At 45.9% G+C, this 121,896-nt stretch overlaps 1 protein-coding gene across 1 annotated transcript; it reads left to right on the forward strand.

The window, feature by feature from the left end:
- Positions 1-3,530: 3,530 nt before the first annotated feature.
- Armc2 (armadillo repeat containing 2) lies at positions 3,531-121,527 on the forward strand. Its single transcript, XM_036168994.1, has 20 exons — positions 3,531-3,698; positions 10,309-10,564; positions 15,462-15,534; positions 18,782-18,856; positions 24,016-24,184; positions 31,773-31,959; positions 42,318-42,389; positions 43,598-43,674; positions 48,260-48,358; positions 52,055-52,227; positions 56,967-57,069; positions 58,688-58,911; positions 74,612-74,757; positions 78,485-78,584; positions 106,291-106,591; positions 109,067-109,189; positions 109,746-109,859; positions 112,745-112,877; positions 113,178-113,338; positions 120,600-121,527. The coding sequence occupies exons 2-20, from the start codon at positions 10,347-10,349 to the stop codon at positions 120,755-120,757; spliced, it is 2,706 nt and encodes a 901-aa protein (XP_036024887.1). The 5' UTR covers positions 3,531-3,698; positions 10,309-10,346; the 3' UTR covers positions 120,758-121,527.
- The last annotated feature ends 369 nt before the right edge of the window (positions 121,528-121,896 follow it).

A 121,896-nucleotide genomic window follows, 5' to 3' on the forward strand; every position in this document is an offset into this window, starting at 1 on the left:
AAATGCACATGTGCTTTTGAATTTGTATGCAAGAACTGCACGGGCTATCAGTTTGATGAATTCTTTACAGGGATTGTGTGATAAATATAATTAAATGACTGAACATCTTGAAGTGAGTATTAGAATTTTAAGTTGGCAGTCTTTACTCATTGCCAGAAGCATGTCTTTCCTAAAATTTACATCTCTGTTATAGTCATAAATTTATGGTGAGGAAGAAATTTGAATGTTAATGAACTATTTATTTATGTCTTTTCAGAGATATACTTAATAGATAAGTCAAAATAAGAAACAGACATTAAGTACAAGGCGTGTGTGGTGTAAACTATAGGCTGTAAGAGCTACTGGCATTTGTAGACAGATTTTCAGATCTCACCCAATCAAATCTGATATTTATTAATTTTAAAAAGAACTGTAACTTTTTGTTTCCTGTGGAAACAAAGGCATAACTTCTCCCCTAACATAACATGCTTTTTGACTTCCCTTTTGAAGAGAAGACATTCTTAAAATATATGGGTTGATTTAATTTAGCAGTTTTTTCTATTATCCAATGTCTCTCTGCAGCTGTTGTTTTTTTTTTGTACACTTAAAAAAAATTCAAAGTCAGCAAAGTACTATACAGGATCCAGATGTCCTGTGTATTTCCCAGCTTTATATAGCATATTTTTTGTATTACTTTACTCTCTTTAAAGACTTTATTATTTTTAAACAAATTTTTCTATGACTGTTTATACCTCTTTCTAGCTATTGGCCATTCAGCTTTTTGTTACAGCAATCACAATATATTTTCACACAGTGTACAAAATCCCACGACAAGCATCTGCAAATAAAAGCCATCTACAAGTTTATGTTCCTTTGGTGTGTGTGTGTGTGTGTGTGTGTGTGTGTGTGTGTGTAAGAGCACTCATACCTGCTCCCTGGAGCTGGAGTTGCAAATGGTTGCAAGCCACTCTATTTGGGTGTTTGAAACCAAATTCTGATATTTTGTAAGAGCAACAACTAACTGCTAAGCCATCTCTCCAGCCCATCCTTCATTTTATATCAGAGAGTTCACAATATTACATTGTTAATTTACCACTTATACAATTCTCTTGTTAACTCAAAATCCAGAAGTTCTGTGGAACATGTTCAAGTGAAGATTATGAAGTTCCTCTTGATGTCGAGAGCCCACCACAGCCACCCAGAGAGTACTTCCCATTACTATGGAGGAGAGGTTTTGGCCTGAAAGATTACAGTTATGTCGGAAGGACAGACAACTGGACTTTGACACCAAGAACACCAGTTCACATGCCCTTTTACTGGCTGTATGCTTGTGGACAGATTACTTAACCTTCTGACCTCTGATTGATTTCAAACTCAAATAATAATCCTTGGATTAACCTTTCAGGATTATCGTAAATCTAAATAAGACAACAGAATGAAATGTTCCAAAGGAAATCAATTTGGAAACTATAAAGTACTCTATAAATGCCATATGCTTATAATTAATCATTTCTCTTTAAGGTCTATAAAACATGTCGGTAGTTTTGAAGTTATCCTTTTTACAAAAGCCATCTGTGTAGAATCCTGTTAAAAAGCCACCAGATACCTCGAGGAGCAGCCATATCAGCCACACAGGCCTCTACTGTGGTAGCCTAAATATTTTCCCATACACTGATTTCCCATACACAATTTGGCATTATTTCTTCAAGTAATTGTTCCCTGTTATTCTTTTCAGTTATTCTAGCTTGCTTGACTGACATCTGGCCTACTAGGTTGACTAGCTTCATATTTCAATGGTATGCCTACAAGGTCTAGTTTGGACCAACAACCTAGACACAAGACTGTAGCTAACAATTATTGATATAACCAGCTTGCTTTTGTTGGTTTATTTGTTTTGTCTTTTGAGGAAAGGTCGCATGCTGTAGCCCAGGCTAGTCTTGAACTTGTGGTAATCTTCCTAACTAAATTTCCTAAATGCTGGGGTTATAGGCCTGAGGCCATGTCTGGTTTACAGGTTTTTAAGCTGATGTTTCAATGGTGATGTTAATTTTGTTTTTCAAGACAGGGTTTTTCTGTGCAGGAACTTTCTCTGTAGACCAGGATGGCCTCAAACTCAGAGATCTGCCTGCTTTTGCCTCCTGAATGCTCAGATCAAAGGCGTGCCCCACCACTGCCTGGCTTGGAGATGAAAATTTCATAGTTAGTCAACTTACTGCAGCTTTTGGGAAGGCTCACTGCAGACCTCACTGTGGGGTGAGGTTTAGAGAGTTGAAAAGTGAACTTCTACTGGCGATTGTAGTTTGATACATTTGATGTTTCTCACCAGACATCACTTAGAAAGACGTTGAGGTTGAGTTAATATCGGATTATCAGTCATATAATAGCAGAAACATTAGAACATGCTACCTAACTCTCCACCTAGGTGAGATAAACAGCACTGTATTTTGAAAGACCACCAAGAGACCAAATGGAGTTATATTTTATCACATCTCACAAACTGTGAAATCAAAATGCTGATTATGGCTTCCTATGCAACAGGCGATGTCCTTTTGCATAAGGGAGTCCTGGGGGCTAGTAAGTGGGACTTCATAGGACAGACCCTGTTGAATCGCTGTTGGGGATTTCAAACCCAACGAACATGAATATTCCATTTCGGGTCCTAAACTTAATCAACCACTGAATTTTCAGTGTCTGTGATGTGGGAAATCTTGTTCAGCACTTGGAAAACTTTTTCCTTCTTTAGTTCCACGTGTCATTTCTCATCAAACGTAATGTGTGTGCAAAATAGATGCAATTTAGTCATTCTCTACAGGACGCTTGGCACCATGGGATATGGCAGTTTTCCAGTGTTGACAACACTTGCTCTGATAATCCCTATATTTATAAACCATTGTGTAAACCTAGAGCTTATGCCTGGCTTGTATCTCACAAGTGTCACTAATGATTCGGTATAGGAGCAGACAGAATTTGAACTAAAAACATAAACATGGGACTCCTTCCCTCCCCTTTGGGCCTGGGCTGTAGTGATTGGCTACAGCAACCCTCGACAACGATAATCGCTCTGGTGCTCACCTAAACTGACCTCGGGGTCCCTAGCTGTTCTGTTGCTCTGTAAATTGTTGAGTGCTGCACAAATGCACGGAGTTAAAGATATCTAACAGGTTAGCATTCCCTGCTACGTTCACAGCGCTTTATATTTATTTTGTCACAGCACAACATTCAGCTAGACACACACAGGGTAACACCCTCCTCCCTTATGTGTAAGAGAGGAGAGGTTAAGAAACAGATTCCAGGTACATGTTGACATCCATAATCAGAAACCGACTCTTTCCTCTGCTGTTTAGTGGAGGCTGGAGATCTCACGGGGAGAAGCAAACATCATTGAATACCGGAGGGCATCCTCCCGCGGGCGCTCCCAAACCCGCCTTCGCCCCGCCTCGGCGCTGCTACGCAGGCGCAGCGGGATTGGCGCAGGCTCGGTGGTGGAGAGTGGAGTAGGGCCGCCCCGCCCCGCCCCGCCCCGCCCCGCCCCTCTGTCGCTGCTGCCTTGGAGGACCAGCTGATCTCCCTCCGCGGGGGTCTGTGCTTCCAGCCCTCGTCACAGGTGCTCTGAGTTGAGCCCGGAGTCCCCTTCTCAGCACCAACTCCAGCGCATCCCGCATCCCATCACTCCGTGGCGCCGAGGGTCTGCAGGCTGACCGCCCCGCCTGCAGCAGAAGGTGGTTTGTGTACGGTTACCATGGAGACGCTAGTCAGCAGGGCAAAGCCAGGGCGCGGGAGGGCGGGAGGGCAAGGTGAGGATGCTGCGACGCTCGGCCCTAACCTGGACCGATGGAGGAGCGGGCTTTGCCCTGAGTGACAGAGCTGCTCTGCGCGTGGGAGGTGAGGAGTCCCTCGCAGGTTCACCAGGGAACCCCCTCCCCAACACACACACACACACACACACACACACACACACACACACACACACACACCCCGCTGTTGTTTTCTTTTCTGTCCCCATAGGGTCGAGTGGTACTGCTGCATACTCTCAGGTCCTCACAGGTGTTAGATTCTGAAAAACTGAGCATTTAGTCAGTCGCCTGGTATTTAATAACAGCAGCTCAGTAACACTGAATGAGAGAGTTGTAGACAGGTAACCTAGCCAAGAACATAGACAGCAAACTTGAACTTTTTTAGGTAACAGATGCGTCCAAGAGGAACAGTATTAATTACATCATATGTGTGCAGAGTGCCTCTTATGACCCATACCATGAATATTACAGCAGGTTGTTACATCCCATCCCAACTTCAAATTCTTTTAGCTTGGTATAAAAGCAAGTCACACTATTTGTATCCTATTTTGTTAATCTCTAAGGTTCTGACTCCCACTTAGTGTTGATTTAGTATACCTGACATTCTGTAATGACATTAATGAAAAAAAAAAAAACTTTCTGTTTTTATCAAGGACAGCACTCCACTTGAAAATTTAAATTTGTGATATACATGAAAACACTAAACAAATTTCATTCTATTTTTTGAATTCTCTTATTAGTGCATATTTTCATTCATAAGAATTTTTTTCTGCTTCTCTTTATCACATAGCACTTGGACAGTAGTTTTTAATGTTTCTAAGGTCTCAGCACTGTGCTAAAGCATATGGGCCATTTCGTGCAATGCTAAAAACTGCCGTAAGAGGCCATCACTGTCCGTGATTTTTATAGAAGAGCACACAAGCATAGAGATGTTCAATACTCTGTCCCAGGTCACAGAGCTGTGATTCAACAGAGGACTTAAACATTTGCTCTGACATCTAAGCACTTTTCTTGTGCCTTTTTGGATGCTCATATTAACACCAAAGTAACTCAGTCATGGAAAGGAGCCTGAGTGATTTGCTGGGAAAGGAGTGTGCACCCACAAACACTGATTTTGGCAGTGTTGATAGGGTAATGCTATACTTAGCATGAAAGTCTGGTTCAGGTGCTGTTAGTAGCAAAAGTAAAGATAGGTTTGTTTTTTTTTAAAGGTGTATTTATTCTTGTTTTATGTGTATGAGTGTTTGCCTGTTTGTATGTATGTGCACCATGTGCATGCAGTACCCTCTGAGGTCAGAAGAGGGCGTCAAATTCCCTGGAACTGCAATTGCTGCCATGTAAGTCTTTATAATTAGGTATAAAACCATGTAAATAGTGACTTTGAATTTCTTTCACATCAATAAGAAACATTTTGTTTTAAAAATAACACATGGGGCTGGAGAGATGACTCAGTGGTTAAGAGCACTGGTTGCTCCTCCTGAGGACCAGGGTTTGATTCCCAGCATCTACATGGTGGCTCACAACCACTTGCAAACCCAGTTCCAGGGAATGCAGTGTTGTCTTCTGGCTTCTGCAGGCATTGCACGCATGGGGTGCATCGGCATTTTCACAGGCAAAATGCCCATACACACAAAAACAACAACAACAACAACAACAGTTACTGCTTCAGACTTGCTACAGATGCCACCCATCCTCTCGTAGTCCCGTTGGATGCCACAGACTGAAGACAGTCTGATGCGAGACGGAAAGTAGCTTCCCTCTTCTCTGCAGACTGCTCCTCTCCCCTGGTTTCTTCTGGAAGGGCTCCTGGCCTCTCTCTGAGCCCTGTAGGTCTGCCTATTCTGTGCTGCCTCGGGCCTCTTCCCATCTTCTTACATACCTGTTCCTTAACATATTAGTAGCTAAACTAAATTTAGAAATGTTCACTAGTTTGCGTAAACTGGTGACAATTGTGGTTCTTTTGGTAAAGAGGATGTTTTGTTTTGTTTTTACAGTGGTTAAGTTACAAGTTACTATCCGTTAAGTTGTAAGTTATCAGTGGGTTTAGTCAACTTGGAAAATAAGTACTAAGAGTGTGAACATCTGTTTACAACAAAGCCTGCCGGAACCCTAACACAATCACACTACAGAAATCTTCATTTTATGAAGCCTTTCCGCGTGGGAGCAGGTTCGTTCCACGGCCCACTGCTCTTCTAATCTCTTTCCTCCCTTGGTGACATTGTCAATCCTGGATCTCAGGCTGCCCGTCCATGGCTCGCTGATCATAGCATTTGTCCAGGCCCATACTTTTGGGCAGCTGGAAAGAGAGAGGGAGCTTTATTTGAACTCACGTTGCCACACAGCCTCACAAATCAGATGTCAATATGAAGTCCCATATACTTTTATGATCTACCATGGCAGACATCTCCAGTTAAAGAAGCCATGTAGCCTTCATCTGGGAATTTTTTAGCTCAAGTATGTATGGTCTCCAGTTGGGACACTCTGGAGGGTTGGGGTTCAGAGTCCCAGGGTAGGGACCGACACCAGATGATGAGCGACTAGTTCTAACACTTTGGACTTCATGGAGTCTGTGCAGAGGCCTCCAAACTCAGTGTAAAGGTGTGGGAAAGGCATGCCCAGGAAGGGTCTTGAGGAGGTGATTCTGGGGGAGAGTGGGAGACGGAGTTATATAAACTGCCCAGTTTTGTCTCCTTTCCTCTCTTCCACCTGCCCACCCTTGCCGAGTGACATCAGCCTTGAAGATCTTCAGTCTGTGCATCAGCTTGTGTTTTGTTTCTTTCTGACATGTCACTCTCCCTCTGGTCCCCATCCAGACTTTACGCCTGCAGCGCTGCTGGCCCACCCATAGCCACGCATGCTCCGGATGCTATTTCTTGGCTTCCTCAGGGTTCTCTCCTCCAGGGCCACTGTCAGGTCCTCAAAGTCAGCCTATTTTCCAGAACCTAGCTCAAGCGCTGCTGCCTCCAGAAGCCTTCTCCTAATCTGAAATCATTTTTGGTTGGGCAATCACATGTCCATTTATGTCGATTTTCATTGCCCCCTCAATTTCTTCTTTATATTGAAATTGTTTGGATACAAGTAAAGCTGACACTCAGCTGGTGCATACTGAGGAGACTTCCCTTGTAGGGAAAATGTTGGAGTATTTTTATACTGATAGGGAAGTATTGCAACCCACAATTTCCAAACATGGCCTCCAACCACCCATCTAGGTCTATAATAGCTTGGCCAACAGTCCTGGGCATATGGCATCGATTTCCCCTCACTATTGCTTTGAGTTTATCTACCTCATAGGATTGCCACAGATTTGCTGAGATGATGTACTCAAGAGGACCTAGCACATTGTTTTCTATTAAAGTAAATGCTTCACTAATGTTGGAGATCCAGCTTACTTAGCGCAAAGGCAGAGTTTTAATGTTTTCTGTGTTCCCAGAGATCTAGGTGGAGGCCTCTGCCTATAGGAAACACACTGCCTTTGTGTCCATTGATTATCTCTGGTAGAATGAACCTGCTCCCACCAAGATTATCTCTGGTAGAATGAACCTGCTCCTGTTGGTGGGAAGGGTTCATTAAATGAAGATTTCTGTAGTGTGATTGTGTTAGGGTTCCAGCAGGCTTTGTTGTAAACAGATGTTCACACTCTTAGTACTTATTTTCCAAGTTGACTAAACCCACTGACAATTTACAACTTAACTGATAATAACTTGTATCTTAACCACTGTAAAAAAAACAAAACATCCTCTTTACCAAAAGAACCACAATTGTTACCACTTTATCCATATTAGTAAACCTTTCTAAGTTTGATTTAGCTAATAATATGTTAACATTAATATTAATTAACTTTAACTATTAATAACCAGAGATAAATGGCACAGGTCATATTATTATTGTACCCATTCTTACTAAATAGCAAAGCGGCACTTGGGAGGAGTCAGAGAAAGTTGTGAACATTTATACACATTTTAAAAATGATTACTTCGTGTATATGGATGTTTTTTCTGCATGAATATCTGTCCATCGTGTGTGTGCAGTGCCCAAGGAGGCCAGAAGATGCCCTTAGACAACCTGGGACGAGGGCTGTAGACAGTTGTGATCTACCATGTGGGTGCTGGGAACCAAACCCAGGTCCTCTGGAAGAGCAACCAGTGCTCTTAACTGCTGAACCATCAATCACTCCAGCCCTGACACTGGTTTTTGTTTTTGTTTTGTTTTTAACCCCTTTACCTACATTTTCCCCACAGACATTTGGTCAGTCTAGTTACCTATAGATGCAAATATTTTACAGAACTCCTAGAAGATTGCCTGAGTTCTTGCGCCGTTGCTCAGAGTATTTTTCGATGCACACCAACAGTAGGCAGAGAGGACTGTGGGTCAGGAGCAAGGGGCCTTTATTACTTCCCAAGCACTCTGTTGAATCTTTATTGGTTTTGCCTGATTCCCTGGGGCATTGATGGACTCATTAGCACTGTGCAAGGCTGAAGGCACAGACAACCTGATTAGTGTCTGGAAAGAAACCTCTTTACTGGGTAGAAACTTCTAAGTCACATGATTTCAAGTGCCCATGGCTTTTGCTTCCTTTTGTGGGTGTCGGGGAGCAGAATCAGGGCCTTTGGAGTTCTAAGCCCATGCTCCACCATTGTCCCACACCACAAGCCTTTCAAAGAGTCTTTCAAAGTCAAGTCAACACACCTGCTATGACCACTTGTTATGTTAAAAATATACATAAGTATATATTAATATACATGAAATAGAAATAAATGTATACAGATGTGTGTACACCTAAAGCATTTTATAAATTTTGAAACAAATCCAATTGAAAGTCATTGATAATCTAACCATGTCAGAAGTGTTAGAAGTGTAATGTCTTAGGCCTGCCATAGCTTTTGATAGTTGTGTGTGTGTGTGTGTGTGTGTGTGTGTATGTGTGTGTGTGTATATATATATAAAATTCTGGCGTCCTTGTTTAAACTCAAAATCCTGAATTACAAAACCTCCTAAAATAGGATTGCTCAGGCAGCTTTAGTGAAACACCTGGTGTTTTGTATGCGAAGAACGACATTGTTTGTATTTTCAGAAGCTTGTGGGGTGGAGCCCAGTAGAACTAACTGAATGATCCTGCCGTTGTTGGTTAAAAGCTCAGTTCTAGAAGGGGTCATATGTAGCAAATTTATCTGCCTAAGGAACCACTTGCTTATGGAAATAGGATCTTTTCTGTTTCCTTGCATGGGTCACAAAACATTTTCGTTTTAGTAGAAGCCCAAAGTTCTAAAGTTGGATGGCTGAGATGCCTGAATAATGTATAGGCTTCTGTCTCTGGGAGTACATTTGTGTAGGGTTGGGTTTTTATTTTTTATTTCTTAGGATTGGGGTTAGTTTTTTGTTGTTGTTTTTTTTTATTTATTTTTGTTTTAGGATTAGAGGTTTTATTAAAATAATGAATACTTTGATACCAAATACTATTTAGAATATGTTTTTAAAAATCTGGACCATTTGTCAGCTTAGGCTGGTCTCTGTGGGCCAGGCTGAACCATTGTTGGTCTAGTTTGGTCTCTGTGGACCACATTAGGCCATTGTCGGATTAGGCTGGTTACTGTGGGTCACGTTGACATCTGAGAAGGATCTGCTGTCTCATGGCCCTGCTGCATGGCTTTAAGTATTTGATAGACTGGGAGAAGAATACTAGATATTAATATGTGGTATTTATACACCAAGGGCAATATCCTAATTGAAGATTATTTGAATTGATTCATTCAAAAGTAAAATGGACAGTATGGGAATGAGCCATTCTTGGGGGGTTTGTTGGAGAACAAATGCAGTTTGGAAGGATGTCCCATCAGTCTCCAGTTTAACCTATGTAAGCCCTTTGTATAGGGGGTGGTGGGGATGGGGAAAAGCTTAGTTAAAACTTTTAATGGAACTCCCAATGCTTTCAGGTAGGTTTATGGGTATGAGGTGAGGGTTGGCGCTGGTGCTGGTGCTGGCGCTGGGCTGGGGCGGGGCTGGGCTGGGGCTAGGGGTGGTGCTGGCACTGGGCTAGGGCGTGGCTAGGGGAAGGGCAGGGGTGGCACTGGGTTGGGCGGGGCTGGGGCGGGGCTGAGGCGGGGCTGAGGCGGGGCTAGGGCTGGCACTGAGCTGGAGCTGGGCTGGGGCGGGGCTGGGGCGGGGCTGGGGTGGGGCTGGGGTGGGGCTCAGTAAAGTACTGATAGCAGTAGGCCCTGGCTTTGGTCGTGTGTGTGTGTGTGTGTGTGTGTGTGTGTGTGTGTGTGTGTGTGTGTGTGCGTGTGCGTGTGCGTGTGCGTGTGCGTGTGTGTGTGTGTGTGTGTGTCACGCGCTGCACTCCCAGCTTTTTTAATGGGTTCTGGGGATTTGAACCTGAGTCCTCATGCTCGCGCAGCCATTCACCAAGACACCTCCCCAGCCCCCACTGTGTTCATTTTTGGGTGTGTATAAAGGTGTAGCTTAGTTTATGGATGCGTGCGTTTCTTTCTAATGTACTGGCTACAAATGAGCTTGTGTTCTTTGTATCCTGTATTTGCAGGGTGTGTCTCTGAAGACCGTTTTAAGTTGAAAGGAAAGATGCTGTCACCCAATGGTCAGAAGTTAGAAAAGCTGGATCCCTTTCACCGACCTTTGCTGTCCAAGCAGAAGACCAGTGCGGAAATCATCAGTGAAGCGCGGAATGCCTTAAGATCAGTTAGAACCCAAAGGCCATTCACACCCCGGGAAGACCAGAGGAAGCTGTTTGGGCCTGCCTCATCAAGGACCCCAGAAAACAGACCTCCCTCCTCCTTCAGGTACCGACCCTTGGCTTTGGTATGTACACACAGACATTTAGGCCACCAGATTACATTTTCTCTATCCAGCCTTCCCTCCCCTAACACCTGCCAATCATTGATCATTTTACTGTCTCTAAAGTCCTGCGTTTCCCAGGATACCATATAGCAGGCATCATGCCTATGGAGCCCTTTCTAATTGGCTACTTTCTCTGACGTATTCAAATTGATGCTTTCTGGATGGTTTTTCATGGCTTGCTGGCTCATTGCTTTTTAGTACCTAATGAAGTTGCATCATCTGATTGCACCCTGTTCTCACACTTGAGTACTTCCAATGGAAGTTCTGGTTCCACAGCCCATGCCCATCAATGCTCTAACCCTCCATGTGCATGTTTTGAAGGAGGTTCAAGTTCTCAGATTCTTTGAGTAACTGCCAAGGACCCCATGGCAGGGACAGATGGTGAGAATATGTTTGTAAGAAAGCACCAAGCGGCGGCTCTCCACTGTGCGTTTCCCCGAGCATTAAGTGAGCATTGCTGTTCTGTTGCATTCCCCGCGATCTGGACCCTGACTCTTTGGTAGGTGTGTGGCTGTATCTTGTGCTGATTTGCATCTTTCCCCGGTGACGTGATGCAGAGCATCTTTTCATGCGCTTGCTCGCCATCTGTGTGTCTTCTTTGGTCAGGCATCTGTTCAAGTCTGCGGCCCAGTTTCTAAATTGGGTTGTTTGTGTTCTTGTTGAGATTTAAGAATTCTTTGAGTAGCTTGGATAGCAGTCTTTTATCTTATCCATCTTTTGCAAGTTGTTTTTTTTTTTTTTTTTTCCTATCAGACTTGGAGTTCTTATTCTCTTGACTGTCTTCTGTGGAGCAGATGTTTTTAATTTTAGTATAGTTTTGCTGAGCAGCTTTCTGTCCTGAAACATGACATCACTGCTGTATATAAAAGTCATCACCTTATCCCAGTTTACCTAGACTTTCTTCTATGCTATCTTGTAGAGGTTTTATAATTTTGAGTCTTACATTTGGGTCTGAAATTGAATTTCAGTTCTTTTCTGGGTTGAGCGTCAAGTCTGCCTCCCCATTGTGTGTGTGTGTGTGTGTGTGTGTGTGTGTGTGTGTGTGTGTGTAAGATTATCTCTCTGCACCGCACAAAGTCACTGACTTAACAATGGTTCACTGTATAAAGTTTCACTTTATGATGTTGTGGAAGTGGTGGGTATTCAGGAGAAACTAGGCCATGACTTTTGGTATTCTCCTGGGCTAGCCAATGCTGTGGGATGCACTCTTACAATGCTGGGCAACAGTAGCAAACTGCAGCTTCTGACTGGCCACCGGATCCTGAGAGTAAACAACTCAGTTGGTAGTGCACCACCATGACAAGCTCTGATATAGGTGGGTGAGGTGTGCTAAGTACATTTGACTTAACAAAACTTTCGACTTAGGAAGCTTATAGGTCTCTAACTCCACTCAAAGCAAGGAGCAGCTGCATTGCTTGGCTCCTCTGGTGGCCATCATTTAACTGTATGTTTGAAGGTCTGTTTCTGATGATGCTTCTTTCACCAGCATGATAACACTCACTGTCTTGTTACTGGCATTATGGTACGTTCCAAAGTCACGCAGTGTCTGTCTTCTAACTTTGCTCCTGTTTAGTGTTACTGTTGATTATTCCAGGTCTACTTTAGTGTTACTATTGATTATTCTGGATCTACTCTAGTGTTACTATTGATTATTCCGGGTCTACTTTTGTGTTACTGTTGATTATTCCGGGTCTACTTTAGTGTTACTGTTGGTTATTCTGGATCTACTCTAGTGTTACTATTGATTATTCCGGGTCTACTTTAGTGTTACTGTTGATTATTCCAGGTCTACTTTAGTGTTATGTTGATTATTCCAGGTCTACTCTAGTGTTATGTTGATTATTCCGGGTCTACTCTAGTGTTATGTTGATTATTCCGGGTCTACTATATAGTGTTACTATTGATCATTCTGGGTCTACTCTAGTGTTACTGTTGATTATTCTGGGTCTACTTTAATGTTACTATTGATTATTCTGGGTCTACTTTAATGTTGCTGTTGATTATTCTGGGTCTACTTTAGTGTTATTTTGATTATTCTGGGTCTACTCTAGTGTTATGTTGATTATTCTGGGTCTACTTTAGTGTTATTTTGATTATTCTGGGTCTACTTTAGTGTTATGTTGATTATTCTGGGTCTACTCTAGTGTTACTATTGATTATTCCGGGTCTACTCTAGTGTTACTATTGATTATTCCGGGTCTACTCTAGTGTTATGTTGATTATTCCGGGTCTACTCTAGTGTTATGTTGATTATTCCGGGTCTACTCTAGTGTTATGTTGATTATTCCGGGTCTACCTTAATGTTACTATTGATTATTCCGGGTCTACTCTAGTGTTATGTTGATTATTCCGGGTCTACTCTAGTGTTATGTTGATTATTCTGGGTCTACTCTAGTGTTATGTTGATTATTCCGGGTCTACTCTAGTGTTATGTTGATTATTCCGGGTCTACTCTAGTGTTAATGTTGATTATTCCGGGTCTACTCTAGTGTTATGTTGATTATTCCGGGTCTACTCTAGTGTTATGTTGATTATTCTGGGTCTACTCTAGTGTTACTGTTGATTATTCTGGGTCTTTTGCCTCTGCATATACACTTCAGATTCAGTTTGTTGATACAAATAACTTTAGGGACTTTAAGATTGCATTGAATCTATAGTGTAAGTTGGAAGCAACACCTTAAAAAAAAAACAACTTTCACCATACGTAATGTTGCAATAAAGAAAACTAATAGTGCAACAATATTGTGTGTTCCTTCCATGAAAATGCTGTGTCTCTCTAGTTAATGCTCCTTTGGTTCCTGTCATTGTGTTTCCATTTTCCTTACAGGTCATGAGTGTTTTGGTGGCTTTACAACCAAGCACTTATTATATTGCATTTTCCTCTCAGTTTCTACCTGTCTATCCTTGTAGGGAAACTGACTTGTATTAATCTTGTATCCTGCAACCCTGCTATAATCCATTATCCATTCAAGGGGGATTGGGATTTTGCCAGTTCTGCATTCTTTCCTGCAGAGAAGATAATGCTTTCTGCAAACAGAGTTCTTTTGTGTCTTCATTTCCTATCTATCTGCCTTTTATTTCCCCGTCTTCCTGAATTAACTGTGACTTCAGTACACTGTTGGAAAGCAGCTGTGAGTGGGGGAGTCCTTTCCTTACCCTTCATCTTAGTGATGATGCTTCAGGCTCCTCTTAGAAAGCATGATGTGAGCTGTGGGGTGTTTACGGATATTCCTTATAAGGTAGAGAAGTTCCCCTCCTTTCCTAGCGTGTGTGTGTGTGTGTGTGTGTGTGTGTGTGTGTGTGTGTGTGTTTATTGATAGAATCATGGGAGTTTTCTTCAATGTTAGTGTGATGGATTATCTTGATTTTTTTCAAGACAATTTCATTTTTAAAGTTTGACTTTTGACCAAGATTCCTAAAGTTAATTCTAGACACTGGGTAAAAAAACTTACTTTGAAATGAAATAGTTAATACCGACTGCCATATCAAGTTTATTCAATACTATTATTACTTGGATAAGGCTTCAGGTATCCTGCAGGCCTACAACTTGCTATGTAGTCAAGAATGACATTGAACGGCTGATCCTTCTGCCCCAACCTTCTGAGTGCTAGGATTACAAGTGTCTGCCAGACATTCAGTTTTAGCCAGTTCTGGAAATGAGCCCAAGGCTTTGTGCATGCTGGACAAGCACTCTACAGACTGAGTACCCCACAGACTGAGCACCCCTCAGACTGAGTACTCTACAGACTGAGTACTTCACAGTCTGAGCACCCCTCAGACTGAGTACCTCACAGACTGAACACCCCACTGACTGAGCACCCCACAGACTGAGTACCCAACATACTGAGCACCCCATAGTCTGAGTATTCTACAGACTGAGCACTCTACAGACTGAGCACCCCAAATACTGAGCACCCCACAGACTGAGCACCCCACAGACTGAGCACCCAACATACTGAGCACCCCACAGACTGAGCACCCCACAGACTGAGTACCTCACAGACTGAGCATCCCATAGTCTTAGTATTCTACAGACTGAGCACCCCACAGACTGAGCACCCCACAGACTGAGCACCCCACAGACTGAGCACCCCACAGACTGAGCACCCAACATACTGAGCACCCCACAGACTGAGCACCCCACAGACTGAGCACCCCACAGACTGAGTACCTCACAGACTGAGCATCCCATAGTCTGAGTATTCTACAGACTGAGCACCCCACAGACTGAGCACCCCACAGACTGAGCACCCCACAGACTGAGCACCCCACAGACTGAGCACCCCACAGACTGAGCACCCAACATACTGAGCACCCCACAGACTGAGCACCCCACAGACTGAGCACCCCACAGACTGAGCACCCCACAGACTGAGCACCCCACAGACTGAGTACCTCACAGACTGAGCACCCCATAGTCTGAGTATTCTACAGACTGAGCACTCTACAGACTGAGCACCCAAAATACTGAGCACCCCACAGACTGAGCACTCTGTTAACCAAGCTACATCTCTGCCCCTCTTTTTATCATTTAAAAATTCACATGAGGACATGTCTTGTCTTATAACTCAGGCTAGTCCTGAGCTCATTGTCCTCCATGTTCTGATCACTGGGGTTGTGGCATGGGCCCCCATATCTAGCTCATCTTTCAATATTTTTAGTCTTCCTAAAAGTAACAGGAAATCGTTGACGGTTTTGAGTGTCAGAACCTGGTTAAATTGCCTCTTATCGGTGTTTCTGCGTGGAGGGCCTTTACTTGAGTTTCAGCTAGAGTTACTAGCGCACACTAGAAGCAGAAGTCCCCCATAAACTAACCCTCTGCACCCTCTCTTCTGCCAGCCTTCATGCGTCCAGCTTTGAGCTAGCCGACTCCAGGCCCATCTCCGGCGCCCGCCTCAGCCCACTCGAGCTGGTGAGTACTTGCTGTCACCACCAGTGAGGTGACGTGATTTGGCCACAAGTACTGGGAACCAGCACTTGTACTGCTCAGGGTATGATCATGGAGGCCCGAGTGCACTAATAATTTAATGTGAGATGCCTTTACACACTTAAATATGATGTTTATTATCTAGTGAAATGCTTCTGTGGTGTGCCTGTGATTTTGTAGTAAAGAAGAATTAAAGTAATTTACTAAACAATATCTCATAATTTTTGTGTTTTAAAATGTTATATACACAGGGGGTGGGGATTTAGCTCAGTGGTAGAGCACTTGCCTAAAAAGCACAAGGCCCTGGGTTCGCTCCTCAGCTCTGGGAGGGGGGGAGTTATACATTGTTTTTGTCTTAATTATTTATAATAAAATTATGTATTATATTTTAAATATATATATAGACTTTATATATTCATACATACATATATACACACACCCATAGGTACATGTACTTTAAAAATTTAAATTATACATACATATGTATGTATGAGAGAGAGCGAGAGAGAGAAAGAGATCTGTTACCAAAATACCCCAACCAAAATTAAAAATGATGATTTTTTTCATCTTTGTTGTCCTTGCCCCGTGGGTTTCTTCTGGCACTTTCTTTTGTTATTTACTCTAGACTCCCAGACCGCCTTGTTTGCACCTTCCCTGTCCCAAGACTCATGTTGTTTGTGCTCTCCACCTCCATTCATCAGACACACCCCCTCTTCCTGCCCTACTACTAATCCCACGTAGATGCACCATGGGATCTGCTTAGATTGTCTCTCTTGGATGATGATCATATCAACCCTGTTCACAGCTGACTCTTGAGTTGATAAGGACCAACGATGCTTGCTTCATCTTGCCTGTATCATTTTGTGTTTCCTTCTTGATAACAACAGTCTTATGTTCTTAGTTTTGTATTAGTTCTCTTTCAACCTCCAACTGCCCCGACCCATCCAAATCATCTTTGTGTGTTTGGAGACACGGGCATCCTATCAAGTCAACTCATTGGGAGAGCTCTCCAGAGGTCCTGTCCCCTCACATGCTCTGGGTACCTGGTCCTGCTCTCCTCGTCACCCTTCACCATCATCCTGGGAGGCACCTCCTCCCTTTCTGGGGGCTATTTCCCACTTCCTGCGTCCCATGCCTGTCTCTGTCTCGTTGACTCTGCTTTAGGTCAAGCATTTTTTTTTCCCAAAGAAAGGTTGTGTGGGGAGTAAGTGACTTGAGACTTCATTTCTGTTTTCCTTTTTGGGGAGTTGGTAGGATTTTTCTCCTTGTCCCCAGTTGTTCTGGCTTGCTTTTTGTTGTTGTGATAAAACACTGTTTGGGGAAGAAAGTGTTTATTTAGCTTACACAGTACATCGTAAAAGGCAGCCAAGGCAGGAAGGTTACACTGGCACTGTTACAGGACTACAGGATGAGGTTCGATTAGATGAGATTGGGTATCTGACTCTGCTCTGGGTCTGTGAAATTCCATTTCTCTACTGCAGAATGATTGAGTATTATGTTCAAAGGAAAAAGTCTAAGAAATTTCCACATTAAATTAAAAAAGTGTGAAATGTATAGGTTATATAAAGGTCATCATTCAGCTTAAACAGTGATGAAAATTTGAAGTTGCCAGTCAAGACATCTTGAAATGGCCTTGAGCTCCCCGCCCACCACCTTCTTTCCTCTGTGTCCCTACACCTGTTTAAAGGAAGGGTTGCCCTTAGTGACCACTCAGTTGACAAGAAAAGGAGCACACTGAGATTCAGAGACATGTGGGGCAGAGGAAACTCCTGGAGAGACCGGGGGTGGGGGGTGGGGGGGGTGGGGGGGGTGGGGGGGGGGGCGGGGGAGGGGGCGGGGGGGAGAGTACCCTGAAGCCAAGGAGCATATCTGCTGAAAGTGTTTGTAAAGACAGAAACAGTTCCCTTTTGGATTTAGAGACTTTCTCAGACTCTTTAAAAAATACCTAGCAGCCAGTGAGGTAAGACCCCAGAGAAGCCTGCTACTCGAACTCCTGCAGGGACCATGTTAACAAAACTCTTGAGCCCTCTCTTTCTTCTCTCCCATCTGGCTTGTGCTGGCCCCCATACCTTCCGACCTTCCAGAAAGCCAGGGGATGCTCAGAGTCCAAACAGCCCAGGCTCTGGGAATGATCTAAGCTGGCATTCTTGGGCCCGGCTTCTCAGGCCTTGGCACTGACCTGGCTGGCTCAGAGGGTTCCTGTCAGCACCTGGAACCTTCGCAGCCAGGGAAAGCACACTGTAATTTGTTTGTGGCCACCCATTATTGGTCGCACCTGCCTGCTGTGTTGAGACCCAAGTCCATCTTTTTTCCTTCCTTGGCAGCCCCCTGCTTCTGCAACGGCCCTGAGACCTGGGGAACTGGGGTGGGGGGGATTCTTCCTGTTCTTTTCCTGCTGCTCCATTCACTGGTATTCCAGTTTACACACACGGAAGTAACTGCCCGTGCAGTGGATTGAATAAAGTCAGCGGAGGCAGGACCGTGTGAACCAATAGGAAACTGTGCTTCTAACATCATCGCCATCATAGCCAGTCTCCTTCCACCTCCTGAACGTACAAAGCCCAGTTATTTAAGACCTAAATAGTCTTAATCAGCTTTGTATCGACACAGAGGAAAGACAGACATCATGGAAGTGCAGCTAATGCACTGTACATGAACACTCAGCAGCTAGACTTCTGAAAGATGAAGTAGATACACCAGCACCATCAAAGACAGTGTGTTGTCAGGAACCCCGGTACTGCCCTTACCCCCAGGGCAGGACCATGCTGGCCTCTAACAGCATGGAGTACTGTGTCTTCAATGTTTGGCAAGAACCAAGGTCCACGTATTGAGCAAGTGAAACAAAAGTTAATATATTTAAAAAAGACAGGACTCAAATGTGCCTTGGGATAGAGACAATCCAGGACAAGGAAAGTACAGTGAGTATATCGAAAAGTTTTTCTTTTGCCACTTGTGAAATGCACAGTAACATTTTAGTCATGGTCACAGTGCTTCGAGTGGCAGGACAGTCCCAGGTATGCGCAGGGAGAATTACAGGGTGAAAATGCACACGGAGCTGTCACATCTCAAAGATTGGGGGCTTAGGAGAAAGATTTGCTTTCTAATTTTCTTGTAGTGTGTGTGTGCACGTGTGTGTGTGTGTGTGTGTGTGTGTGTGTGTGTGTGTGTTCATGCTTTACAAGTGGCATCATGAAGTGGGACCTCACTGACCCCTTTTCTGTCTTCACATAAGGTGGGGAAGACCTTGCCTTCTCCCTGGGGATCTGAGAAGTCAGGGCAGAAATTGGTCAGGAACCACGAGGCTAGGGTGAGTTGTGGCCAGCTGGAGCCCTGAGATGCTTTGCTAATTGTGTCTCTTTGGCTGGGTTGTGCAGTGGGAATAGTTTGTGTGCCCATGTTCAGAGAGTACTATCATCTAGACCTGTCTCAATTGGGGTTTCTATTGCTGTGAAGAGACTCCATGGCCAAGGTAACTCTTATAAAGAAAAGGATTTAATTGGGGCTGGTTTACAGTTTGGAGGTTTAGTCCGTTAGGTGGGACATGTGGTGTGCAGGTAGAGAGGGTGTTGGAGAGGTAGCTGAGAGTTCTATATCTTACCCAGGCAACAGAAAGTGGAACTGAGACAGTGGGCACAGCTTGAGCATATATGAGACCTCAAAGCCCACCTCCACAGTGACACACTTCCTCCAACAAGGCCACACCTATTCCAACAAAGTCACACCCCAGTAGTGCGACTCCCTATGATATTATGGGGGCCAAATACATCCAAACTATCACAAGAACCTCCTAACATCTGGCCTTCTTGGTGTCTTTGATTATAGCCTAGTCACTGGTTATAATCGTGCATCAAAGCCTGCTGTAGGTCAGGCTCTCAAAGGAAAGTTTTAAGCATATTTGTAATGTTCCCTGATTTCTAAAATCATTGCAATTCATAAGAAAAAATAGTAATGATTTTCTTCATCAAAGTCATTCTGATGTACAAACCACAAGGTGAGTGCTCTCTCTCTCCCAACATGAAGACATTGCTGGGCTTTGATGTAATCTAATAGAAGGGTGCTTACTTAGCATTCATGGGCCCTGGGTCCTATTCTTAGCACTGGGGAGAGAAAGAGGAAGAAAGAGAGAAGGAAAGGAGGAGAGAGAGAGACAGAGACAGAGGGACAGAGACAGTGAGAGACGGAGAGACTGAGGATACAGCCCATTTGGTAGAGTGAGTGCCTTGCAAGCATGAAACCCTGGGTTTAATCCCCAGGCATGCTAGCATGCATTTGTAATCCCTGGGCTGAGGAGGGAGAGACAGCATGATCCCTGGGGCTCACTGGCTAGCCAGTCTAGCCCAATCAGCAAACTCTGAGTTCAATGAGAGAAAGTGTGTCGGAGCTGGAGAGATGGCTATTCTTCCAGTAGGACCTGGTTTCCATTCCCAGCACCTATGTGGTGGCTCACCACAGCCTGTAACTCCAGTTCCAGGAGATTTGTCATCCTCTCTAGCCCCAGTGGGCACGAATCGTATGTATACACCCATGCAGCCAAAACATCCATGCACATAGATTTGTTTTAAGTTAATAAAATAAGATGATAAGCAATTGAAGAAAACATCTGACATTGACGTCTACACACAGCACAAATGGACACATGGAAGGGGAGAAAGGAAGAAGGAGGGGAGGAAGGAAGAGAAGGAAGGAATTGTAGAGTCGTTTCAAAAATTTTTTTTTGCATACATTCCTTTGCATGGTCTCAGTAGCCCGGTGAATCACATTTCAGATGAGACAAATAGTGTGTCAGGGCGGTAGTAAAATGGAATTAGGTTCCCATTATATAAACAGTTACTAACTTTACACTAGGAAATAATACTTTTGATGGAGAGCTGTTACGGCCCTTTATCTCATCTGCCAGGGATAATTTGGTCATCTGCTTGGAGGAAGTGAGCATTCCAGACTTCATTTCCCGTTTTAATGGGTTATTTCCTTTGGTCTCCTGACCACCTGTGACACTTCAGGCCCCTGTAACACATCGTTTGTTTTTGGTGCGTTATTTGGCAGACTTCTTACACCCGGTTTGAGCTTCAAGGGTTAGTCGGTTATCAGTCGCCATTGCAAAATCCCTGAGCAACACAGCTAAAGAGGAGAATGTCTTTTTGCTCACAGTTCCAGAGCTCTTGGTCCATAGTCACGTGGCCCTGTTGCTTCTGGGCCAGGCTGAAGCAGAACATCCCAACAGGAAGTACATGGCAGAGCCAGTGCTTTCTTCATGGTCAACAACAGACTGAGGAGACTGCCTGGGCTAGCCACGCCTCTCCCCCTTTTAATTCTGTCTGGGCCCTAGCTTGTGGGGTGGTGCCACCCACATTCAGGACAGGTCCTCCAGCCTCACAGGCACACCTAGAGGAGTGCCCTGTTCATCCAGGTGCTTTTCAGTCCACTGAAGTCAGCAGGCAGGTTGGCCACACCTCCAGAGTACAGGTATTTTGACACAAGAAGATTATGCTGCCCTTCAGCATTGAGTTATACTTACACCTTTTGACTTTATTATATATGAGGTGTTCATTTTTTTACTCTTCTGATACTATCAGCTTCCTGCAAAAGTCACACTTCGTATTATTTTGCAATAAATTGGTGAGATTAGTCCAGGTGTGGTGGCGCACACTTTTAATCTCCACACTCGAGAGGTAGAGGCAGGTGAATTTCTGTGAGTTCGAGGCCAGCCTGGTCTACAAAGTGAGTTCCAGGATAGGCTCCAAAAGCTACACAGAGAAACCCTGTCTTGAAAAACAAAAAAATAAAATAAAATCGATGAGATTAAAGCATAGAGGGGCAATGCCCTGAACAAATAAGCCACTATTGGTGGAGACAAATGAGTGTGGATTCCTCAGAATAGATCCCTCAGAACTCAAGTCTTTACCAGGCGAGACCAGAGGCCTTGACTGTGGGAAATAATTAAAGGCAAATGGGAGCCAGTGTGGTAACAGGCATGAGCAGCATGCACGAGGAAGGGAGAACATTAATGAGCTCCTGTTCAGAAGCTGAGAAGGGTCTGCTCTCTCCACATCACAGCTGAACAAACTCAGAAGTCATGGCCTTCCGGTTCTCAAAGCCAGTGAAGACTCGCTGTTCCCTGACTCACCCTATCAACCATGCTGAATATCTTATGTACCCTTCTTCTGTGCCTTTCAAAGATTGCCTTTCTCTAAAACCATTGGACTCATTTTTATTTTGTTCTGGTTTATGAACTGATCCTGGATATAAAGGGACAAGAGGAAACATTTTGAAGAATATCATTTTGATTTTTAAAAATCTGTTTGTTTTGTTTGTTTGCTTTTTGAGACAAAGTTTCTCTGTGTAGCCCTGACTGTCCTGGAACACACTCTGTAGACCAGGCTGGCTTCAAACTCCCAGAGATCTGCCTGCCTCTGCCTCATAAGTGCTGGGATTAAAGGTGCAGGGCACCGCTGCCCGGCTTCATTTGAAATACATACTGAGCAGAACTCAAATATAGATGCCTGCGCTCTGTTTGTACATGTGAGTATTTGAGAGGATGTGTGTAATAGGTGACCTCAACCATTACCCCCAGAAATGATCTGATATGGATTTCCCAGTGGATTTTTAAAAGATTTGATGATCAGCTCTTGGGTAGAACTTCTTCATGTCTCACAGAAGCGACTGAGCAGTCTCCCTTTGGTGTCTGACTGGAGTGTTCGAGGCGCTTGCTGCTGCAGGGCTGCTCTTCCCAGGCAGATAATGTTGGACTCAGGGACAGCAGGGTGACCAGGTCACACTGACACTGGGATCGTCTGGCTCTGGGTGGAGGCCACAGACCTATGGAGGTTAGGCCATAGGGAGCTGTGACTGTCAGAAAGCTTGGAAAAGGCCTATATTAAAGGTATTTAAAAAGAAGTTGGGGGGGGGCGGGGCTCATGCCTGTAATCCCAGCACTCGGCCCATGGAGACAGAAGGAGAGTTTGTGAAACGCTGTTTCAAAAAATAAATAAAATAAAATAAAATAAAATAAAGGGCCGGGAAGATGGCTCAGTGGGTAAAATGCTGCTGGACAAGTGTGAAGGCCTGTGTCCAGATCTCCAATACCCATGTAAAGCTAGGCTTGGCAACCCCTGCTTGTAGCCCCGGCACTGTGGGGCAGAGATGGGCAGATCTCCAGGGCTTACTGGACCAGTCTAGCCAAACTGAACACTGGGGTCAGTGAGAGTCCTGTCTCAAAAACAATATGGAGGACTGATTGAGGATGACATCTTGTGAAAAACCTCTGGACTCCCCCCCCCCCTCTCTCTCACACACACACACACTCCTTAAAGGAATGGAAATTTGCCATTACTGTTATTTTCTGGAGGGTGTCTGCATCAGAATTCTTGAGACCTAAAAGTAAGCATTTTTATATAATAAGTATAATATAAATTCTTAGTTTTATGCTTTGTCATTCTTTAATCTGAGTGAATCTAAAATTTAAGTGTCCTTACAAAATGCTTTTGTGGAGTGCAGGATTTGTACCAGGGCTTAAAGAACACATCGGTACCCAATAAATGTGTTTCATTTTTGTATTGTTTTATGAAAGGGGTCTTTCTCTGTAGCTCAGGCTGGCCCCAAACTTGAATCCTCCACTGCAGCCTCCCAAGTGTTAGGTAACAGACCTGAGTCTCCACATGTAGTCCAGCAAATGTTTTCTGAACTAAACCGAGCACAACACTGTTGTGGGATATTTGTATACCGTGTGAAGATGTGTTTGCTGTGATTGGTATAATAAAAAGGTGAATGGTCAATAGCTAGGCAGGATGTATAGGTGGGGTTTCCAGGGAGAGAGAGGAATCAAGGCACACAGGAGATGCCAGCAGACATGGAGAGAAGACAGGAGGTGCAAGAAATAATGCCATGTGATAGAATGTAGATTAATATAAATAAGTTATAAAAGCTAGTTAGGAACAAGCCTAAGCTATAGGCAGTGCCGTCATAATTGATAAGTAGTCCCTGTCATTATTTAGGAGCTGACTGGCAGGGCAGAAAAAGACTCTTTACACAATACATTGCAAAGTGTGCTGAATACATCATATTTACACAACACATTGCAAAGTGTGCTGAATACATCATATTTTCCATTACAGTCTCTTGCACAGATAACTTGGATTTTATAAATTAATATGCTAAGCTGTGTAGCAGAACAGCTCATAGGATACACTGATAAAGCCAAAAAGTGTGTGTGTGTGTGTGTGTGTGTGTGTACATATGTGTGTGTGCATGTATGTGTATGTGTATATGTGTGTGAATGTATGTATATGTGTATGTATGTGTGTGTACATATGATGTTAATTAGGATTGGCTAATGAGATGGTAGACCCAGAGGCTATGGTGAAGTCAAGCTCAGGCACCTGCAGGGGTAAGGCCAGCTCCAGGGTGGTGGTGGTGAGCCTTATTTGAGAAACAGAGACTCATGCCAATCATTCAAAAATCTCTTTACAGAAACCCAGAGCTCCAGAATCTCCCAGCACGGAGGAGGATGCCTGTCCATGCCTCCCTAAACCTCCCCTGGACCCTGTGAAGATAAGAAGGATAAGTGGTGGGCAGTCTCGATTCTACAGGGCTGCATCCCAGGGATCTCTTCTGCCTGGCAGATCTGCTGCTGACCCCTGTAAGGCCGTGTAACATCCAGACAGGCACACTTCTTGAATTTGCACACACAAGCTATTTTATTATGTAGTTTTCCCTGTCCTTAAATGGTTCTTACATAAACTTAGACCTTGTTAATATCAGCCGAACAGTAGCTAAGAAAATTGGTTATGCATTTCCTTCCAATTGTTTGTAAAGAATATCTAAATGTCACCACGGGGAAAAGCATTTCTCTGTAAGAACAGAATATCAGAATGGCTCATGTATCAGAAAGAAATTTTTAGGGTAGAGGGTTTTTGTTTGGTTTTTTGTTGTTGTTGTTTTGGGGTGGGGTTTCAAGACAGGGTTTCTCTGTGTAGCTTTGGAGCCTGTCCTGGAACTCTGTAGACCAGGCTGGCCTCGAACTCACAGAGATCTGCCTGCCTCTGCCTCTGCCTCCCAAGTGCTGGGATTAAAGGTGTACACTGCTACCACCACCTGGCCTAGTAGAGTTTTCTAAAAAGTCATTAATTTCATTAGAAATCATTGATAATTGAGCCACTGAAGTGGCTCAGTGGATAAGGGCATCTCCTACCCAGCCTAACAACCTGAGTCTGACCCCAGAAACCTAAGGGGTGGAAGGTGAGAACCAACTCCTGACAGTTGTTCTCTGACCTCCAGACCTGTGCCCTGACCCCTTGAGTGAGTGTGCACACACACAATAAATAAACCAAAGTATAAAAAATATTTTAAAGAAATGAATGAGAACTGTGAGTCTCATAATGCACACCAACCCCAGCTTTAAAGCTTTCGATCCTTGTGAATATGGGAGCGGAAGTCGAAAGGGACTTTTATCCTTGCTGTACAAGTAGTGGCCGTGTGCCTACACACATAAGTGGAGGCTAAAGATGCCACCTTGGGAGAAGTGTAACAGGTGGACCAAACTCTACCCAGGCACACTGAGGGCTCCCAAGTGCAGGGACAGAAGGAATGATTGGTGGATGGCAAGAAATTTGGTGGGTAATACTGATGTTGGAAAACAGTGAAGTAGGATACAGGAAATGCCTAACACTCAGGGTCTGGAGCATGCAGGGTGAGTGCTCGGGATCTGGAGCATGCAGGGTGAGCTCTCAGGATCTGGAGCATGCAGGGTGAGCTCTCAGGGTCTGGAGCATGCAGGGTGAGCTCTCAGGATCTGGAGCATGCAGGGTGAGCTCTCAGGGTCTGGAGCATGCAGGGTGAGCTCTCAGGGTCTGGAGCATGCAGGGTGAGTGGCTCAGGTGGGCATGCAGGGTGAGCTCTCAGGGTCTGGAGCATGCAGGGTGAGCTCTCAGGGTCTGGATCATGCAGGGTGAGTGCTCAGGGTCTGGAGCATGCAGAGTGAGTGCTCAGTGTCTGGAGCATGCAGGGTGAGCTCTCAGGGTCTGGAGCATGCAGGGTGAGTGCTCAGGATCTGGAGCATGCAGGGTGGCTCTCAGGGTCTGGAGCATGCAGGGTGAGCTCTCAGGATCTGGAGCATGCAGGGTGAGCTCTCAGGGTCTGGAGCATGCAGGGTGAGCTCTCAGGATTTATAACATGCAGGGTGAGCTCTCAGGATCTGGAGCATGCAGGGTGAGCTCTCAGGGTCTGGAGCATGCAGGGTGAGCTCTCAGGGTCTGGAGCATGCAGGGTGAGTGCTCAGGGTCTGGAGCATACAGGGTGAGCTCTCAGGGTCTGGATCATGCAGGGTGAGTGCTCAGGGTCTGGAGCATGCAGAGTGAGTGCTCAGGATCTGGAGCATGCAGGGTGAGCTCTCAGGGTCTGGATCATGCAGGGTGAGAAAGCTGTTTCAGCAGAAGTTGACTGAACTGGGCCTTCCTCATGAGGGATGGATGAAGAGGAGTTGGAACACTGTGACTTGGGTGGTCCAAAGCATCCACTGGGCTGCACGCCTCCATCTGAGCATCTTGTTTGACTTGTGAGCTTTTATTTTAGATCACTGCCAACATTTAAATGGTAGCAGGATCTCACAGTAGGAGCCAGATTTATGTCTTCTTGTGAAAAACCAGATGTGGTGGTACTGTGTCTTCTGTAGCAGAATGATGGGAGCTCAATGGTGTCCACATAGCCTGGGGTAAAATCAGCAGGTCACATGTACCCCAACTCACTTCATGTATTCCCCCCATTTGGGTGATGTTATGGAGGAAGAGGGAAAATGTATGAGAAAGTGTGGGAGCATGCGCCACACCATGATGCCCTAACCAAGTAGATCAGGTATTTGGCAGCTTGCTCACCCCCTTTGTGTGTCTGTTCCGATACAGTCTGTTTCTTGTTAAGCCCCTTCTGAGTGCAGGGTACCATTCTAGACCAGTGAGTCCTGTCCTCAGAGAACCCCTAGTTTGGGATGGTAGAGAAACGAGGTTAGAACAAACAAGTGAGGGGTTCTCACAGGCTGTGAAGAAGATAAAGAACTTAACAGGGTAGCTGGTGACTCTCTTGTCCTCTAGCTCAGGGGCCTTGTTAAGGTGCCTTGAATGGACAACCTGTGGTCAGAGTGTCCACGTTGAAAGGACAGGCAGGCAGAAAGGCCTGATCCAGGAGTGAGCTCAGGAGCAGAAGATGACCAGCCATGGAAAGGTGGGGAAGCTGGAGCTGGAGGTCCTGGGAACATGGACAGTGGCCCTGGCTTGATTCTGCCTTCCATGAGTGGCCAAGACAGCCATCAAGGCAGTGATAACGTGGTTTCTGGTTTTAGCTGAACAGCGGATCTCATGAGAGCATCCCCTGGGGAACTTGAGTCTAAAGTATAGAAATGATCTTGAAAGTATAGTCTTCCTGAGGACTCGGTCCACCATTCTGCTTCTTGGATCCAGTGTCAGGGCAGTCGAGCAGGAGGAAATGGCTTGCCAAGATAAGAAGGGACTCCGGACACAAGGTCTCTTACAGATGAACTTGTCTGTACCTGAGTTCACTTCTTGCTCACTTGTCCCTGTTGGTGTGAAGGGGACCAGGAAGCGAAGCCTTCCCACTGTCCCTGTCCTCAATGCTCCCCCCTCTCTGCTATGGGTCCTGGCCCTGGCTTGAAGGCCACAGCACCTCCAGTCCCTGGCCGGAAGCCAGCACCTCCCAACACACTGGTGGGTCTTCATTCCAGCTCTTTACCCGGTCTCTTTGGCCATGGCCCGTATCTCTGACTTCCGTGTCTACACTCAGGAGATAATGACAGTAAGAAATCGTTGTCATTTAAAAGCACACATCAATTTTTAAAAATGACTCGAACTGCCCCACGCTGGGGTCCCTGTCATTTCTGCAGAAGCCATGCTCTCTATTGTCTAGAAAAGGTGCTTTGTTGGGTCATTGAGGCCCCAAAGCCATCTGAGCCTGGAGACCTAGGGTGTGCCTCTCTCTGGGTGTGAAGTCATTTGTAGCTGACACCCCGTGGGTGGGGCTTGGGTGTAATGACTTAGAATTCCTGGGTGGAGACTAGTGTGGTCATCCTCAAAGGCACACTTAGTGTAGAAGGCAAGTTTGAATCTAGGAGTGGTGAACAATAGCTGACCTCCCTCCCCGCAACCCCAGTTATCCAAACCAGAGGCCTCAGGGCAGACGCCACTAGATCCCAATCCCTGTCACATTTTCCATCACCAAGCGCTCTGGAGCTCCCTAGGATGGATGGAGTCTGTCCTCCTGTTCTGCCACTCCCAAAGCCTTTACCACCTCTTGCCTCACCCCTGCCTTGCTCCCTTTAGATTTTTCCTCAGCCCTTCAGGGGCTGCAGGATTTCAACACAAGACTTTGGGAGCTGTCAGCAGAGTCTGGAGACACCAAGCTCCTAGCCACTGGTGCTGTGAGCAGACGCCCTACCCTTCAATCCTGAGGACCATGAGAAATGTTCATATTCTGTGTCCCTAGAGCATTAATAGGCGCAGAAGGGAATACTCCAGATAGTATCACCCCTTTTCAAAATCCTTCAGAGGACCTCTGTGCCTCCAAGAATGATGATCACACTGAGTTCCAGACAATTCCAGAGGATGCTGCTGCAAAGCTTTAATAGCTGTTCCTTGGAAATATGTCCAGAGTTTAGGCAAGTCAGGAAGGCACTGCTCATTCCTGGCCATTGTGTTTTCTAGAGGGCAAGAAAGCCGTTCCAAACAGGACAGAAAGCTACTGAGTGTTCATTCGGTCCACGTTCCCCAACTTGACCTGGCTGTGGAGTCTCTCAGGAACCCAGTTGGGCAAATACTAGTCTGTTCTAGAAGGCAGAAAACCTTTTTTGTCAAGATCTGGACAGTAAATATTTTAGGTCCTGGTGGTCCATTCCATCTCCATTCAGTATATTCAACTCTGCCATCACAGTGTGGAAGTAGCCATTGCTGATTTATGACTACTGATTTTCATTTGTCATAATATATTGTTGCTCACTTGGTTCCCCCCACACCCAGCCCACCCCACCCATCCAAAATTATAAAAGACCATCTTTATTTGGCAAGTTACTATAAAACACAAGGCAGAGCAGATTTCCTGGCCTCTGCCCAAAGGGTTGGAGTCCCAATTCCTTTGCAAGCACAGCTGACGTGGCCTGGCTCTAGCTAGGTCTATCCCAGGTCCTCAGGCATCCTGGGAGCTGTGAACCTCAGAGCCTGCCCACCAGCAACCTACTTCTCTCCCAAAGTTCTACGACCTCCTGAAACAATTTCACCAGCTGAGGACCAAATGTTCAGACACACCTTCAAATCCTAACAGCGCACCCCCAGGAGTGCTCCCCACCTTCAGTCCCCCCCCCCCCCCAGCTCGGTCAAGCCTCCAGCAGGACCCATGGCATTATTTGCTGGGCTCAGTGCAAAAGACAAATTTGGAGAGCTTCATTTAACGATCAACCCTTTCAAGGAGAGAACGGCAGGATGTCAAATGGAGCAAGGTCATGCGTGCTGGAAGCCGGCCTCAACTCTGGACTTAAGCTCCTTTTTTAAAAAGTTGTCTGCTTCCTATTGACCCCTTCCAGGTGCTTCTGAGACCACATCTCCTCTCCAAACTTTCCCAGATCAATTCCCAGCCCCTCACTTCTCACGGTCAGCTTGCTGCCTGTCTAGAACATTTATTTATATTTGATATCCACACCTCTGCCTCTCTGTGTCCCCTCCCAGATCAAGCAGCTTCAGTGTGCTTTCCTGTGTGCAACGCGTCTGAGACAGAGCTGTTTCCAAGTCCTAACCCGAATGGAGGTTTCTGTCTCCTCTTGAAGTTGGCCCATGGTCCGCAGTGGAATTGAACTCTACAGGTGTTGCACATGTGTATCAAGGGCACCGAGAATCATGATGTGTACTTAGGAGTTGTGTTTGTTTTCCTGATTTGGACTTGGTTTGCTTGTTTTTTTAAAAAAATATATATATTTTATTTTTATGAATGTTTTGCCTGCATATGTGCCTAGTATCCCCGGAGCCCAGGAGAGAGTGTCCGGTCCCCTGTGGGTGCTGGAAATCAAACCAAGTCCTCTAGAAGAGCAGTCCATCTCTCCAGTTCTGCTTGTTTGTTTTCTGAGATAGGATCTTGCATCATAGCCCTGGCTATCCTCAAACCCCATACGGAGGCCAGGCTAGCCTTGGACTTCCGGCAATGCCCCCCCCCCCTTGAGGGCTAAGATTACGAGTGTGAGCAGCCACTGTGACTGGCTTCGCTCTGCTTCAACATCTGGAGTCAGAGCGAGTGTCAGGCCAGCTCCCCTCTGTGGGAATAATGACATTGGGTGCAGCGTTGTGCGGACAGATGAGTCCGGCTCCCTGTCTACAGTCCTGCTGTGTTCCCCTCTGGAAGGTCTATGAAGGCTGGACTTTTTTCTCTGGAGACTCACTTGTGCGGCACCTGACATGCAGTGTTTCTTGATAAGTATGTGAAGAGTGCATGAATGAAGAAAATGCTAAAACCAGAGAGAGAGGCTGAGTGGTTTCTAATCTCAACCAGTGCGTGCTTTGTCAACTGGAAGTACGGTTGTTTGCGGTGGTGTGGTAGAGAGCAGGTGAGTAGAGCTGAGGCCAGAGAAAGGGTTCTTGCACCGCAGTAGAAATAACACTAAACTCAAGTTCTGAGGGAGTCAACACCATGCACGGCACCGTACTAGGCCCCAGCAGTCAATTCTTACCGGGTGCCGGACACGGAAGTGACTGGAGAAGGTGGGAAAACCTCTCAGAGCTGACGCTCAGGTGGCTGCCCTTGAACCCAGCCTGATGGAATGGAGGCCAAAGGCCTCGCCCCCCCCCCCAAACACAAAAGCCCTGAGCCAGGCAGCTGTGGGCGGTGACCCCGAGGCCCCACTCTCTGATGCGCTTAGGTCGCTTAGCATCGCTTTTTTTCAGTTCTTAATTTTCTCATTTCAACCAGTCTTTAAGGCTCCTCACAACAATGCGGTGTTTGAAAGCAGGGCAGGCCGAGGGGCTTTGTTGTCATTGGCTCCCATTTGTTTGCTGGTTTCTGAATAAGGATAGAAACCCCAACCCCCACCTACACCAGGGAGAGCTATCCCTTCCTCCCTTTCCACACAGACAAACTATTCCTCATGTCCCTTTGCTGACAGGAAAGTTGTATTTTTCAGTGTTAGAATCTGTGTCCCCAAACTCAGTATGCATTGGTTTTGGAGATGGGCTGTGTTCTCGGAGCCTACCTGCCCCTCTTTAGGAAGCCTTCTTAGAGGGTCGCATTGTTTCTGCCCTGGCACCTGGGACCAGCTCTCTTCCTCCAGGGCCTCTCCGCAGTTCCTCCTCCACCACCCTGGGCACACTCCTGCCTCAGAACCCCTGGGCAAGCTGGTCACCCTGCTCCAAACATCATCACCCTCTCGTGGTTGCAATGGCCCACCTTCCTTACCCCAACACCCTCCACCCCCCATGAGAATTGCTTTCTGTCTCCCTCCCAATCCTTCATTCTTTTTCTCTTTTCTTCTGCTTGCCCTTATCAAAACACACTGTGTGCTTTGTTATTGTATACTATTATTAAAAGACCCATGTAAGTCCTATGAATAAGGAGATCTCTGTCACTGATACACGTACCACTTGTACTTGATACTCTATTCATTGTATTAACGGGTTTTGGTGTTGTTGTTTGTTTCTGTTTCTTTGGGCTGTTGAGGTAGGGTTTCTATGTGTAACAGCTCTGGCTGTATTTTGGTTTTTGACACTAAATCTCTTAGAAACCTAGAATTTGTTATATAGTAAAGGCTAACTCTGGACTCCTTAACTTCTTCCCTCTACCTCCCAATTGGCTGGGATTACAGGTGTCTGCCATCACATTCAGCCATAAATTACTTTTAAGTGGAAAAATGCTAACATTACATTTAGGAAGAATTATTCTTCGGGGGTGTAGGAGTACTTAGTGGGATAGGTAGTTTATAAACTTAAGTGCCTGTGTTTCTCTTCAGGTAGACCTCAAGCCAATAGAGATAATATCCCATTCATTTTTTTTATCCCCAGAAATGATGGTGCTAAGCCTAAAATTGTAGGAGAGTTTTATTATGTTCAGTGAGGTTTTGACCATAAAAACTCCAAACTTGATTACAAGCCGTGGGTAGCTTTTATATAAATGCATAGACTACAAACAAAACATTGAAAGGCAGCAGTCCCGGAAGTACGAAATGTGCTGAGACCATTTCCTTGCTGTTGCAGCAAAGACCACAGAGGAGTCCAAAGAGACCGAGGGGGATTCCACGGCAAAAGTACATGGGACTTATTTAACAGCATCAAATGCCATTGGTCATTTAAAGAGTCACCCACTCCAACGTACCTACGACCAAGGCTTCAGAGAAACCAAAGAAGTGTCCAAGGAACCACCATCTCATCTCCGGAGCGGGGGGTCAGTATTCTTCATTGTGGATTTTTGGGTGAGGGTAACTATCATCACTCAGCGGTTCTCTGTCTTATGCAAAGATAGATTTGTTCTCCCTCTTGTATAAGCATGTTTTTAGTTAATGCATGATAAGAAAGGGTTTTTCCCTCCTTGTGGTTGAGTAGGGTTGGGTTTCCATTATTCCCTACTTCCTGCTTTGAAATCCTGCTATGCACAATGGCCAAAATGGTGCACCATGGGGCTGTCAGATAAAGGGGAAGTTGGACGGTTTCAGCCAACCCTGCATGACATGAGTGCGGCTTCTGTTTCTGTATTATTTGGGGTTCTTTCTGGGCCTGGGGCTCCCGCGACCACCTCTCGCTTCAGTCCACTGTTGTAAAATCCACAAGAAGGGACTGTTGTGCTACTCTCCAGGAGAAACTTGGTTTACACATTCGCTGTGCTAACTAACTAGTGGCCAACACAGGAACACTCCATGGGATTGGTTTGCCCCTCATACCTGAATGGTGGGGAATTGTTTTATTTTATGTATCATTCCCAGAAGCCCTTTCGTACCACACTGAGAGTCAGTGGAGAAAGCAGCATGTGTGAGCGTCATGTTCATTCCTACCATGGTGATTTACTAAAACCTAACATCTCCGGGTCGGAGCAGCAGACAGACCAGAGGATAGGCCCAGGCCCCACTCTTGGCCAGTACTGGTGCTAAGATAAGCAGGGTCATTCAGTTAAAGATCTCTCTCTCTCTCTCTCTCTCTCTCTCTCTCTCTCTCTCTCTTTTTCTAGAACTTTCCATTGGGTCATCATGGACAAATGCCCGGTTCAAATTTGTTTAACAAGATTAAATTCCACAGGCCATTTTAGGCCCCGAGTCCTTGATGCTCTCATTTTAGATTTTGGATCTGATGTTGGCCCTCCCTCATGGGCTCACCCCACCCTCACCCCCCCAAAGTGGCCACTGGCCACTTGTTAGTTTAGCTGAGCTGACCTTGTCTGCTGACACAGCCTAAAGAGTGTCACACAGAGAATTTATATTAGGCAACCTAGAAGTCGTTGTGATGTTGCTTTGCATTCAGAACATTTTTCAAATTAAGGGAAAGATGACATGTCTCCTTAAGTGGAAGAGGATTTCAAATTAGGGAGCTGAGCACAAGGCGTCAAACAGGCCCTCCCAAGCAGTTCTTTTCCAGTTGGTGAGCCATGCACGCTGTGGAAAGCAGCAGGGCTCGTGCCCCACAGGAAAAGAGAAGCATTTATCCTGCTGCAGGCAGCCTTACAGTAATGCAAATCCACTAGATACAGGCAGACAAGAGCGAAGTCATTTGTTTATTTATTTCCATGAAACTTCAGATGCTGTGAAACAGTAGGACACGCCAGGGTTCATTATGCCTTGGTCTTTTGGGACAGCGGGGCGGGGAGGGGGCATTTTTAGTGACATGCTTTCTCCCACAAACGGCAAAGGACAAGCCCAGGCAGCATCTCTAAGTATTTTCCATTTGCCTCATGGGATGGTTGTGTGGAGTTTGGAGTTTGCTCTCACGCTGTTTCTGCCCTCCTGATCAGTCTCTACCTCCTTCCAGCACTGGGCGGAATTTTCTGAAGCAATGCCAACAGAAAAGTTTATGTGGTGGGGCTAAAACAAAGGAGAAAATGGAAACTCTTAGTAATTCTCTCATTAATTACATGCGTGGATCAGTTGGGGACACGTAATAATTGTTTCTTGTAAACATTTAAGTGACTGTAATTCCAAGAAATGGCCTTCGCTAAGCCGTGGAGTATTCCCACTTTTGCTGGGTGCATCCTCCCCTCAATTAGCAAAGTTTTGTTTTTATTCTAATCCTGAGACTGGAAAGTAGAAAATGGAGATTCTTGTCAGTGAGATGAGCTGGCAGGAGATGGTAGACAAGGGAGTGGGCATGAGAGTGGGCTGAGGGGTATGGGGGGGATGAGAGAGGGCTAAGGGGTGGGGGTGGGCATGAGAGTGGGCTGAGGGGTGGGGGTGGGGCAGTGTGGGCTGGGGGGTGGGGTTGGGGATGACAGTGGGGTGGGGGTGGGGATGACAGTGGGCTGGGGGGTGGGGGGATGAGAGTGGGCTGAGGGGTGGGGGTGGGGATGAGAGTGGGCTGAGGGGTGGGGGTGACAGTGGGCTGGTGGTGGGGGTGGGGATGACAGTGGGGTGGGGGTGGGGATGACAGTGGGCTGGGGGGGGGGGGGATGAGAGTGGGCTGGGGGGTGGGAGGATGAGAGTGGGCTGAGGGGTGGGGGTGGGGCTATCAGTGGGCTGGGGGTGGGTGAGGAGGGGGATGACAGTGGGCTGGGGGGTGGGGGTGACAGTGGGCTGGGGGTGGGGGTGGGGATGACAGTGGGCTGGGGGTGGGGATGACAGTGGGCTGGGGATGGGGATGACAGTGGGCTGGGGGTGGGGATGACAGTGGGCTGGGGGGTGGGGTGGGGTGACAGTGGGCTGGGGGTGGGGATGACAGTGGGCTGGGGGGTGGGGATGACAGTGGGCTGGGGGGTGGGGGTGGGGATGACAGTGGGCTGGGGGTGGGGCTATCAGTGGGCTGGGGGGTGGGGGTGGGGATGACAGTGGGCTGGGGGTGGGGGTGGGGTGACAGTGGACTGGGGGGTGGGGGTGGGGGTGACAGTGGGCTGGGGGGTGGGGGTGGGGTGACAGTGGGCTGGGGGTTGGGAGTGGGGGTGACAGTGGGCTGGGGGTAGGGATGACAGTGGGCTGGGGGTGGGGATGACAGTGGGCTGGGGGTGGGGATGACAGTGGGCTGAGGGTGGGGGTGGGGATGACAGTGGGCTGGGGGTGGGGGTGGGGGTGACAGTGGGCTGGGGGGGGGGGGGGGGGTGGGTGAGGAGGGAAATGGGGAGGATGGAGATGAGAGTGGGCTGAGGAGAAGTGTGAGGTGACGGAAGGGACAGAGCAAGGAGGACTCTCTGGCTCCCCACTCGGCATCCTCCAGGCTCCTCTGGCTCAAGGGAGGAAAAAACTCACTTTATTTCAGCAAACTTGCATTGATTTGTGCACCTTTAATTTGAAACATGGATAATTCAGACCTTCGGGATGCCCTGGAGTTTAACTTTATACTTACTGTGGAAAAAAATATTTGCTAAGCAAGGTAGCGTCCGAAGTCAGATGACGGAACTCTGAAAGAGAAGCCACTCCCAAGCACTGCGGAAGCTTCACCTATGCGTCTGTGAGCCGGTTACCACAGTCTCCATGGCCCATCCGAAATTCACTGGAGCTTTAGAAGGCCTGTTCCTCACCCACACCCCGTTATCTCCGTCACGGCAGCATCGGAAACAATAGAGCTGGCCTTCTGTAAAAGTATGTGTGCCTGTCTCCGCCCATCCATCCATCCACCCACCCACCTGTGGGTTCAGTCATGAACCCCTGTGTGCAAATGCCTAAGTCCTTTAAGGCTCTGCAGGTGTTGTTCAATGTCATGGGTTGGGAATGAGGGCTCTGGAGGGCGGCTGCACCAGTACCGTCATCCCGGGTTGTGGAGACTGCTCACTGGGAGGGAGCCAGACTCCCTGGGGTCAGGGTCCAGGATCTCTCTGTAACTTTAGCTGTATATCCCTGGCAAGCCACTGAACACTCCCAAGGGCTGTCTCTGTTTTGTAATTTTAAAGATGGAAATGACTGGTCCTCTTCTCCCTTTCCTGCAAGCCCCCCTATAGGCTGTGGAGGGGCGACTAAGGCTTGAAACCTTGCTTGTAAGATGCCAAGGGCCTTTAGTGTGGTTGCGGGAAAGCCTGAGAGTCTGTGTGGTAGTGTACACTGTTCTTAGGGAAGTGGAGGCAGGAGGTGGGGTGGATCTCAGAGTGATGTTCTCTTTTTATTGCCTGTGAGCAGAGTGGGCCGGGGAAGAGAAAATGAGGGGTTCAGAGGAAAAAGAGGCTCAAAAAATTAGAATTTAAGGATGCTGTCTATCATGTCAGAGGGCTTTTGTGTGTGTCAGTGGTTGCTGTACATAACACCAGGGGAACACACCTTCCTAAATCTACAAAGTCATGAAACAAATGACTGTTCAGTGTTTCAGTTCTCACCCTCTCTGGATCACATTCGGCCTCAGCAAGTAAAGACAAATAATGTAAGGGTAAGAAGTCTCCTGGGACTCAAGCAACATCAGGAACAGAACAAAGACAGGAAGAAAATGCACCCCAGAAGAAAGGCCCCCAAGAGTCTCAAGTGTTCTTTTTTATCTCACAGGAAGCGTGGATGGCTTGATCACTCTCTCGTTAGGAAGGGGGTGGAGCTCTGTGGGTTGCAGAAATTCCAAGTGGAGATTATAAGCCCTCAAAACAAAAACAACTGTAGTAATCCAAAAAGAGATGGAGGAAAGGGCCTGGAGGTGGTGGCGCACGCCCTTAATCCCAGCACTCAGGAGGCAGAGGCAGGCCGATCTCTGTGAGTTCGAGGCCAGCCTGGTCTACAGAGTGAGATCCAAGACAGGCACCAAAACTACATAGAGAAACCCTGTCTCAAAAAACAAAAACAAAAACAAAAACAAAAAAATGGAAGGGAAATGTGTGGACAGGGAGAGGAAAACCACAGCAGAGACTGACAAATTAGAAGAAAAGACGCCAGAAACATGAGAGGTGGCGGCCAGGCCAGAGGAAATCACACAGAAGAAATAGGAAAGGCTAAAGCTGAGAGAATGGGTGGGGAGACTGAGAGGGAGGTAGAAAGAGGAAACTTGTGTTTCTGAAGAGAATCCCCAACTCCTGTAGGTCCCTTCCTAGCATGGGCTCACTTGAGAACCCATGAACCAAGTCCCAGTTTCAAGTTATCTGTGTATTTTCTCAAAGTTTGCAACAACCCATGGAAAGTCAGAGCCAATAAACAAAGGAAAAGAAAAGTTAAGATGTACTAAAAGACAACTTTCTGTAGTGAAGACTTAAACCCGAAGCTCAGGGGGGCACTTGGTGTCCCAACACAATCTGGTATGGGAAAATTCACAATAAGACATCTCTGGCAGTGCCCACACTAGATACAACACCCTGGACGTCTTGGTTGGGTGAAGAAGCGTCCTGGACTACTCAGGCCCAACAAGCAAGCCACACGAAAGGAGAGAAAGGCAAACTGTGCTCCTACTTGAGCTGAGTGTTCCCTCAGTGCCAGAGGAGAGGAGTATAAAGAGAGAGACCAAGAATGGTACCGGTAGTCCTTTGTCCTTGACTTTAGGGAAGGATTATTCATGCACTTTCTAGAAAATTCTTAGACAACGGAATGAGTCAGAATTCAAAACTTGAAATTGAAAGGCTTTGGTAAAAGCATCCATGGTGAGTATTGACTTTATTTTCACACTATGAAGACTGAGCAAACCGTGTTGGTTATAGAGTAGAAACCTGGGCAGCGTGGTCAAGTCTAAGTAACCAAACCCACATGTGGGGGAAGTGACTGTGAATGTCTCCGCTTTGGTAAGGAGCGGGTCTCCCAGACTGACGGTAAGTTGAAAGAGTCTCATAGTGATGGTTTTCGTTAATTTTTTCCCTCTTAACTTTAGAGAGATCTTATAAAAGATTCACTTCCTCTGGAGCTCTGCAGTTCCTACGGTTTCACCTCAATTTCTGTTTCCTCTGCTAAATTCAAGCAAACCTGGTAACTTAGACTTTTTCATTACGGTAACGCATATGGTATGATTGTATCCACCCACCTATCCTCCCTTCCGGTCACCCTTCTGTTCTCACTGTGTGGTGTGTGTGTGTGTGTGTGTGTGTGTGTGTGTGTGTGTGTGTGCAAATTATTCCTGGAACAATATTTACCATATAATAGTGATGTTTATTTCTGGCTAGTGGGATCTGGGATGATGTTTTTTTAAACTTCTTTGTACTTTTGATTATTACCTGACCTTTTCAAAATAAATGTTATTTTGTTTATATCACACACTCACACACACACACACACACACACACACACACACACACACACACAAAATGAAGTCATCATTCTTTTAAGAAAGGGTGGTAATGCGGCTGAAATATTTTCCATGTAGGGAAGACAGGATAGGACAGAATGATTCTGTATCACTCTGTCACATCTCACTTGCTAAGTGAGTGGTCCTGGTGTGAAAAGCCTGGCCCTGAGGCACCCCCAGGTGTCTCCACACTTGCTGCTTAAATGTGGCCCTGAGTGCACACACAGAAACACAGAACCCCAGGCCCAGACCCACCCACCCGTACTGAGTTCGAGTCAGAAGAGGACTAGCACCCCCTGATGGCAACATTCCAAAATTGCTGTCAAAGTGTCAAGACCACAAGGCTTGGCAGAGTAGTAAACCCAAGAGTTTTGCTTTTCATGGTGAGGTTTGTTGGAACCCAGGTGGACTCTTGCACTTGCATACTGTTTGTGGCTAGGGACACTTGACCGCAGCTGGGCTGACTATCTGTGACCGAGAGTGTGTAGTGACAAAGTTTACCACCTGATTTCAGTCTCATCTTCGAGCCAGTATTCAAAACAAAATGTCTTGCTGGGCAGCGGTGGCACATGCCTTTAATCCCAGCACTTGGGAGATAGAGCCAGGTGTATTTCTCTGAGTTTGAGGCCAGCCTGGTCTACAGAGCGAGATCCAGGACAGGCACCAAAACTACATGGAGAAACCCTGTCTCAGAAAAAAAAAGAAAAAAGAAAAAAAAGAAAAAGAAAAAGAAAAAAAAAAGTCTTTTACTTAAGACAAAGAAAACTTCTGTTCAAAGTTTGCTTGTTTGTCTTTTGTTATAATCATTTTTTAAATTTTCTTTTTCACTTTCTGTAGGAAACCAGCTTCCACATTTATTTACACCAGGGACTCTTGAGGAATGAGGGATAAGAGACTTAGTTAGAAATAGAGGGGAGAGAAACGGACAGAAAGGCAGGATAGCCTGAGGTGGGCCTGGATCCTTACCCATCGGCCCAGAACTTTATTGAAAAGGGGTATTTATAACAATGGCAAGGGGAGGGGCAAAGCCAACTGTCAAGTGTAGACCCTTTCCAACACCTGCACTCAGGTCCAGTCATCCTCTTGTGCAGTCGTGCTGGGTAAAGCCACTAAGAAACCTTGGTGGACTCCAACAACTTTCTATAGATGTAACTTTTCCCAAAATGGATTTTTTTTCTTAATTCCAAATCTACTTAGTAGCTTGGCAGTGGTGGGGCACACGCCTTTAATCCCAGCACTTGGGAGGCAGAGGCAGAAGGATCTCTGAGTTTGAGACCAGCTTGGTCTATATAGAGTGAGTTCCAGGATAGCCATGGCTACAATGAGAAGCCCTATCTTGATAAACAAAACAAAATAAAAACAGTAACAACGAAATCTAACTAGTTATTATTACCCATATTATTTTATTATTGTTATAGCCAAGGAGCCAAATCTGTTTGTCTATATGCTTTAAGTTATTTTTCACAGACGGTGAGCTAAAAATTGTTTAAATATTTAAAAAGCATTATATTTTAAATAGTTACATATATATAAATTGACTTTGCGACTGGCCCCCAAATTGTAAAATATATAAAATACTACTGGCTCTTTAAGAAAACATTTGCTGATCCTTAATTGAAGAACTGTCATCATAATAACTAGAAGAACTGTCTTGAATTATAGCAAAATCTATATATTTGAAATATTTTAAAGAGCTATTATTTTATTTCCTGGGGTATTTATGGTCCAGCAGTGGATGTGGTCGGGATGATTGATTGTGCCATTCACGGATGGGCTGCAGGGATGCCGTGAGCTTTGTATGGTGTTGCCTGCTACAGTTACTTCTAATATTTCAAGTGAAATGTAAGACCCTTGTCAATGACGGGCCAGAAGACTCTGCCTCCTGAAACATGAGGATTGCAGAGGAGAAGCCCCGGGAAAACCATACCGAAACTTTCTTTTTACTGGGACTTCAACCTATAGCCAGGGCAGAGCTTAGAGCATGGTGGAGATTAAAGCCAAAGCCTGATCAAGGCTTCCTAAAGCCCCACACTACCAAGTCCCTTCCAGGTTGTAGGAGCCAGTAAATGCCACTGATGTTTAAGTCCTTGAGAAGTAGATTTCCATTTGTAGATTTATGTCCTAACTAATGAAATGGTGGTTTTCTTCCTCTAAAAAGACTGTTCTAGAAGAGCCCAATGACTAATTTCCAGAATTGTTTTATTTGGGCACATCAAAAAAATCATTGTGAAAAATTTAATAATGCTGTTTAATAACATAGAGCAGGAAGCTGGGAAGAACAGTTATCCTGGATGACTGAATCGGGACGTAAATACATCTGATAGGCAGGAAATCACTGCCAATACAATACTGGAATTTAATAATGCACAAAGGTCTGAACTGCATGGGGACATCTGCCTTAGCTGCACATGTAAGAAAAGAAATTGACTAATCTAATCATGGGATGTGACCATCAAAACTGCTACTGTGGTATCAGGCTGCATCATTTTGAGAGTGAGGTTTGTTGGAACCTGGATGGACTCCTGCATTTGCATACTATCTGTGGCTAGGGTCACTGGACAGCAGCTGGGCTATCTGTGACTGAGAGTATGCAATGTAAATATCTACTCCTTCCCTGGCCGCAGTGTGAACTCAGAGCTAGGGTCCTTTTTAAAGGGACATAAACAGACAGACTGTAAGCAGATGGGCCAGCAACGGTGTGAAGACATACCCTGTGGGCAGCGAGCATTTGAAGGGCTTAGGACTGAAGAGTGAGCATATTAGCAATCACATTTTGATGAACTCCATGTTCCAGATCATTCTGTCGTTCCAGCATAGGTGAGGAAACCTCGTTGTAGTAAAAATTTACCCTGTTTACTACACACAGCTGTCAAGGGGGTGTGAGCCATGGCAGACAGTGTGGAGAGATGAAGGCAGCATCTCCAAATATTTAAAGTATTTAGAGGGTTTCTGGGGGGTGGGGAGGGAAGATACAAGTTTGCTTCATGTGCTTTCTGTCAGCTGTGCAAGTTCCGTGGAGCACACAGGGTCATCGGCTCCTCTTCCTCTCCAGTGAAGGAGGGGTTTTCCTTCCCACCTTCTCTTCCTCTCTCTGAGACAGTAAACATAGCTCACCTTGAACTCACAAGGGCGCCTGTCGCTGCCTCCTGAGCCTCCCAGCCCACGCAGCTCTGGTTTTCTCTTGGTCCCGTCTTTCTTGACTTTAGCAGCACCGCTCTGTGGACACACACCTGGCTTGGCCTTGGCCAGACAGGACTTCTTTCCTTGGTCCCCAGCCATTGTGACCCCATCCTCCATCGGGTCCCCACATCAGGTATGTGCCCACTACAGGAAGGAGCATCTTTGATGTCTTTGTCCTTGCACACAAACATCCTGGAGGCCCGGGGTCTCGGGCTCATAGCTACCCTTCCGTGACTCTCGTCCTGTGTACCACTTTGCACCTGTTCTGATTTCCACACCTTTGTCCCACCTGGCGTCAGAAGTTCAACAAGACAAAACCCATGCCTTCCTGACCCCATAAACTGTCCTCCTTATCCTCGCTGCTGCTTTGGGAGCTGCTGTCTGGGTCCTCCCAGTCTATAATTCTGTGTTTCAGATGCCTAGAATCGGCCCATGTCCTGTCAACTTTTCATTTATGGGATCACCCATCTCTTTTGTAGTCCCCCTATGATTCCAGAAACATGATCCCTCATTCCTCCTCCTTAGTGCTCTGTCTTCATCCCCCTCAAATTACAATATCACATCCTCGTGTGAGAAGCTGTAAGTTTCTTATTGGCTGTCACATAGTGTCCACAGCCAGCCCCAAAGCTCCAGGCAGCTGTTCCCAGTTTGCTCAGCAGAAACTCTCTGTGCCTACCTCGCTAGTCCCGCGCTGGCAGCTAGCCCCTGCCTCGAGTGACCCTCAGGCTCTTGTGACTCTCTTTTCTTCACTCAGGCTGTTTACTGAGCGATGGGAGTTGTCGGTTGCTAGTTCAGTTGCTAGTTCAAGGCACTCCTCGGTCTACCTCTCCCACACAGCCATTTCCCCTCAGCATCCTTAGTTCTTTTGGACTATTCCAGTAAGGTAGTTTTTACCCTTTTCCAAGGAAATCTCTTCGGTACCCATATCCAGCACTGCTGGTTCCTCCAGGTGCTTATGGACTCAAAGGGAAACAAAAATATACTGACAACTTGCTAAGTTCCCTTGGTGTGCTATCCTTTGTTTAAGGATGGGGAACCCAAAGCCGTGTAGGTTCCCAGGGTCACAAGGCTGTGAATGTTGGGCTAGGATATGAACCTAGGCTGGGGGTGGCGTCCTATACTCAGCATCTACCCACTGTGATGACCATGTGTGGTGGCAGTGAGTCCCAAGCCTGTCTCTTCTTGGGAACTGGGGGGCAGCACTGCCAAGCCTGGGTACTTACTGAGCATCTTTCTCACACTTTTCTTTTCTAGAAGTGAGGCTGCTCACATGAGGCATCGTGGAGCCGACCTCACCCCTGGCCAGGACTCAGAGAGAGCGGGCAGGTACTGGGGGCAGTGCTGTGAGCTGAAAACTGTCTTGATAATTTCAGTGTTTGTTCAGAACACACACACACACACACACACACATACACACACACACACACACACACACACACACACACACACACATCATATACGTGAAACTCTTGATCATAAAATTTCATGTTATAGCTAGAAATGAAAAATCCAGTCAATTCCTTGGCTTCCCATCCCATTGAAGTTGTTGTTGTTGTTGTTTTAAATTTTAAGATTTTTGTGTATTATGATGAGTGTGAGCATGGACCATAGCAGGCATGCAGAGGCAGGAGGATAAATTGTGGAGTTGGTTCTTTCCTCCCACCTTTATATGGGTTCTGGGAACCGAACCTAGGTCGCCTGGCGTGCAGGTGAAGTGAAGCACCTTTCCCCTGTGAGCCGTCTCACCAGCCCCGTTTTTATTTGCACATATTAATTATAGATAATAAAGGGTTCCGTGGCATTGTCACCCCTGCTTCTGGCGTATTTTTGTCGTCCCATCCTCATCGTCCTCTCGCGCCCCCTCCCACCAGACACTGAACCGATCCCACCCTCAGGTCAGCTGTAGTTGAGGACTGGGGCACCTCCACAAAGCCAAGCACCTCCGTGCCTAGCCACGCCACTCTTATTTGGAACACAAAGTGCTTCTCATCTGGCTGGGGCTTGCCAAAATATACTTCCTGATTATTTTTAACATTTAAGATATTTCTCCGAGTATTTTTAGAGAATATTGATTGAATTGAGTTTTCAAATGGGAATGGGACGTACCGTGATGCAGCGGGAAGCACAGAGCCTTGAAAATCAGGAGCTCCGCATTCCGGAGCCGACCTGCTGTGTGACCTTGGGCACAGGGGGCCGGCTTCGCTGTTTTCCAACTCTTGTTTCTTGTTGTAACAGCGACCTCTTGTGGTCCATATCCTTAACCATTTTCCCCCCAGTCAACTTTGGATTTTTATTTATTTATTTATTTTATTAATTTTTTTAGTTCTTTCTAGTGTTGTGTTTGTACTGTTAAGCCAATAGACCTGTGTTCTTGCAGATAAATGTAAGTGAGAAGGAAAGGTAGATTAAAGCAGGCAGTTGAACACTGTCTCTTAAACTATACTCTGTGGTTTCTTCTGAAGCCCTACAAGAAGAAATTGCAGTTTATAAAAATGAAAATACATTTCAGTTTCATTCATTTCACTTCCTCCTAGGGACCAGGGGAAGCGGCGTGCCAGGGCCTCCTCATGTCCTAGCAGCTCAGACCTGAGCAGGCTGGAAACCAGAGCAGGTGAGATACTTGTGTTCTTGGTCGTCAGCATCCTTCACCCTCAGCATCCTTCACCCTCTGCATCCTTCACCCTCTGCATCCTTCACCCTCTGCATCCTTCACCCTCCGCATGCTTCACCCTCAGCATCCTTCACCCTCTGCATCCTTCACCCTCTGCATCCTTCACCCTCAGCATCCTTCACCCTCAGCATCCTTCACCCTCAGCATCCTTCACCCTTAGCATCTCCACATTGTTAAGTCAATGGGTCTTGTTTTTCAAAGATAAATGTCAGGTGGAAGTCAGAGGCTGAGTCGGAGAGTGTCTAGAGTACCACACTGCATCCTGATTAACAATTCTCTGTTCATCAACTTCAGGAACGAGAACCAACTTGCTCAGAAACCAATATTTATGCCCTAAGTTTCCATGATTTCACTTCAGTCTTACCAGTACCCAAGCCTGGTGCCTTCAGTGTGGACAGATGCTCACAGACATCACAGAGTAAAGATATCTGGAGGCTGGCCAAACTGTCTAGCTACTGTCAAACTACTCCGTGTAGTTCTTAGCTCAAGTTCAAAAGCATTGCCCACTTAAATGAAACTGTAACATTTTATTATGAAAGCCCTTCGGGGAGCTTTATTCTGCCGAAGGAAATAGTATTACAGACCAAGCAAGGGCTAGAAATGGTGCAAGATGTGGCATTGAGACATTTATAACACGGACTGGAGTCAATACAAGCAGCGGATGAAACGTTAAGTTAGGGATCTCAGTACCGCATCTGGAAAGACAATGTTCTGTCACCCTCATTTTGAAATTGGTGACCCCCAAGGGGAAGGACTTGGACAGGGTAGGCATAAAGAAGGCTTCAGTGCTACAAGGTTGTAAGTGTGTATATAAAGAGAAAGATACAAATGTAGCACAATGTCAGCGCCGGACAGAGCTGGTCAGGGCTGTATGCGTGTTTGCTACTTTATTTTTTTCATTCACCCAAAAGTTTATGTCAGGCTGGATGAGTATACATCTATAATCTGGACATTTTGGAAGCAGAGGCAGGATTATGAATTGCAGGCTGGGTTGAGCTACACAGTAAGACCTTGTCTCAATGAAAATAAAAATGATAATAAATGGCAACAAGCTAGCACTGGTGGAAAGTGTCTTCTAACTAGCTTTTTGTCAGGAAAGAGGCTCTCAGTGCTCACAGGGAAGGAGTCTAGAACTCAGAAGAATCAAGTCCTCCCAATTCCCAAGACAGCGCTGTTACCAGGGGCTTTACATTTGCATGCTAAAAACATCAGCCAATCCTAACATTGTGTCAAGCTGTTGTGTCCAAAACCCAAAGTTGTGGTTAACAACCGTAACCACTGAGGCAGCAGAATCTTCAAAAACAGACAGTACTTCTTCTGCCTGACTTACCCAATTTCCTGTTGAATCGTAATTTTTATATTTAGCAAACTGTGAACCTAGATGAAAATGCTTTTTCAATTTTCATGTTGTTCCCCAAAACTGAGACAAAGGGTGTGTGTGTGCACGTGCATGTGCGTGTGTGCATGTGTGTGTACTCGCGCGCGTGTGCGCTTGCACACTTCTGTTTCTGGAATTAACTGGGAATAGTATATGGGATAGAAGTGGTGGGGACAAAGAAATGACAAGCCACACATAGCCAGACACAACCACATGAATGGGGATCCCTGAGAGAAGACCGAGAAGAAATCCTGATACCACGGAGTGTAGCTAACTTCTCAAAATGTGTCTGAAAGGTTTCAGAAGGGTCCGGAGCAGCTAAACTTCCGTGATTTCTGACTCACCTTGATAAGTGTCTCTTCCCAGGTGAATGTGGACAGATTCACTCATGCAGGAATGAGTTCTAGCTGTACTTTCTCTCAGCCGTACACGGCAGAGCACACTGCGTTTGCTTGTTGGGTTTTTGTTTGTGAAGACCAGACAGACTGAAAGTCTGACTTTCTAGTCTCTGTTTTCTGGTGTGTGGGAGCAGGTCCATGCTCTCATAATGTCACGGTCAGTGTCGTTTTCTGTCTCTCTGCACCTTATTTTTTTGAAGCAGAGTCTCTTGCCACGTACCGGGAGCTCACCATTTCAGCTATGCTGAACTGACCAGTGAGCTCCCAGGAGCTGCCCGTCTCCGTGCCTGGCTTCTGATATGAGTCCTGGGGATCCAAACTCAGATCCTCAAACTTGCAACAGCAGGTTCTTTACCCACCAAGCCATCTCCCCAGCCCACTTTCTAGTAAATTTAAGTGTTTCATAAATATGTCAAGGAAATGTATTATTATTGACTTATCAACTTCTGGCTTGTCATTTGCCTTCATACACGTTGATTTTGTTTACATACTTTGGCCTTTAAATAGGTTAGTTACCTAGAAATATGAGCAGCGGTATTTTATACTGCTTGAATGTTCATATTTACTTTCAGATTCATATACATGTTTTATCCAGGCATACTCAAACATCCAAAAGGCTAAGGTCTTGGTCTACAGCCTTTTAACTGCCATTCTGCAAACTTCAATGTTCTCCAAGTTCAAATATCTCTCAAACACAGTGACACCAGATGTGACCAGAGCTGTAGTGTTGGTCCCGTTAGTGTGACTGTTCATGTATTGTGCTCTAGGGTGCTGCTCAAGAAAGACCCTGCTGTGAACACTGCTTCCTTTCTGAAGTCCAGGCATTTCTGAATCCTGCCCCACACCTGGCCCCTAAAGACAATGACATCTGGCTTATGGGTTGGCTAGATTAGCCAAAGTCTTCCTGTTTCGACTACATTGTGTCTTTACCATTTAACCATAGTTCAATTGTCAAGAATTCCGTTTGCTTTGGTGCTTGGGCTTTCCCATGCTCAGCCTTCCTTGGCACCAGCAAGGTTTGATAAAGGTAACTTACAACAGGGAGTAGACATTCCCACAGTGCAGTGGTGTGGCCTGAGCACTGAGAGGCAGGTGTGAATTAGATAGCTTCTCCTGGGAGACATCAGTGCTGTGTGGGGAAAAGTTTCCTATTTGGTGACTTGAAGGGTCATTTCAGACATCGCTGAATTCAAATTAAATTTTAAACATATACCATTGTGCGTTATACACATCGTTCTCTTCACTTCATACAGACAGTTGGGAAGAGTTAAGAAGATTTTTTTTAAAACCTTACTTTTAATTATGTATATATGTATGTAACTGCATATGGGTATGTATACATGCAAGTGCTAGAGTCTGGAAAAAAGACACCAAGAATAAATCAAGAATTATAAACAAACACAAATAAATAAAGATGGTTGTGTGTATAGACTCTTCCGATTGCTCCTATGATCTCCAACATTTCATGCACATTTTTCTGTGCCGGGTTAGGGGCACAGGAGGCAGACAGTAGAGGAAGGCCTCCACGGAGCAGTGCCCACTCCAGCTCCAGTTGGTGATCCGAGATACTGCCTATGCAAGGTGGAATCTTGATTTGCCACTTTCTCTATGAATTCTATTTCGTACACTGTTTCAGTCTGCTGGCCTGCCATGAAACTGAAGGGTAAGGGCAGCGGAGTCGTGTGACCTTAGGGGAATAATTTAATAACCCTGGCTTCTACCTGGACTCCACGTTCTCCATCTTCGGAAGCCAAACAGCAGAACAGGGGCATCAGTTGGGTGTGCCAGCTCACACCTGGAATCCTGGCCGGCCGAGGCAGGAGCGTCACTGTGGGCTCAAGGCTAGCTTGGGCTACATGGTGAGTTCCAGGACAGTGTGAGACCTTGTTTCAGAGGGCGGGGGAGGGAGGAGGAAAGAAAATGCTCCCCATAATAGTCCCGCGGCCTGCATGCAGGCACTGGCAGCAGCCACAGCCCTCTAGAGTTTGTGCAGCACTTGGCACGGGGGGGGGGGGGGGGGGGGGGGGGGGGTGGGGTGACACACATCAGCGATGACCTATGTATTCAGTCAGGGAAAAGAGGTTCACAGATCCTCAATGTCGCTGGATGTGTGGCCCCCAGGCAGAGCTTTGCCTCCATTGTAACATTTAGCTTTCATAATCCTAAAAGCAAACACTCTCCTTTTTGCTGATGAGGGAGCGGGCTTGGAAGGGTCTAAACTATAGACAAAGGTCACCCTACATATCAATAATAGACCTGGGGGGGCGGAGAAACCAATACCTTCCCCTCCCCCACAGGAAAGCATGGCCTTGGTGGTACTTCCTGTATAGTGTCTTCCTGAAAGGGCCAAGATTTTTATGAAGTGTTTTCAGCTTCTAGTCTTTGTGTATGTATGTATGTATGTATGCACACGTACACACACATATATATGTATATAGCTTTCTATTCTATGTTACAGAGGGAAAAGTTTAAGTGAAAAAATAACTTGAACCAGTTTGCTTTCCTACAGCCAGCACATTTCAGAGCACTCTAATCCCACTTGTAAATTCTGTCTTTGAATGAACTCATCCGAGTTTTATTTGGGGTAGTTGGATAAAAAGACCCATGTTTCTCATTAGAGTTGGGACTCAGAGCGAAGTGAGATTTGACTCTGTTGCTTATTAATCTCAGCCATGCAGAGGAAAGGCTTTTGAGTGTGCCCTGTGAGTCCCTTTTCACAATGCTTTTCCTTCTCCGGATTCCTTTGCAGCCTCAAGAGCCAGCTTACAGGAACAGGAGACGGAGATAGAAGTCGATGAAGTCTTTTGGAAAACACAGATTGAACCGCTTTTGCACGGATTAGAAAAGGGTAAATCAGCAGTCCTTGTGCTAAATAAAAACTTGGCAGTGTCTGTGTTCCCCACGGCCCTGATGTCTTCAGTGGACTTTGACCATCATTTCTGTGCATATGTTGCAAACATGTCATGTATTTGCTTACCCTGTAAGTGTGTATAGTAAATAATATGTAAACCAAAGTGTTAGTGAGCAAAATTGTACTTGGAATGTCCTGAGAGAGCCAGCCTCTAAAACTCCCCAGTAGTGCATGTTAATACACATCCTCTGCTTGAGGAAAGGCCGATTCAGCCTCTTTAGGGAGACTGCTCACATTCTAGAAGGTCTGGGAAAGCAGATCTCCTGAACTGAGTGGGTCACACAGCCTGGTCAGCGAGAACTGTGAGGTGGTTTTGTGGATTCTGTCTGCTCCTGAGGTTGTGTGCCAGGAAGGCCACTCACACAGCTCAAGAAGTGGCCTGGCATGTGTCCGGTCTAGCACTCCAAGGGCCACGGCGGGGAATTCCTGGGAGGACATGGGGAGCTGCCAAGAGGATGCTCCCCAACTTTTTCAGAATTCCATTTGAGAAGGTGAACTAGAATCCTCTGGACCCTGGGTCAGAGCCACAGAGCAAGCGCCATGCTTAGTACCGTGTGCACAGTGGGCCTCAGTAGGACTAATTGAGCGACTACTCCCAGGTGCGTGAGCAGCATGGCAGACACTGATGCAGGGGAAATGCATCCTTACACCTGCAAGCAGGGAGCTGGGGCACAACACCTGCTTCCTGAGCAGCCAGCACTTGCTGGTTTGGTTGTTGTTGTGTTGTGTTGTGTTTTGTTTTTGGTTTTGTGCTGTGGCTAGGCTGTGTTCTCCATGGGGTGGGTTCTCTAGGCAGGCTTTCTGGCCTGGGTCCTAACACCAGGTGCCTGGTGCTACATGTAAATTCTGTACTAAAAGATGGGTGAAACCACATCACCTCCAAAGCCCTTTGCTGTTCCAAATTCTGGGAAGATGAATGTAACATTTCTCCCCTGGAGTTACTATTTCCACCCACTTATTAGCTTGGACAGTGAACTTTGCCCATTCCTTCAGCAAATGGGTAAGGATCCAGTGAGAAAGGTGGGTCTGGGCAAGGATTAGAAACCACATCAGAAGCCTTCAGGTTGGTGGCCTGCCTAGAGGGCCGATCTTCCATTGGCAGAGTCTTCAGTGGATGCCCAGCACTCTGTCCACCAGAAACCAAATAGAGCAAAGTTAGGACATGACTGAGAGATTAAGTGTGAGATACCAGGCCTGTAACCCTTGCACTTGGGAAGCTGTGAGTTGAAGAACAGCCTGGGTTCCATAGCAAGAGCCTGTGTCAAAAACAGAACCAGCAAGCAAAACAAAGAAATACGGCATCTTTGTCCCTAGACAAATTTTAAACCAGCAAGTATCATGACGTCTGGTTTCCTTGACACCTTGCAGTTCCTTTGCTTTGTCAAGTAGCTAGTTACTAGATTAGTTAAAATAGTTAACAGGACAGTCAAGTAGCTAGTTACTAGATTAGTTAAAATAGTTAACAGGACAGTTTTTAAAACCCTGTTTGCCCTTCTCCCATATTCCCTGGTATTGATGCTCTACCACACTGCCTCCCTGCTCTCTTCCTGTGTTCCTCTCTCTCTGCCCCCTACCGTGCTGTTTGGTTTTGTTTCTAGAACTTTTTTGAGAACACATTGCTAACATTTTCAGGGCCAGCCTCCACTACACAATGAGACTTTGTCTCAAAATGAAACAAAATAAAAACAAAGAAGCCCAAATCTATATTCTTAGCTACTTCAGCCTGTGGTTTTCTGTTTGTTAGCTTTAGAAGCAAGCGTGTTCTCTTCCCTATCTGGAAGTGACCATACAACACCACACCAATCTTGCCTGCATTTCGCTGATTGTCCCTATGATTATTTCCTAATTAGAAAAAGAAAGCCCCTGATGCACAAATCTCAATCCTCTGCCACAGTCCTTTAATGATCCTGATACAAGTGAGAAAAACAGTCCATTTATTGTACAGAGCATCCTACACATCAGGTTTTCCTCCTGTTTTCTCATGCTGAGACCCAGATCCCGCCTTACACCTATGCTGCATCTTTCTTACGCCTCATGGCAGGAGGCCCATGTGCTGACCTATCCTCACTGGAAATGTGAATTTTGATCATTTGGGTCAGGTGGTGTCTGCCGGGCTCCGGCTCTGTGTGGCTGCTAGGTTTCCCTTTGTGACTAAGGGGTGACTTTGTGGGGCAAAGATGCTTGGTAACTGTACTACCCTAGGTTACATTTGAAACTAACTCCTAACTAGCTTTATCTCTTAGAAAGTCTTGGGGGCCGTGTGCCTTTCTGTTTTGTTTTGCTCTGGCTTCTTGAAACAGTCTCCATATACAGCCCAGGCTGGCCTTGAACTTGCCATCCTCCTGCCTCAGCCTCCGGAGAGCTATAACGTTTATAGTGAATTGACTGATAGAGAGGGCTTAGTTGAGCAGTAGTTGAAACTCTGATCCTTGAGCCTGGGTTTCCAGTTCCTCTGTAAGCTACAACAGTCTTGAGCTGAGAACGGCCCAAAGCCTGGACTAGCGAAGAGACGGCCAGTCAGAGAAGAAAAAAAATCAGCACAACAGAAACACTTCACACAGCAGAGCTCAGTCTCCCTCTCTATCTCCGGCTGGTCTGGGTCGTTTCCCACCAGCTCACTTATTCAGCTGAAAGGCTTTGGAGGGTACTCGGCTATTGAGGTTTAAACTTTTTTTCTTAGATGTTATTGTTGAAAAGAGCTAAAAACGGCCTGAGTCACTTCCCCTTGCTGGTACACACTTCCTCCGTGTCGGCGTCTAAGCTCACATTATGGTATTTATTTAAGATCGGCTTCCCACTTTTAAGCTTTGTGATGGGCTCTGTCAGAGGCAATACTTCCCAACAGAACACTCTCTACCTTGAATTCTTTTATGTCCTCTTGTGCTCCCTTCCAGCACTGACCCCCCCCCCCAAGAAAAGTCACTGGCCTCGGGATGGCAGCTATAAATCAAAATGTTCTTGTCTTCCTCGTTCCTAACTCACATCTTTTTAAAAGTCTCCTCTTGGATAATAATGATGGATGTTACTACACCTCTTTTCCCAGAGGAGTCATTTTGAAAGGAACATACCATTCATTGTTTTCATCAACAGATACTTTAGAAGGCAAGCTTGCCTGAAGTTAAGTTGTGGATTATCTACAGGGCATTCTTGCTCTACCACGCCGGTGTGCTGATCAGGATCCAAACTCACATATAGCATCTGTCTGTACGTGGCACAACACACCTATTCACATGCGAAACATAAATGGCACTACAGGGTAATATTGGTTCCTGTGGAGTCATGCAACTTGTTTGAAGAAATGAAGGCAGAGATGCAAATGGCCGGCCTTAGCGAGACTGAACAGAGTCCAGATGGGCGGCACCCGGAAGGGAGGCCAAGGGAGAGGCTTTGCAAGGCTCTTGTTCTAGACGAGCTAAGTGAGTGATTAGTAAATATGTTAACCTAGGAGGTGGAGTGTTGGGATGAGAACATGATTGTATCCTATTTGATAACAGAGGGCAGTGATAGGAGACTGAACCTGGGAATTTGAGGATGTCTAGGGAATGCCTGGGGACTTCTCCCTACACTCTGTGTTTGATGTGTCTGAAAACTCAACCATAATGAGTAAGTGGTGGTTGCTCTTTGCTCTGACAGAAGACATTGAAGCCGTGTGTGCGGCTTGCACGCAGCTCCATCACACGCTGGAGGAAGGGCGCATGCTTGGCAGGAAGTTTAAGGGAAGAAGCGTCCTGCTGAAGGCCCTGTATAAACTGGTGGATGCTGGCTCGGACTCGCTCAACCTTAAGCTTGCCAAACTCATCCTGGCAGTAAGTCTGTCTTCCTTTTGTTCCAGTGGACTGCCCTATATCTGTGCTTTGTTTGTGCACATAGCAAAATGGTGAAAAAACGTGATGTGTCTGCTTAGAATCTGGGGGAAATTAAGGCAATAAGCTCTCATCCCAGAACTGGACTAGACAGTGTTTCCTGAGGGATAAGACTGAGCACATAGGGAATATCACATCAAGCTTGCATCTGGGCTGGGCCTAGAGTCTATTTTAAAAGGAAGAGAGAGAACAGGAAAGTTGAGAGAGGGAAGAAAGATTTACAACATCAAACAATTAGATTGAGCACAGGATAGTTTGGGATGTGTGGGCTGTTGTCTTTGCCTGTGGTTTCTGCTGGGAGCCCAACTCTGCCTTATGGCTTAAGAAATGAAGACCATGGCCAGGTGCTTTGTGAGCCAGTGTGAAAGAGGAAACCAGTGGCCTGTGGTCACAGAAAGATCCCTTTCTGCAAAGTGTTAGAAGAGAAGGCAGATACCGAATGAGCAGCTCAGCCCAGAACAAAATCTGCTGGGCAGCTTTGTTGTACAGCCATAAACAGTCAGAACCAAATGATAAGCCATGGCCATTCTGGAATGTTCTAAGAGAGCATCAACAACAAATGGATGAAGCTCCATTTACCTATAAAAGTAAATGCCCACCCCATCACTGGTACAAGGGAAGATGGGAGATCGGACTGAACGGAGGGGAAGCCCCATGTCCTCACAGTGCAGTGAACACGTCCATTTCATCTTATTTTGATAATGAAGTCTTTCATAAGCAGAACATTCTAGCCACATTTTCTGTGTAATTTTGGGCGGAGTCTTATTTAGCTTATTTAGCTGTCATCATAAACTATCCATTCTCTGTTTAGAAATCGGGGTGTGTGTCTCAATGCAGTGTGCCTTTGAAAGAGTAATTTCATTCTAGGGATCTGATTGATAATGGAGTTGACCCAGGGAGGACCCAGGCTGCCAGCAGCCAGGGACTGACTTAACCTTTTCCACAGTGAAAATATTACCACAGTTTTTGGTGGTGTTGTGCAAATCAGTTGGTGTGTGTGTGTGTGTGTGTGTGTGTGTGTGTGTGTGTGACAGTTTAACTGAATTAGGCCTTCTGAACTGGATATTAAGTGGATAAAACTTAAGTAGGTAAACTATGCTGCCTGTCCCACAGAATCTAGGTGAGGTTAAGTTCTGATACAGGACTATGTGAGTTGGTACCTCCTTTTGTTTTAATTATTTTATTTTATGTTTGTGTGTGTTTCCCCTGCACATGTGTATGTACACCATTATGTGCCTTGTGCCTGCAGAGACCATAAGATGACACCGGATTCCCTAGAACTGGAGTTACAGGTGGTTGTGAGCCATCATGTGGGTGCTGGGAACTGAACCTGGATCCTCTGCAAATGCAGCTGGTGTTCTTAACCGCTGAACCATCCCTCTAAGCCATGTTGGTGCCTCGTTACTCACTCTGGAGCCACCGGGTCAGAAGGGACTGTCAAAGCCATGGTATCCCACTTCCTGTCGACTGCTTGGGATCGCAGAGGAGATCCTGCGATGTTCTATGAGGCTTTAGAATACGGTTCTATATAAAATCCCAAGACACTGTGGAAGGAAAATGAGCAAAGGCTAAAGATATACAGAGCCCAAAGTTCTACACTGAATTTCTTCTTCTTCTTGCTGTTGTTTTTTCTATCCACCAGTTTGATATTACAGCTCAACCATTTAACAGTATTTACTTAAAATCATGCAAGAAGCCTGTGAGTTGTTCCAAGTTCTTGAATTCTTTGGCTCAATAGAGATCTGCCAGACAGCCATTTTAATTTTAATCCCTGTTTTTAAAAATTCTTATGAAAATATGTCAGTCTGTATTAAGCGTGTTTAAAGAACACAAACATACTTAATAGGAGTGCAATTATATTCTGAAAGTGTAAAAATCTAGCACCCTTTGCAGAGGGGTAACAATCAGAAAGAAATGCCCAATATGTCATTTGTGATTAAATATAGTGGAAGGACAGAAATGATTTCAAACTTCTCTAATTTGGAAAACAAATAAACAAACAAACAAAGAAAATAAAAGCACCATTTTTAATGTAAGGAGAAAACCACCCTACCTGGGAACTCTGCATCGCCAGGAATTCATCCTAGCCCTGGGAAAACCCGTAACCAAGGCAGCCAAATTCCAGGATCCATCACTGAACTCTAAGGAGGACTCAGCCAGCCAGCACCTCTGGCCTCTGCAGTGCTGGGCACAGTACTCCTCACTGTTGGTGTTCTGAGGAAACACAGATACTTGTTTGGGTTTTGGTTGTTTGATTTGGTTGTTCTTTGCTGTTTTTCACTACAAATGGAAGGTGGGGATGGGCGGGCTGTGTTCAGTGCATCTATCAGGGCGTGTTGTCAGCTGCAGAGCACAGGCTGCCCAGCACACTAGGACGAGCTGGTCAGAGATCTCAGCCTCCCGGTAGCCTGACAACCCTTGCCCAGATGTGGAAAGGCTTTTCTGTTTGCTTCACTCACACGTTGGCTGGGCTCTAAAGCCAGGTTGATGTAATCGCTGTCTTAATTTTTAAGTCCCTTTTCCCTTTTCTTCCTGAGAGTGCAAGAAATCTCTACTCTGTCCTGTGAATGCCCTGGGGACTTGTTACAATGCAGGCTCTGGCAGGAGCCTGACAGGTTGGGTGGGGGGTAGTGGGAGGTGGGGTGGGGGGGTGTGAGAGGGGAGGACAGAACACTTGGTGGGAGACCGCTCTGCAGGTGGGCCCCGGGCCCCTTCTCTCGAAGAGCAGGGATGATATCTAATGCACAAGGTTCTGGGATCACTGTGCACAGGCCCCGAGCAGAAGCAGTAGGTGGAGATGCTCAGCTTGGCTCCCTCCCTCTGCCTCCACAGACACAGACAACCTGCTCAGCTTTCTGTATCCCCCAGGGAACAGCTCATACCAGAAACAGTTGAGTTCTCAGTGGTATTTGTGAATCTAACAGATAACTCACATGCACTCTATTATCTTTTAAAAAATTAACTAAAAACTCAATAAAAATATTAGAGATAACGTTTGAAATAGTAAAATAATAACCCCTGTGCCATCATTTTCCTACAGAAGTCTTTATTTGTTCAGAGGACCCCATTCCTACAGACAGGTTCACACTGCACAGGGCACACAATACTGCCACCTGATCCAGAAATTATAGATGCTTTTCTTTTTAAGCCTGATAGCCTGAGTTTGAGCCTCAGGGCCGACAAGATAGAAAGAGGGAACCAATTCCTACAAGTTGTCTTCTGGCTTTTACACACTACCACACGCACACATACACACTATCACACACACATTCACTATCCTATGTACATACACACACTAACACACACACACACACACACACAAATAAACAATATAAAACAATATAATAGAGAAGAGTGTTGTGTGGGCCCAGTGGCATATGCCTTTAACCTTTAATCCCAACACTCAAGAAGCAGCGGCAAGTGAATCTTTGTAAATTCAAGGCCATCCTGGCCTACACAGTAAGATCCTGCCTCAGCAAAGCAAAACAAACAAAAATTAAGTCATATTCTTTTGGAGGGTGATTACTCAATCTGAACAGCTTTGTTCTTCTACAGTTTATTAGACTATTCCCCATTATTGACCATTCTTTACTACTTGAAATAAATGTGCAGCTGACCTTGGTTCTGCTGCTCACTCTATTTTTATAAAAGAAAGCACACTTCATTTATTGCCTTGTGTTGAATTAACTTAGATAGTGTTGTGTGGTTCAGAGAGGAATTTCAGCTCCAAACAATGATTATCTCAGAAATAGCCCCACGAATAAGCACAGCGCGGTCTGATCCGAAGCATTGGTTTTAATTCTTTGATGTAAATGACAGAGGGGCAGGTTTCCTTTGTGTGGATTCTTTTCTAATGAGTTTAATCTGAACTTTGATATCTGTCATCCTTACTGTTGTGTTCTAAATCAATTACTCCATCTAATGGCACGCTCCTTAAAAAACATCCACTAGTTTACACATCAGTGTGAAACATTTCATAGCGAGAAACAAACCCTTCTTATTAAAGTGTTTGTGTTTATAGAACTGAGCTATATATTATAGCTGATGCATAATGTGGCCCAAACTTGTAGTAGGGTTTTATTTTAAGGTGTGTACCTTTGCTTATGTTGCATTTGTTTAACTCTGTGAAGCTGTGTTATTATGCCTGACTAAAACACCTGATGGTCTAATAAAGAGCTGAACGGCCACTAGTAAGGCAGGAGAAAGGATAGACGGGACTGGCAGGCAGAGAGAATATACAGAGGGAGAAATCTGGAGTGAGAGGAAGGTGAAAAAAAAAAGAGCTAGAAGCTAGAGAAGGAGGAGGGCTCCAGGGGCCAGCCACCCAGCTACACAGCCAGCCACGGAGTAAGAGTAAGATTTACAGAAGTAAAAGAACAGGAAAAGCCCAGAGGTAAAAGGTAGATGGGATAAGTTAAGAAAAGCTGGCTAGAAACAAGCCAAGCTAAGACCAGACATTCACAATAATAATAAGCCTCTGTGTGTGACTTATTTGGGAGCTGGGTGGTGGGCCCCTCCAAAAAGAGTAAAATACCAAAAACAACACAAACTTTTCTAGGTTCTTTCCTTGGAACATTTCTTATGTTTGAAACCCTCTTCCTGGGCTGAGCGCTGAGGTTTTAGAGGTGTTGAGTTTGCCTTTACCTCTGCCGTAGAAATGCAAGCATGCTCTTTCTCTGCAGCTTAAAGTGAGCAGGAAGAATCTTCTGAATGTCTGCAAACTGGTATTTAAAATCAGCAGGAGCAAGGAGAACGATGTCCTGCTGCTGAATGACAACATCCTGGGTGAGTCTGGTCCGCGCTCCAGAGGAGAGGACGCTGTGCCTGAGGACAGATACCGAGTCTGTCCGTAGAAGACAAGGACAGTGAAGGGTAGCGAGACATCTAGTTTCTAGGAAAATGTGAAAATGTGGCAGTTGTCTTTCTCTGTTTCCCACGTTCGCTTTAGAGCAACACTGAGTGTCTGCTATGACAGAGTAGGTCTTGGTTTCGCTCCTTCAGTGTGTGTAGGGATGTTGTGTGACTTGAGGGAATCACTGTGTAAAAAATCGTGTCCTAGGCCTGGAGTTACTGTTAGAAAAGACATACCTAAAAGTTTTTCACACAATCAAAAATTCTAGTCTCTTGATATACTAGGAGTAAACAAAAAAAGAATCAGAGAGACAACTCTGACTATTACAGAATGCTGACGTGGAGTGGCAGACATTTCACCCTAGCTAACAATGCCCAGTTCCCAGCATGTCCCTAAATAACTAGACAGATACCCTGGCCAGAAACTTTTAGGAGCTGTGCTGTTCCTGCAGAGGAGGTAGCTGTGGAAATCATAGGTAACAGGGGACAAAGATCTCAGCACACAGGGACTAAACCAAGGCTGAAAGAATGTCCAGCATCTGATGCTTGACTGAGAATTCCGGATCAGAACAAAGGATTCATACAGTCCCTTTGACATTCTCAGACTTGAACGTGGGTCTCCCTCTAACCTGCTCAAATCATCTGCAATCTGGGCCAGTCAGTGGGCTTTTGTTGTTGGGTTTGTTTGTTTGTTTATTTGTAGAGACAGGGTCTCACTCAAGTTCACTGCCATCCCTCCTGCCTTAGAGTCCTTAATACTGAGGTTATAGATGTTTACCGCCTTGCGGGGGAGGGGCTACCCACACCTCCCACATTTCCCCTGAGTGCTCTTGAGTGGGGGTAGTAGGAAATATTAGATGGAAGGATTTAGAGTGTGGAGATAAACGGATAGAAAATACAGGAAATAGCCTCCAACGGGCCCTGACTGTCTCTGTCCTAAGGTATTTATAGAAATGCCAATGGAGCAAAAGACCTCTCCCAGCACAGCCAAGTGCAGACCAACCCAGATACTCAGACCCGTGGTCCAGTCATCCCCTCTATGCAGCCGTGCTGGGTGAAGCCACCAGGAAACCTGCTTAGGGAGGGAGACATTCTTAAGCGGTTTTGGGAAGGGTGAATGCTATGTCCAAAAGATGCTTCTCAGAAACAGACTGATTTCCAAGTTCCCATGTAATCCATGTCCCCTGAGGAGCGCAACAAATTCATTCTTCAAGATTCGTTGAAAATGTAATTCTTCGATGGCCTTTGTTACAAGTATTCAACAATAACTTGAAATTTTTGTAACTTAAAAATAAAGTCTGGTAAATACTACTAAGAGCCAGGAACGGCGTCTGAAAGAAGGCGTTCTAAGGTGTTCTTATTGCATATGAATAACCTCTCCTTTTGTGCTCAGCACTGTTATGGAGTTTCCTGGTAGTGGAGACTTCCCTGCTTGAGGAGGAGCTGGGAGCATTTGCACGTAGCTTTCGATGAATATATTTTACAGAGTGTGTGCCAACATCAAATTTGCTGTTGTACTTGGACGTTTATAGAAACTCCTCTTTTTTGGCAGAATCGTTACTGGAGGTGCTGAGGGGTGAAGACTTGCAAAGTAACACTGAGGCTTTTTTATACTGCATGGGGGCTCTGAAGTTCATTTCCGGGAGCCCGGCATTTCTTCCTGAGATGATCAGCAAAGGTGCAGTGGAAATACTGACGAAGTTGATAAAGCAAATGAGTGAGGACACAAAGAAATACGGCGCATGCCTGCCTAACGCAGGCAACTTGCTAGTCCAGGTAAGTGTTTTACTTGAAAAGGTTAGAGATGTGAATGGTGTTAGCTTCCTAACCCTATTTAAAGTAGCAGATGAGGAAGCCTTTGCATCAGGAGGAGACCCAGGGTCTCAGAGATCAAGGATAGTGGCCGCTAGCCAGTCTGTAGAGACTAGTCCATGGATTTGGCGGAACCTTCCATATTTTTTTGCAGATAACCACCCCAACTGTCCTGCAAAGATCTCAGGGCTGAAAGCCAGGCTTGGTGGTGTGTACCTGGAATCCCAGGACTTGAGATGAGCAGGGAGATCAAGAGTTCAAGGTCGTCCTCAGCTACATAATGAGTTTGAGGCCAGTATGGGCCTCTTGAACCCAAGGATAGGGAGAGACGGAAGGGAGGGAAGGAGGGAGGAAGGGAGGGAGGGAAGGAGGGAGGAAGGGAGGGAGGAGAGGCCAGAGCTGGGTCTGATGCCACAGGTCTGTTAATCCCAGCCAATCAGGAAGCTGGGCCAGGAAAATTAAACATAATTCAGGCTCTTTCTCAAAATAGAAAGTAAAGAGAAAGCTGACGAGGAAGATGAGGGAGAGGCTGAGGAGGTAGGTCGGTGGTAGAGTGCCTAGCATACTCAGCACCCTTGTTTCCATCAAATAACAGTAACAAAGATGGAGGCATGGGATTTGTGGGAGCCGAAATTACTCAGGGTCAGAGAATCTGAGCTTGCTTTACCCAGCAGGCCTGTATAAGGAGATAATTTGGCCACAGGAGTGGTTACCAGGTGTTTGGAAGGGTCTACATGTGGCTGTATGATGTGCTTTGATCTTGCAAGGGGGAGGCCTTTTGCCCCTTCCCTTGGCATATTATAAAAAGTCCTTTGGAATAAACCTCGGGGCTGTTGGGTACTGACCTGGGCCCTCCTGAAACTATCCTGTGTCTCTGTCTTTCTTCTCATTGGCTAGCTCTCTCTTTCTATCTGATGTTTTCTTGTCCCCTCCCACCTACGAACCCTTCAATAGATGGGAGAGGTCGGGCTGGACTCCCCAGCAGTCTCCCACAGGGAATGAAAAGTGTATGCTCTTTGCACACCAGTTACATATAATGCTGAGAATTTCCAGGGCAGACATTGAGATTGTTTGTAACTGACAGTCAAGGCTACATCTCTGGTCTGCAATGACAAAGGAGTTTAAGATATTGGATGAAGTTCTGTCATAAGCTCTGCAGATGCCACACAGCTCTGGGGACCACAGGGATGCAGGTAATAAAACCAGGTATAATTCATCTGGCCAGAGCAGGAAGAAAAATTTTCCTCTGTGTTATGGAGTTTTATTATTGCTCTTGTGACAGATTAAATTTCACAGTTAAATTATTTCTACCAAAATCTCTCTAGCTCTCATTTTCTTTTGTAGATGAGATTTTTACCCTTAATAGCATTTATATATCAAATAATAGCATCTTTGATGTAATAACTCATGGGATCTGAAATGTGCTTGTCAATTAACGAGGATGGATTGAACCTTTACAGTGCTCTAAACCTTCAGGAGAACATGTTAAAAATTAGATTTACACCCTGACTTCAAGATCCTTAAAAAATTTATGATGATTATTAATTTTAGATTTTTGTCCTCCATTTTGAAAAAGATTATAAACAAAGCAAAATCCCACTGGAATGCTGTATTTTGGCAAGGGGGGCTTATGAAACATTCTTTTCTTTTCTTAGATTTGTTATATTTACTATATATAATGTTCCGTTTGCATGTGTATCTGAATGCCAGAAGAGGGCGCCAGATCTCATTACAGATGGTTGTAAGCTACCCTGTGGTTGCTGGGAATTGAACTCAGGATCTCTCAAAGAGCAGCCAGTGCTTTTAATCTCTGACCCATATCTCCAGCCCATAAAGCATTCTTTTCATGTTGACAACATTTTGGAACATTTGTGGCTTTTTCCTTTTTGGAAATAGTTATTTCTGATTATATATTAATGATCATTTCTGTTAAAATGTAGGAAATATAAGGAAAAGTGTAACAGTCGTCTGAGCTACATGTGGTGGCACACAGCTGTAATCACAACATTTGGGGGGCTGAGGCAGGAGGATCATGAACCTATCTTAAAGCAAAACAAAAAATAACTTGAGACATTTTTATCCTGAGATATATGGACATACCTCCAACATTATAGTGTCATATATACATATATATAATGTAATATATATATATTACAGATTAGAATTGTATATAACTAAATCTGTATTTTGTTTCTGAGACATGATCTCTGTACATAACCCTGTCTGTCTTGGAACTCACTCTGTAGCCCAGGCTGGCCTCAAACTCAGAGATCTGCCTGCCTCTGCCTCCTGTGTGCTGGGATTAAAGGCGTGTATTAAAGGTGTGCCTGGCTCTAATCTGTATTTTTAATGGTCAATTTGTTTCATGTCACCTCTTCTCTTTTGGTTTCTTTATGTCTATTCAGTCAGTTTATATTGTTCACATTTAGTACTTTTTAATTTATATATTTATATTTAGTACTTTTTAATGATCTCATAGGTTTAAAAAAATGGGACAGTGAAAATCTCTTACATCATCTCTGTAAACTTATTTGATACATTTTCCTCCCTGTGATGAGGATATACCTCTGTGGTCTGAATGAGAAAGGCCCTCACAGGTCATGTGTTTGAACACTTGGTCCCCAGCTTGTGGAACTGTCTGGGAAGGATTGGGAGGTGTGGCCTTGTTGGAGAAGGTGTGTCACTGGGGTGGGCTTTAAGGTTTCAAAAGTCTATGCCAAAGCCGGGCGCTGGTGGCACATGCCTTTAAATCCCAGCAATTGGGAGGCAGAGGCAGGTAAATCTCTGTGAGATTGAGGCGAGCCTTGTCTACAAAGTGAGTTCCAGTACAGCAAGGAACACAGAGAAACCCTGTCTCAAAAAATAAGAAAAAAATTTTTAAAAGTCTATGCCAGGCCTAGTCTCTCTCTCTCTCTCTCTCTCTCTCTCTCTCTCTCTCTCTCTCTCTCTCTCTCTCTCTGCCTGCTGCCTGTGGATCAGGATGTAAAGCTCTCAGCTACTGCTCCAGCACCATGCCTACCCACTCTCTGCCATGATGATCATAGACTCACCCTCTGAGCTGTAAGGCAGCCCCCAATTAAATGCTTTATTTTATGAGCACTGACTAAGACAGCCTCAAATTCTCAACCATGCTTAACTTGAGATATTTATAACATTTAAATTTGGGTGGGAGGAGGTTTTGAGACAGTCTTTCTGTATAGCTCAGGCCTGCCTCAAGATCGTGATTTTTTTTTTTTCTTCTGCTGCCTGAGTGCTGGTATTATAGGCATGTACTTCAGCATCTGACCCTTTTTAACTGTTCAATGTCATGGCAGCTTGGGCATTCTTGTCTAGTTGAGGAAACTTTTTCCAATCTGTTATATGTATGTGGTATCATTTTATAACATAAGACTAAAATCTGTTGACATAAAGTGCTAACGAGAGCAAACATGTCAGATAAGAAATGGGGGCGCCAGGCAGGTGTGATTGTCAGGACCCTAATGTCAACCCTCAGAGTTTGAAGCCAGAAGATTTCAAGTTCAAGACCAGCCTGAGCTACGTAACAGGTTGTTGTCACGAAAAAATAAACAAGCCCCTACCCTTCCCTCCAAACAGGGAGAAATCAGATCTCTGCTGTGCCATTTAGCTCAGAGCTTGGAGGCCTCTGTTCTTAGCTCTTTCTATTTATTTCCCCTTTCTGGATTAGCCATGGACTCGTGGGTCAGCCCTTCCAGTCATTTCCCTCTAGGGGGCGCAGGCGAGCCCTGCCCACCACCTCCACGTCACAGCGGGCTTAGTCATTGTCTCTAGCACCATCCTTTGAACCTGCCTAGGATCTGGTACACAGAGACTCCTTGGGGACCATGGTCTGCACCCCGAATCCCTATGCAGCTGGAGAAAGGGAAACCCATGGCGGCCACTTTAGATCATCCCCTTACTGGGCACACCAGCTACCCCGTGCCGGCTATCACCATGTGTGTTTTCAGATCTGGGCAGGAAGGGAATTTGTTTTATGGCTTGTCATTTGCAGAACCCCCCAAACTGGACAGTCCTTGATATTTAATTAAAACAAAGAGGTTAGGCCCGTAGCCTGAGACTATAAACCCACCATTTAAAAGACTAAAGCAGGACATTCAGGAATTCAAGGCCAGCCTGAGCTATATAACAAGAACCCACCCCCCAAAATAATTAGTTAGTCACAGAAAGAAATCAGACAAGGAGTTGTTTGATTTCATAGTAATAATAAAGTGTAAGCAACATGACTTCACCACCAAGTGATGCTTATGCACACACATGTGCACAGACCTGTATTCCCACATAAGAAGCAGCTCAAAGACCTGCGCCCTGGACTTCACAAAGCACCCTCAGTCCATCTTCCGGGGAGGAGGTTTCCTTCACACTCAGGCCTTCATCTCCATCACCATCACTTCAGCATCTTACCTGTATCCGTGCCTCTTAACTGGAGTTACTCTGTCTGAACCATCACCACGCCAGCTGTGGGTACCACGGACACACTCTCCCACCCCTGCCCGCCAGCTGTGGGTACCACGGACACAGTCTCCCACCCCTGCCCGCCAGCTGTGGGTACCACGGACACACTCTCCCACCCCTGCCCGCCAGCTGTGGGTACCACAGACACACTCCCCCACCCCTGTGCTTTGGTGTCGATGATTAGTGTCCTGCAGTACATTCACCTCTCTGTCACTCTCATTCCCCAGGCTCTAGCCTCCACTGTTCCTTCTGCCCCAAGGCCACTTACTCCCCACAGTCCCGACACAGAAGACACACTGCGCCCCATGAATCTTACCTCCCAGGCTTCCCCCACAGAATCTTAACACCCTACTCCCCTCTACTCTCGACAGCATCCTCCAAGTACCTAACTTATTTCCAACTTGAGTATTTAGCATCCTTTTCTCTTGACTCCAGTTTCCCAAATCCTTCACATACCTCAGGTCCAGCAGCAGGTGATTTCCCTCTGTTCACCTGTATCCTTAGGGAAACAGGAGGACTTTAGACCTGTGCCAGAACCCACAGTGTGTGCATCCAATAAAGAGGCCCCAGAGAGGGCATCAAAGCTCCTAAGGTGCTCTGGTCCAATGGTGCCTGCTGGTGTCATGTCCCACTCCCCCTCCCCCATGTTTTCTGGCTCAATATACCATCTTGTTATTATCAGAGCCTCAAGTGATTTTTTTTTTTTCTCAACAGAACAAAGTTGTTCTTCAAAACGCCTTGTACTGGAGTTAGCTAGTTCTGAAGTTTGATGTGAACAGTCTACCCCTTGACTGAAGCTAAGGGGTAGTCAATTCCCAAGTGTCTGTGGGTGGCTGCTCCGTGCCATGTTTGGATGATGAGGTGACTGGTCATAGGACATCCACCAGCAGGGATGACTCTTCATTAGTCCCTACAACCAGAGAAGAGTCACCCATAATGTATATATTTCCTCACGGCCAGTGTTCCATTTGTTCTGTCTATCAGACAGACACACGCCATATAATTTGGCATTTTGACAATATGAGGGCTCCACCTGTGCTCCGAAGATGGAATTTGGTAGAATCACAGTAAAGCTGTAAACTGTTAAAGTCCAGAGTACACAGAGAACGGAGCGTAGGCTAGCTGGAAGGTCAGGTCCCTTAAAGCCTGTAGTGAATTACCAGCCCCAAGGGAGCAGCCGAGAGAAGGATTAGCCAGTGTTTCTCAACAGGTGCCAGCCTTCATCTTTACCTCTAAAGGACAATCTTTGGGAAAGCATAGCCTTAGAACTGAGGGAAGTCCCGGAGTTGCCTTTGTCAGCAACACTGACCTGTAGCCGGGTGTGGTGGGGCTGATGTGTCCCTAATCTCAACCTGTGGGAGGCTGAGACAGGAGAAATGTGAGTTTGAAAGCTGAAAAGAAATAAATAAAACTTTTATATTTAACTAAATGTAAATTCACAAAATGTTGCAAAAAAATTGTATAGCAATGACCCAAGTACCCACCATGAGGTCCCAAGTACCCACTATCCAGGTCCCAAGTGGTGGTGACATTTATCAAAACCAGAAGCTATGAGAGCACAGTATACCTGACTATAGCTTTACGTCTACGTATTTTGCTTAACACAATGTTCCTAAGGTTAATGAAACTTTGGGAGGATCATAATCCAGAGGATTGGCTACAATTCTTGCTAATTTTTGCTGATATGCAAATTGTAATGACTTATTTGTTCATTGAATTGGAACAACTGTTTTCCACTTATGGCCTTCTCTTCCTGTAAAGGAATACCTTGTCCCCAGGGCACTTGGCCCCATACTACTCCCTTGACTTGAGAAAACAGACATTCAGAGTCCAGACCCACCCTTCTCTCTCCTCTGCCCTTTGTTGGGAAGCAACTCCCCAGGGGTAACTCATGCTTGCTTCTGATTCTCCAAGGACAGCAGGCCAGAAGATGTGGAGAGACTTGGCACTCCCAATCTTGTAATGCCTTGGCTTCTGAGCTATGGAAAGGTGGGGCCCATCACCATCGTTGGAGGATGAATTTTACAGCTAAGTCCTCAAATGCCATTTACCTACCCAGGCACAGGCTCTGTCTGTCCTTATATGGGAATTTTCTCAGGGGCCTGCCCTGAGAGGATCCCTTCCCAGAGTCCTGGGGAAGATGCTATGTCTTGCGTGGGGTTATCTGAGGGAAAAAGAATCTATGTACACCATGCTCTTTGTTCATTTACTTTATTTCTCAAAGACAAAATCCTATCTACACAGCTTCAGTTCTGTCCTGACACTCAGCTCCTCTCTGCCCCTTCTTCTGTCCTCCCATAGTTTTAGTAAGCTCCAATGCTTTCAATCTCATTTTCATCCTCCATTCCTCTGTCTTCCATCTTTTCTTCCTCTCCTACTCCCCTGACCTGATTCAAATCCTTATTCTTTACAAAAGATCTGCCCTGTTCCCTTTTCTCTGGCCAGAAATTCCACTCTAGTCTTTCCTGCCCCTGGTTATGCAAAAAGCCCTAATGTCCTCAGTCAGTCTCTCTGCCATGCAATATATTAGGCCTGAGGGAAGGGGATGGTCTGAGTTTCATTTGCACAAGAAACAAGGCTATGCATCTACAGTCTGCCTGTCTGTCTCCTAGGCCCTGCAAGGGTGTTACCTAGTAGATCAGAAGTAGGTCTGAGAAACTTAACTGTTTGCCATATGGCTTAGTAGTATATGAGTGCACAAGAATTTCATAGCAGAAGACAGCTGATGTATATTATAGGCTGAATAACACCAAATATTTCTTGATAAATGGCTTCTCTCTTGAAGAACTCCTTGGTCAATCAAGGTATAGCTTATTGTATACAGCTGGAATCTGCTGTGGATATCTGCATGCTGTAAATGTGTTGCTCTGATTGAATAATAAATAAAGTGCTGATTGGTCAGTAACCAGGCAGGAAGTATAGGCGGGACAGAGAAGAGAATTCTGGGAGGAGGAAGGCTGAGTCAGGAGATGCTGCCAGCCACTGCCACCATGAGAAGCAAGATGTAAGATACTGGTAAGCTACAAGCCACGTGGCAACTTATAGATTAATAGAAATGAGTTAATTTAAGATATAAGAACTAGATAGCAAGAAGCCTGAGCCATTAGGCCAAACAGTTTAAATAATATAAGCCTCTGTGTGTTTATTTGGGTCTGAGTGGCTGCAGGTCTGAGCAGGGAGAAAACTCCAGCTACAGGACTCCTGCTTCACATTCTTGTGGCCCATGACATCCCTAGAGTTTCAGAAAATACTATGTTGTAACAGCAGCTTACTTTTACAAGAGGAAGGAGCCAGGACCGCCCTGGACTAAGCCGCCAATCAGGAAGGAGGGGTAGAGCAGAGCATGGCCAGGAAGAGTATGCTGAAGATCTCTCCTCGGCATCCAGGAAGATCCAGGGTGGTGAAGTAAGGATGCACACTCACTGTGTACAGAGACCCATTTGCTTGCCATTACGTTATCATGTCTGCTCAGCCCTGCCTCTTCCCTGTGAATATATTCACTGTGGCAATGAAGAAATGTCACTAACTTTTAATGTAAAATTGTGAAATCCAGAGTTATCATTTCATTGCTGAGTAGTTTTTAGCTTTTGAGACAGGATTTCTGGATGACCTGGAACTTCAGAAGTTCCCTCCTCTGCCTCCCAGCTGCTAGAATTACAACTGTACACCATGCCTATGATTGTGTTTGTCTTTAAGACAAGGTTTCTCTGTGTAGCTCTGGCTGTCCTAGAACTAGTTCCATAGACCAGGCTGGCCTCAAACTCAAGAGATCTGCCTACCCCTGTCTCCCAAGTACTGGGATTAAAGGCGTGCACCACCACCACTCAGCACCATGCCCATTCTTTTTCAGTAGTTATTAATATATCCTCTCCAGACCCCATTTCCTCATTTTGATGCATCAACATTCTATGTAATTTATACAACTTCTAAATTCCCTCCTGTCTTTTTTTTTTTTTTTTTTTTTTTTTTTTTTTTTTTGGTTTTTTGAGACAGGGTTTCTCTGTAGCTTTGGTGCCTGTCCGGGACTAGCTCTGTAGACCAGGCTGTCCTCGAACTCACAGAGATCCACCTGCCTCTTCCTCCCGAGTGCTGGGATACGGGCGTGCGCCACCACCGCCTGGCCCATTCTGTCTTAATGACATATGATTATTAAAATTAAAAGGATCAGTCATGTATTCTTTTTCCCAAGGTAAAAAGACCTCCAGGTAGTAAAGAGATACCCAATAATGGACATAGGCACATATTAGAGCCTCGAAATAGGACATTGTAGGTGGGGAAGACTGGGGTACTTCCTGCTGGAGTCAAAGACCCATGGTAGGAGATGGGTAGGCAGGCCTCAGCAGGCTTGTGAATGAACAACTTTCCTATTCATATTCCTTCATGGACTCCCATGAGATTCTTGGAAAATTTTGGCTCTAACAATTTCATGTGTGCAGTGACACTGTGTGTTGGTATCTTGTATTTCCATCAGACTGTATTTACCATATGTGAGACAACGGGAAACCTCGTGGGTTACCACAGAGGCTTGGATTCAGGCATATATGTGGTCTCAGTTGGGCAAAAGTCCAAAGACTGAGTGTGCTTTCATTAATATGGGGGAGGTGGGTTTAGCTGAGGTTAGAAAACCAGCTTTGGTTTTTCAATCATGAGGCCCCATTTGTGGTCTCTGGTGATGGTGTTTATCCTTCCACAGCATCAGTGGGAAGTGAACCGTTTTGCAATTGGCAGTTGAAATAAAATTTGAGGGATGTGGGGTGTGGATATTCCAGACAACTGAGAGATAAAAAATATGTTTAGAGAGAAATGCCAAATAGAGTGGGAGAAACAATGGACAGGGAGCCTGAGGTTACCCAGGCTACCGGGATGCTTGTAGACTTCCTGTACCCCAGTGTCCTGGTCTGAGAAACACGCACCAGTTTTTCCTGCCCGCGCTACCATTATTTCAAGCAGCAAATGGGATGATGCACACAAGCTGCTTAATCAGAAGTGGAGTAGCTTGTCAGGTCATTTGCACCTTTAGCATATCAAAGAGTAAAATGGAATCTTGATACTGGCTGTGGATGAAGAAGCATGGTCGTTTCCAGGCTCCTTAATCATAGCATGCCCAAATGTTTCTTTGAAAGATTCTTTTTAGATTGAGAAAATGAGTCTCCTGTGGCAGTGTCCTGACTAAGGGTGAAGTCCTTCCTGCTCACCAGCTTGCTTAGCCTCTGGTGCTAAGGGAGAGAGTTCTGAAACACCATGTTAGAGTCATTCAGATCTGTGGCACTCTGTATACCTGAATGGTAGCAGTGGTGATATTTTATTTGGCTGAGGATTTCCCAGAGGTAAGACGAGGCTGGCTTGCTATCTGATCTCTCAGTTAAGCTTTATTGGGGTGCACAAATATCACCACAGGTAGCTGCTGCTTTTAAACTCCCAGAGAGGAGGAAAAAGGCATGTCACCCACTCTGGAAAGAGACAGTTGGGGTACTGGGGAGGAATGGGACTCATGCCCACCAAGTACCCCTCTTCTTCTTTGCTTCCCACGGTAGCAGGGAATGGCAGCAAGGGGGCCCAGCTGCTGGGCCTATGCTATGGCCAAAGCCAGGGCTCTCAGAGTCTAAGACAAAATTCTCTAGTTTTCTAAGGCCTTTTCAGCTCATTACTGGTCAAAAATACAATTTAAAATCGATAATTATGTACCAATAGTCAATTTAGAAAAAGAATGTATACTAAGTTATAGGGGTTCTGGTTATAGTGCATTTAAAAGGCTATTCGAGCCTTTATAAGTTTTCTAATCTCTTTTCTATGTTGTTTTCTCCATTAAAATGGGTTCACCAGGGTTGAGGGTTTAGGTTCACAATAGAGTGTTTACCTAGCAAGTACAAGGCCCTCAGTTTGGTCCCCAGCACCAAAATGTAAAATAAAATAAGAATGGTCTCCTGATATTGATTGCACCACAAGACTTCATGACTCAGCAAGCTCAATGTGAGACAGGCTGCTTTGCTGGGCTCTTGGGGTGTGCTGCCTGGCTGAGGGTGGTGCATTGGGGAAGTGAGCAGTAGATAAGTAGTCCAGATGGAATGTTTCTCCCTTGATAAACGGCAAACATTCAGGTTCCCTTTCTTCCACTCCCCATCTAACAAAAGCAGGCACACTGAGCCCTGCTCAGCCTCTCTCTCCGTCTGTTGGGCAGCCTGTCTCCTTTCCCTGTCCACAGCTGGCTCTTCCTGCCTCTGCCTGCCCCACCTGCTGCAGAGAGAATTGCAGCCCCGGTTTCTGCTTTGTCTCCTGGTGAAAGGGCAGTTGGGGGTTGGGAGTGGATGGCTTAGGCAAGCCCTTTAGAAGCTCGCCTCTTCTGACCTCCGCTTTCTTTAAAGAAAGGATTTGAGATGGCTTAAGAGTACAGGCAATAACAATATCTAAGGAGATGGGAACGGGTGGAGAGAGCAGAGAGGGGCAAACCTATCTCTGAGTGAAGCCTGGCCTCCCGTCAGCGCCGGCCTGTGGAAGATAACAGCCCACAGAGCACAGGCCTGGAGCCGTCCTGGCTCAGCTCCACGCCTGCTAGTCCACTGTGAGCTGTTATTGATTTAAAATGTTCACTTTTGTGAATGGAGCTCAAGAGTTGGAGTGAAGTTCAGAACTCGCCCGTCTGATCACTGGAGCCCCTCCCCCAGCTTCCCTCTTTAACTTCCCGGAAGTCTCTTACATGGGAAGCTTCGCCTCCCACTTCCCCCTTCTTCCTTCTGTGTCTTTTCCCTCTGGGTGTCATTCACCCAGATGCCAGCAATTAAACACTGAAAAGCTTGAAGAAAGGGGTTATGGGATTGGAGAGATGTCTGAGAAGTTAAAAGCACTTGCTGTGCTTGTAGAAGATCCAGGTTCACTACTCAGCACCCGCCTGAAGGCTCACAGTGGTCTGTAACTCTAATTACAGGGAATCCAGTACCCTCTTCTGGCCTCTCGGGACACCAGGAACTTACTTGGTACACATGCACACAAACACTCAAACATATTAAAGTAAATAAACCCCTAGGAAGGAAGGGAGCAAGGGAGGGAGGGAGGGAGGGAGAAAGGGAGGAATGGTACACTGGAGGGTCTCTCCATAGGAGAGGAGGTACATGAAAGCAGTGATTTTGTGTGTGTGTGTGTGTGTGTATGTGTGTGTGTGTGTGTGTAATATATATGGGTTCATATATGTTATATAAAAATAATGTAACTATATCTAATAAATAATAAAGTATATATTTATACACACACACATATATGTATATATATAATGACTGCGAAGAAGAGGCCTGGGCAAGGTGGTGTTGGCACAGAAAGAGGCACAACTAGTCACTATACCATCTGCACAAAGAAGTGGACTCGCTGGGCCCTGCAGGTGAACAAGAGGCTGAGGGGTAGTTGAGGAAGACACACCGAGTGGAGGAGGTATGTTGAAAGGCAGGAGTCGGGAGGGGATAATCATGGTGGATGGAGGGGAAGGTGCAAGTGCAGGAGGTGAATTTAGAGGTGTGGACTGGGGGAGCGAGGGCCTGGAGCATGTGGATGTTGTCCCTTGGTTTTGGGAGGTCAAGGAATGGTAGGTTTTAAAAGCCCTTCATCACAGTGAGTGGCCTTGGGGAGAGCCAGACAGAGAGATGGCAGATGGTGTCTACTCAGGGGGCTATGGGGATAGCAAGAGATGAAGTTGTGGGAGAGATGGTGGCCGCCAGAGCAGGTGCAGAGGAGAGGAACTCTCTTTCGTATATGTTCATACCAGCCTTGGGCCTGGGGACTCAGTGTCAAAAAGACAAACATGTCACATGCCGTCCCTGAAGCTTCCGGTCCAGAGTAGACAGGCAGCCAGAGGAGAGTGTAGAGTTCTTGTAGGGTCTGTGGCAGGAAGTGGCATTTGAGTGATTGGGAACAGTCAGATCATGAGGTCATGGTCAGGCTACTGAGTCTTATCTTGAGACAAATGGACACAGCCACCAGGACTTCAAGTGACAGAGAGCAGTGGGGACTTTGTAAGCCTGGGCACCCAGACTAATGGCAGCATCTGCTGAGGTGTTACCAGACAGTTTCCACACAGGGGTATGAGCTTAATGCATTTTTTTCCTGCCAGCACCACTGTTGACAGATGTGGAAATGCTCAAGAGATCATATATTACCCCTCCAACTACGTGCACGCCATACAATGCAGCCTGTACAGAAATAGGGATATAAGTCATATGACATATGATTGTATCGATGTGTGTGCCTCCACTCCTGCTTTGGGCCTTTTTTGGGGGTAGAGGACAGGATCTCACCCCAGGCTACTTGTAGGTTATTATGTAGCCAAGCTTCGTGTCAATTCACAATCCTCCTGTCTCAGCCTTTAGAGTGCTGGGATTGCAGGTGTGATCCATTATGCCCAGCCACTGGGTCTTTTACAAAAATAGTGTGTTTGGAGCGGAAGAATTGTAAAACTTTAACTTTTTCTAATGAGAGGAGAAAATGGAGTGGGGGGGGGATAAATTAGGGTTTAAATTAGAAGCAAGAGTTCCCAGGGACACTGTGACCCCTTTCGAGCCTAAAGTGGAGGAGGTTAGTGAGGGAGCATGGTGACTGTGCCCCATACACTACACCCACGGTTTTTCAGCCATGGCAGACAGAGAGAAGAACTTGGCTCCATACCACGGTCCGCCTGCATGCTCCTGGCTCCCATGGGCTCTGCCTGCCCTGGGGAAAGACAGGAGTCACTCAGGCATTGGTTCTCCAGTTTCCTGGGGGGAAGTGGGTAAGCCAGCCTTTAAATCAGAGGTTCTCAACTAGTGGGTCGTGACCTCTAGACTGACCCTTTCACAGGGGTCACCTAAGACCTTCAGAAAACAGATATTTACATTATGATTCATAACAGTAGCAAAATTGCGATTATGAAGTAGCAATGAAAATAATTTTATGGTTGCGGGGTCACCACAACATGAGGAGCTGTATTAAAGGGTCCCAGCATTAGGAAGGTTGAGAACCACTTTTAGACTCATGAATCAGTAGTGCCCAGGTGCCTGGCTGTTTCTGCAGGAGAATGGGAGGGGCTGATTCAGATGATACATATGTTGGCCAGTGGAGGTCTGTGGTCTACTGGAATGTGCGAGTTTATATCCCTGCTGATTCGTGAGGTTGAGGCTTTCAAGGAGAAACTTAGTTCAACACGATCAGTTGTATTTTAATCAGTTATATTTCACTTCATAGATAAAAAGGAAAAACTAATCAAGGGCGCCTGTCATCTCATTAAATTTTTTGTTGTTTATTTGGTTTGGTTTTTTTGTTGTTGTTGAGTTTTGTTTTTGTTTTGAGGCAGAGTCTTCTAGCCCAGGCTGGCCTCTCAAGTTCTTTCTGTAGTCGAGGCTGACCTTGAGCCCCTGATCCTCCTGTCTCCACCCCCAAACACTGAGTGAGATTCCAGGTGCACTGGGTTTGTGCCAATTGTTTTTTAAAAGTATACTATGCCATCAACAATGCCTTCCTTTTGCACAGAGCTTTACAGTATACATAAACCATCCCTACATCTTCTCCCATCCATACATCCCACCACCCAGAAAGTGACCAGGGGAAGCCCACTTGCTTCCCGCAGGCAGAGGAGGATATAGAGGGTTGAGGAATGAGTGACGGGTCTAACCCTACCCCAGTGGCTCTCAGGCCCACACTCCCTCCTCTGCACCTCTGGAGGACGCCAGGCAGTAAAGGGGCAGCCCCGCCCTGTGCAGCGGGCACAAGCAATGCCATCCACACATCCCATTATCTCCTCTCCTCTCACAGTGACAAGACAGCCAGTGAGTACCACCCCACCCCGAGGTGAAGGTACTGTGGGAAAGTGAGGAAGTAAGCCAGGCTGGAGGTGGGGGACCGCGCGTCTTCATGGGTACCTTGCTGTGAATCCCATGGGGAAAGACCACACTTAAAATTAAAATCTCTAGACAACAAAATCACTGTCACACGTTTACCAAGTTGCCCTCTTCTGGACCCTCAGACAAAAGCCCAAAGCAAAAATCTTTCTGGAGAGAAGCTTTTAACAAACTGTGCTGAATTGGTAAGAACTCAGTATTCTGAGTAATATGAGACTAAACGTCTTACAGAACTATTGGCTTTCTCCCTATTCAGTGCTGCTTAGAAGAATTCAGAGTGGGGAACTGGGAAAACAGATTACATCTGTAATCTCGGCAGGAGGATCACAAGGTCAGCCACAGCTACATAGCAAGTGTGAGGCTAGCCTGGGCTACACAGGACCCTGTCTCAAAACAACAAAGAATTTAGGGGCTGGTGAGATGGCTTAGTGGGTAAAGGCACTTGCTACCAAGCCTGAGGACCTAAACCTGACCCCTGGAACTCACATGGTACAAACAGAGAACTGCCTCTCTGAGATGGTCTCTGACCACTACATGAGCACTACAGCATGTGGGTACCCCTCCCCGCGTACATGTGCACACACACGCACAATAAACAAACAAACAAACAAATAAATAAATAAAAATTTTAAGAGAATTTGGAGTGGGAAGGTTCTAATATGCTGTACTCGAGTCTATGACAGGGTCAAGGACAAGATGATGATTGTTTATCTCTGGGATTTGTAAACTATTTCCTTAAAAATAGTAATATTCCATCTACATATTTGTTTGAGACAGGGTCCCTCTTATAGCCCAGGCTGGCCTTGAACTTGTAACCCTGTGTCTCACCTTCCTCGTGCTGAGACTACAGTCATATGCCACCACATCCAGCAGTCTTCCATTCTCCACAGTTGAGCTGACTTGGGCTTCTTTATTCTCATCTCATGCTGCTTGTGCACAGACTGCCCACCCCCTCCTCCACCATCCCCCTCCCCCACCATCCCCCCCACCCCCACCATCACCACCCCTACCATCTCTACCCCCCACATCCCCCATCCTCACCTCCACCCCCCACCATCCCCACCCCTACCATCCCCTCCCCACCCCCCCACCCCTCCCTCACCATACCCACTCCCACCCCCCACCACCACCCCTCCTTCACCATCTCCACTCCCTCCCCCACCACTCCTACCCCCCCCCCACCATCCCACCCCTACCATCCCCACCCCCACCATCCCCACCCCTACCCCCCACCATCCCCACCCTCACACTGAGGGGCACCCCAGGGAGGCGTGGCTTTCCTAGTGGCATGGCCCTGTTTCTAAGCTTTAATAAAATAACACAAATACACGTTTTCCTAGACAACTGCTACACTGAGAAACTTGGCCGACTCACCGCTGACGAGAAGCAGGCTCCTGAAGGTCGGGGCCTTCCCCCAGCTCTGCACAGTGATGGAACAGTACATGGACGACAAGGATGTCTGTACCAATATTGCCAGAATATTTAGGTAGGTAGACTGAAAATGAAGCTACATCGTTAAAATGCTGTACTTGTTAGTTTTCGTGACTCCCTCATAGAGTCACCAGGGAAGAGGAAACCTCAGTTGAGGAATGGCCTCTGTCAGATCGGCCTGTGGGCATGTCTGTGGGACATTTTCTTCATTGTGGGGTGGTCCCAGTTATAGAAAGGGTAGACTGAGCAAGCTATGGGAGGCAAGCACTAAACTGCATTCTCCATGGTCTCTGCTCGGCTCCTGCCTCCATGTTCCTGCATGAATGTCCGCGCTGACGTCCCTTCCCTCACTGACGGACTGTGAGGGGGAGACATGAGCCAAACATGTCCTCTCCTACCCCAAGTTGGTTTGAGTCAATGTCTTATCACAGCAAAGAGACGCAAACTGAGCCGATGCTAATGTACATTTTGAGTTCTCTCTAGTATTTGTGTGTATAACTAGAAAGGAACTGTTCCTCCTGAGTTCATCTGCAGACAACACTGTGAATGTAGATGAAAACACCCGACTCAAGCGGCTTGCTGTCAGGCACTTAGTTAGCACTTAGGAAGGTTGTGAAGTTGCCAAACGTGTGTGTTACTTTGCTTGACTGTCTTCTTTGCCCCTTGGAGATAAAGAACGATGTCCCACAAGACATATCACAAGTTTTGGCCTACCAGAAGTAACACCCAAATGCTCTATCTCAAAAAGGAGATTGTTGATTCAAGTCTGGTCTGGTTTAATTTGTAATAGTTACCTTTGAAAGGTCTCTGATAGGGGTTCAAGAGGGACACTGAGATAGATTGCTGGAGTACAGAGCTCATTAGAAGATATTAATGCTATGGAAAGACAGACAGATAGACAGCATGGTAGGCATAATTGGAGTTGTTTTTTTTTTTTTTAAACTCTTTGGGGGCCCACCACCCAGCTCCCAAAGAAATACACGAAGGCTTATTTTTACTTATGAATTCCCAGCCTTTGCTTGGCTTGTTTCTAGCCAGCTTTTCTAACTTAAATTATCCCATTTCTCTTTAACTATGTTTTGCCTCTGGGCTTTTTACCTTTCTTTATTCTACCTATCTTTCTTTCCTTCTTACTCTGTGGCTGGCTGTGTGGCTCAGTAGCTGGCCCTCTTCCCTAGATTGCTCCGATTTATTCTCTTTGCCTTCTGGCCCTGCCTATTTCTCTCTTCTGCCTAGCTATTGGCCATTCAGCTCTTTATTAGATCATCAGGTGTTTTAGGGCAGGCAAAGTAACAGCTTTGCAGAGTTAACCAAATGCAGCATAAAAGAATGCACCTCATCTTTGCACCATTAAGCAAATGTTCCACAGTATAAACAAATATAACACATGCAAACTAATATTACACGGCAGGTGGGGCTCTGAAGAGAGGATAAGAGCCTGCCTGGAAGAAGTGGTATCTCTCCTTACACCTTTCTGAGGCTGAGGGCGTTCTCGCAGCACACACCTGTAGCCAGGCACTCTGGTCCCTGGGCAGGAGGCAGGGAAGGGTGTGAGGAGCAGGATAAGTGTCCAGTACCCCCTTTTGATGTAAACTCACTTCTCCAGGTGAGAAGCCCTGGCACCTGAAGTCCACAAGGCAGAGATTGGCAGACAATGCTCTGTGGCTGTCTGCCGGCGGGCAAAGCTGCTGTGTGGGCTGTGGCCGGGGCAGCTCAGTGCTAGCATTAGTTCTTAGAATTTTGTATCAGTTGTTTGAACTTGGACTCACATGTTCACTAGTCACCTTGGCACCTGCTGTCCCACATTTGATAATCATTTGAATCTAGGTTGTTTGAAAGTAGCCAGATGTTGATCAGTTTCAGAAATGCCTTTAAAGTTATGCGTTTATGTTTTTCTTTGTGTGCGCTTGGCCAACAGTCTTACAAGATGATTCCCTACCCCATCTATCTCTGTTCTCTCTCATCTCATTGTATTGCCAAAGCTGATCCTAAACTGCTGAGCTAAAATGTGCCTCCTGAGTAGACAGACTACAGGCACTTGCCGCCATGGCTGCTAATTCACTTCCCCAACCCCCAGACAGGGTTCCTCTGTGTAGCTTTGCGACTTTCCTGGATCTCACTCTGTAGACCAGGCTGGCCTTGAACTCACAGAGATCTGCCTGCCTCTGCCTCCTGAGTGCTGGGATTAAAGGCGTGCACAGTTTTGTTTTTGTTTTGCTTTTGTTTTTAATAGAATTTGTTCATTTTCCCCCTAAGTTTTCAAACAACATTAAATGGTTCCACCTCAGCTTTTAGAGGCTGAGGCAGAAAGATCGCAGTTGTTTGAGACCAGCCTGGAGTACACTGTAAGATCCTGTTTCAGTAAATAAACAAATACAGTGTGTGACTCTCTACTCTGTCACTCTGTGGTAGAGTGCTTGCCTGGCATGTGAGAGGCCCTAGGTTTGGTTTCTAGTACCTCAATCAATCAACATTCATTTTAATTGTTTTTATCTGTAATGATAGGGTTTTTTTTGTTTTGTTTTGTTTTTGTTTTTTAATTTTGCTTATTTGTAACCACATATACTGTACTTACTGCATGCTGGTCAGTCTTCTAAGTACTTTCCAAGAACTAATCAAATACGTGTCATGATTGTCACTGCATCCAACATAGAGGGAAACCGAGGCATAGAGAAATGCAATTGTTTTCCTAACATCTTACAATCAGTAGGTCACAGAGCCTCAGTTTAAATCAGGCATCTGTGACTGTAGAAATCACTTTTTTTTTTTTCTGTTGAGATAGGGTTTCTTTGTGTAACAGCCCTGAATGTCCTAGAACTCAACCTGTAGCCCAGGCTGGCCTCGAACTCACAGAGATCTGCCTGCCTCTGCCTTCTGAGTGCTGGGATTAAAGGTGTGTGCCACCACCACCCAGCTAAAATTCACACATTTTACTCCCATATTATGTGGTTTCTTTGTTATTAAAATTGCTTTTCATGTTTAGTTTGACATTCCTATGATTTTTTGATTTCCTTGATCAGTCTTGCAAAAGGTTTGGCAGTCGTTAGTTTTTTAGGTTTTTTTTTTTTTTTTTTAAGATTTATTATGTATATTGTGAATGCCTGTATGTATGTATGTATGTATGTATGTATGTATGTATGTATGTATGTATGTACGTACGTACACCACGTGTGTGCCTGGTATTCTCAGAGGTCAGAAGAGGCTGCTGCTTCCTCTACTGGGGCTGGAGTTACAGCTGAGCCACCATGTGGGTGCTGGGAACTGAGCCTGCATCTCTGCAAGAGCAGCTAGTGTCCTTAGCTGCTGAGCCACCTCTCAGCCACCGATTGTCAGTTTTTGCAAAGAATCAGCCCTCTCCTCCCCACTTGCTCTTGGTCATGGAGTTTACCACAGCAATAGAAAGAGTGTAGTACACTGTGCTGACATCTTTCTGGAAACCAAACTCAGGGGCTCATGCTTGCTAGACAAGTGTTTACAACTGAGTTAAGTCCTCAGCCCCACTAAGGAAGGGGCTTTAAAACATTCCCTCTGTCCTCTTAGAGTCTAGAGCAGGTAGCAAGCCTCTTTGCATTTCCTCTGGACTTTGTAAACTAAACTTTGTCTTCGTAAATTAACTGTAATCTTTGGACAATGAATTAACTCATTTCTCTGGACTGCATGAGATATCTCTAGACTTCTTTTTATGAATTCACATGGCCTGCAGTTAGAGTGTTATTCTGTGCACTTAAATAAAAAAAAAAAATAGAGTTTATTCTTATTTTCCCATTTGGCATTTCCCACAGCAAACTGACATCTTACCATGACTGCTGTGCAGCCCTGGCAAGCTATTCCAGATGCTATGCCTTGTTTCTGAGTCTATTGAACAAATACCAGAAGAAACAGGTCAGTCATGCATTTCATTCTTTCTCAGTGTCTGTGCACTGGTGTACTTGTGGAAGCCCATGTTGAGTGAGTTTATGTTTTTTAACATAGCAGCTCCTGCTAGAAGCTTCCATTAGTGGTATAATGGCCCCAGGAGGCAGTGAATACCTGCAAGGATTGAACAGAGAATAATCTAAGGCAGAAACTGACTCCATGAGATATGGTTGTTATGGGAGGTATTTGATTTAGGGTGTGGACCACAGGAGCTCCATTGGTCTTGGGGATTTACAGATTGCCTACAGGGGTCGTCTTAGGGTGGGCATGAAGTACACTGGCTATTTCAGTAGAAGACCCACTGAACTTCACCCCAGGCTTATGGAGTTAGACGGGCAGAGTGAGGCTTGGCCGTCAGCATTTTTATAAGAACCATGGGGACTTAAAATGCAGGGAAAAGCTTAGAATCCTCCACAGGAGAGGTACCTTGAAGATTCTTTTAGCCTTTAAATTTACTGATTCTTTGATCCTGTTGTATTTTACAATATGGAATTTAGAGGTAAAGTATTTGAATATTTATTTATTTATGTGTATATATGTGTGCCTGAGTGTATGTGTACTACATGCTTGCAGGGACCTTAGGAAGCCAGAAGAGGATGTTGGATCCCCTGGAACTGGAGTTACAGAGAGTTGTGAGATGCTTGATGTGGGTCCTGGGAACTGAACCTGGGTCAGAGCAGCAAGTGCTCTTAACTGCTGAGCCAGCTCACCTGCCCTCAGGTTAAAACATTTATGAAAGAACATAGCTTTAATGGATCAGGAAAAATGTATAGTATGATTTTTACATTTTAAAATTATACTTATGCATTTATTTATTTATTATACATACACAATGTGTGGAGGTGAGAAAACAACTTGTACTGGTTTTTTTTTTTTTTTAAGATTTATTTATTTATTATGTACACAGAAGAGGGCACCAGATCTCATTACAGATGGTTGTGAGCCACCATGTGGTTGCTGGGAATTGAACTCAGGACCTCTGGAAGAGCAGCCAGTGCTCTTAACCTTTGAGCCATCTCTCCAGCCCTTGTTTTTTGTTTTTTTTTCCTACCAAATGGGACCTAGGAATTGAGATCAGATCATGTTTGGCAGCGAGTCTTCAAGTTCCTTAACCCAACGAGTCTTCAAGTTCCTTAACTCAGTGAGTCTTCTTGATGGCCCAATAGTTGTTTTCAATTGTCAAATTTAGCCAGATGTGGTGGCACACATCTGTAATCCCAGCACTTGAGAGGTGAGGAAGGAATATAAGTAGTCAAATGGGCTACACTCAACTGTCCTAACAAAGCAAGCCTCACAAATGGCTTCTCTTTAATACGGTGTGTTACTTGTTGCAAATAGTAACATTTTGACTATCTGTTACATATAGACTTCTTTTATTCACCTTTGTAAATGACAAAAGGGACATTTTAAACACGAACTTGGTATGTATTTATGTTGAACATGACAGGTCCTTAAAGTTGCTTAAGTAGCAGCAGCTTCAGGTCACTAGTTGAAGTCACATATAGACCCAGATGATATTCATCCACATTTTCTGTTATGTCAGGCCAGGCCACCCTAAAGCACATATCCTATTGCTACCAAATGGAACTGAATTTAATTGGTTTAGCCATTTATTATTGTGCTTTTAGTGATAGAGAAATTTCTGTCATTGCCTCAATTTAAAGATAAGACCTTGCTGAAAGTGCTGGTAAGTTCTTATGTTAAAAACTGATCTACGCCGGGTGGTGGTGGTGCATGCCTTTAATCCCAGCACTCAGGAGGCAGAGCCAGGCGGATCTCTGTGAGTTCGAGGCCAGCCTGGTCTACCAGGTGAGTTCCAGGAAAGGTGCAAAGCTACACAGAGAAACCCTGTCTCAAAAAAAAAAAATCTGATCTACAAATATATATTTATTTATATGTGTGCACACATATGAAAGAGATGGGGTTGAACTCAATGGGGCAGGAAATAGACAGCAGAGGGCAGAGGCAGACAGAGCCTTGCTGTGTAGCCCAGGCTGGCCTGGAACTCACTTTGTGATCCAGGCTGACCTATCCTTGAGGTCCTCCTGCCTTTGCCCCCAAGTGATGGAATTACAGGTGTGTGCCACTATGCACTACACTGCAACTGAGTTTTTCTCTGAATATTTGGGCCACAAACCCTTCACATGAGTGCTTTATATTTTCTACAAACTGTATCCTTTAAAAGGCTTCAGGATATGAGATTTTTTTTCATGTCAGATGTCTTAGTTAGGGTTTTTATTGCTACAAAGAGACATCATGACCACTGTGGGAGTCCAGGTCCCACCTTTTGAAGCATTCTTAGGAGGAAGAGAGAGGGATATGAAAATATTAGATAGAAAGAGAGACCTAGCTGATGAGAAGAAAGACAGAAATACAGGATAGCTTTGGGAGGGCCTGGATCAATACCCAATGACCTCATCCTTTATTGAGAAGGGCTTTTTATAATATGCCAAGGGGAGAGGCAAAAGACCTCCCTCTTGCAAGATCAAAGCACATCATACAGCCAAGTGTAGACCCTTCCAATCACCTGGTAACCACGCCTATGATCAAATCATCTCCTTATGCAGCCCTGCTGAATAAAGCAAGCTCAGATTCTCTGACCCTGAGTAAGTCCTCACTAGATAGCCTCTGTGGGCTCCCATGGGTCCCCCTTCTTAATAATTTAAAGGGCCACTCAGACCCCTCAGATCGACTATGCCTGTCTTAGGTCATCTTCTACCACTAGACACCTTTTTCCTGTCATTAAGATACACTTTCCGCCAAGTGCACTCTGTCTTAGGTTGATAGCTAGCAAGAAGGAATTACCCATCTCTGACTACCAGCCCATGGCAGGGGATGGTGCATAGTTTAACTCTATTTAGCTCTGAGTCAGCTTTCTACTAACAGCTTGCAAGTAACTGGAATAATCACAGCAATACTCCTGCTCCCTATGGCTGCTGTACCTCCTAGTAAAGGAGTAGAGAATGATAAAGATAGAATGGCCTTTTTGAATGGGTCTAAGATGACTACAGCAGTCTTTGCTGTACCAAACCCTCTTTTAAATCAATAAACTCCTGATGCAATTGCATCAGATAAATCAGTACACTCTCGATGCAGCCACATTAAACCTAAGGACTCCTTGGCATCACCATACCATGGTTCATCAACATTCACAGGTTAAAATAATTCTAGGATGAATATTACTGTGCATAATTACAATTTTTACAAACTTACATACAAAAGTAAACTCTCAATAAAAGTATTTACACTTTACAAACCTTAGCAAACACCCAAAAGCAATTCTTAATAGAACATTTTATACTTTTTGCTAATAAAACACAGGGTACATTAACACAAGTTAACATTATCCATACAAAGAACAAGAAAAAAAATTTTTTCAAAAATTAAAGAGACTGAGGAATATTAACTTCCCCCTTTCTTTATAATTTTTTAAACTGCGTCTTGAGCCTGGTTAGAAAAAAACAAATTTCTCCATTTCTACATAAAACCAGTTCCATTTCTACACAGTTTATGAATCATCACAGTTAATAAAACATACATGCATATACAAAACAGTTCAGAAGTCATCACAGTTGATAGAGTCTATATGCACAAGTAAATTCAAAATTTCCCCATTGCAATTAAACCACTCCTGTCCATTGTAGATGTAATCAATCATCTTGTTAAATAAGAAACACAGAGCCAACTGCAGAGTTAAAAGCCAAGAGGTCAGAGCAATAGTTAAGAGCTATAAATCTTACCCTTCACTGTTGCTCCTGTCCTTCCCTCAGTAAGAGGTCTACTTCCTGTGTCTCTGTCATTTGATAGACTTTCTGTTCTGCCTTTTCACTGGTTGTAAACCCAGCTACATGACCTCCTCCTCACTGTCTGTCTGTACAGACCTCCAGGTCTTCTATGGTTGGTATTGAGATTAAAGGCATGTGTCTCCATGCTGGCTGTATCCTTGAATGCACAGAGATCTGCCTGTCATGTGATCTGGATTAAAGGTGTATGCCACCACTGCCTGGCTTCTGCTATGGCTTGCTATTAGCTCTGACCCCCAGGCAACTTTCTTTATTAACATACAAATACCATTTCAGTACAAACAAAATATCACCATAGTCCATCCCATTTCTTAAGTCTGAAAAGTTCAAAAAGATAGTTCTGGTACCAGTCTTAAAGTTCCTCTGAGTACTCAAAATCAGGCCCTGGCTTGTCAGCTGCCCTGAAGTCTTTGTATAGCTGTCAGCGTTGTAATGACTCTGAAGCAAGCAGCTCTGAATATGCGGAGTCCCTTTACCAAACTTACTGCAGTTCCCCTTGCTTGCAACACATTTAAACAAGCATCTCTAAAGCCTAACTCTCAGCCACAGAGGCACTTTCAGTTAGCTTTCCCCTGGGCAAAAACTGCCCCAGGACAAAAGCTGCAAGCTGGATAGGGAAGAGCTCTTTGTACAGCCAGCATGAACCACCAGCAAACAAATTGCACAGCTTTTGCTGCTGGCTCCATTCAGCTTCTGCAGTCCCCGTCTGTCTGTGCCTCCTGTAACCAGCCCATCTGCCAAGGACCCCTGTGTCCTGATGCTAGAGGGCTTACGGTTCATCCTGCCATTACAACCCACAGCTTTCAACAACTCTGGCTTCCAGATGAAACCTAGCCTTAGCCAGTTGTGGCTGCTGTACCCCCAACTCTGTTACTTGCTTTGCCAGGGGTCTTTGCCCACACACTACCCTGCTTGCATAGCTGACCAGTGCCAGCCACACAGCTCCACTTTTCTCTGCTGCTAGGAGCCCAGGCTGGCTTGAGTTCCAGGGCATTCTGTCATCTAGCAGATTCCCCTGGGTCCACAGCACTACCTCCACCACCATTCCACCCCAGGGTGATGCTGCTCCACTCTCTGCCCACACTCTGCCTGCACTCTCCCAGGGCATCCCTCACTTGGCTCTGGCCACCAGGGACTCTGGCTGCCAGTGCTCTGGCCTCTAGGGTCTGAAGTCTCTGATGCTGCTCTCCAAGCCACTGCCTGCCATTCACCTCTCTCACTGTGCAGTGTCTCTGCTTGGCTTGTCAAGGTTGCTTGTAGCCTCAAGCCATGTCTCTCCAGCTGGCTGACTGCATGCTCCCACCATGACTTCTTCCTTGCAGAAAGGACACAGAACCCTGTTGGACACAGAACCCTGTTGCTCACGCTGGCTCACTCAGTGTCTGCTGTTGGTTGCTTCTGGAGCTTCTGAAGTTGCTTACACTGCTAAGTTCACAGTGGCTTCTAGGTCTTGGATGTTGCTTTCTGCATCCCAGATCCCATCCATGCTCAGGGGAAAAACTGCTCTTACCCTAAGTAACTTTCTTATTATTCCTTCATGGTAACCCTAGACCTAAAGCTTATATTCTCCAAACTTTACCAAAACTTTTTTTTTTTTACAACTTTAGAGAAACGGAGAAACATAGAGACAGGTAGAGATACTTGCTGCAGCTTAACTTGAACTATTCTACTTTATATTTATAATTTTACTCCTGAACAATAGACTACCACTGCCTCAACTTAATTCATTACCGGGCATGCCCCCTGCTTCTCAGTGCCCACTCTCTTTTACCTTTTGTACCTAAGTCCCATGTTCTGGCACCATCTATGGGAGCCCAGCTTCCACGTTTTGAAGCATTCTTAGGAGGAGGAGAGAAGGATAAGAAAATATTAAATAGAAGGAGAGACCTAGCTGATGAGGAGACAGAGACATAGGATAGCTTCAGGAGGGCCTGGATAAATACCCAACAACCTCATTCTTTATTGAGAAGGGCTTTTTATAATATGCCAAGCGAAGAAGCAAAAGACCTCCCCCCTTGCAAGATCAAAGCACACTGTACAGCCATATGTAGCCCCTTCCAAACACCTGGTAACCACACCTGTGGCCAAATCGTCTCCTTATGCAGCCCTTCTGGGTAAAGCAAGCTCAGATCCTCTGACCCTGAGTAAGTCCTCACTAGAGAGCCTCTATGGGCTCCCACAGACCACAGCAACTCTTATAAAGAAAACATTTAATTGAGGGTGGCTCACAGTTTCAGAGGTTCAGTCCATTATCATCATGGTGGGGAGCATGGCGGCGTGCAGGCAGATGTGGTGCTGGAGCTGAGAGCGCTACATCTTACAGGCAACAGGAAGTTGACGGAGTGTCACAGTGAGGGAAACTTGAGAAAGGGACCTCAAAGCCCACGCCAACAGTGACCACTTCCTCCAACAAGGCCACACCTCCAAATAGTGCCCCTCCCTTTGAGGGCCATTTTCTTTCACACCACCACAGACAATAAATGAACTTACCTAATCTATTTTAAAGCATTCACAACACACCATTTACTTGTCCGTCAAGCTTTTAATTTAGATTTTATAAACTAAACTATCTTTGTAATCTGACTGTAATCTTTTGGCAATGAATTAACCCAATGATAAACTTTGTTATCTTGGATTTTTTCCCTTTTGCATTTGGGGGAGGCCAAGGGGACTGTGTTTTGGAGTCTGAGAAGTACACTCCCACACATGTGCCTGTGGAGGTCAGAGGTCAATATTGGGCGGCGTCCTCTACTGCTGTCCACCTTATTTTTTGAGAACTCACTAGAGCTCACTGATTGGTTAGGCTGGGATTAAAAGTGGGTGCTACCTCATGCAGCTGTTTTGTGGGTGGGTGCTGGAAATCTGAACTCAGGCTCTTATTCCTGCACAGCAAGCAGGTCATTCATGGAACCATCTTCTAAGCCCCAGGAGTTTCTATTTTAAGGAAAAAGAAAAGATAGAAAATATAGTTTAGCCAAATGATGGTGGTGCATGCCTTTAATCCCAGCACTTGGGAGGCAGAGCCAGGCAAATCTCTGTGAGTTAGAGGCCAGCCTGGTCTACAGGGCAAGATCTAGGACAGGTACCAAAACTACACAGAGAAACCCTGTAAAAAGAAGAAGAAAGAAATTGAGAAAGGAAGGAAGGAAGGAAGGAAGGAAGGAAGGAAGGAAGGAAGGAAGAAGGAAAGAAAATACAGTTTATTGTAGCCTGGTGTTATACTTAAAAGAGATTTATACACCTTATCTTATAATTGAATTTTATGATCTTTGTAATTTTATTCTACCATCATTGTTGTTTTTACTGCAGAGGTTTGGTCTTGGGTGACCTAGATGACTTAGCTGGAGAAGATCTCCTTTTGCTTTGTGTTAGGGTTTTCAGGGGCTGGGGGCATGATGGCTCAGAAGAGAAAGTGCTTGCTGCATAAGCATCAGAACATTGGCTTCTCCAGCACCTACATAAAAGCCGGTGGTCATGGTGGCCCCCTGCAGTTCCAGTATAGGGGAGGCTAGGGTGAATCTGGTTACCTAGACTAGCCAAATTGGTGACCTCTGAGTTCAAGTCAGAGAGCTTGCTTCAGTATATAAGGTGGAGAGTCATTGAAGAAGATGGTGGATTGTTACCCTCTGGCCTTCATATGTATGCACACACATATACATGTACATACATCTGCACACACTTGTGAACATGCATAAGTACATACCACCATACCATACACACACACATATACCACACACAACTCACACACAAACCATACATTCACACACAGTCTCACACACACACACACACACACACACACATACACACACCCCACATACTCTCTGACAGACATATACACACACCACTCACACACATACACCAGACACTCACACACATAAACCACACACACACTCTCACAGACACACAGACACACACAGACACATACACACACATGATTGTAGCTGGAGTTTTCTCCAGTCCTGCCTGGCCCACAGTCAGGACAAATCTCTCTTACCCACCAGTCCTGCAGCTGCTCAGACCCAACCAGGTAAACATACAGAGATTTATATTGTTTACAAACTGTATGGCCGCAGCAGGCTTCTTGTTATCTAATTCTTTTATCTGAAATTAACCCATATCTATTAGTCTATCAGTTGCCACATGGCTCATGGCTTACTGGTATCTTTTACATCTTGTTTGTCATAGCAGCAGCTGGCAGCGTCTCTCTGCCTCAGCCTTCCACTTCCCAGAATTCTCCTCTCTCCTTGTCCGCCTATACTTCCTGCCTGGCTACTGGCCAATCTGTGTTTTACTTATTAACCAATCAGAGCAACACATTTGACATTCAGAACATCCCACAGCACATGATCCTGAACTATACACACCAAGGAAAGTGAGCAGCAAAAGCAGCAAAGGGAAAACAGTATTGTGCCTGTGTAGAGCACACAGCTGAAGTGTGACACACTGGGAGCCCAGAAATGGTACTGCCCGTGTTCCCACTAACAGGGCCTTGAGCCCTTCCCTGTGGAGATGACATTAAAGCTGCAGACCTGTTGCTCTCTACCTCACCCCTGAGCTTTGCATGGTTTTCCCTTCACTTCCTCCCTTAAGCCAAAGAAATAGCTTCCCAAAGAGTTGAAGTGAAAACCCACAGTGTGCAATGCTTCGACGCCTGTGTATTGTGCTATGGGTGAACTCTTCTGACCTCAGGAAAAGTAAAAGTATTCAAAGCTCACTAATAAGGTGTGAGTGGAAGAAAGCATGGCTGACAGTGGCCTCTGTCTTTAGGAGAACTTGCTATTGATTAATTGACTGAAGCCTGGACATTGTGGAGTCATACATTAATTTGTAGGATCACTTCAAAAGTTATGGATCCATTACCTTGAAAGCAGTTATCCTGGTGGATTTCAGTTACTTGTTAAGGCAACTTATAAAAGGAAGCATTTAATTTGGGCTTACAGTTTCAGAAGGCATGATAGCAGGAGCAGCTAATGAGCTCATGTCTTAATCCATAAGCAGGAGGTAGAGAGAGGCACAAACCTCAAAGCCCACCCTTGTTATGGAATATTATTTTAGCTAGGCAAAGATGTGTTACATTTGTTTATGTGGTAGAATATTACTTTAACTGTGTAAAGGTGTGTTACATTGTTTCTGCTGCATTTGTTTAATTATGTAAAGATGTGTTGCATTTGTTTCACCTTGCCCGCCTAAGGCACCTGATTGGTCTAATAAAAAGCTGAGTGTCCAAAAGCTAGGCAGGAGAGGGATAGGTGGGGCTGGCGGGTAGAGAATAATAAATGAATAAATAGGAGGAGGAATCTAGGGTCTGGAGAAAAGAAAAGAAGAATGAGAGAGGAGGTGGAGAGAACAAAGGAGATGCCTGGGGCCAGAAGCCAGGCAGCCACCAGCCAGACACAAGAAGCAGCAAAAGTAAGACATACAGAAAGAAAGTAAGAAAGTAAGAAGCAACAGGCAAAAGGTAGATAGATAAACAGGTTAATTTAAGTTAAAAGAGCTAGCCAGAGAAGGGCTATGCTAAGGCTGAGCCGTCAAAACTCATAAGTCTCCATGTCATGATTTGGGAGCTGGTTGGTGGCCCAAAAAGAAAAAGCCTGGTACACACCCTCAGTGACATGCCTTCTCCAACAAGGCCACACCTCCTACTCCTCTGTCTTAGTCAGTGTTCTGTTGCTATAAGGAGACACCATGACTACAGAAACTCTTATAAAGGAAAACATTTAATTGGGGCTGGCTTACAGTTCAGAGGTTTAGTCCATTATCTACATGGCAGGACTTGGTACTGTGTAAGTAGATGTTGTAGAATATTATTTAAGGTGTGTTACTTTTATTTATGCTCTGGAACATTTGCTTAATGATGCCAAGATGTGTTATGTTTGATGAAATAAAATTCACGTGAGGTCAGGAGGCTGAGTCAGCAACTAGCGGACAGGAAGTGGTAGGGAGGAGCCGGGGGAGAAGGGTTTGTAAGGAGGGGCGAGGAGAAGCAGGAGGGCTTTTTGGAGGACATGAGCAAGGAGAAGAGGTGAGCGACTTGCTATTCAGCCTCTCTGAAAAGCAGAATTCCACCTTAACCTTTGAATATTGAGTTCTTTAGAGGGAGAGAGGTTTAGTTAAGCTTTGAAAGAGTCAGTGCCTGAGGGATCAGATTTCCCTCTTGCTACATCCCTTGTGGCCTAACCTCTGCTGATAGCAGTGGAGTCAGAGTCGAAGTTGCTGATTCGGACAGCTGTGGCTTAAAAGGCAGCAACCATTTTTAAAAAGGACAACAGGCAGACATGGTGCTGGAGAAGGAGCTGGGAGTTTTACATCTTGATCAAAAGGAAACAGAAGCAACTGTGCCACACTGAGCGTAGCTTGAGCATAGGAGATCTCAAAGCCCACCCCCACAATGACACACTTCCTCCAACAAGGCCATGCCTACTCCAACAAAGCCATATCTCCTGATAGTTGAGTCTTTCTTTAGACTGCCAGCTCCCAAATAATGACACAGAGACTTATTATTATAAAACTTGGCCTTAGCTTAGACTTGTTCCCAACTAGCTCTTATAACTTAAATTAACTTGTTCATATTAATCTACACTGTCATGTGGCGCTTTACCTCTCCTCCATACTGTATATCCACCCCCACCCCCCACATCTCACTGGTCAATCCTGCATGCCTCAGATTCTTCCCAGAGTTCCGATCTCTGCCCAGGAGTCCTGCCTATCCTCTCCTGCCTAGCTATTGGCCATTCAGCTCTTTATTAAACCAAACAGAAGGTGCCTATGCAGGCAAGGCAAAACAGTGACACATTGCACACTGTGTGATCAAATATCCTACAACACTTCCTAAGAGCCTCCACTCCTTCCCAGAAAAGTTCTTCCAACTGGGGACCAAGTGTTTAAAATATACACAGTATCTACCCCCAAATCTTATTCTAATATTCTTGAGGTTTTGTTTTTTTGTTTTTTGAAATAGGATCTCACATAGCCCAGGTTGGTCTTGAACTTGCTGTATAGCCAAGGATGGCCTTGAACTCCTGATTCTCTTACTCCACCTCCTGCATGCGGGGGCTTCAGGTGCACACTACCATGCCTAGAACTAATATTCTTTTAAATGCTTATAAATGCTCAGTTCTTCAATTGCTCCTAGAAACAACTTTATTATCATATTAGTTTCCTCATTCATGAGATAAATGATGGGGGGGGGGCAGAGTTTGAGACAAGGTCTCATAGAGCACAAGCTGGCCCTCAGCTTACTCCTGATTATTCTGCCTCCACCTCAAGTGGTGAGATTATAGGCATGCTCCACATTATAGACATGCTCCACATTACAGGTGTGCTCCACATTACAGGTGTATTCCACATTACAGGCATGGTCCACATTACAGGTGTATTCCACATTACAAGTGTATTCCACATTATAGATGTGTTCCACATTACAAGTGTATTCCACACTACAAGTGTATTCCACATTATAGATGTGCTCCACATTACAAGTGTATTCCACATTACAGGTGTGCTCCACATTACAGGTGTATTCCACATTACAAGTGTATTCTACATTACAGATGTGCTCCACATTACAAGTGTATTCCACATTACAGGTGTATTCCACATTACAGGTGTATTCCACATTACAGGCATGCTCCACATTACAGGTGTATTCCACATTACAGGCATGCTCCACATTACAGGCATGCTCTACATTACAGGTGTGCTCCACATTACAAGTGTATTCCACATTACAGGTGTATTCCACATTACAGGTGTACTCCACATTACAGATGTGCTCCACATTACAGGTGTATTCCACATTACAGGTGTACTCCACATTACAGATGTGCTCCACATTACAGGTGTATTCCACATTACAGGTGTACTCCACATTACAGATGTGCTCCACATTACAGGTGTATTCCACATTACAGGTGTACTCCACATTACAGATGTGCTCCACATTACAGGTGTATTCCACATTACAGGTGTACTCCACATTACAGATGTGCTCCACATTACAGGTGTATTCCACATTATAGGTGTATTCCACCACATCCAACTGAGAAATAATTTTTAAACTGTTAATTTTTATAGTATGTTTTTAACTTTTAGAAAAGTATCCATGGGGCTGGAGAGATGGCTCAGTGGTTAAGAGCACTTGTTCTTGCAGAGGACCCAGGTTTGAGTCCCAGCACTACGTGGTGGCTCACAAACATCTGTAATGCCAGTTCCAGGAGGTCCCATGCCTCTTCTGAGCTCCTCAGGCACCAAGCACATATATGGTGACATGTGTGAGCTAAACAGTAATACATATAAAATAAATAAAAATGAAATTTATTTTTTTCAAGAATCCCTTATTATGTTTTTTACTTGAGCATTGCAATGTTATAGTTTTGAGGGGTTTTTTTTCTAGTAAGAAAAATGCTTCATTTTTATTTTCCTCAAAGCCAAAATATTTTAGAAGAGTAGGGAGAGTGGTCAGGCTACAAGGAAGTAATAATTATGTGTCTCAAGTACTTCCTCAAGTCATTAACCAAAGCTCCCATAAGTCTTGTACAAGTCTTTTGCTGTGGTAACCAAGGTTATCGTTTATGCAGGCACCTCCCCCACTGCCATGAGCTCCCCAGGGACATAGGCTGTGATGTGGAGTGCGTGCATGTATCCGTGCGTGTGTGTGTGTGTGTGTGTGTGTGTGTGTGTGTGTGTGTGTGTGTGTGATCACACGGGAGGCTCTCAGTGTGGAAAGAATGAGTTTGGAGTCTGTGGGATGCTTTGGAATCTGTAAAGTGTTGTAAAATATTTTTTCCTAACACTCAAGTGTCTCCCTAAATATTTACTGTTCTCTTCTGGGTTGGAGGAGGACTTACTAAGAACTGCCCCCACCCCTCTTTTCATACTGGTGGGCTGCCATAAGAATGCAAAACAGAGAAGGCAGATTTACAGTCACCTCGGATCAGCACAGGCCCCAAGGGACAGCCCAAACCAAATTCCCGCCACACCCCTGAAAAAAACAGCCGGTTTCTAGATAGTCCACACTTCAAAGTGGAATTCAGCCCCATGGCAGCTTAAGCAAACTTACTACTAACTGTGATTATCTGTGTTTCAGTTGTGCGAACTATTTCTGCAAGATTAACTTGGGTTGTAGAAATATGTTTGAAAGCCTTGTGATTTCTTAATGTACAGAGCTAGCAGCAAGCGCTTAGCCACCAGGAAAGGTCTGCTACACCTCAGAGGTTTTGTGTATTTCTAAGTCAGGTGCTCCCCGCCCCCAACGCCCAGACATTTTCAAGGAATTTACTTAATCTTCAGAGGGTTCTAGAAACCACATTTCATATTTCAGCTATGCCCATACCATCCCAACATGCCTGATCTTATCTGTCTCAGAAGCTAAGCAGTATTATCTCCCCTGGGCAGTGTTTGGATGGGAGAGTCTCATTTCATTACAGGCCCACGTGATGAAAAGTGTGGTTTAGCACAGAGTGAGTTCCAGGGCAGTCAGGGTTACACAGAGACACTCTGTCTCGAAAAGCCTAAACCAAACCAAACCACCACCACCACCACCACCACCACCACCACCACCACCACCCACCCCCCCCACTCCCCCACCCCCTGGTGGTTTAGGGACTCAGTTTTGACCTACATTGTGACAGGACAGCTCTATAACAAACTTACATGAAAAGTCAGCTAACTGAATGAGAGATTTCTTTCTCAATAGATACCCAGGTACAGTGTGGTTTGGGAGATGGAATCGCCATTGTATTCGCTAAGTGTGCTGAATCAAAAGCTGCCTGCCAACAAGAGGAAGTAGTGACGGGGCAAGCGGAATACAGATCAATTCAGTCCCTAAACCCCACGTTTCAGTGACCACCACAAGCCCCAGCCTGGGAGCTGGGTCTGATGAGTCTGGCCTTTGCTATTGGCTATTTACTCAGCTATAAGAGTGTGGTAGTTTGAAAGAAAATGACCCCCAAAGAGAGTGCCAGTATTAGGAGGTGTGGCCTTGTTGGAGGAAGTGTATCATTGTGGGGGCATGCTGTAGAATATTTTTGTTTTGTTTTGTTTGTTTTGTTTTGTTTTTTTAAGATGAGGATCGAACCCAGGGTCTTGCACTTGCTAGGCAAGCGCTCTACCACTGAGCTAAATCCCCAACCCCTGTTTTTGTTTTTTCAAAACAGGGTTTCTCTATGTAGCTTTGGAGCCTGTCCTGGAACTCACTCTGTAGACCAGGCTGACTTCCAACTCACAGAGATCCCCCTGCCCCTGCCTCCCAAGTGCTGGGATTAAAGGTATGAGCCACCACCACTGGCATAGAATATTATTTTAATGTGTGTTACTTTTGTTTATGTTGCATTTGTTTAATTCTGTGAAGTTGTGTTACTTTGCCTGTCTGAAACACCTGATAGTATAATAAAGAGCTGAACAGCCAACAGCAAAAGCAGGAGAGAGAGAGATAGGTGGGACTGGCAGCCAGAGAGAATATATAGAAGGAGAAATCTGGGAGGAAGAGAATACTGAAGAAGTAGCCAGAGAAGGAGGAGGACATCAGGGGCCAGCCACTTGCTACACAAAAAGCAACAGAGAAACAGTGAAAGGTATATAGGAAAAGAAAAGAAAAAGCCCAGAAGTAAAAGATAGACAGGGATCATTTTAAGAAAAGCTGGCTAGAAATAAGCCAAGCTAAGGCCAGGCATTTATAATTAAAAATAAGCCTCTGTGTGTGATTTATTTGGGAGCTGGGTGGTGGGACCCCCAGAAAAGTAAAAAAATCAACAACATTTTGGTGCCCAATGTGGGGCTACAGTAAAAGAAAATCCAACAACAAGGACGGGCTTTGAGGTCTTTTTCTCAAGCTTCACTCTGTGTGACATTCAGTCGACGTCCTGTTGCCTGTAAGACGTGGCACTCTCAGCTCCAGCACCATGTCCACCTGCAGCCGCCATGCTCTCTTCATGATGATAATGGACTGAATCTCTGAAACTGTAAGTGCGCCACCCTCAATTAAATGTCTTCTTTATAAGAGATGCCATGATCACGGTGGCTCTTCACAGCAATAAAAACCCCAAACTAAGACAAAGAGGCTGAGGCAGGAGAATCGCAAGTTCAAGCCTACTTGGACCACAGAGTACATTCAACTGAGACCCTGTCACAAGAAAATATTTAGAAGAGGACTGGGGGTGGATAGGGCCAAGTGGTAGAGTTCTCGTCCATGTGGGAAAGGCCCCCAGTGTCTATCCCCAGCAACACAAACGTAATAAAACCTGTGGGAGAATCTTGTGTTGTGCATTGAAGTTTATTTTTATACAGTATTTCATCTTGTGATCATCACATGTATTTGTAAACATGGCTTTTTAGGTTGAATCAGTTAAATCATAAAACTTAAAAGCTTCCTGAGCTCATTGCCAGTAAGTTGGAGAAAGTCATGACCTTGAATGCCCCATGTCTTAGCTAGGGTCACTATTGCTGTGATGAAACACCATGACCAAACGCAACTTGCAAAGGAAAGGCTTTATTTCACTCCCAGCTCCATATAACAGCTCATCATCAAAAGCAGTGAGGGCAGGAGCTGAAGGAGAAGCCGTGGAGGGTGCTGCTTGCTGGCTTGCTCCCTGTGGTGTGCTCAGCCTGCTTTCTTATAGAACCCAAGGCCACCAGCCCAAGGATGTCCCTACCTACAATGGGCTGGGTCCTCCCCATCAATCACTAATTAAGAAGATGCCTTACAGCTGGATCTTCTGGAGACATGTTCTCAATTGAGATTCCCTTCTTTCAGATGACTCTAGCTTGTATCAAGTTGACATAAAACTTGGCAGCACACCCCACCTTAACATTTACTGTACTTTTTGCTAAAAATCATCCTTTAGAAAAATGGCAATTTACTCTGCTGTCTGCGTAGCTCAGAAAGCCAACAGTTGTGTGTGCATCCACAGGAGTTATGCAGATGTCCAATCAGCTGGCATGCCAAAAATGTTACTTCCATGTGATAGGTAACAGTACAAATACTTCTTCTACAGGGTGTAGCCTTTTAAAAATTAGTTATTATACCAGACACATTTAAGAGTTTATCTGAGCCAGGTGTGGCGGCACATGTCTTTAATCCTAAGGAGGCAGTGACTGGTGGATCTCTGAGTTTGAGGCTAGCCTGGTCTGCAGAGAGAGTTCCAGACAGCCAGGGCTACACAGAGATACCCTGTTTAATCCCTTCTTGAAAAACAAAACAGGGAGAAAAAAAAAGTTAATCTGGCCTATGCAGAATTCTAATCCAAATGTGTGAAAACTTTAATTGAAAATATGTGGTCTTCCTTCCCTTCAAGATGGATCTTTGTGCTCTCAATAGCATGTATTTGTATGACTTATAACTTAGCATTGATTGACCCAAAAACTCTGAAATTATCTTGCATATTAAAAAATTAATGTTGAGGGGCTGAAGAAACGGCTCAGTGGTTCAGAGCGCTGTCTGCTCTTGCAGAGGACCTGGGTTTGATTCCAGCGCTCACATGGCAGCTCATAAATGTCTGTAACTCCAGGTCCAGAGGATTTGATGCTCTCTTCTGGCCTCTACAGGCACCAGGCACACATACATGCAGTCAAAACACCCATACACCCAAAATAAAAATAATTAAAAAATTAATGTTGAATAAAATAAAGGAAGGGAGCAGCAATCTGGGTCTGGGGGTGTGATTCAGTGGAGAGGGACTGTCCAGTGCGTGAAAGGTTCTGGGTCCAATCCTGTCCCCAAAAGCAGCAGTGAGAACCAGACAAACAACAGAGCTCCACAACCCCTTTTTGTCCTTGTCCACTCCTTATCTACATGCCTGCATCTGGAGCCTGGACTGCGTTCTCTGTGACACACAGTTGTCTTATCCCTGGTAGCCGCTCTGAGAGCTGAATACCCTGAATGCCCACTGTGCTCCCTAAGCAGCATGGAGAAATTGCACTCTTCATTTCTCAATACAACATGGCTTGTTGCCAAGAGCCATGTTAAAATAAAATCAAAATAACAATTTTAAAAAAAGATTTATTTATTTATTTTATTATGTATGCAGTGCCTTTACACCAGAAGAGGATACTAGATCTCGTTATAGATGGTTGTGAGCCACCATGTGGTTGCTGGGAATTGAACTCGGGTCCTCTGGAAGAAGAGCCAGTGCTCTTAACCTCTGAGCCATCTCTCCAGCCCCTCAAAATAACATTTATAGCTGTGTATGTTAACTTTTTTTTTCTTTTTCTCTTCTTTTTTTTTTTTGCTTTTGTTTTTGTTTGTTTGTCTTTTTGAGACAGGGTTTCTCTGGCTGTCCTGGAACTCTCTCTGTAGACCAGGCTGGCCTGCCTCTGCCTCCTGAGTGCTGGGATTAAAAGCATGGGCCACTACCGCATGGTTTAAATTTTTTTCTTCCTTCCTTCCTTCCTTCCTTCCTTCCTTCCTTCCTTCCTTCCTTCCTTCCTTCCCTCCTTCCCTCCCTCCCTCCCTCCCTCCCTCCCTCCCTCCTTCCTTCCTTTCTTCCTTTCTTCCTTTCTTCCTTTCTTTCTGCCATGTGATCCTGCTGTAGTAGCCTCAATAGCATGGAACCCACCAGGCTGGCATTGAATAGGCAATCTTTCTTTCTCTACCTCCAGAGTGCTGGGATTACAAGTGTATGCCTGTTGTAATTTTAAAGACCATACAATCTGATATCTAAAACACATACCTCTAGTCCTAGCACTAAGGAAGCTGAGGCAGGAGGATCATGAATTGGATACCAGCCTGAGCTACATAGTGAGTCCCCTAGACAACACCCCCCAAAGCTTCATAATGATAAATGTCACCTTCACACACCCCTAGAAGTGGGGGGGGGGGCAGCAGGGCACAGGAAGCTGTGCCAGTCACTTCCACAGCACATTGAGAGGGAGATCCTGTTTAGATCCGGGCTCACTTCTGTTGGGAGATGTGAAATATTTCTTCCCCATGTGCTGTTGCTTTTGTTAAAGGGAAAAAAGAGAAATTATATGAGAAAATTCCAAAAGAAAGTGTTTGCGCCGTTGCTAAGCCTGACTTCAGCATTTAGATCACTTTCTAAGTGTACTGGAAGTTAAAGAAGGGGTAGATGGATTTCACTTTTTTGCTTTTTTGTTTGTTTGGGTTTTTTTAGTTTAGTTGTTGTTTGTTTGTTTGTTTGTTTGTTTTCTTTTGAGACAGGGTTTCTCTGTGCAGCCTCAGCTTTGTAGATCAGGCTGGCCTCGAACTCAGAGATCCGCCTGCCTCTACCTCTGGAGTACTGGGATTAAAGGCGTGCGCCACCACTGCCCGGCTGGATTTCACTTGGAATTTCTATCCATCTGTGTTGTGAGAATGATTTCATAGGCATGTGAATTTGTATGTTTTTGTAAAGTGATCCTATAGGAATAGTAGGGATTAGAGCTGAGAAGTGCTTGGTTGGTTCCTCGGTTTAACCCCAGGCTGCACGCTTGGTTTGTCCTTGGAATGGCTTTCTTGGCAAGCTTTGAAAATGCAGGTTCCTGGGCCCCACCCTGGGTGGTTCTGATTGAGGTCTGAGGGGACCCAAGAGCCCATTTCCAAGACACTCCTGCAGGGCCTTGACCTGAGCAGCATTAGCTTGGAGAACCTGTAACACAAACGGCTGAGGGGGTTCTCTAGGACACAGCCTTCAGCGTGTGCACAGTGACTTTTAGATAAACCCCAAAGGTGTGCAAAGGCTTACTCAGATCATCCTGACACAGGCTGAGTGTGTCACAGTCAGAAGCAAGTGGCGAGCCAGCCAAGTGAGCTTCTCCAGAAAATGGTGAGACTGTCTCATCTGCCTTTGCATGGGCCGCTGACAGTTTCTGGTCTTTTTGCTCTGTGTATATACACTGGGGAGGGGGCATGTTAAACAAGCACTCTCTCAGCTAGAGACAGTTTCTTAGGGAAAACAAGATGTTATGTTAGACTCTTCTTCCAATTTTCTCTGCCAGACTTTTGTCAAAACAAGATGTCCTGGGACCAGCTGCCATCCTTGGCAGCACCAATCAGAGTAGCCCACTCCGGAGGGATGAGACGGGGCCCTTGGGACCCCCAGAATGGCCTGCCCAGGGTCTAACTCTGCATGTGGGCCAGAGTTAGCTAGACAAGCCTCCAGCTGTTGACACGTGAAATAAAACAAGATTAAGTCATTAAAACAATCCAGTGTTCCTGTAGATTTCTCCCTTGGAGAGAGCACAGTATAGACACATCTGACCTTTGTAAGTTTGCAACAGATATACTCTAGAGTGGTGCATTACTTCTGTGGACAGTGCATCTTACACCCAGCCCAGGGTGCAGTGGGCTAGGTCTGGATTTGATGGTTATGGACTCCAGCTGGGGGGTTCTGGGTCAACTGCCTCTACAAAAGCTCTCCTCCCTGCTCTCAGAACAGACTTCCACAGGGACAGCAGGGAAGCGTCCTCCACTTCGAGCTGTGTAATTCATTTGTTCAAGCTCCTAGACACAATCAGGTCTTGGTGGGCAAAAAGCAGACAGAAACAGTCGCCATCGGCTTGATTCAAAGCCACACCATCCAGTTAGGTAAGAATTCCTATCAAGATCCAACTAAATGACAAATCTCGTTTAAGAAATAGGCACATATTGTCTGCTTTATGGTGTAAATTGCATTTGGTACAAACCAAATGTGCAAACAGATGGGCCTGAGAAGGGAGAAGGAGCAGGCTGCGTCGATTGGAGCAGGGCTGGCTCCTGAGGCGCCTCTGATGTCAGCACTACCCATTTAGAAGCTTCAGCAAAATACACGTGGGTTTGATTTTTGGAAGCACATGAAGGGATTTTCCCCATTTCTTCTGTAAATATCTACTGGGCAAGAGATCTGGTAAAATGCCTGAAATAAGACTTATATAAGGATGGCAGCCTTTTACAGAGGTCATACACAGGTCAAAAAGAACAACCTTTATCTATCTACATTAGCGTTCAGTCGCCATGAAGTCACTATCCCCCTGGCTGTTTCCTCTTTCAATAGGGTGAATTTCTTTCTATCTTTTTTTAAACAGAACTAGCAGATGCAGGATCACCAACAGAGCTTTGCAAACACTGTCGGGAATCACCAGATTAGCCCTTGCTTGTGTCATATTTAAAATCAGCCTCTTGTTCCATTTAGATCTGTAGGGCAAGTGGTCCCTCCAGCCAGGCGTGCAGGGTGCGCACTGATTTGGACAACATGGACATCATGTTGTGGGAAGAGAGACCTGGAATGGCTGGAGATGGGGGCTGGAAGCAAAAGCATCCCAGCCCTCCCTCCCCACTTATCTAGCTCTGGTGCTACCCAGGCATTCAGCAGTGCAGAGATAGCCCCCCTCCCCCAATCCCCTGCAGCCTCTTCACAGCTGGGGAGGATTGGTTAGGCGGGTGCCTCCGCCCCTTCTCCTGGTGTCTTTGTGTGGCAACTTGCTCCCACTGGCTCTCTGCCTCTTCCCTGGCAGGAGTGTGCCCTTTGGCTGCCCTCCCAGCCTCTCTGCAGGCACATTCCCAGTGGGTACCGGGAGAGTGAGCATTTGGCTGAGCTTGCTCCTTGTTCAGCTGCGCCCTCTTCTGCACCCCTGACCCTGCACAGTGGGCCTGAGCTTGCTCATCCTTTCCAGCTCCTGCTGCTCTGTCCTTATGGAACCAGCTCTCCCCCCCCCCCCCCCAGCTTGTCACAGAACCCACATGCCTTCATGCCTGTGGCTCCACAAGTAACCCAGCGCAGCAGAATTCTACCGTCGCCCTGGGAGTTTTGAGTGGCAGTCACATTTAGAGGCATAGAGTATGGGTGCTCAGTAAATAACTGCTGATAGGGTGGATGGGTGGGTAGCCATCTCTGCCTTAAAAAACGATCTGCTTAGGTCCTTGGTTTTGAGTCTGTGGCGTCTCACATGGGTCTGCTATGTACATTTATTGAATGCTCAGGGAAGCTGGCATCCACCTCCAGGACCGATGGGTTAATGAGCATTTTTCCAGTAGACTCCAGCTTGTATTTGGTAATGGGTATTTATTCTTCAGCCACCTGTAAGCTCGTGTACAGTGTAGGTTTTATTTAAAGGTGGAAAGTTGGGTAAATAAAGCAAACAGGAGAGCCTGACACAAGTCTAAGATGCAGGAAACTTACTCAGAGTTTAAAACAGGGCATTTGGATGAATGTTCTGGTTAAGGGCATGGGGGAGTGTCAAAGTTTCAGTCGCTTATATCCATTCTCCTTTACATTTAACTCTTTTTTTTTTTTTTTTTTTGTTTTGTTTTTTGTTTGTTTGTTTTTTAGAGACAGGGTTTCTCTGTGTAGCCTTGGCTGTCCTGGAACTCACTCTGTGGACCAGGCTGGCCTCGAACTCACAGAGATCTGCCTGCCTCTGCCTCCCGAGTGCTGGGATTAAAAACGTGCACTGCCACCACCCAGCTAAGCTTAGCCCATTCTTAAAGACCTTTCTAAACTGTTTTCCCGGGCTGGGGAGGAGTTGTCTGCTGGGTAGGAGGGGTCTGTGGAACACCGCTTACTCCTGTGACAGCTTGACGTCAGTCCTCCCCTGAGCAGCCTCGTGCACTATTTCAGGGTGCACTGGGGCGGCTGTGAGAATCACGTGCTCACTTTTGCTGCCAGTGGGTGGGAGCATCGTGAGGTGAAGCACTGGAGAGATCACCAGGCAGATGGCTCATGGGATGCTACTTCACCGGGAGATAACAGGCAGTGAGTGGATGTTTTTGAGCAGAGGAATGTTCTGCTTGCTCCCAAGAGAGAGAGGAGGGTCCAAGTCCTGCAATGCACAGACCGGCCACCGGGGGCACCTTTCACAAGAGAAAAGAGGCAATCTGCTTCAGCGGCCCAAGTGTGGTGGTGTATGCCTTTAATCCCAGCATTCAGAAGGCAGAAGCAGACAGATCTCTGTCTGGGTTTGAGACCAGCCTGTCTAAATAGTAAGTTCCAGGACACCTGGGGTATGTAGAGAGACCCTGTCTCAAATCCCCTCCCCTAAAAATAATTCCTCAGGGCTAAGGGGACTGGGAATTGAGGGTAGTCAGGAATGAGGTATTAAAGTCCGTCAACATGCTCTGAAAGAGTTATTCAGGCTCTGACTTGTCCCTCACCAGTGGGATCTCTGGGAGCCCCAGTTTCCATACCCCAGAGTAAGGGTGACAGACTCCTGTTGGCCTTAAGCCAGTATCTCTCACAGGGAAGGTAACCCCACAGTAGCTGCTGCTGTTGCTGGAGCTGGTTACAGACCATTAGCAGTGCCCTGTTCTGTGTTCTGTCCCAGTTAAAGTCATTTCTTTACAGTTTGTGGGGCCCGTAAAGTCTAAACAAGTTCATGCCCTGAGCATTAGAGTGTGCCCTGAAGAAGAGAGGCCTGGGATGCTTGAGGAGAATCGGGCCCCTCACAGTGGATGCAACTGCTTGTCTGTGCAATGGTTGGCTATCACTGCTAATAATTAATTCTATTTTCAGCAAACTTAGAAAGCCCGTGCGAACTGATTATACTAGGTTGCCTTCTCCACGGGTGAGAGCCTCGCCTGATTCACCTGCATCTTGCTGTCTCAGAACCGTGCAATTGTGGTATGAGTGTGCACCATTGTGTTGGTGTAATGGAAATGCTGTGAAGGTGGAACACTGTTCTCAGAGACCATGAGAGAGTGAGGGATGGAGAGTGGTGTGTTGATGGAACCGTTTTCTGTTGAGAAATTGGAGGGTCTATGAACTGATTTGTCATTCTTGGCATGCTCTCTGTGTTTAGGGTTTTTATTTTTTATTTTTATTTTTTTTAAACTAAGAGGTACTTTGTATATTTCAGATGATCTGGGAAGCAGTAGATAACCACTGTGCAGGTCTGCTTTTGGGGGTGGGGATACTCTTCAGGGCTGGAATGAGGAGAGCCCAGGCCATTTACAGTGAGGCCATGACCTTGCAGAGACCTTGGCTCAGTTTTCAGGCTCAGGCCAGTGTAGGAGCAGCCTTCCAGGAGTCTGCTTCTGTTTCGGCCTTTTTTGCACTCCCGGCTCCTTGGAAAACATCTTTGAGAAAGGTGGGAAGACAAGACACTTCAGTAATGGACAGACTCGGTGAGGGGAGCAGTTGGTGGGAGCCGGGTGCCGCAAACAGCGCAATCTGTCAGCCCCGTTTGTTGCTCTTGCATGCCATCCCTCAGTTGGCACCGCTACTGCCAGGAACCGCCTCCTCCCTCTGCCATCTGAAGGCAGGGGGGAGGCACTGTGACAGCATTAACTCTTCCCGCCCTACAGCCTCTGCGAACTGAGTCACCCACGCCATGCCGTGACCCACTCGGAAGTTAGAATAGAAACATTCAGATGTGACACGGGCCCAGGGGGACGTTTAAGGAAAGCAGTACTTGATCTGTCCAGAGGAATTTCACAGGCTCTGGAATAAATGCTCCCAGCCGCTGAGCAGGGATAGGTGAAGCAAGTAACCTGGGCCAGAGGAACCCAGGAAGAGGGGGAGGGAAGGAGGAGCAAGAGAACCCAACACTGAGAATTCTTCACAATGCAGCGGTTGACATTTGGGGAGTAAACGGATTAGTCCTGACAATGATGTAGCAAGATGAATAAGCTGTTTGTCAAATCCCCCAGAGGACATTTTAAATCACTCACAATGTCTCTTTTAATGTTTCCTTGTGGGGCTGGGAGAACACCTCGGGCGGACAGTAATGCAGCTGTTGGGAAATGGGGAGGAGCTTGCTGTCGGGGAGATGTGGGAACAGCTTTGTTCAGATGGCGAAGATCACGGTTAGTGATGTGGTTCATGTGTGTCTATTAAGCCTTGTTTGCGGGTTAGTTATGTTGTTTTGTCAACTTGACGTAAGCTCGAGTCATCTGGCAAGAGAGAACCTCAACTGAAAAAACAAACAAACAAAAACTCAACCCCCCAATAGACTGAGCTGTAGGCAAACCTGTGGGGCATTTTCTTAATTGATAATTGACGTGAGAGGGTCCAGTCTACTGTGGGTGATGCCACTCCTGGGCTAGTGACCCTGGGAGGGGTAAGAAAAGTGGCTGAATGTGAGTGAGCCTGGGAGCAAGCCAGTAAGCAGCCTTTCTCCATGGCCCCTGCTTCAGTTCCTGCCTCCAGGTTCCTGCCCGGACTTGATGTGGAAGCATAAGCCAAATAAAGCCTTTCTTTCCCAAGTTGCCTTTCTTTGGTCATAGTGTTTATCAGAGCAGAGAGGGAACCCCGCCAGCACATCTGGAGGCCGGTGTGTTGGTTGCTGACACTCCTGCTATGGTCAGTATTAATCAGCACAGAAGCAGAGCTTGTCTAGAGTCAGAAAGCAGATCAAAGTTTCTGCAGAAACTTTGCTTACAGTCGTTGGCTTGGAAAATAGGAAGCAGAATTTCCTACTAAGGAACTTAGTGCTGGGCAATCCCCTCTGTCTTGCTTTTCTCCAGGACCTGGCCTGGGTGTTGGAAACGCTGTCTCCAGAGCCCAGGGCCTTTGGCACTGGGAATTGCTTGAAGGAACCGTGCCATGGGATTTAGTGTCCTGGTGAAATCCTGTGCTTCCGGCAGGCTTCAGGTCCTTTGGGGAATGCACATGGCCAAGCAATGATAATTTGATATCAGGCACCATGAGATTGTCCCACAGGGACCATTTACAGACTACACCCAGCCGTGTCCACACAGCAGTGCACACGGCCAGTGTTCCATGTCCACACAGCAGTGCACACGGCCAGTGTTCCCTGTCCACACAGCAGTGCACACGGCCAGTGTTCCCTGTCCACACAGCAGTGCACACGGCCAGTGTTCCCTGTCCACACAGCAGTGCACACGGCCAGTGTTCCCTGTCCACACAGCAGTGCACACGGCCAGTGTTCCCTGGCATTTCAAGGTCTATCTCAAGTTTGTTTGTGGTGAATCTGCTGCTCACTGGCTCCCTTCTTCCCCTTTCCTCCTTTTTTTTTTTTCCTCAAAATTTGTGTGTGTGTGTGTGTGTGTGTGTGTGTGTGTGTGTGTGTGAGAGAGAGAGAGAGAGAGAGAGAGAGAGAGAGAGAGAGAGAGAGAGAGAGCATGAGCAGGGACAGGCATGCCATGGCACACATGTGGAGGTCAGAAGCTAACTTTTGGGGAGTAGCTTCTCTCCACCTACTCTGTAGGTTCCAGAGATTGAACTCAGGTCCTCTAGCTTGGCAGCAAGTGCCTTTAACCCCTGAGCCATCTCCCCTGCCTCTCTCTCTCTCTCTGTCTCTCTGCCCACCCACCCCCATTTTCTTTATTTTTTCTCTTTTCCTCTCTCGCCCTTTTTCTCTTCTCTCTCCATCTCCCCCTTTCTTCCTCTTTACCTCCCTCCCCTCCCCCCTCCTTCTCTACTCCTCTTTTTTCTCTTCCTTCCTCTCTTCCTTCTCCCCTTCCCCCTCCCTCACTGTATTTCAGAGGCTGCTTTGGCTTTGAACTCAGTCCTCGTGAGTGCCAGGATTCCAGGTCTGCACCCCTACTCCCGGCTTTGAGCATCCACTTTTTTCTACACTCCTCACTCTGCTGGCTCTGCTCCACAGATGAGCACTGTTAGCTAAGATCTTGGTGCACCCCCTTGTCTCGCCTCACTCATTCATTGTCAGGATACGTCATTAGGGGTCCAGCGACCCTGTGTCTCCTGTGGCTCTCTAGCTAGAATTCATCTCCTTTACGGTTTCACTCTTTGCAAAGATGTCCCCCCTCATGGATTAGTCTGTGCTTGTCAAGTAGATTTGTAAGCTGTTGGGAACACTGCCATTGTGGTCTTTGTGTGCACAACCCCTGTCTAGGAGGTAGCTGTGAGTTGACTGTCTCTGAAAACGGTCCCCCTCCTGGGCGGGCTCCTGTCCTTGCCAGAGTGTTGGGCTCTGACCCTTCTTCATGATGGCAAGTGGTTCACAGCCGCGCCAGCGGCAACCCCGCAGCTGCTCTGCCAGGGTCAGGGACGTTTCTTCAAGAACAAGCAGGAGCAAGTTGGCATTGGCAGATTTGTCTCCGGCAAGTCAAAAGGTGTCCTTTGCCCTCAATCTTCCTGACTCTGCCACACCCGACCCCTTGGACTGGACCTCAGGATTCCATCTGTTCCTTTGTTAAAAAGTGTTAAAAACTGTGCCTAGCCCTCGGCCCCGCCCCCTTCCTTGAGGCTGCTGCAACTGCTAATCTGATCAGCAAAGCCGGAATGTGGAAACCCCCCTCGCTGTGGCCTAAGTCTTCAGCTGTCTGCAAGCTGGCAGGGCAGAGGAGAGGAACCAAAGGCCCCTGTGTGGGAGGGCCCCAGGGTCCAGGATCTGTTCCACTTGGACTAGCCATGGGCCTGCGCGGCTTCTGCAGTACCCAGTGTGAAAGTGCTTGGTGGCCAGCACACCAAACAGCACACCCAGCTAGTCGATGACCTTAGCAAGCATTTCTTTCTCATTTCCTTCCACGGGACCTCGTCTACTTATTCCCCACCCTGGACTAAAAGGGCTCATCTTGATTCTTCTAGGTAACATTGTCAAACTAAGCAAACAGTTGTTCATTTGAGACAGGGTGCCAGGTAGCTCGGAGGGCCTCACACTGGCTGTGTAGTGGAGGAGGATGACCTTGAACTCATGACCCTCTGCCTTCCTCTCAGTGCCAGGATTATAGGCATGCAGCATCTTGCCCAGTGAAACCATAAATACTTCTATATCTTTGATTTAAAGGTTTCTCATGTTAGGCTTTTAATTTTTTTACTTTTCTTCTCCATGTTTCTTTTCCTTTCTTTCCTTTTTTTTTTTCTTTTCTTTTCTCTAACCTAGCTACCTGGAATTCATTATGTAGCCCATTCTGGCCTTGAACACATGGTAATTCCTCAGCTTCTCATGTCTAGATTTTACCTTTCTTTAAAACAAAACAAAAACCAATAAATGAATGAATGAATGAACCAAACCAGTTTTTTTTTTTGGGGGGGGGGCGGTTCTAGTTGGTAGATGCTTGATTGCTTAGTACACACAAAGCTCTGTGGCCAATTCCCACTACAAAATAAACTGGGTTTGGTGCCACAGACCTGCAACCCCAGCACTTGAAGGTGGAGACAAAGGACCAGGAGTTCAAGGTCATCTTTGGCTACACAGTAAGTTCAAGGCCAGTCTGGAATACATGAGACCATATCTCAAGAAAAACCAATAGATAAAACATTTGTAATATGGTGTATGTACAGAAAAGTACATTTAGACACATATATAACCTATCAAACAATTTTTAAAAGTTTCAGTTAGATAGCCATCACCCATGCTCAGAATTAACAGTCACCATATTAATATGGGGTCCCTCAGTAGTACGACGGTTGTAGGCATGGGCTACATGAAGAGGCCCTATCTCAGACAGACAGCTGCAAGTGTCAACAGTGTTGAAATCAAGAAGCCCTGTTGTAATCCATTCCTCTATCAGGTGCTTGATTTTTTTTTAATACAGTACCTCAGTGGGGAGTAGGGGTGTTGGGGAGGGAGGGTTTTTTATGAGAAAGGATTTGGATGTTCAAGAAATCTGATAGCGGGTTGGGGATTTAGCTCAGTGGTAGAGCACTTGCCTAGCAAGCACAAGGCCCTGGGTTGATCCTCAGCTAAAAAAAAAAGAAAAGAAAAATCTGTTCGCTTCAGAACTTTAATTCACATGACATACTTAGCTCCCCTCAACTAGTTGTTCTCAGGGAACTTTTTAAAAGACCACCCAGATTTTGAGATGAAGGCTCCCATCAGCCACTTTGCCTTCTTCCAGGGCCACCAAGCACTCCCGATCTCTTCTGTCACTTTGCACCCATCTTGGGACCCACATGCCGCAAGACTTTGCAGAGGCCAGATGTGATCCATTTTTACTATTAGTTAAGTTGTGAATAAATAAAATTAAGACTCTATTCTTTCCAACGACTGTTCCAGCTCCTTCGTGCTTGTGACACTCCTCTGTTTTTTGTTTTTTGCAGGATTTAGTAATTCGCATTGTTTTTATCCTTGGCAACCTGACAGCAAAGAATAACCAGGCCCGGGAAGTTTTCTCCAGAGAGCAAGGGAGCATTGAAACGCTGCTCACGTTGTTTCAGAATTTCTACCAACTTGACCAGCACCCCCCAAGGCTGGGGCTCTCAGGAGCCAGTCTAGCAGCAGAGGCTGAGGACGTGCTGGTCAAACTGACCCGAGTCCTGGCCAACATAGCCATTCACCCGCGCATCGGCCCAGTGCTGGCTGCCAACCCTCGGGTGGTGGGCCTGTTGCTGACCACGCTGGGTGAGAACTGTAGCCCACAGCAGTTCCGTGGGAGGGCTGTGGTGAGGGTTTGGGTCCCTTTAGGGAACCTCCTTCACTGTGGAAAGGAAAAACACTTTGGGGGATTTGGCTCAGTTGGTAGAGTGCTTGCCCGATATACACACACCCCAGGGGTCAATCTCTAGCACTGCTTATACCATGTGGGGTGGCACATGCCTGTGATCTCAGCACTCAGGAAGTAGAGGCAGGGAAGCTAAAGGCTAGCCTGGGCTACACGAGACAAAACCAAACCCGCCACCACAAAACCTTTCTGCCTAGAGGTGTCTTAACGCACCCCAGATTTCCAAACAGGAAGATCGGTAATGCCATAAATCTTTCCCAAAGAGCACAACCACTGAGTCATGCCCCTTAAAAGGGTGAGTTTGGGGCTGTTTCGATGGCTCACCAGGGAAAGGTACTCGTGGCCAACCCTGACGACTGGAGTTCTATCCCAGGATGCACAGAGGGGAAGGGAACATTCTGACTTCCACACGTGCACTGTGGGCTGTGGCACACAGTAAGGAGATACGTAAGTAAAAATAGTAAAAGGTTTTATGGTTGGTGAATCATATCACAATTTAGAACAATTTTATCAATCAAAAAAGCAAACACTGGCCGAAAGTTTAAAATTACACATTTTTCCAGGATCAGTCCACACGGAGAAGGTTCATTTCTTTTTCTAGTTCTTGGGTTACCTTATGTCCCCATCCTTCATGGCCTGCCTTTCTAGTTTACCCTGCCACAGCGAACTGATGCTGATCTGTGTGTGTGCGTGTGCCTGTGATTGTATGCCACGTGTGCAGGTGCTCATGGAGGCCAGAGGAGGGCGTCAGAACCCCCAGATCTGGAACTACATAAGGCGAGCTGCCAGGTAACGGTGCTGGGAACATATCTCGTGTCCTTTGGAAGAGCAGCAACCACCCTCAACTGCTGAGCTGTCTCCCCAGGCTCCCACAACAGAAATTTATTTCTCACATGTCCAGAGACTGAGGTTCACGGTCAGTGCCGCAGCCAATCCTACCCCCAGAGAGAATGCCTCTTCCACCTGTAGCTAGCACCTTCTCACACACTGGGTGACTCCATGGTCTTTCTTTAGGGGGAACTGCTGTTGAGATGGGGAGACTGTGTGTCTCTCTTTTTCTATTTTTTTGGGTCAAAAATAGAGAGGAGGGAGGTCTGAAAGTCTTGCTGCCCTCCCTCAGGGCACATCCCAGTGATAAATCCTTTCCCCATTGGGTGATACCTCTCAGTGTTGACCACCACAGGCTGGCAACAAGATGCTGAATACACTGGCTCTCAGAAGATATGCATTCAAACCATACAACAATCACTTGCCAATTCTGAAAGCCCCACACCAAGTCACTCAGGTTTCTCCTCTCCTTCACAATGGTACCCAGTCTCCAGGCACACTGGTCTCTGCCCCAGGCCTCAGGGAAGTCATACCATCCGAGGCACCCCACTGCTCTATAGCTCATCTGTCCCCCTCTGCATGGTGACTGTAGCATCAAGAGATGAGTCTGGAGGTGGCATGAGAGACAGGGACAAAACAAAACAAAACAAAACAAAACAAAACAAAACAAAAAAAATTTGCAGTCTCCTGATGTATCAGGCTAGAATTCTGTTTTCTCATTTTCATGCTCATCAAGTGTTTGTTGCTTTTGTCTTTCTTCATAGTTTCTTTTCATACAGTCCAGGCTCACCTTACACTCACTAAGTGTCTAAGGATGGCCTTGAACTCCTGATCTTCCTGTCTCTACCACATGAATAATGGGATTTCAGGTGCATACCACCGTGCCCAGTTTATGCAGTGCTGGGAATCAAACCAGGACTGTGTGCATGCCAGGCAAGCCCTCTACCAATGGAGTTGCAGCTCCAGCCCATGTAGATGTACTTGGAGCTCCAGTAAATACTTAAAATTCAAGTGTGGGTTAAAAAAAATAAAGTAAAATGGGCATGGTTGGTGCACTTATAATTCTGGCACCCAGGAGGGGGAGGCAGGCAGGTCAGAGGTGGGGAGGGCTGGGGTAATGGAGGAAGCAAGGAGCCATCTGTTGTGTTTGGAAGACAGTCAATGGTGAGAGATGGATAATGACTCTGTTGAGAGGCAAATGTGGGAATGTAAGCTACCCAGGTTGGGTCCCTCCGACCAGGGCATGTGGGGTAGGTCAGGGACATCTCAGGTCCCTGTGGTATTGCCCCCTTTACTGCAGACCTAGGGCCCCATCTGACTTTTCTAGAGCTGGCTGTGGGAATCGGGTTAGCATGTCCTGCATTGCTGCATGTCCTGCATTGCTGCATCTCCCTGCAGGCAGTCATATCACAGGAAGTAAAGCTTCCTCAAGCAGTGCCTCTTGGGCCCCTACACCCAGCTTGACCCCGGGCCCCAACTCCTGTTGCTGTGAATATGACATCACTGCAGAGCCAAGTGTTCCTGACTCCCTGATCACTTGGTTTCAGAATCCAAGTCACTGGGCGACTGTGAGGAGCTGGTGATCAATACCACAGCAGCCATCAACAATCTGTCATTCTATCAAGTGAAGAGCTCCATCCTGCAACACAAAAAGCTGTATGTCGCTGAATGTAAGGCTCAGTCGGGCATGGCTTCACTGACACTCCTTTAAGGTCTTGGTTTTAGTACCTAAAACACACCTGGCGGCATTACTGCAGCCGCCGCCCCATATAGCTGAGAAGCTTGAACATGGGAACAATTTGTTTCTTAGTTCTTGTTGAAATGGCCTGTGGTTTGTATTTTAGCAGTGTTAAAAAATGTTAAGTTCTTGGTATTTGCTAGGAGATTAGTTTTCAATCACCTTTAAATACGGTTATAGTAAGAAGTAGAGAATAACATCACCAGTCTAAGTTTAGAACTATGCCAAAAGCTCAGCTCCAGAGGCAGAGACAGGTGGATCTTGATGAGTTTAGGGCCAGCCTGGTCTACAGAGTGAGTTCCAGGCCAGCCAGGGATGTGTCAAACAAATAACAACAACAAACCCACATAAACAAAACCTCATACGCACAGTACTACTTCTATTATTGCTCAAGTATATACATTTATGTAGTAACAGTAGAAAGTATAAGTGGTATTTGGAAGTTATTTTAAATTTATTCATTTTATCTGTCTGATTACCAAATCCAGTGCTCTTAAAGCTCCTTGTGAGTAACAACATGGATGGCATCCTGGAGGCCGTGCGGGTCTTTGGAAACCTCTCCCAGGACCATGACGTCTGCAATTTCCTCATGCAGAAAAATGGTAGGTTAATGACAATTGAGATCCTAAGCACATGACTCTTGCCACTAGTCAGCTAAGTGGCTTGGAAGCTTACATGATAAAGTGTGGTGTTTGTTTCCATTTTAAGATGAACCATGCTTTACATTTGTCCCATATGGGGGACAGCTCAGAATGCTACAATAGACCAAGGCTATGTCTCTCTCCCCAAGAGTAGCCTCTTAAGTGATAGGATAAGACAGTGCGTGTGTGTGTGTGTGTGTGTGTGTGTGTGTGTGTGTGTGTGTCTGTGTATCTGTGTGTATGTGTGTAGGGGTGTGTGCTTAATGGAATCTGCACTCATTATTTCTATTCTTGGGGATAGACTGGAGATTTTTTTCATTCACATGCTAGAATACATTACAGTTTACTTGTGTCCAACTAAGTGTCCAACAACCAAAAGAACAGCTGCAATACATATAATGTATTATGATTTGTAAATATTACTAGGTTTTTCTGCCATCCCTCTGGAAGTCTGTTGGAGTCCAGCTCCAACCTGTTGAAGGGTTCTTGGGGGAGGAGAGAGGAATGAGGAAGTATTAGATAGAAAGATAGAAGGAGACAATAGGACAGAGACACAGGATAGCTTCAGGAGGGCCCTGGGAAATACCCAGTCACCTCAAGGTTTATTCTAATGAGCTTTTTATACAATGCCAAGGGGCAAGGCAAAAGACCTTCCCCTTTCAAGATCAAAGCACAATGTACAGCCAAGTGTAGACCCTTCAAAACACCTGGTAACCACGCCTGTGGCCAAATCATCCCATTATGCAGCCCTGCTGGGTAAAGCAAGCTCAGATTCTTGGACCCTGAGTAAGTTCTCCCTAGGAAACCTCTGTGGGCCCCCATATGCCTCCCACCCCCATAATAAGTTTCTCTGCCTATGCAGTAAGCCAAATCAAACTGAATTGAAAAAGTATAACAACAGGTTTACTGAGCAAAATGACTCCTGGGCGGGTTCTCTGGACCCAGAGATGGAGGCTAGAGAAGTCAAACACCTGGGCCAGGGCAGGAAAGTTTTATAGGTTGTAGGTGAAGGGTGATGATGTGTCTGCTACAAGCTGGGTTTTTGCTTAAGTATGATCAAAAGCTGAGTACTTAGTTGGGGACTCGGGTGGCTGGCAACTTCAGGGGAGGCAGCTGCCACAGTCACCAAGAATGCTGAACTGGGCTTTTGGTCACTGTTGCTTTGTTCGGAGACTCTCTGAGCTGGCTCTATTTGAAGAGAAAGGGAACGGGGCTTCCAGAACCATGCAGGAATGAGCCGGAGGCTACAACCGCACAAATATGTATGCTCACACAACAAAATGTTCTACAGCAATTAAAATCAATCATAGACATTCATAGATAAGTGTGAACTAGACATTGGTCAGTGTGGGTTAACCTGAAACATATAATGTGAAAGTGAAAGGCTGATTATTGTAAGAAATAGAAAATAATGTCACTGGTATACATTTTAAAACACCCTCCACCCCACCCCACCCCACCCCACCACACCCCCGGCCCCCAGCACTCAGGCAGCAGAGGCAGGTGGATCCCTGTGAGTTTGAGGCCAGCCTGGTCTACAGAGCGAGTTCCAGGACTGCCAGGGTACACAGAGAAACCCTGTCTCGAAAAATAAAACGAAACAAAAACGAAAAGCAAAATCTTCAGGGTCACTCCAGCTATACAGCAAGTTCACAGCCAGCCCTGGTGTCTTAGGGTTGCTAGTGCTGTGATGAAACACATGACCACAAGCAACTTTGGGAGGAGAGGGTTGATTTGGTTTGCATATCCTGAATCACAGGCCCTTGAGGGAAGCTGATGTAGAGGCCAGCTTACTCAGCCTGCTTTCTGATAGCACCCAGGACCAGCTCAAGGGTGGCCCCACCCACACGGGCTGAGTTGCCCCTATCCCAAATTAAGAAAATGCCCTTGAGGCTTGCCTATAGCTTGATCTCAGGGGAGCAGTCTCAGCTGACGTTCCCACCCCCTTCAGGTGACTATAGTTTTTGTTGAGTTGTTGTAAAACTATACAGTACACGGGATACTTGAGACCCTTTCTCAAACCAAACCAACATCCCCACCAACAACAAAAATGCCTAAGCGTGTTGGGGATGGTAAATCTAGATATGCAAATACCCCGGCATCACCAGCAAGATGCAACCCCTATCCCCATGCCCTGAGACAACTAGCATTTGGGGGCGCATTGTCAACAGGCCCACATGGACAACAGGATAGCCACCACTCAGGTGCTTGGTAAGTGGGGTCTGGTGGTGGTCATGCCTCATCTACTCCCTGACCCCTTCAGTAGGCCCCTGCTTGGGGATGAGAAAACAGGACTAATGAAACAGTCCGTAGTTCCGTCTCCTGGAGTAAGAGAAATGATTGGCCCACCCAACTTACATAGTCTCTGCACCAGCATCCTGTGCTGTGTAGGCCAGTTCCCAGCATCCTAAGCATCTGTGTTCTGGAAGCTTCAGGGAAGAGCTCATCAGGACCCAGCTCTGCTGCCCCAGGCTATGCATTAGAGTTACAACTGGAGGCCTTTGAGAGCAACCAGCAGTAGGGAGAAAAGTCACCCGTGGGGACTCCCCCCAGAGAGGGGGCTGCTGTTGGGTCAGCGGGAGCCATAATAGGGCCAGAGGCTATGGAAGGCAGGAATGGGCTCCAAGAGCAGTGGGCATTATTGGGTCCACAGTGGGAGGTGGATAAAACTTAGGAGGAATGGGTTCAACACACTAACCAAGGTCCCAGAGTTGCAAGCCACATCTTCCCGCTTCCCCACCCCTGTCCCATCCCTCAGTCCCAAACCCCACCCCATTTGTAAAACAAGCTGCGGCTGGGACGCAGGCTTTGACGCTCTGCGCTCTGCGTGTTCTCTGCTCTCCCAGTGCACAAGTTCATGATCGCGCTGCTGGAAGCCAAGCACCAGGACATTTGCTTTGCAGCCTGTGGGGTTCTCCTAAACCTCACCGTGGAGAAAGACAAGCGTGCCGTTCTGAAAGAAGGTGGAGGCATTAAAAAGTAAGTAAGGCAGGAACTCGCAACTCTCGGGATCCTGGGAACGTGTTTGTCACGAGAGGTTGGGCCCTTGAACCATTCCACTAGAGCAGCAGGGGTTCGGGGGGTGGGGTGAGAATCTACTGGACACTTACCACAATCCAGAGGTGCATGAGTGAAAACTCTGCAGTCAGTTAAATGTGTAGATACGAACTTAAAGGATGGTTATATGGAGTTCAGAAGACTAGCTATCGTACCAACGATAAAAAACGTCAAGACAAATTCTGATCTGCTCACGCTTTCGGTTCGGCATTCCTCACCCAGGTTAGTGGATTGCTTAAGAGAGTTTGGTCCTGGCGACTGGCAGCTGGCCTGCCTGGTGTGCAAGACCTTGTGGAACTTCAGCGAGAACATCACAAGCGCATCATCGTGTTTCGGAGATGAAGATGCCGACAGGCTCCTGGTCCTCTTGTCGTCGTTTTTAGGTAAGCACCCTTGCTGTGGATCTGTGACCCTCGGCCAACAGGCAAGAAAACTGTTCTCTGACCTGGCGGGTAACAGCTGCTACACAGCAGCAGAATGCCAAAGGAAACTCTTGCAGATAGTTTCTGGAAGAGACGAGAGCTAGTTACAGTCCGTGCAGAAGGATCTTAACTGCTGGGAACTGCAACTGTCAGTTTCTTCTGTGGCCGCCCCTTCATCTTCGATGCGTAACTATCAGCAGCCTTGTGCCTCTGCTGTTGAAAGGCATATAGACTCTGGCATAACCAAGAAACTATGATTAAAAGCTATTTTGAATTAAGTCACATTTCCAGTTGACTGTATTTTAATTAGTGGTGTTCATGATCACATGGGGAAGGGTCTGTGAAATTATAGTGGGGTCCCCACGCTTGAAAGGTAGGAAAGCAGATAAACTGAAGATCACTTCCTACTTCAACTTTTTTCTACTTTCCGCATTTTTTCCAACCTGGTTTTTGTCTAAAACAATAATTTAGGTAAGTTAATGAGTGAATGATTTTTATAAATTCTATTCCCTACTTAAAGGCGAAGGAGGGTCCATGGGGATCCAGCCAGGGTGGGCTGTGTGGAAAGGCTCAGTGTGACTCAGAAGCCATGGCCTGAATTCTTCCAGATTATATTTGTGGTGTTCTTTCTGTTTTTAAAGTGGGAGTGTGACAAACCCCCGTGCAGTCCCAGGAAGTTAATTGTGAGGCTTAGACAAGCGTCACACAGAAACGTAAAAGAAAGACCCGCAGTGTTCAAGTCAAACGGCTCCACATTTCAGGCCCTTGCTTCATCCCTCATCAGCTTTTACACCTTAGGTTTAGCCTCTTGTCTTGGTCACTGGACTGTTGCTATGAAGAGAGAGACATCATGACCAGGGCAACTCTTACATACGAAAGCAGTTGCCTGGGGCTGGCTTACAGTTTCAGAGGCTTAGTCCATTATCACCATGGCATCAAGCATGGCAATAGGCAGGCATGGTGCTGGAGAAGCAGAGTTCTACATGTACATCCTCAGGCAGCAGGAGAGAGAGGCTGGGCCCGGCGTGGACTTTTGAAACCTCAAAGCCCGCCCCCAGTGACACACTTCCTCCCACAAGGCCACACCTCCTCCCACAAGGCCACACCTCCTGTCAACTAGCACCACATCCTAATGACCTAATGACCAAGCATTCAACTATATGAGCCTTGGGGGCTGTTCCTATTCAGACCACCAATCCTCCTTCAGCTTATATTTTTATCGCCTCTAAGTTCAGGTTGATCGATGGCTACTCTTCAGGGCACCTAGGAATAAATGTGCACTTACACCAAGAGTTTAGCACTGTGCCTGATACCAGGTAAGACCTCAAGCAGGGTGCTTTATGGATGCTAAGGGATGCAGCAGGAGATCATTGGACAGGAACAGAAGCTTGGAAATGACTTGAAAGAATCAGATCTGCTTGACTATTAATGGATTTTGTCATGAAGGTATATAATATTTGTGTGTACGTGTGTTAAATTTCAGACTAAGAAAAAGAATGGACCTGGTTGTAAATGATTGAAATTCTCAGTGTCTTTGTGAACAGGGAGGTTTCTCTGGTGGCTGGAAGCAGAGATGCTTGCACAGGTTGGCTGAGTTCAGTTGCCGTGGGGCCTGAGCTCGGAAATCAGATGTGGAGTTAAGACAGCCGGCCTGGCACAGCCTTAGCGGTTCTTATTTCAGGGGCTCTGGGCCCAGCCTGGGAATCCGTGAGAATGAGGTGCAGAGCCAGAGTTGGGGACCTCTGCTCTAGTTCATGAAGACATTCAGGGAAGGGGGAAGCCAGGAATCAGATAGAGCAGTGTCCCCAGGGGCTGCTTGGGGTCCATCAGCCTCAGGGACTTGCTCAGGAGCAGGTGACCTCAGCCCTGCCTTGGCTTAGCTGCCCTGTTCCTCCTTGTCCTGTCCAGTTCCGTGCTTGCTCATGTATCCTGCTACCTCGTGTTTCCACTCTCTACACCCAGTGCTGGTGGCTGCTTCTCTCTGGCTGTTGGCACTCTTCCTGTCTTCCATTCAGGGAGAAGCCATGGCTGGCTTAGGGAGCCACTCACCAGGAGTCTGAGGCTTTGCTGTGTCTCAGGTTTTGTGTGTCTGAAAGGCCACCCTTGTCTAAGCTTGGGGCAATCAGCTCTGAATGACAAGGGTGTCAGGGGCCACACAGCCTGTAAGGAGCAGCCAGGAAAGCTGTGGGCAGGGCTGGCTCCTGAGCACGGCAGAATCCCCAGGAGGCATTTGGTTGTAGTCGGTCTATTGCCTACTGCTCCATTGCCAAGTCTCCCACGGGCCCTCCAGCCCTTGGCATGCCCACATGCAGTACACCCCCTTGCGGGTTTCACAGCTTCTGAAGCCCCCAGTCATGGCCTGATCATGGGCATCCTAGGCTGCTGATGCAGCAGTCAGTCACAATGCACGGCCCGTGTGATTTCTCCTTTGTGATGGTTTTGCAAGCTTTATTTCTTGGCTCCCACTGAGTCCCTGGAAGGAAATCACATTTCATCCACAGTGGTGCTTCGTGAGAGCTGTGATTGGCTACAAGGGGTGCTAGCTACCTTTGTGTTGAGTACTTTTCCTTTAGGATCTTTACAGTATGATGTAGCAACAGGCTATTTAGTTGTCCAGAGTAACCGAGAGCCTGTCATCTTCCAGCCTCGGTCTGTTGTATCAGTGTGTCTGTACTTTATTAGTATTTTTCCTAAATTCATTCTGTACTCCCTATATGTGTTTGAGGTCATTCGCTAAGTGCTTTCACTTAGTAGAAAGTGAGTCTAGAAAGGTTACATGACTTGCCAAAAGCGATACGATAACAAAAGCTGGGGTTTGCCATCAAAGGATCAACATCTGGGCTGTGTCTTCCTCTGTTATGTGCCTAGCACTCTAGCAGTCTCCACCAGGACCATTGTGATGTGGCGTGTAGATGAACAGTCTTATTAAATAAGAAACACAGAGCCAAATTCAGAGTTCAAAGCCTAAGAGGTCAGAGCAGTAGCTAAGAGCTGATACTAAAAACCCTTTCTTACCCTTCACTGCTGCTGCTGTCCTTCCCCTCAGAAAGAGGCCTACTTCCTGTGTGTCTGCCTTTTTATAGACTTTCTGTTCTGCCTTCTCATTGGTTGTAAACCCAACCACATGACTTCCTCGTCACTGCCTGTCTATAGAGACCTCCAGGTCTTCTATGGTTGGTATTGAGATTAAAGGCGTGTGTCCCGCCATGCTGGCTGTGTCCTTGAATGCACAGAAATCTGCTTGTCATGTGATCTAGATTAAAGGTATATGCCACCACTGCCCAGCTTCTGCTATGGCTTGCTATTAGCTCTGACCCCCAGGCAACTTTATTTATTAACATACAAATAAAATCATTTTTTCAGTACAAATAAAATATCACCATAGTGGGGAGCTAAAATAGCTCAGTTTGACCAGAGAGCCAGCTCACAGGACACTTGAGCCTGTCATGATAGAGTATGGAGATTAAAAGACAGTTGGGAGGGTAGTTCTTCCCTTCCATTGTATGGGTTCTGAGGGTCACACTTAGGTTGCCAGACTTGGCAGGAGACCCCTTAACCTGCTGGCCAGCCTGCTTGCCCTATATTCAGCTACTGTATGCTCACCCCAAGGTACACGGCTCCTGGCATCGGGTTTTGTGACAAGGGAACAGTGGGACCTAGCATTCCAGTTGGAGAATCACAGTGTGAGGACAATACCAAAGTGCCACCAGGTGCTCCTGGAACAGCTGAGGATGGTTCCCCAAAAGAGAATGACTGAGAGACATGATACCTCTCCACCAGTGACTTGTGCTGCATAGGAAGCTAGGAGCTGGTGCACTGCTCCAGGAAAGCTTCACTGGGCACCGTGGCACTGGAGCACTGCTTTGCTGGGCACTGCAGCACTGCTTCACTGGGCACCACAGCACTGAGCACTGCTTCACTGGGCACCACAGCACTGAGAACTGCTTCACTGGGCACCACAGCACTGAGCACTGCTTCACTGGGCACCACAGCACTGGAGCACTGCTTCACTGGGCACCGCAGCACCAAGCACTTACTAGACACCACAGCATTGAGCACCACTTCACTAGACACCGCAGCACTGAGCACTGCTTCACTAGACACCACAGCACTGAGCACTGCTTCACTGGGCACCACAGCACTGGAGTACAGCTCCACTGGGCACCACAGCACTGAGCACCGCTCCACTGGGCACCACAGCACTGAGCACTGCTTCACTGGGCACCACAGCACTGAGCACTGCTTCACTGGGCACCACAGCACAGCACTGAGCACTGCTTCACTGGGCACCACAGCACTGAGCACTGCTTCACTGGGCACCACAGCACTGGAGTACAGCTCCACTGGGCACCACAGCACTGGAGCACTGCTTCACTGGGCACCACAGCACTGAGCACTGCTTCACTGGGCACCACAGCACTGAGCACTGCTTCACTGGGTACCGCAGCACTGGAGCACCGCTTTGCTGGGCTCTGCAGCACTGGAGCACTGCAGCACAAGGCACTGGAGCGCTGACTGTTTTAAGTCTTTCAATCCTTTGTAATATTTCACCCTAAATTTTAATATTTGGAAGTGTATAGTGCATAGAGAAAGCATAAGAATGCCTAGTAATCAAGATCAGTGCAATTCACACCATGGCTAGGAAGTCAATTGAGTCCATTATAAGCATAAAAATTTAAAACCAAAAAATAAAAATGTAAAAAACTGAAGTGGCAAAGTACCAGATATATCATTGCACATAGGAAAGGTAGAATTTATTTGCTATTTATATAAATAAGTATGTAGAGAGTCATAGAACAAAAAATACTGCTTCCTGTGGGACACAGGACATTTGATGGATCTGCATTTTACCTGGGTCAGCTCTGCCACCCCTTGCAGTACACGTTCAGAATGCTAACACCTAATGAGATGCACCACTCTTTAATGCACTTTTTATTTCTGCATTGTTTTCTTATTGGCAGTTAGTTAATTATCTCTATCTTGTCTGTCCTGACTTGGAGTTAATATGGTCTGACTACTGATAATCAATTTCTATATTGGCTGGGCCTCAAGGGCAACAGAATGCTAACATTAACATTAGATTGAAAACCAAACACTGGGTGGTAGTGCCATACACCTTTACTCCCAACACTCAGAAGTCAGAGGCAAGTGGATCTCTGATTTTGAGGCCAGCCTGGTCTACAGATCAAGTTCCAGGACAGCCAGGGCTGTACAGAGAGAAACCCTGTCTTGAAAAACCAAACCAACCAACCAAAAAAAACAAATAAAAGACCCCCAAACAGAGAATATGCCAAACCATCAAATGCATCCATAGCCCTAGCAGAGGAAGGAATTGTAAAGGGTCCTGATGCTTAGAACTAACACCTTGGGAAAGGAGAACAGAACAGAGGATTTGCCAACAAATGTTTAGTGCTTAGAAAGATCTAGAAAAGAGGAAACAGGAAGATGGTCTGGAAATCTGGAGTCACTCTGTCTAGCAGGCTCTTCTTGTCCAGAAGAAGCCAGACAGGAAGGCCTTTGAAGGCATGGAACACTGGCCGCGCCCTCCCGTCTCGAGGCCTGGGTTATCTTACCCATGGAGAGGGCCAGGTTTGCTTACAAGGTCTCCATGGAGGTCTGGCTAGAGTGCATAGAATTTATCTCAGAGCTGCATAACTCTGCACTTGATCCTGAGGAGAGGAGGGGACAGTCCCTTATCTAACACTGATGCCACTAGCACCCTTGGTGCCGAGTACACACTGAACAGACACAAATATCTGGTTTAGAAACCGTAAACAGAGCAGCAGGCACCTTTAATGGGCTCTAATTGGCCCTATGGCATGTTGCATGTGTAAGTAACAGGATTTGTGGTCATCTTGGGACTTAGTGCTCGCCAGGTTAGTTATCTACCTCGGGCCCCAGAGCTAGGAATGGCAGAGCCAGTGCACAGCAGGAAGAGAAAGCGTGGTGGCTAGTGAGGACTGCGGCCATGTGTTTTTCCACTCGGGATGGAGACACCTCAGAGTGCTCACAGCATCCAGTGTGCTCTGGGTTGAACAAACTAAACTTTTATTTTCGTTTTATTTTCACAAGTGATTTCTGCGTTTTTTATCCTCTTTGGAGACTCAGTCTTTAGGATTGTAACATCCCCCAAGTTTTTTATGGGAGGTGTAGGGCCAGGGAGTGACTTTTGTGTCAAATTGACCCATTTTCCCAATGAATTCCTCTCAATCACTGAAGTAATCAGCCTTTCTGAAGCACGTCCAAGGAAGCTAGCTATTCTTCATTTATTTTGAGAAATTGTTACTGATTTTTGGATGCAAACAGATGTGTGAAACTTTGGAAATTATTGAAAGAAAAGCTCACTTCAATCTAAGAGGGTTTTTTTTTTTTTTACAACAACAACAACAACAACAACAAATTATTGCCCTTTTAAATTGAGACATTAAAATATACTTGTTTTGCAGGGGCATGCTGGTGCATGCTAGTTTGCAGGGGCATGCTGGTGCATGCTAGTTTGCAGGGGCATGCTGGTGCATGCTAGCAGTCCCAGCACTTAGCATTCCAGAGTCTGAATGCAGAGGTTCTAAAATTCCAAGGCACTGTCCTAATTCCCAGCACTCACACAGAGGCCCATAGCCATCTCTAACTTCAGTTCCAGGGCATCCAGTCCCCTCTTCTGACCTCCATAGACACTAGACATGTACGTGGTGCACAGACTTACAACAGGGGGAACACCCAGAAATATTAATAATGATAATAATAAAATAAAAATAACCAAAAAAAAAGACCTGAGTAAACACACACACACACACACACACACACACACACACTTACACACACTTACTTTGTTCTTAACTATTTGCAAAGTTCAAAAGAATACCCATTAAAATAGCTTTCTTTCTCAGGATGTAGTGGTATGAGCCTGTCGTTGCCTCTCCTGGGAAATCTGAGGCAGAAGAATCATGAACAAGTTCAAGAGTTATAGATTAGCAGAAGCCTAGGCAACATAGGAGACCCTATCTCAAAAACACACAGACTGACTAAACAAACAAACAAACAAATAAATAAATGTGTTTTAATCCTAAATCACATGGTGTATCATTGAGTCACGTCCAGTCATGGTGGCATTAAAGATGAGCCTGAATGAAAAGTCTCCCCCATGGGAAATGAACTCTATTCAGTGTGATCACGCTCCACACAATTGTTCTAATTTTGATTTTTTTTTTTTTTCCGGATACAGATGAAGAACTGGCCCTGGATGGCAGTTTTGACCAAGACCTAAAAAGCTATCACAGACTCCACTGGGAAACAGAATTCAAACCTGTGGCCCAGCAGCTTCTGAAGCGAATCCAGAGTCACCACACGTCCCTGGAACCCCTGCCCACCCCTTCTTTCTAACATGACACAGGCTAAAGGCAGAACTGGGAAGTCAGGCCTCCCTCATTCTTGGGAAGTGGTAAAAGCATGGCCATTCCTCAGTGTTAACACATGTTGAGCATTTTAAAAATACTGATTTTAGTGAATAGCCTAAGTATTTTTGAAAGAAGTAAGCATTTCTTCTTTTTCTAGATATTATGGAAAAATGAATATATATATTTTCTGCTATGAGAGATGTGAGATGGAAATATATGCATTTTTAAGACTTCTCTTTCTATTTGCCTTTAAATCACTTAGAAAATAGCCTTAAAAATCCCGATCCGACCACTTTGGAATGAATGCTCTTGTGGGTTCACTAGTCAAGGAACTGCGCAGTGGAGACCTGGGGTTTGTCCACCAGGAGATAGTGTCTGGGAAGGTACATGACTGCTCAGGCATCTTTCCCAGCCCTTACTACATCTAAGAATAAGTCCCGTGACTCATGCTAGTATTTTCTTGTTCTCATATTAGAGAAAGAATAAGTAGAGGAAAGAGAGAAAACTGCTCAGAAGGCTGGGGATGCAGCACTTGACTACCCTGGTTTTATCCCCAGCACAGGAGTAGGAGGAAATACTGCTTTAGATCATCTGTCTCTTTAGATTTTTAGTTTAATTTTTTTCTTTTGTTTGTATGGATGTTTGACCTGCATGTGCAACCTTGCATGAAGTACCTGTGAGGGCCAGAAGAGGGTGTCAGATCTGAGACCCAAGTTATAAATGATTGTGAGCTGTCTGGTGGGTGCTAGGAATCAAACTCAGGTCCTCTGCAAGAGCAGCCTGTGCTCTTAAATACTGAGCCATCTCTCCAGCTCCTACATTTTTTAAAAAGATTTTTTTAAAAATTGTATGTGTATGTTTGTGTCTGTGTGAACATATGCCCTGTGTGTGTGGATTCCCTTTAATTCAGAAGAGGGTGACAGAGTCCCTGGAACTGGAGTTATAGATAGTTTTGAGCTGCTGGACTTGGGTGCTGGGAGCCAAACATAGGTCCTCTAGAAGAGCAGCCAGTGCTCTTAACCACTGAGCCATCTTTCCAGCCCCAGCCACCTACTTCTTGAATTAAGTAAAACTGATGAAAAAGAGCATTTTGCCTTTCTTTTCACTTGAAAGCACACTGACTGA

The sequence above is a fragment of the Onychomys torridus genome, chromosome 19, assembly GCF_903995425.1.
Source record: "Onychomys torridus chromosome 19, mOncTor1.1, whole genome shotgun sequence".
NCBI lineage: Eukaryota > Metazoa > Chordata > Mammalia > Rodentia > Cricetidae > Onychomys > Onychomys torridus.

What these genes read in the sequence shown, in the direction of transcription:
- Armc2 (XM_036168994.1), top strand. Translation starts at nt 10,347, where the DNA reads ATGCTGTCACCCAATGGTCAGAAGTTAGAAAAGCTGGATCCCTTTCAC. An exon ending in TCAGGAACCACGAGGCTAGG is followed by an intron (nt 18,857 to 24,015) that starts GTGAGTTGTGGC and finishes ATCTCTTTACAG; the next exon opens with AAACCCAGAGCTCCAGAATC. An exon ending in TCTCATCTCCGGAGCGGGGG is followed by an intron (nt 31,960 to 42,317) that starts GTCAGTATTCTT and finishes TTTCTTTTCTAG; the next exon opens with AAGTGAGGCTGCTCACATGA.